Source organism: Ursus arctos, unplaced genomic scaffold (genome assembly GCF_023065955.2).
Source record: "Ursus arctos isolate Adak ecotype North America unplaced genomic scaffold, UrsArc2.0 scaffold_8, whole genome shotgun sequence".
In the NCBI taxonomy this organism is placed as follows: domain Eukaryota; kingdom Metazoa; phylum Chordata; class Mammalia; order Carnivora; family Ursidae; genus Ursus; species Ursus arctos.
The window spans coordinates 35,259,292-35,402,355 of record NW_026623100.1 but is presented as its reverse complement, the minus strand read 5'-3'; the positions used below and the strand labels follow the sequence as shown (position 1 = coordinate 35,402,355).

General features: G+C 40.6%; 5 protein-coding genes and 1 non-coding gene across 25 annotated transcripts; 5 read left to right on the top strand and 1 right to left on the bottom strand.

Annotated features, from left to right (window-relative positions):
- Positions 1 to 12,559: 12,559 nt before the first annotated feature.
- Positions 12,560 to 17,245, top strand: FAM136A (family with sequence similarity 136 member A). Its single transcript, XM_026483452.4, has 3 exons — positions 12,560 to 12,747; positions 13,616 to 13,756; positions 15,752 to 17,245. Exons 1-3 carry the CDS (start codon positions 12,661 to 12,663, stop codon positions 15,938 to 15,940), a joined length of 417 nt encoding a protein of 138 aa, XP_026339237.1. The 5' UTR covers positions 12,560 to 12,660; the 3' UTR covers positions 15,941 to 17,245.
- Positions 17,246 to 18,653: 1,408 nt separating this feature from the next.
- On the top strand, positions 18,654 to 27,558 carry SNRPG (small nuclear ribonucleoprotein polypeptide G). Its single transcript, XM_026483468.4, has 4 exons — positions 18,654 to 18,780; positions 22,400 to 22,422; positions 23,283 to 23,407; positions 27,364 to 27,558. Exons 1-4 carry the CDS (start codon positions 18,749 to 18,751, stop codon positions 27,412 to 27,414), a joined length of 231 nt encoding a protein of 76 aa, XP_026339253.1. The 5' UTR covers positions 18,654 to 18,748; the 3' UTR covers positions 27,415 to 27,558.
- A 530-nt stretch (positions 27,559 to 28,088) lies between these two features.
- On the bottom strand, positions 28,089 to 47,237 carry PCYOX1 (prenylcysteine oxidase 1). Its single transcript, XM_026483479.4, has 6 exons — positions 47,019 to 47,237; positions 45,745 to 45,951; positions 44,114 to 44,288; positions 32,407 to 32,618; positions 31,927 to 32,079; positions 28,089 to 31,512 (listed from the first exon to the last, which is right to left on the bottom strand). The coding sequence occupies exons 1-6, from the start codon at positions 47,128 to 47,130 to the stop codon at positions 30,854 to 30,856; spliced, it is 1,518 nt and encodes a 505-aa protein (XP_026339264.1). The 5' UTR covers positions 47,131 to 47,237; the 3' UTR covers positions 28,089 to 30,853.
- Positions 47,238 to 52,584: 5,347 nt separating this feature from the next.
- On the top strand, positions 52,585 to 52,655 carry TRNAG-CCC (transfer RNA glycine (anticodon CCC)). The gene has a single exon. It is a non-coding gene; the product is annotated as a tRNA-Gly (tRNA).
- Positions 52,656 to 52,860: 205 nt separating this feature from the next.
- TIA1 (TIA1 cytotoxic granule associated RNA binding protein) lies at positions 52,861 to 85,478 on the top strand. Of its 15 annotated transcripts, none has more exons than XM_026483493.4 (13): positions 52,861 to 53,226; positions 62,809 to 62,905; positions 65,268 to 65,366; positions 66,351 to 66,405; positions 66,578 to 66,610; positions 67,843 to 67,930; positions 71,088 to 71,163; positions 79,024 to 79,132; positions 79,522 to 79,617; positions 79,733 to 79,817; positions 80,189 to 80,312; positions 81,478 to 81,623; positions 82,747 to 85,478. In XM_026483493.4, the coding sequence occupies exons 1-13, from the start codon at positions 53,201 to 53,203 to the stop codon at positions 82,871 to 82,873; spliced, it is 1,161 nt and encodes a 386-aa protein (XP_026339278.1). In that variant the 5' UTR covers positions 52,861 to 53,200; the 3' UTR covers positions 82,874 to 85,478. The 15 variants fall into 15 exon arrangements, 14 of the variants coding, with proteins under 14 accessions (XP_026339278.1, XP_026339291.1, XP_026339284.1 ...); XM_026483499.4 differs by having other exon boundaries at positions 52,883 to 53,226; positions 81,481 to 81,623; XM_026483506.4 differs by lacking the exon at positions 66,578 to 66,610.
- Positions 85,479 to 95,849: 10,371 nt separating this feature from the next.
- CUNH2orf42 (chromosome unknown C2orf42 homolog) lies at positions 95,850 to 122,191 on the top strand. Of its 6 annotated transcripts, none has more exons than XM_057309265.1 (11): positions 95,850 to 96,454; positions 104,319 to 104,487; positions 105,336 to 105,617; positions 106,004 to 106,838; positions 107,797 to 107,907; positions 110,825 to 110,929; positions 113,527 to 113,631; positions 115,361 to 115,468; positions 117,151 to 117,251; positions 118,626 to 118,788; positions 121,503 to 122,191. In XM_057309265.1, the coding sequence occupies exons 4-11, from the start codon at positions 106,016 to 106,018 to the stop codon at positions 121,709 to 121,711; spliced, it is 1,725 nt and encodes a 574-aa protein (XP_057165248.1). In that variant the 5' UTR covers positions 95,850 to 96,454; positions 104,319 to 104,487; positions 105,336 to 105,617; positions 106,004 to 106,015; the 3' UTR covers positions 121,712 to 122,191. The 6 variants fall into 6 exon arrangements, with proteins under 6 accessions (XP_057165248.1, XP_026339391.1, XP_026339371.1 ...); XM_057309266.1 differs by lacking the exon at positions 95,850 to 96,454 and adding an exon at positions 96,511 to 96,615; XM_048222794.2 differs by lacking the exon at positions 95,850 to 96,454 and adding an exon at positions 96,661 to 97,004.
- Positions 122,192 to 143,064: the final 20,873 nt, after the last annotated feature.

Below are 143,064 nucleotides of genomic sequence, written 5' to 3'. Positions count from 1 at the left end.
ACTAGAGGCATGGTGCCAGCCACGCTTTATTGGGAATTGTGGGTTGCATGAGGGTGTTGGGGTGGCACTGTCCCACCCACAGCTTGGAGTTCTGCCTGGTGATCTGCGGCACTTTATACTTCACTGTCAAAGCAGATCATGTGCAAGGCCTTCTGCTAGGTCCTGGGGGAAATGCGCACAGACCTAAAGCCTTGCACGCAGCTCAGCAGCCCTCCTCCTTTGCTGGGTTCCTTTCCCCGAGGGTATCCACAAGGCCATATGTACCCACCCCAGCATCATGTGTTCTATGCAACAGAAAGAACGATCCGTTCAAAAGGGATGAGCTGCTCCACTTTTGCCAATACTCAAATTCCTTTTTCTCTCTTCCCAAAATCCTACCCAACACCCCGCCCCGTCCCCCAAAGAGAAATGGATCCAATGTCACATGACAACAGTGCCCTCTACAGGAGTGTTTTTCAAATTGCAATGCTGCCCTTTAGGTGGGTATGGCCCCGTCAGTACCTCCCATCACCCAGGCACTTCTTCCAATGCGACTATGTCACTCCACCACCCATTGAGAGGTGGAGTTCCCGTTCTCTGTCCAGCAGTTGGGGTGGGCTTGTGATGACGGAAGAAGTGGTGTTGTGTGACTAATCTATCTTCTTCCTGGTTCTCAGCTTTGGAACCCTGAGCCACCTGTAATGTAATCAGTTAACTGCCCTGAGGCTGCCATACTGTGAGGAAACCCCACGAGAGCCCATGGGGAGACTACATGAGAGACAGCGGCTTCGGCCCCACCCTGACCCGGTCTGGTCACTGACTGACTACCACCACTTAGAGACCTAAGTCGAAACAGCCCTGCTGAGCCCCTCCCAAGGTAACAAAATTGTTGGTGCTGTTTTAAGACACTTGGTTTTGGGGTGATTTGTTATGCAGCAATAGATACATTAGAAGAGTGGGTCATGAATTCAATCTAGCGTATCATGACCAGTATGTTTTTAAAAACAAAGTAGAAGAGGGGCACCTGGATGGCTCACCCTTCAGCTCAGGTCACGATCTCAGGGCTCCCTGCTCAGCGGGGAGTCTGCTTGTCCCTCCCCCTCTGCCTCTCACAATCCCCCTCCTCGTGTTCTCGCTCTCTCTCAAATAAATAAATAAAATCTTCAAAAAATAAATTAAAAATTTTTTAAAAATAAAAACTAAGTAGAAGAGAACAGAACAGAATGGAAAATATAATCATGAAGGCTTAAGTATTGAGAAAATTTTTTTCAGTAAATGTGTGTGTTTGTATCTGGATCAAGAAGTAAAATGTATTTGTTCCCATGACTCATAGAAGATGTTTAAAGTTTTGAGAAGCCAGACTATTATTGCAATCCCAGGAGTTACAAAAACCAAAGCCCGCTGAAGCCATTGTAGTCGCAGTGAGTCAAGAACCTGGGAATTCTAGTACCTTATAAGCACCTTACAGGTGTCCAGACCAGAACAAGGAGCAGAGATGCCTTCTGCTTGTGACAGCAAGAAAAAGGTGATTCCCAAGAAAGGTGTATTCTAGGTGGTTTGTGCATGTTTTTTCTAGAACACTTAGTACCTTGATTCAGTAAATATTGTTACATTAATGGGATTTTTTTTTTTAAACATTTTATTTATTTGACAGAGAGAGACACAGCGAGAGAGGGAACACAAGCAGGGGGAGTGCGAGGGGGAGTGCGAGAGGGAGAAGCAGGCTTCCCACTGATCCCGATGCGGGGCTCCATCCCAGGACCCTGGGATCATGACCTGAGCCGAAGCCAGAAGCTTAACGACTGAGCCAGCCAGGTGCCCCACATTAATGGGATTTCTGAAACGGTTTGATGACACATTTCTCCATGAAACTCCTGCATCAGAATCACTTGAGGGCTTGTAAAACTGCAGATCCCTCAGCCTCTCTTTCAACCTACTGTATCAGAGGAATGTGGCCCAAGACTGCATCTCAACCCAGCCCCCCAGAGCATCATCTGCATACTAAAGTTTGAGAATTACTAAATCACTGAGGATTGTCAGCAGCATGTTTGAAATTCAAATTCCCCAGAAAATGAATTCCCTTATCATTCAAGGGCCTTTAAGCCGGTCGGAATACTGAGAGGTGTCCCAGCACCATGGATGTAACTGGGAATAGCCTTGATTGTCAAGAAAACTCGCGTAGGATTCCTTGAAAGGGAGGGCCAAGCCTGGAACACCTTCATCTTTTAAAAAAGAGATTGGTAAAAAGAAAAAAGAAGAAGAAAGAAAGAAAGAAAGAAAGAAAGAAAGAAAGAAAGAAAGAAAGAAAGAAAAGAAAAGAAAGAAGGAAGGAAGAAAGAAAGAAAGAAGGAAAAAGGAAGGAACGAAGGGAAAAGCAAAGTAAAGAAAGATTATATCTCTGAGGACTAGTATATGTCTGTGTCTTTGTGTGATTCTCCGCGTGCATCTGGGCATGTCCTGTAATATATATTAAAATATGTTGCTATTATATATTATATATACAGATATATACATAGAACACACCCAGATGTATTATAATACATATTTTCAGTACATTATCATGTTTTGACATCTTTAAAAATCTTTCCTACTGAGGATGGACTGCCCTTCCCTGGGGCCCCGCCAGGAGCATACCATTGATATGCAAACTAAGCAATCAGAGCCTGGCCTCACCTCCTCCGTCTGGCGGGGAAGCAATATTCCTGTGCCTTACTCTTCCCAGAACCAGCCACACACACACACACACACACACACACACACAAGCCCTCCTGCCCGGAGTAAGACCAGATTTGGATTAATAAACTTTGCAAGGGTCGCTGGGCTTCACCTCGAGCAGACCGGTCTTGCAAGTTTTACCAGATGGCCCAATCTGCTCCAGCAACTAGGGACCACCCCCTAGAGCTTAGAGCCCACCGAAATTGTTCAAACTAGCCTATCCTAAACTGTTCACCCTGTTCCGCCTTGCCTTTCCCGAGGAAACCCCAATAAAGGCCATGGGCTAAATGCTTCCCTTGCTCCTGCCTCCTGACCGTGCTGCTGTCTCTCCCATGTGGCCCCGTATGGCATGCCATGCTTCCTGTCTCCAGGACCTACCTCTGAGTATATTAAGCCTTGTTTTCCCGAGCCTCCCCCGTCTCCTCTTGTGGCTGCACCTGACTGTATTCTCATAAAAGAATACAAAACTGTTTGCGTGTGTGTCGGTATATCTGAATGTGTTTGTGTGTGTGCACATCTGTCTCAGTGGGTCTGAGTGTGTCTATGTATGTGTGTCTGGGTGTATTTGAGTGTGTTTCTGGGTGTGTCGGGCGTATGTGTAGCCATGGAAGGACCCCTGGGTAGGCCCTTTACATGAGGTGTTTCCTGATAGGAGCAGTCCTTATCCGTCGAGGTTACCTTCAGCCTCCTTGTACCTGAGTGTCCGTCTCTCGTCCGCACTGTGCACGCAGAGCGTAGACACATACACATGCTTTGATAGATCCCTAAGTTCCTACTGGATGGGGCCTCCTACATTTTTCCTTCTTCCATTCCCAGAATTCCATCCCTATTAATATAGATTCACTGGCCTAAAAGAAATTTAAAGGTCCTACAACCCAGAGCTCTCTCAAGAGCTTTACCAACTTTAATCATCGCCCATGGACGGAATGTGAGCAAGGTCACTTGGCTTCAACGAAGCAGTCAAACGGTCTCACAGGGAAGTTAAATGCTACACAAAATGATTCAATGTGTATTTATATGTTATTTTATCTCATAATAGAGTGAAAATATTAAATCAGTTTTCTTGCACGAAGAACAAAAAGCACCACCTCTGACAAAATTCTGTAGTCATTACAAGAGGCCTGACAGGGCAGCGATCTTCCAGCAGACGGCAGACCTCCACCCCTGCCTTGGCAGCATACCCTCCTCCTGTTCCCAGGCCTGGGTCACCACCCCTCGGAGACAGCTTATTACAAAATAATAACCACAGTGTGCGTGTGTGTTTCTATCCTATTGCATGTTTTTAAATACATTTAAGAAAAAACACCTGCCTTGTGTTGAGAGTTTGGTTTTGGTTGATTTTAGGATTTGGGGGATCACCTCACAGAAGAGAAATTTATTACACCGATTTAACCTCATTTTTGGTTGGGAAAACTGAGTCCAAGAAGAGGAAATGATCTGCCCAAGGTGGTAAGTTATTCTTTGTTTCAGACTCTCAGGAGGAAATAAGATCTAGAGAAGATTCGCAGGCATGCTAAGGACCTCTCCTGGTCTCCATCCTGAGGGGGGCCCGGGCCCCCTGAGGGACTGGTGGGCTGCTGGCATTCATGGGGAGAATACAAGAACTGGAGCTATTACTGAAATTTTCAAGATGTTAAGTAGTTAAAACAGAGTTCTGGTCCCTGGGGCTTGTTTGGCTATTTTATTATTTTCTTAATCTGTATAACCATCTAGAGAGTTTCTAAATAACAGTCTAAAATAGATCGATCTGATTTGCCTGTGTGTCCTTAGTATGCCCAGCATACTCCCACTCTCTGCTGACAATGCTGGCAGAAGCCACGATGATGTCAGACCCATTCAGCTCCACTGTGTACAGTGGCATAGTTATACAGACCCCATGGGGTAAACAACTGGCTCCCAGCTGCCCTGATTTCCCCTGACTTCACACCAGGAAGCTGGTGAAAAGCTGCCACCTGGTTATAACTTTTCGTGTAGTGACCCCTGCTGTCGGGACCTGGAGATGCAACATGAAAACCATGGCGCCTACTTGGGGAGGGGCTCTGGACCTTCTGTTCTCCTCGTACCCAAAGGTCTTGCCCAAGCCGTCACTCACCCACACCAAAGCCCATGGATTGGAAGCAGGTGCTGATGCAGATTCCAGCTGTAGATTAGGAGGTGACACTGCAGAAAAACCTATGAAGCAAGGGATGGCTAGAAAGGCATCGAAGTGAGCACAGGCACTCGAAGGAGCGCCCCCTGGCAGAGGGAGTGGTTTCAGACGGAGCAATCTAGAACAGTTCTGCCGAAACTTGAATGTGGAGACTTCTTTGGAGGAGGAAACTTTCAGGACTTAAGATTCTTTTTGCAGACTTGTCTACGTGCCTCTCCAAGGCTGTAGTTAGAAAAAATACTTCAATTTATAACTTAAAAAAAAAAGACATTTTGGGGTGTGATTTAGTGCTGGTGTGGTGGTAAACAGAGATGCAAACATGGGTCCTGAAATCACATGGGAGAATCTATACAAAATTTGGTCATCCATGCAGTCTAAGAAATGACTGTACTTTTTTAAGATTATCAATAAAATAGAAATACAATATTAAAAATGTGTATAGAATGTACAAACTCAAGAATACTCTTAGGCTTCCAGTGGTTCATGGAGACACTTTGGGGGGACTGAGTTTGGACTTGGAGAGATGGTTGTGATCAGGAGAATCAAGGTGGGCATGCAAGGCTCAGAATTTGACTCTGGTTTAAAAAATTGTCTCCTCACCCCAAGTAAGAGCAGATTTGGATTGATCGACAATGCAGTGGTCTCTGGGCCTCCCCTCTGGATGACTAGGCCCTGATAGTTTTACCAGATTGCCCAACCTACTCCATCTGCCATAAGGGGGTCGGATAGAATCAAGAGGAAGGTATTGGAAAATAAGGAGGGGGTCAAGGGGCAGAAGAGCAGCTGCCCATCTTTGAGGGGACTCAGGAAGACTGTGGTCAAGGCTAAGTTTGCCCTAAATAAGGCAGGAATGGGATAGGTCCTGGGGTCAGGACACAAGATGAAGCAAGACCCCAAAAAGTTACCATCCAGGTCACAGCAGAGAGACAGAAGACTGGGGACCTAGTGATAATTAGACCAGCTACCCACTGACACAGTAACTGCTGATTGGCCGAGGACTAGTCAGTGCAATATAAACAGAGACATCCTCCTCAAAACTCATTTAAATGTAGGTTATAGGGGTGCCTGGGTGGCTCAGTTGGTTAAGCACCCGATTCTTGATTTTGGCTGGGGTCTGATTTCAGGGTTGTGAGATCAAGCCCCATGTTGGGCTCCGCACTCAGCATGAGTCTGCTTGTGTTTCTCTCTCCTTCTCCCTCTGCCCCTCCCCCCTGCACTCTCTCTCTCTAAAATAAATAAAATAAATCTTTAAAAAATTAATTAATAGGGGCGCCTGGGTGGCTCAGTCGTTAGGCGTCTGCCTTCGGCTCGGGGCGTGATCCTGGCGTTCTGGGATCGAGCCCCACATCAGGCTACTCCGCTGGGAGCCTGCCTCTTCCTCTCCCACTCCCCCTGCTTGTGTTCCCTCTCTCGCTGGCTGTTTCTCTCTCTCAAATAAATAAATAAAATCTTTTAAAAAAATTAATTAATAAAAATAAGAGTAAGTTATAGAAAATGGAAAGATTCCATAACCTTACATAATGTGGAATCCAAAGTCAAGAAAAGTACAAGGCAAAAAGCTATATAGACCATTCTCATTTCTTTGTTTTTCCATTTTTTTTTAATTTAGGTATAATCGACATAGAACATTATATTAGTTTCGGCTGTACAACATAATGATTCAATATTTGCATTTTTTGATGTTTGTATATTTTACAAAACAATCACCACAATAAGTCTAGTTAACAGCCATCACCGTACATCGTCACAGAATTGTTTTCTCCTAATGAAGACTTTTAAGATCTACGTAGCAACTTCCAAATATACAATACAGTATTATCAGCTATAGTCATCCGGCTGTACATTGTATCCCCACGAGGCCACTCTCATTTCTGAACAGTATTTTTTAATCCTAAATAAAACAACAGCAAGTTGAGCCCAGCAGTACTGAAAGGAATTACATATCATGACCAAGTATGAAGTAGCTGGAGAATGTAAGAACAGTTCTACATTATAAATATTATTAATACGATGTATTATATTGATGGGAAGAAAAGCCCTGTGATCATCTTAATAAATGTAGAAAAATAATTTTGTCAAATTCGGTACCCATTCTTGGGAATGGCTCTTGCTAATCTTGTCAAACTAGGCAAAAAGCAAAGAGAAATTGGCCCGGGGTATGGGTGTGGGGCGGAGAGCTAGCAGGTGGCAGGGCAGGGCCAGTGACCCGCACCATGTCAGGCAGTGACTTGCTTGAGAAATGGTCTGCGCACCGGGTGGAAGCTCAGACAGCCCCCCAGGACCTCAGCCCTCAGCCCAGGAGCTTTTCTGTTCTGGGTTGTGGGTTGTGTTTTTTTCTTATTACATTTATAAAGCAGTACGTGGTCCTTAAAGAAAACTTGGCAGCAGACTGAAAAGGCTTAAATTATAAGGTTCCCCAGGCACCTGTGGGCTGCGTGGCGGAGCAGGCAGGAACGTTATGCTGGTGCCTGGACAACAGGGTGCAGAGGAGAGAGAACTCCACTCGGAGCCTCATAAACCAGGTGCCGGAGGCCAAGGCAGGGCCTGCCCTGGGGCCCAAGCTGCAGCGTCTAGGAATATGGATGTCTTACTCCAGAGGTCCTCTAGTTGCCCAGCTCAGCACTCAAACCTTCTTAGGCACTAATGAAGGTCCACTACCTTGGGTGAGGCAAAGGATAATCTATTCTCGTTATTCACATAGTTCAATAAATTTGCCATGAGTGCTGAATTAGCAAATACTGAACTGCTACAAGGGGAAATATAGGGAATACAGGGAAATACCAGATTCCTGCAAGCCTATGATCACATTTTTGTCAACTGATTAACACATAACCTTTGGTGAATAAATGAACTATTTACTACTGAATATATGCCAGTCCCGATTACATGGTTATTTCATATGCACCTCAGAACAACCCCAAAAGGCACCATTTTTGGAGAAATGAAACAACATGTCTTTGAACATGCTCTTTGGGAACCAAAGTGGTTATTAGGGAACCTGGCACATACCAGGTGTTCAGTAAATGTCATTCTCTCTCCAGAAAGTCAATGGTCACTAAGGAACAAAAAAATACAATGCAGGACCTGCCCTCATTGAGAGGCTTAGGCTCTAGTCACAAATCTCTGCTTAAGGGGAAAAGCTACTTCCATGTCTGTCCTTAGCACTTTTGTTTCTACTTCATTGATATGCTCAAAAGAATTGAAGTGAAAAGTGAGCCCAGGGGCGCCTGGGTGGCTCAGTCAGTTAAGTGTCTGCCTTTGGCTCGTGTTCCCCGGGGTCCTGGGGTCAAGCCCCCCATTGGCCTCCCTGCTCAGCGGGAAACCTGCTTCTCCCTCTCCCACTTCCCCTGCTTGTGTTCCCTCTCTCTCAAATAAATAAAGGAAATCTTTAAAAAAATAAAAATTAAATTAATTTTTTAAAAAGTGAGCCCAAAGCATCCCTGATAATAAGATAACAATTATAGGGCACTTTGTAGTTCTTTTCATAGTTGTGTGTTTATGTGCGTGTGTGCACACGCATCTATGGAAAGGTTGACAGCAGCTCCTCATGATTATCTACTGTAAACACGTTACCAGGATACTTCTATCAGAAATATTCTGTGTACTCTGGCAATTCCATTAAACCTGCCACACACCAGGTCACCTGTCTTTCCAAAGTTACAAACAGAGGAAAGAGAATTCGGTTAAACCTTAGAGGGATTTACATGGGCAGGACAGCAGGAGAAGTGAGTAGGAGGGTGTTTTCTTCAAGTCGAAGGAGCTGAGAAGAAAAATAAAATAAAATAAAGCCCCGTGGTGGCAACCAGATTGTTGGTACCAAAGACACGGAGAGTCAGGGCGGGTCCTTAGCGAGCAGGTACTAAGCTAGGACGGGCCACACCCTCGGGAATCAGAAGAGCGTTCTGTGATCCAAGGAGGAAGGAATGCAGCCGCTCGGGAAGCCGGTGAGGCTGTCTGTCATTAAGGCAATCTGGGCACGGCTACGGTCACAGACAGGCCGACCTGTCGGGATGGAAACAGAAAAGCACAGCAGCAGCTGCCACGTGGTGAGTTTGCCCATGCTAACCTCGTGTCCACATAGCATATCTGGCCAGTTCCATGACCTTAAGTCTTTGTGGGGGAAGTACCTAAGAGCAAAAATAACAATTTTAAAGTGTTGCCGAGTGAGCCGCAGTATTACATGAGCTAATCAGTCCTCGCTCTCTTGCTTATTGATTATGATGACATGTTTTAACTTGAGAGAATTTACATATAACCACGAGAGACATATTAATTGCAGAGAACTTAGAAACTCCATGTAAACACTCAGAAGAAAATTATAATCGTTTACAATCCCATCGCCCATAAATAACAAACCTTAACATTTTATTGTGTAACTTTTCAAACTTTCATATATATAAAATCATGATATACACTCCTTTGTCACTTGATTTCTTCACCCAATCAAATACAACATACATCTCTTCTTCATGTCAATAAAAATACTCCTACGGCATTATGCTTTATGCCTGCAGGGCACTCCATTGCATGGTACTTTTACTAATTATTTAATCAGTTTTCCTATTGTTACACATTTACTTGTTTCCAAATATGACTATTGTAAACGCCATAGTAAACATACATATTCATGTCTTTCCAAACATTATTTTCCTAGGTTCCTCCTTTAAACGGAATTGTTGAGTCAGGGAGTTTTTTATATATTTATGGCTTACTTTTTTGCCATTAGCCCTGCCCTACAGCGAAGTCCCCACCACCATTCACATCATTACATCATCACCTTGTATGAATGTTCTTTTCTCTTCTCATTCTTTTTTTTTTTAACATTTATTTATTTGAGAGAAAGAGCATGTGTGCGCACATGTGAGCTTGTTGGGGGGGGGCAGGCAGAGGGAGAAAGGGTCTTAAGCAGACCCCCTGCTGAGCACGGACACCCCCCCACATACACGCACACAAACACGGGGCTCTGTCTCACAATCCTGAGATCACGACCTGAGCCAACACCAAGAGTTGGATGTCCACCAAATGTGCCACCCAGGCGCCCCTTCTCTCCTTCTTACCTACGATTGGTTTTATCCTGATATCTAACAAATTTAACAGTACTATAAAAAACACTGATTTGTGGGGATTTTTTGTTCGTTTCTTAAATTTTTAGTGATGCTGAGTATTATTTCACACGTGCATTCATTTCCTAGGGCCACTGTAACAAAGCACAACAAATTGGGTGGCTTAAAACAACAGAAATGTCTCAGGGCGCCTGGGTGGCACAGCGGTTGAGCGTCTTCCTTCGGCTCAGGGCGTGATCCCGGCGTTGTGGGATCGGGCCCTGCATCAGGCTCCTCTACTATGAGCCTGCTTCTTCCTCTCCCACTCCCCCTGCTTGTGTTCCCTCTCTCGCTGGCTGTCTCTATCTCTGTCGAATGAATAAATAAAAAATCTTAAAAAAAAAAAAAAACCAAAAACAGAAATGTCTCACTGTTCTGGAGGCCAGAAGTCCAAAGTCAAGGTGACAAGAATTGTCCAGGTCCAGCTCTGCCTTTCTCCCTTCAGGCTCTGTGCTTCTCCCCACTGCTGAGAGATCATTAGGTAGCTCCTACCTTGGGCCGTGGGAAAGAGATACTCTCAGGCTTCCCGAGGCCCTCTCTACCTGGACCTACCATGCAGTCCTCATCTCTCTGGATTCGGGTCACCATCCTAGGGTTCTACAAAGTTAGATGTGTCCCCTCATCTCTTGGATTGCTTCACCATCTGGGGGTTTACCAGCCCCCATCCCAGGACTTACTCAAGTGTTTTCATTTGTATTATAATTGCAGTCTTCTCCTTAACGTTGATTATTAGCCACATGCTATATTTCCCTTTATTTGTATATAATGACATGAAAGTGCTTATAATTTAAAAGCAAGATATCAAAGTATATATATTCTATTACTTCAGTGTTTAAAAAAAAATCCACATAGGAAAAAGGACTGGAAAGAAAGAAATCAAGACCATGCGGAGGAGGGTGTGGCCCTTGGAGACCGCAGAACAACCAGAACTAGACTTGATCCTGGTGCTGCCGCATGAGCTGACTTTCAGCTGATTTATGAGAAATAAATGTTTATCGTGTTCAATCCAAAAAATTTAAGAAAAATGTCAACAATGGCATTTAAAATAGTAGGCTAATATTTATGGATTTAAAATTTTTAATTTCTCTATTTATTATTGCTTTGGTCTGATTTCCAAATACTTTTGATTAATTACTTCTATAATGAAATAAATGTATTCATTCATTAGACAAACCTTTACTAATGGGTTACTATGCACCAGACATTAAGCAAAGAATTGAGGAAGAATGATGAAAAAGATAAATGTGGTCCTTGTCCTCGAAGAGGTTTTAATCTAGAAAAAAAAAAAAGAACATAGGACAAGTAATGAGCAGTGGTGATGAGCACTGTCACAGGTAAGTAAGTACAGGATGCTAAGAGAATGCTTGACAGAGGAGCATATGGGGTGGGGAAGTAGGCAGTCAGAAAAGTCTTCCTGAGGTCCTAAATCAAGTTTCAACTTCAAAAGACCGAGTATGTTTGCTAACCGTAATGCAGTCGCCTCTCTAATTGATAGGAGAAGTTATTTTAAAACTATCCAGATGCTTGGAAATTAAGAGATGCATTTCTAAATAATCCATGAATCAAAGAAGAATTCATAATGGAAATTAGAAAATGTTTGAACAAACATACTATATTCAAAACTTGTGAGAGTAGCTAAAGCAGTGTAAGAAAGACACAAACTTGGGGCGCCTGGGCGGCTCAGCCGTTAGGCGTCTGCCTTCGGCTCGGATCATGATCCCAGGGACCTGGGATCCAGCACCGCGTTGAGCTCCCTGAAGCCTGCTTCTCCCTCTCACACTCCCCTTGCTTGTGTTCCCTCTCTCGCTGTCTCTGTCAAATAAATAAATAAAATCTTAAAAAAAAAAAGAAGGACACAACCTTAAAAACACAAGTACAGTTAACCCCTGAACAACATGGGTTTGAACTGCACCAATCCACTTACATAGGGATTTTTTTTCAGTAAATACAGTATAGTACTATAAATGTATTTTCTCTTATGATTTTCTTAATAGTTTCTTTTCTCTAGCTTACTTTATTATAAGAATATAGTATATAATACATGAAACATGCAAAATATGTTAATTGACTTATCAGTAAGAATTCTGGTCAACAGCAAACTGTTAAGTTTGGGGGGATTCAAAAGTTATATGAGGATTTCCCACTGGGGTGGGGGTCCTGGCCCCTAATCCCACATTACCCCACATTGTCCAAGGGTCGACTGTACATACAAATATGAAATTCCGGAAAGGGAAAATTTGATCTGTAGTAACAGCAGATCAGTGGTTGCCTGGGGTCAGGGTGGGGGAGCAGGGGGAGAAAGGGTGGAGATTGACTGCTAAAGAGCAAGGTTTGGTAAAGCTCCTCGAGCTATTTACCTAAATCCTGCGCTTTCATCTGGATGTTAATCATATTAAATATTTTTTAAGACTGAAGGAAGACAGGGAAGGAGGGAGGAGAGAATGGAGACAGTGAATCCCACCGCCCCCTCCAGCCCTCCGGGGCTCAGACTTAGCAGGGTGTGCGGGGCGGGGCCGGGAGGGGAGGAGCCCGATGGGGAGGCGGGGCGCAGCGGAAGCGCGGGGGGCGGGGGGATGCAGTTCCTCCTCTCCGAAGCCAGGCGGCGGCGTGGGCGGGGAAGGGTGGCGGGGACTCTGGCGGCGGCAGCAAGGGGGCGGGCCGATCGCTGGACTCCATGTGGGCGCCGGCGCGGAGGGGGTGCAGCGCGGGGTCGCCATGGCGGAGATGCAGCAGCTGCGGGTACAGGAGGCGGTGGACTCCATGGTGAAGAGTCTGGAGAGAGAGAACATCAGGAAGATGCAGGTAGCGGGCGGGGGTAATGGCGCAGAGTCCCGGCAGTTCGCGATTCCCTTGTCGCAGCCGCCGCGCGTCGCTGCCCGCCTCCCCGCAGACTCGAGTCGGGGCGTCCCTGGGGTCGCCGCGGCGCCTTCGGAAGCACCTCTCACCCTCAGAATCCCTGGAGCTCCCGCTGAGCGGATGAAATCTGTGCTCCCGCCCCACGCGCAAAGCCGTCTTCCCCCCAAGCCAGCTCCGGGGAGAGGGTGTTAGAAGCAGCGTTAGAAAGCCCTTAGTGTCAGGCTTTCGGCCTCCCCCGCCTTCCTGTATTGCGCTGCCCCTTCCGCAGGTGAGCAGGCCGAGGCCCAGAAAGGGCACGGCCAAGGTGAAACACCGGAAAGGCAAAAGAGCTTGGCTTCCTCAGTGGCCCTGTCATGCCCGTATTAATGTCGCTCCACACAGCGCTGGTTTATATGCTGTTGTGCTTCGATCCCCTAGGTGGTATGTGGCTCTTGGTCCAGCTTCCCTAACCAAATCGTGGGGTTTCTGCGGTGCTTCTTGAGTCATTGATTAATGGATCGGTTGCCCCCTGGTGGAAAGTAGATTACTAGGTTGCTGACCTCTGAACCCTGGTTTTCAGAATTTGACTTCATCTGACCCACCACCAACTTCTCCGTCCACCCAGCCTTCCATGCCACAAGTGCCAATGAGCAAGCAGGAAGAAGGCCATGAAACCTTCTGCTAGGCTTCGAGGATAATTTTCCCATTTGTGGTTTTGGGTTCTTGATGTCTGTTAGGAGAGGTGCAAATACAGATGCTCCTCTGTGGCACTCCATGGTACTCTCTGCCCCAGAGGCCTTCCTACCTAACCTCTCTCTCTGCCTTCCCTCCCCAGGGCCTCATGTTCCGGTGCAGTGCCAGCTGTTGTGAGGACAGCCAGGCGTCCATGCAGCAGGTGCATCAGTGCATTGAACGCTGCCATGCACCTCTGGCTCAAGCCCAGGCCCTGGTGACCAGTGAACTGGAGAAGTTCCAGGTGAGAAATACCCCAAGCAGAGGACTGCAGGCCTTGATGTTGCTCTTTTGCAAGAGATTACAAGCATTTGTTCAGAACTCTTGGCTTTAATGTCTTGGTTCTTTTAACATTTGTGACAGTCCTGTGGCCCAGGTTGAGTGCTATAAGTATTTCCCATAGAAAAAATGATGTAAAAAGGAGTTCATGATCAAGAGCCTTTCCCCCCCATAGACACGAAATATAATATATATACTGTAGAGTGTAAAAGCTTTCTAAGACATGGATTAGTTCATCCTTAAACTAGTAGTACTTATCCCCAGGATAAGTGGAGTAGGCTCGTCATAAAGAGGTGCAGATTAGAGCAATATCCTGCTATCACGTTGTGGACGTGCCCACCCAGAACCGCCCCTGTTTGCTATACCTAGAGGGCAGCTCCTGTGTCACCAAAGAACAGTCATTAATGTGAAGTATTAGTAATACTGACTCACTGATGCCTTCCTCACAAGCCTCTCTGAGGTCACTAGGAGGAAAAGGTATCCACCATATCTCTTTCTGGAGAACAGGGTAGCCACAACTTCATTATATTCCCTTCCTATGACTGTACCTTCCTGGAGCTTGGAGAAAGCAGAGCCCACTTCTTCTTTTTTTTTTTTTTAAGATTTATTTATTTATTTATTCGACAGAGATAGAGACAGCCAGCGAGAGAGGGAACACAAGCAGGGGGAGTGGGAGAGGAAGAAGCAGGCTCACAGCCGAGGAGCCTGACGTGGGGCTCGATCCCAGAACGCCGGGATCACGCCCTGAGCCGAAGGCAGACGCTTAACCGCTGTGCCACCCAGGCGCCCCAGCAGAGCCCACTTCTGAACCAGTTTTTCATAGCCTGAAATCCTGTTCACCTGGGACAAATTGTATCTAATATACAATTTTTACATTCTGCTATATGGAATTCTTCAAAATTACTGACACTGTGAAGGACTAACTTATCCAAGATCCTAAACCCAGACAGGTTTCTTTGTGTTCACTTTGACAGCTAATTTTATCGATAAGGTCTTTAACATTTTGATTCTTGAATTGCTGTATGACTTTTTCCTTCTGTTCACTTTTTAGTCCTCCTTTCCAATTAGACTTACTCTTCGCTCTGCCAGAACTGCTCTGGCCACTCCCCTCCATGGAGCTAAATCCAGTGGTCATGTCTCATCCGTCATCTTACGCAACCTGTCTGCATCACTGTCTCAATGATCACTTGCCTCCTTGAAACAGTTTGTTCAGTTGGGCACCAAGACACCTCACTCTCTGGTTTTCCACCTCTCTCCCTGGCCATCCTTTCTTGGCCTCCTTTCCTGCTTTTCCCTTCCAACCTGTGAGGATTGGAGTGCCTAGCATGTCCTTGGTCCTTTTTTCTGATCTAATTCTCTGCTATAAATACCATGTGTAGGCTGATAACTCCTACATTCATTCATATCTCTAAACCAAATTCACTCCTGATCTCCAGATTCATATATCCAACTGCTTCTTCAACATCTCCCCTCATTTTGTTTTTCTCCCTTCACTGGCATGTAAGTTCTGTGAGGGTAAGAACATCATCTAGTTTACTCATTGCTGTATTCCCCAACATTAGAAGAGTACCTGACACATAGTAGCTACTCAATAAATATTTGTTGAGTGCTTTTCTGTAGCAAGCACAGATATTAAAGAATCAAAATGTTTGTAAGTCTTAACTGTAGCTGACCAACAGTAGCCTCTAGTTATTTCCCACTTTCTGGAGGGGGCTTCTGTATAATTTATTCTGTCATTCATCTGCTTTCTTGTCATGCTTTGCCTGGACCCTCCTGGTGCCACCCTCTAGTTCAAAATAGTCAGGATAATCTTGGTTAACTGCACTATAGTGTCCCTTTAATTGATCAAGATTATATATGTCAAGCCAAAATATGTAGCAAGGGGCCTAGCACATGGTAACCACTTGGTAAATGGAGGCCAATCTTTCAGACTTCTCTGCCCTCTTCCTTCTTGCCACAGGACCGCCTGGCCCGATGCACCATGCATTGCAATGACAAAGCCAAAGACTCAATAGATGCTGGAAGTAAAGAGCTTCAGGTGAAGCGGCAGCTGGAGAGTTGTGTGACCAAGTGTGTGGATGACCACATGCACCTCATCCCGAGCATGACCAAGAAGATGAAGGAGTCTCTCTTGTCCATTGGGAAATAGAAGTCTTTGCAATTGGACATCGGAGCTGACAGCAGGATTCTATTTAAAAAGAAATGGGAGTTTTGGTCTTTTAAGTGAAGTTTATGAAGAAATTAAGGATGGCAGCAAGTTTGAGGCATGTGTCACTTGCCTCTGGACACTGGTTCCTTTATGTTCAACCCTAGAAAGTGAAATGGAAAAAACTGGTGCTAAAATCTGGTTCAGAGATGGCACAGGACAGTTTCTGATAGCCTAAATTTCACATGCTTCTGCTGGCTCTAGGGATCTCCCTTGTACAAAGCCAGAGCCCTCCAAGATACCAGATTCTTCTCAGTACAGAGGTACCAACAGGCTGGCAGGTTCCTCTAACCTGCCTGTGATCTGGTGGTGTGAGCAGAGGTGTTTCTGTTTGTTGCCAACCTCCCGTTTACCAGAAGGCTCACCAAATCGTTTTCCATAAGCTGTAAAACAAAATCCACAAGGTCACTAATTTAGAAAGGAAAAAAGGTTTCTGGGTCTTTGTTTTGTTTGGTTTTGTTTTATATACAAGGGCATGAAGTTGATTTAAGATGTGGAGTTGGGAGAGGTAGTTCGGATAAGAACTGTGAGTAGTTCTTATGGATATCTGTTTCTGGCCATTGAGATGTGGATATGCATTTCTTGAAATATACATTACATCCTTCAGCTAGGAGATGTGTAAAAACACGACCGGTGATGTTACACTGGGTTTGGGAAGCGGACCTTCCCTCTCACTGGCTGCCTTGATAGGCCCTGAGGCTATCTGCAGGAGAGCGACAGGACAATCTTGCAGTGACACTCTCCCTTGAAGGGAAAGAGGGCTTTGATTGCACTATATACCAGTATCCGGGAGTGAACATTGAAGGAGGAACTGTTGTCTTAATTTCAAGAGTTATTAAGTATTGGTTTTGGAAAAACCTGGTTTTTATAGAACAGAATGGAATGAAAGCCTAAACTCAGTATTGCTTATTTTGCCCCCTGAAAAAACAGAGCCCTATTGAGACAATCCCTTGGCAACAGGAAGGTGAAAGGAGAAAAAGTAGGCAACTCGGGTAAGCTGTGATTCCTTTAAAGGAAAAGAGGGGCAACCCCCCCATTACCAAATACCACTTTTGCCTGGGGCCATTGCAGCAAGCAGTGTACCTGCCCCAGCTCTAGCACCTTTTCATTTTGATAAGGACCTTATTGTCTTTTTACCAACTTACTACTTGAAATGATAATATAGCCTGTGTTTGGTGTTTCAAGGCTATGATATATTTTCTTAGAGGCTCAGTTTTAAAAAATAAATAAGGTTTAGTTTTTCCTCCACTATTATGTTTCTTATGTCTGGGTAGTGAATATATACAACTTTCTCAGGACGCTTCTCTTTGTAGTGTGTGAAATAAGTTTCTTAAGAGGCCATGAAGAGTAAAAATTAGTTATGAATTATGATGCAGGTGCAGGACTGGTTCATTGTAAATGGGAAAAACTGAGGGCAAGCTATAGCACTATGACTTGAAGTCCACTAATAAAAAAAAAAAAAACTGTTTTAAGGCTAAAAAAAAATTCAATATCCATTTCAGGACTCTAGCTTCAGCTAAACAGTAACAGCAAGAGGTGGAGAGGGTAATTAATGATCCCTCTTGGGAAAATGCAACGTCTAGGATTTTGAGTGCCCAGAGAGTACAAAACTATGTGATGAGTTTAAGTTTTTACTATCATTCATATTTATTTTATTTTTTAAAGATTTTATTTAGGGGCACCTGGGTGGCTCAGTTGGTTAAGCCTCTGCCTTCGGCTCAGGTCATGATCCTGGGGTCCTGGGATCCTGCTCCGCAGGGAGTCTGTTCTCCCTCTACCTCTGCTGCTCCCTCTCTCAAATAAATAAATGCAGGGCTCCATCCCAGGTCCCTGGGATCATGACCTGAGCCAAAGGCAGACACCAAACCCCTTGAGCCACCCAGGTGCCCCTACTATCACTGGTATTTAAATAAAGCCATTCCTGAACTTTAGGAATGAATTGAATTTTGGAGAATCATCCCCTACTTAGATAATCACCAAGGTTTTACTATTTTTGCCTAAGTCTTCTGTAATCCCAATTGTGTTTTATTCATACATGTTTATTCGCCTCTTTTGGGTGACTTAACTGGGAACAAGTCGGAGATCACTTTTTACACGAGTTGATTTTCAAGTGAAGAGTATCTCATATTAGAGATCCTTCACGTTTTTTATATAGGAGCAAGGTATATCAAGTGGGGTTCTGGATGCAGTGTTATAAGAATTGCAAGACTGTCATTAGGGAATACACTTAGGCGTTTTTTTATATTCAAATTCTTAGAAACTGAGGCCACATCACCCTACTTCTCTGGTGTCCAGAGGTCACTAATTGTTGTTACTGGAACCCTTGGCGTGGCAATATGTAGGAATACATGCCAAAGAACTATCACAGGCCCACCCCTCCAGAGCCTATATTCATTTAGTATACATGAAGAAGACAACCCAGGCAATGCACGAAGAGAGTATACACCGGTTTCTCCTAGAAGCTAGAGACCGAACCGCCATATCAGTTTTACAAACGAGGAAACGGAACTGAGAAGACGACTGTCACCACCCCTAACCCCATCTAGGCCAATCGGTGGCGACGCAAGCGGAAACACGAGGCCAATAGACAAGTTCAGGCGCCCCCAAAGTATCGCGAGGTGAAATCGGCCAGCAATTGATTGGCTGACGGGATCGGTGACGTCAGACGCGAAACGCCGGGCCTACGTGAGGGAGCGTGAGGGCACCACGGATTCCGTTTGGAGGCATCTTTGAGCTCGCCGAGTAGACACCATGAGCAAAGCTCACCCTCCCGAGTTGAAAAAGTGAGTATGTGAGAGGGCCGCGTCCAAGTGGCAGCTTCTTTGCGTGCTTTGAGTTCTTTAGATCCTCTCCATTTCCTGCAGTGTGCCTAGAGTACGTGTTCCGGCCCAAGGCCGCCGAGAACCTGATAGGGTCTTGAGCCTCGGCGCCTGAAGCCCGCGCCGACGTCTCGTTTCGGCCTTCTTGGCATGGCATGGTTACCAGTGGCAGAAAAGGCGCCTCTCTTCCCGCTATCTCGCCTCCCTAGGTGCATTTTCCGGCCCCACGTCTCCCGACGCACTCCTCTCGCTCGTTCTTCTTGGCTTGGAGATCTGGAATGCCATCCTTTGTTGAACTTCTCGAATAGCCTTTTAAGTTATAGATTAGGTGGCTGGAGAGTAATTCTATACAGAACTAAGAAGATGGGCGGAATGAAAGTGTTTGATAGTAGATGAGGAGACAAAAACCACCTTAATCTTAGAATGTGTTCATAGCTGTTTCTTTCAACTTTAATTTAGAAATCCTATTCCTATTTTGCTTTTTTGTCCTGAAGTTAAACTTGAATGTCATATGCTGTCCTCTGTTAGCAGAGCTGTTGTGAGAACGTTCATTTTTTTAATCAGAAAATTAGGGATTTTTTTTTCCTGCCCAGTGAAATCAACTCAAAACAGCATAATCCTACTTTAGATAGGCCCGGTTTAAAGCTTTAACCTCCTCAAACACTCTTGACTGAACTTAACATGTTCGATGCCTCCTAAGTATTTTTCTATCTCGTCTATACCATGTAATGCCAGAATTCTGCACATAGTAGTTGGATAGCACAAAAGTATGAAAAATTGATTCAGGAATCGATTTGTGAAACAGCCATCTGGCCTGCGTATAGTTCACTTATTACCAGCCTCATAGAGAAGTCAGACTTAGAGAAAAGATCATATTTAATAATTTTACGTGTAGGGGCGCCAGTCAGTTAAGCGTCCAACTCTTGGTTTCAGCACAGGTCGTGATCTTAGGGTAGTGGGATCAGCCCCATGTCAGGCTCTCGGCTCAGCTTCAGAGTCTGCTTAGTGTTTGCCTCTCCCTCTACTCCTCCCTACTGCTGGCTTGCTCTCTCGCTCTCAAAAAAAATGAATCTTTAAAAAAAAATAATTTTACGTTTAAATGCACATCTGTATCAAAGCCATTTTTTCTGCAAAAACTCCGTGTATATTTTAGTTGGATCCCTTAAAGAATTATTAATCATAAGTTTAACATAAAGACAAATAGAAATTATTTTGAAAATGCTGATCTAAAACATATTCTTTGACGAGCTGGTAAAATCTTAGTAGTTTTCACTGGATTCTTCAAGAACTGGTGAAATGCTAATTATTTTTCAGCTCAGTCTTAAGCGTCTGCCTTCAGCGCAGGCCATGATCCGGAGGTCCTCTGATCTAGCCCGCATCGGGGGAGCCTGTTTCTTCCTCTGCATGCCCTTTCCCTGCTTGTGCTCTCTTTCTCTCACTGTCAAATAAATAAATAAAATCTTTTTTTAAAAAAAATATTGTCTACTTGTAATCCTAGATTTCCTTTTTTTGTTAACAGATATTTTTTTTACTTAACAGATATATGTGAATTTCAGAGGACAAACCTAGTTTTAATATTTTTCTTATCTCTAGATTTCATGTATAGTGAGATCCTTTGAGACCTGCCTCCAAAATGACTTTCAGACTTTTTTTTCCTTTACTTTCTCACGAATATCTTTAATCTTATACCCTCCTTCTGGTTTAGATTAACTCAGTTGGTATTAACTGGGAAGTAGGGAGTCAGGCTCTACTGGCAAGCATCTAGTAAGTAGAAGCTAGGGATGCTGCTAAATAGTGTACGATGCACTGGGCATCCCTCAACAAAGAATTATCTGGCTCCAGATGTTAATATGCCAAGGTTGAGATACCCAGGCCTAACCAGATTCTCCATCCCACCCTCTTAAAAATCACTGCCACAGTGGTCTTGGCAGTGACTGGACTCTGCCTTAATAATTTATCACTGTCTGAATGATAAAGTCCAGGCTTCTTGACACAACATTCAAGCTCTTCCATCTGAAATCTAAGTGCCAAATATTACACACGCTAACGGAGTGCCCCTGTTCTCCAGTTCTCCAGCCAAACTGAGCCATTTGCATTTGCTCAAACTTTCTCACCTCCTCTGTGACTTTGGACAATTTACTTAATCTTTCTGAGCCTCAGTTCCTCATCTATAAAATGGTGGTAAAAACAAGATGTAAGTTACAAAGTCATCATAAGGGTTAAATAAGTTCATGTGTGTTGTATTTGCTGTATTGTATATATAATATATTCTATTAATATCATACTATATTTTGGGGGTGTTTTTTTGTTTTTGTTTTTTTTTAGATTTTATTTTAGAGTGCACACATGGGGGGAGGGGCAGAGGGATAGGGCCAAGCATACTCCACACTGAGCACAGAGCCCTACTTGGGGCTCTGTCTCACAACCATGAGGTCGTGACCCGAGCCAAACCAAGTCAGGTGCTCAACCGGGGCACCACCCAGGTGCCGAAGGCCTGTGTCTTGCTTATCTTTGGATTCTCCCATGACATGTTATACATTAAAATTGCATGAAATTTCAGGGGCGAATGCGTGACTCAGTTGTTTAAGCATCCCACTCTTGGTTTCAGCTCAGGTCATGATCTCATGGGTGGTGAGATGGAGCCCCCTGTCAGTCTCCACGCTTAACAGAGAGTCAGCTTAATACTCTCTCCCTTTGCTCCTCCTCCACTTGTGCATTCGCGAGTGCTCCCTCTCAACTAAATTAAAAATCGCATGAAATTTCATATTTTCTAGCCTGTAACTGGAAGGGGTAAAAACTGGATTGATTACATGGCCTAAAATTCCCATAATGCCCTGCTGAGATGGGATTTCCCTGTTTAATTCAGATTTTTTTAAAGCTTCAAAATAGTATTTTGCTAAAAAATACTTATGTGTTGAGGAATATCTTAAACACTTAAGTGTGATGCTTAATATTAAATAAAACAACACTCCTTATTGTCTCAAATATAAAATAGCTATTGAATTGGATATGGTTTGATTACCTTCTAGTTTCCTTACAACTTAGTTTGGTTTTGGTAATAACCGCAATATAAACAAATCTTTGTTTTTCTGTTATGGCTCTAAAATCCAGTCAAGGGGTGCCTGGCTGACTAAGTCAGTGGAGCAGGAGACTCTTGATCTCAGAGTTTTGAGTTAGCCTCATGTTGGGTGTAGAGATTACTTAAAAATAATTTTTAAAATCTTTTTTAAGAAAATAATAAAACCTAGGCATCGAAAATTAGGTCAGTATTGAACAACAAGAATGTTTTTGTAATTTACATCATAAAAAGACTTAGTTTGATGTGCATTAATAATATTCTAAATCCATTTCATTTTTATTTATTTATTATTTCGCCCCTTCCCAAATTACGTTGAGTAAGTGCTAAATGAGGTAGCTCATTATTCCCTCCTCTACAACAGTACAAGTTTTTTACTATTTTAAATTTCATTATTTTTGTTGTGCAATTTTAGCAAATTGTATTAGCTGTACTTACTTTTGTGCTTGCTTATGCTTAAAATTTTTAAATCAGTTATATAATTTGTACCCCTTTTTGCTTTTTCAGATTTATGGACAAGAAATTATCATGTAAGTTTCTTGGGTTTTTTGTTTTATTTTTAATTAGTTGCTTTCTACATGTGTCTTGGCAGTATATGATGTTTGGCGCAACTTCGTAAAAAATCACACAGAACCTCTAATTCACATCCATTAAGGAGGTTTATGAAAATCCTACCCAATTTTATTTACCTAGTTTCTGATATTTAACAAATTGCACAGTACTTTCGACTTTTCATTATTTCCTTTAAGCCCTCCCTCAGACAAAATTAATAGGATTTTCCTATTTTGTGATATTTGAAAATGTATCAACGTTTTTTCCTTTTAAAAACAAAGGACTTGGACCAGGACCAAAAATCTGAGCTATACAGTGCTAGAAGGTATGGGGGTTAAGCCCTGGGCTTCAGAGGCAAGAAACCTTCCGTTTGAATCCCAGCTCTAGCCCACAGTACTTGTATAACCTCAAACCAGTCAGTTTCTTAAGAAGCGCTATACTTCAGTTACCTCGTGAAAAGTTAGGATAATTCTACTTGATAGGATTCTTTGTAAGTTTATTTTTGTTTTTACCTTTTTTTTTTAAATTCCAAAATAGTTAACATACAGAGTTGTATTAGTTTCAGGTATGCAGTATAGTGATTCAGCACATCCATACAATACCTGGTGCTCATCACAAATGCAGTCCTTAATCCCCACTATCTATTTCACCCATCCCCCACCTGGATTTTTGTAAATTTAAATGTGGAAGTAAATGTGAAATGTTCAGCTCACTACTTGACATATGTAAGGCTAGAGGATTATATTTCTCAAGTACCTGCGTTTTATTCCACCTAATTTTTAATGAGTAGTTATTTTTATCGGTCAGTTTTATTAAACTATTTTTTCCCTTTTTGTAGTGAAATTAAATGGTGGCAGACATGTCCAAGGAATATTGCGGGGGTTTGATCCGTTTATGAATCTTGTGATAGATGAATGTGTGGAGATGGCAACTAGTGGGCAACAGAACAATATTGGAATGGTGGTAAGTAAAGATAGAAGCTTTCTCCCAGAGATTTCATATTTTGAAATAAGGATTAACTTCCTTTCTATTAACTTCCTTTCTGTTAACTTCCTTGGATTAAATTGAAATTAGGCAAATTACAGGCAAGATTAGACTTCATCTCCCTTTTAGTTTAACATATGGTAGTCATTCAACTGTGTTAATATCTGAGTTACCTATAGGTTAGATCTGAATCTTACTCAGAACCCTCTGAGGTCCTTGGACTTGAAATAGCTGTAGGAAATCATTTTTGAGCTTTATAATAGAGGCCCATAGTCCTTCATTGTGCTCAGTTTTAACATGCTTATGAGTTCCCAGAAGATCTTACTAAAATGCAGATACTTACTAAAATGCAGATCCTATCTAACAAGTGCCCATGTGATGCAAATCTGCTAGTCCACCATCATACTTTTTTATTTTGTGTGTATAATTAACCCAGATTTTCTGGTTTACCGCACCCAAGTGTAAAAGTGGCCAAGGTAAAAGTTGCAAGGGGTGATCATAGTGACAGCCATTCACATGAAAGAAAATAGGAAAAAAACAGAAACACTGAGTTAATTATAGGAGCAAACATTTCTGCATTCATTAGGCCATAGTGGTACGACTACTGAAAAAGTTTTTGCTGTTTGTTAGCAAGACCCAGGTTTTGAATCCCATTCTTTGTCCAGCACAGGACAATATATCCAGTAAGTTAGTAAGTCCCAAATTTCTTGGGAAAAGTAAATCTAAAAGGACAACTTCACTTTAGCAAATCACTGAGCATAAAGACCTCTAAAAGGTGGTTAAGAGTTTCTAATGGTTAGCCTTGATTTTTTTTTTATTTTTATTTTTTGCCTCACAGTTTTTAATCACTCTTTACAAGGTGTATGTTTTTGCTTCTTTCAAATGCATTTTCATTTGAAAAGCAAATCAGTGATCTGGGCTGGAAAAACAGCTTAGGGAATGCCTTGACATGAGACTCCCACCCCATATCCCTCCCCCCCCCCCCCCGCCCTCCAAGTTTTATGCACATTGACCTTCCTTTCAGGTACAGTCTCCTTGAGCTTCTGTTGAAAATGAATAAAACTGGGCAAATCATTATCCGCCAGTTTTCTTTTAAAAATAGTTTTTAAATACCACCACACACACACCCCTAAGATTTCTCTCTAGCCTTTCCTTTTACAAATTCAGTAATCTTCATTCTTAGAGTAAATTAGGTTTTTAGTTTTTATCTCAAGAGATTTGCTAAAAAGATTGAAGAAGGACTTTGATATCTAAAAGTCAGTTCTGGGGTGCCTGAGTGGCTCGGTTGGTTAAGCATCTGCCTTCAGCTCAGGTCATGAACCCAGGGTCTTGGGATCAAGCCCCACATCTGGCTCCCTGCTGTGTCTGCTTCTCAATTAAATAAAGAATCTTTATAAAAGATTAAATAAATAAAAGTCGGTTCTAATTTGGGAAGGTAACTTTTCAGAGAATTGCGTGACACTTCTTGGAATTTTATCCGAGAAGGAATTGAACCTAGATCATGGATCTTTCTCGAAATTTTCCCCCTAAATTTTAATGGGCTTAGTCTTTACACAGAAATTGGTTATGAGCACCTGCTTACTGTGTTAGGCAGTTGGCCCTTCCACATCTGATGCTTGTATGTGAACAAAAAAAGGTTTATTAGTAGGCAATAATTCTTGCGGCTGAGTTAACGCTTTGAAAATGAAATAATGGGGGCGCCTGGGTAGCGCAGTCGTTTAAGCGTCTGCTTTCGGCTCAGGGCGTGATCCTGGCGTTCCGGGATCGAGTCCCGCGTCAGGCTCCTCCGCTGGGAGCCTGCTTCTTCCTCTCCCACTCCCCCTGCTGTGTTCCCTCTCTCGCTGGCTGTCTCTCTGTCACATAAATAAAATAAAATCTTTAAAAAAAAAAAAAAAGAAAAGAAAATGAAATAATGGGGGCACCTGGGTGGCTCAGTCAGTTAAACGTTTGGCTCAGGTCATGAGGTCAAGCCCTGCATCAGCCTCCCCACTCAGCAAGGAGTCTACATCTCTCCCTCTGCCCATCCACCTGCACAGTTGTGCTCTCTCTAGGTAATAAATAAATCTTCATATCAGTTGTCCTTAATAAAAAAATTTTTGAGAGAGAGCGAGGGGAAGGGGCAGAGGGAGAGGGAGAGAATCTTAAGCAGGCTCCACATCCAGTGTGGAGCTCACACAGAGCTTGATCTCAGGACCCTGAGATCATGACCTGAACTGAAATCGAGTCGGATGCTTAACCGACTGAGCCACCTAGGTGCCCACAATAAAAAGGCATTTTAAAGAAAATTCAAGAATGGTTTTTCTGAGGTTGGAAGAAAAACAGATAAGTTACGGTTTTGTTTTCACAAGTTGTTTGGCAAAGGAGACCATTACATTGGCTTTGCTATTCCCTTGTCCAAGTCAGTGACCCACTGAGGCCATTGAAATGACTTAATGCTGTTATACTTAGAGTAGTATTAAGAATGTGTGTGTTCTGGGGTGCCTGGGTCATGCCTTCAGTTAAACGTCTGGCTCTTGATTTTGACTCAGGTTGTGATCTCAGGGTCATGAGATTGAGCCCTGCATGGGGTTCCATGCTCAGCACAGTCTGCTAAGACTCCTCCCTCTCCCACCTGTGCTCTCTAAAATAAATAAATAGATCTTTAAAAAAAAAAAAAAAAAAAAAGAATGTGTGTGTTTGGCAGGGGAGATAGTTTGTATTAGGGATCTGTCAGCTGGATAATTACCTAATGATGTCTCAGCTCGCCTCTTCTGAAACATCCCCATAGTTGTCAGTGGCCTCACCTCTGTCTTTTAAGATTTCACTCCACCCCAGAGTTCCCCTAAGAACGTACTAAAAATTCTGTATTAAGATGCTGTATAGTTCAGGAGTTCTTTCTAGTTTTATGGTTCTGTAGTTCCATTTTCAGTTTGTATTTGTTATTAGATAGCTGTGCCCTTTCCAAAGACTAAAAGCCTGAGCAGCATTTTGTAAAAACTAGCACTGAGGCACAAAAAGAACACTATGGAATTCTGGACCTGATGGTTCCGGTTTGATTTGAAGAATTAGGCCTAAACACAATGAGAAAAAGAGGAAGATTAATATACAGCAGAGGTATCCACCCACTAGCCTTACTTCATGTATTAATGTGAGAAAGCAAAAACATGTGCAGTACCTACTATTCTAGAAAATGTTGATGAGAATGACACAGCTGTATTTTGTTTTTTAATAATGACCCCCAAAGTCTCAGATCTGAAAATCTTAGTTATCTGAACTTCTCTGCCACCCTGACCTTTATAGGGTCAGAAATGGACACATGTAAGGGAGAGACAGAAAAGAAATCTAGTTTTTCATGCTTTGATCAGTGAGATGTGTTGTTCACCATCTGTTGCAAGTAAGCCAGGAATTAAAACCCTGAGAACTAGGTAAGTATGTTGTTCAGCTTTCTTCATTTCCATCCCTAACTTAGAGAAAGAATAAAAGTCTGTAGGCTCCTTCAGTCCCCGTCATCATTTTCAGGGCATTGTTCTCTCTTCGTGCTGCTCTTCTTCGCCACCTTCTCATCATACTTATTGCTGTTTGTCTGTGCCAGGCTCCAAGACCCTGTCCCACCTGTCCTATTCCTTTCCCTTCTGTCAGCTGCAGACAGATCACTTGGCCCTTGGGGTAGAGATGGGTATGTTATTTGAGTACTGCAGTTTAAAAGGTGAAATGAATCATTGGACACTTAGCATTCTCAAAAGTGTACTTGTTAGTCTTGTTAAATCTAGAAAGTATACATCTTAGTTAAAAAGTGCTTCCTGGCTTCTTGCCATGATAAAGCCTTAGTATCCCTGTGGCCTGAAAAAAGCCTCACAAACTGATCTTTAATACTGAAAAACCATTAATGATTTTGTAAAAATTCTTTCATCCATGTCTGTCAAATAAATTGTGTTCTTTTCAAATTTTCTTTTTAGGTAATACGAGGCAATAGTATCATCATGTTAGAAGCCTTGGAACGAGTATAAACAATGGGTGTGTTCATGAGAAGAAATCAACTGCTTCCACGTGTTCCCTCTCCATAGTACCTGTTTTACGACAATATAAAAATCAGGTCCTGTGCATTTTCATATTGAACTTTTTTGTTAAATAAACTTTTATAATAGTCAAAATGCTTTCTCAGACATTCTGAACATAGAAAATAGAGTATTAGCTCTTATTCTAATTTTTCTAACATGAACTATTCCTGGTTTAAGACTGATTTTGGTTGTTTTTTTGATTTTTTTTTAAGACTTTATTTATTTGACAGAAAGAAAAAGCACAAGCAGGGAGAGCAGGAAGGAAAGGGAGAACCAGGCTCCCCGCTGAGCTGAGAGCCCGATGTGGGGCTCCATCCCAGAACCCTAGTATCATGACCCCAGCCAGAGGCAGATGCTTAACCAACTAGCCACCCAGGCACCCCGAGACTGATTTCTTTTAAATTTTTAATGCATTAATATATATCAATATGATTAAATATAAAGCGTGGCAGGGGTGCCTTTTTTCCATCTTCTGTTGGAAAGATAAAGAACCTGCAAACCTGAGCTAGTTTCTTCTGAAACATTAACTGTAATTTTCAAAACTCTTGTAGCTTTGATGTACTGATTTTTTCCAGGTACATCTACATTCCAAGTATAGTGCAATTGAAGTAAAACACAGGAAGTAATGATACAGTTGTTTATTTTGGACATAAATGGAGAAAATTTTTTAATACAAGAATAGAACTCTAGAAAAAAACATTCCAGTGTACTATAGTTCTTTGTGGAGTAGAGAGAGTAGTTATAATCCTCCCCATAATATATTCACCTAGGTCATAAATTTTATGGCACACAAACTCAGATGAAAGATACATTACAAATGGTGGTATCATAAACGTAACTTCAAGAAACCTACCAAGCAAATGCTTAGGCCTGCACTTTTGTAATCTGGTAAAAAGCCTACAAATCTTGAATCACTTTAAAACTGTAGAGAATGGGGTATATAGAGGTGAGTAGGTAAGGTACTTGAAAAACAGAACATAATGGATAGCTTTTATATATATCTCTAAAATATAATTTCCCGTTTATAGAATAGGTTTACAGCCAAAGAATAGCTAGAAGAATCAAACCAACTTAATCACAATAAGGAGAGTTGGTGTCAAGTTCGGTACATTTTTATTCCCCTCTCCAGCAGCTCTTTAAATCTTTACTGATGTTGACAAATTTTTTTTCAACCACATAGAGCTAAATTACAGAACAGGTTCTCCCAAGTGTGGTTCCTAAACCAAGAGCATCACCGAGGAACTTAATACAGATGCATATTTTCATCCACCACTCCAAACTCACTAAAATTCTGGGGTGAGGCCCAGCAGTATTTTAAGAAGCACTACAGGTGATTCTGATGCCTGTTCAAGTTGGAGAACCACTGGAGTAGAACTGGCTTTCAGTCAACTCCTGGTAATTTTACTAGTCTCTTCTGTACAAAGACAAATCAAGTAGTCTACTGAAGTAACAGGCTCTAATAGTATTTTTCTTCCCCCAAAAAAATCATTATTTAATGCTGTTTCCATTTAAACTTTATGCCTGATACATTAATAATCTGTTTTGCTCTTGGAGGAAGCAGTTTCAGATGCCCTGTTGGAAAACTTAATCAGAGTAGGTCTGATATAATGGCAACATTTTAAATTGGTGTTCTTGTAAGTAAATAATGTATCCCATTGCAAAACAAATCTGTGAGTGATAGAAGTTAACTATTTCATTACCAGTTTTTATTTATCAATCTTTAGCACACACATAACAGTATTACATTCTCTACAATATTTTCATTAAAACCACAAAAGGAAAATGTGACTGCCTCTTAACATAGTTGTTAAGAATAAAATTTTAAAAAGCTGACCCTTTGACAAACTATAAATTTAATCCCTGCCTTTACATCAAATATATTTTGGCAGTTTTATCAGCATATTAATATTCACAATTGTGGTAGAGACAAAAATCATTTTAACTAAGGATCAGTGTTTTCTTACACCATTTTGCTAAAGTAGCTACTGCCATAATCTGGACTATTTTTTTTTTCCCAACAATACATGTTAAACTTTGTTACAGTTACTTCTAGAATTCACAAGCTTTTATTCTTTCTGTCCTACTGTGACTGACTAGAAGGACAACCATTCATGATACCTTTATACAATAGATGTAGAACTGGTTCTTGATTTTGGCTGCATATTAGAATCATTTAAAAAGCTTTAAAATCTTACAGGTTAATTCCAATGTGCAGCCAAAGTTGAGAACTATTGCCTTAAAAACAAGGTTTCAGCAACCAGTTTTCTCACCCCGAATGCTACAGTAGTTTTAGAAGCATTTAACAGTTAGAACATATGCTGGATTTGATCAAGTGTGGTATCATTCTGAATATCCTGCTCTAACGTCAGTGGCTTTGGAGTAATCTAAGGTGCCTCTCTTGTCACACCGACAATGCTTACTATCAAGATTACTACAAGAGTTCTTGTTGAGAGAAAGCATTCTTCACAAAATGAATCTGCTTTAATAATGCATTAGGGGTTTTGGGGACTTTTAAGGCACTGAAAACCCTTTGGAGACATCTTAAACCCCCACATCAGTGATTCTCAAACGAGGTTGCACCTTAGGAATTTTTTTTTAGCTAAAATGCTGAGATCCTATCCTCAGTAACTAAATCAGAATCTGGTTGCATGGGGGTCTAGCAATATTTTTTAGAGCTCCACAGTTGAGGATTTGGTAACAGAATGCCAATCTCTTGAATCAGTAGCCTATATCTGCTTTCATTTTACTTGGGATTTTTGTGTGACAAAGTTAAACTACTAAGGCTTTTGAATTTCACCCCTAATAAAATCAGGACAGAAGCAATCAAAAGAAAATTCAGAAAGTCAAGGCTTCTGGCATGGGCACATCTACTTTGAAACAGGGTATAAATTAATTAAAGCCAGACATAGGGTACCAGTTCCCATAGTAGTTTTAACTGTCTTGACTAAAGGTCACTGCCAGATGAGAAGCACAGGTGAACTAGTCCCCCTACTAAAATTTGTCTTTAAACTCTTCCTCAAGTGCTCAGCTTAAAATGCTCTGAGGTTTTGTTCAAAATCCAGGGCACCTTATCCCCCAGACCTAGTGAATCAGAATCTCCAGAGGAGCTAGAGAACCCACATGTTTAACAAACTCGAGGTGATTCTATACTGTTGATAGATATTAAAAGAAAAATTAAGAAATTTTGGAGATGGCGTAAATGCAGTAGTTAAAACCTTCACACTTAATTAGAAACTTGTATTTTCCTATAACTCACTGGGATTACTTTTGTTAAACAATACTAATTTATGGCAAAATATCGGATTCAAAATCATCTCTGCTCAGATTGTGTTCTTTGCCAGTGATATTTCATTTGGAACCAGAAGGGGGAAAAAGCAATAGTGTTATTTCATAGTTCAGTTTTAAGTTTCTCATATAAGTCCTCTTGGTCAATCATGTCTGTGTGCCCATTCCAGCGATGATAAGCAAGAAGAGCAGCATTGTGGGCGGCAATGGCACTCATCTCCATGGCACTTGCTGCACACTCTATGCCATTGAGGTAGTAAAGTCTATCGTGGAGAATGATGGAAGGGCATTTCTCTGGAGGCTTATAATGAGGATATGCAAGCCATGGCTGCTTCACAGCATAATCATAGGACAAAAAAAGCTTTAATATTTGTTCTTTAGTGAGAATTTCTTGGGAAAAGATCTTCCAAACATATCCCCTATCTGTTAATGGTTGAAGATTATCATTTTCTGTTACAGAGGACACAATCCCAATGCTATTAATGAACAAATCTGAATTATCAGTGGTTAAGATTGTACTAAGATCAAATTTGTCTAAGGCTCTAGAGCTAAAAAGAGTTGAATTCAATTGCCCCTTAATTAAAGTTGTCACTATATGTTGGTAGTACTGATGGAATTCCTCAATTGGAGGATCAAAGTTGAGGAAAGTTATATTGGACATTTTTCGATTCAGTGGAGTGGCCACCAAGACAATGTCATAGAAGTCCGAACGGGTCTCAGATCCAATTTGGTAGATCACTTCATACATCTTTGTGGGCCTTCCTAGAAGAAAGAAGCATACATTTCAGTGTTCCTAGTATACTATACTTTACACCTTCCAAAAATAATTTTATTATTGTAATAGTTTATAAAGTTTATTATAAAATAGTTATAATTCTAAGGAATTAAAAGGAGTTTTACCGTTTAACTGTGCTAAATTGAGGCCAGTTTTCTACTGGAATAGAAATGATACCTTGTCAATAAGTACAAAATATGGAATTACACTTTTAAGAATGAGATGATTTTAAAATCCAAGGAGATGTGCCACTGTACTTGAGCACATTTGGGAATATTTCCATGTGGTACAACATACACAATTTATAATTCCATCATTTGGAACTAAGAGAAGAGTGGTTTTTCTCCCTGAGCGATTATTTTCTAGAGAGTAAATTAGGAACAGTAGAATTTCAGGCTCACCTGTATGCTTGGTCCTTGTTTTCTCCTCTATGTACATTACTGAGCCAGATATAAGGTTGCTTTTGGACGCCTGAAGGAGCCCTGAGCAAACAAGTTTATTACCACCTTCTACTGCCCAAAGGCCAGAATCAGCACCAGACAGTGATACCGCCCCTGTCAGTGGTAGGAAAAAATGTGTTTTAATTCTGACTCTGTAAAAGGCCGTCTACCCACTCTCTTCCCAATTTAGGTGAGTTCTGCTCCAAATATCTCCAGACATTGTCAGACAGTCCCTGGGGGCAAAAATCTCAGTGAAAGCTAAGGACTCTCTCCCCACTAAAAATGCACAGATCTACATATACACAATTTTGCCAACCGTGTCTGAAGTTTCAGAGAAAGGTAAGTCTTCTCCAACTCACGGCCTAAAGTTAGGAGCCACCATAGCATCAGGTAAGCCCCTCTGTGAATTAATGTCTGTAACTGTTCCAAGCTTTGGCTTACCCACAAAACCATTGATGTTCATGCTTTGGCCATAATTGACCCTCATGACAGGTGCAACAATTTCATTGAGGAATTTCTCAGAGAAGCCTGCTTTCTGCAAGGTTTCAAGAAGGGTTCGGTTAAGCATTCCAAGGAATTCGTCTCCTCCTAGAGAATGTAGTAACTTTTCTACACTGCTGAAGGCATAGTCGTGAGACTGGTAACGGTAGATCCTTTTGAAAAGAAGAGAAATGGCCATTAAACACCAAACGAGATAAGGGGAAGGGAATTAGCATATTTCCTTCTAATGAATTTCTACCTATCATGTAAGATGCACCTCAGTCACCATCTTCCCCAGGTATCCCAGAAGCTCTTATCCCCACCCCACCTCCTCAGGTAGTACACTGTCCTTCGTATAGTCTTCTGCATTAATATGGTCACTGGGAGCACCTTTAAAGAAGTGAGTATTGTCCTAGGTCTTGGTCTCATTCACCTTTTTATCTTCCAGCAGCAGTTAGACATGTATAAAATTAAATTTTATCTTTCCACCAGGCTTGATCCTCTCTATGCGCTCCCTATCCCAGCCAAAATGTGGATTGGGATGTTAGTTCACTCCTAACATCCTACATGTCACCCTCAGTTCATTTAATTTCAAACTTCAGTCTTTTCACTTCTTTCTACTGCTCCCACCCAAGAAGAAAACCTTACCAGTCTTCAAAACATCTCTCTTAACTCAGGATTTATATTCAAACTACTAAATGAATAACTGATCTACCTGCTTCCAGTTTCTTTTCTTTGAAACCTTTATGAATCTCCCAGAAACCCTAAAGTACATCTTTAGTCATTATGGACTTACTCAAAAAACAACTTGCTTACTGCTACTTACTAAATAAACTCCTGGCTTTAAAAAAAGGAATGAATTTTAGAGCCAAACTCATCAAGTCTAACTCTTGCTCTAACTACAGAGAAACAAGTAAAAGGACTTGTCTAAAAGTCACATGAAAAGGCTCAAGCACAAGCTGCCCCCTCTGCCCTCAACCACACACACCACTCATACCCTCCACTTGAACATACCTGACCCAGTCACTGATCTCTGAATGTGCTCTGCATATTGCTCCCCAGCACTACACTAACTCTTCTCCAACTAGAATACACTTTGAGCTAGGACCCCACCTCCTATGCAAAGTCTTGCCCAACTATTAATTTTTAGGAAATACCACCTAATATTTTCCTGAACTTCATGGACTTAAAAGAATATCCACGCAGTAATTCAATATGTAATTTTTCAAGTTGTAAGTGACACAAAAATGAGAAAGCTACGATTCCTTTCCCTCAGGTAGCTCACAGCTGGGGACAGGTAGTAAGGCACATACACTGATAAGTATATGAAACAAAGGAAGAACTAAGTACCAAAGAAATATCTCTATCTTACATCAACTTTCTTCTCTCAAAATTATAAATTTTTTGAGCAGGGGACAATGTCACATCCATTTCAATATTACCTACTATCTAATAGTGTAGTATACAAAACATTGAATACATATTTGTGGGAGAAATTGGTATCAGTGCCCCCCAAAAAACTAAAATAACTCCTTCCAACCATCAATTGGTTTCTACTCCCGAGGAAGTTGGAAAAAGTAGAGGACGAAAACACGGAGTTCTTTAGAAAATAGACTGAATATCTCATAAAATGAAGAATGAACTTTGGCTAATGGTCAGCAAGACAAAACAGCAGCCAATTAAATAACATATATAATATCATAAAGAAATTATTCCCTGCCACCACCTGCCTGGGACCCAACCCCATTCCATCAAGTCTCCAGTAAAGGCCTAGATGTGAGACAACAGAAACCATGTACTCATTGAACACTGTTAACTGTTTTACAATACTAGTTGCATTAGAATACATTTTTATTAAAAAGTTAGGTGTGTAATTTCTGCTAATCAGGCTCCTTTACGGCCTCTTTTTTTTTTCTTTTTAAACTACATTTGTATAACCCTTAACATTTATTCATTTGATAAATATTTATGAAGCATTAACTTTGAGCCAGGTATTCTAGGTGCTAAAGATGCAGAGGTGGTCAGCACGACAGAGGAAAAAAGTCCCTAATGGATCCTGTGTTCTAGTTGGTGAAACGGGTAGTAAAAAAAATTAATGTGAGTAAATTATATAAGTTTAGAGGATGATAAATGTTAAGGAGAAAGCAAATCAAAAAGGAAGACTGAGAAGGCTTAGAGTTGGTAGTTGCAACTCTAAATAAGGTGGTCCCCAAAAATAAGTAGAGTGGTCAAGGAAAGCCTCACTAAGAAGGTAACATCTGAGCAAAGACCTGAGGGAGGTGAGAACTGCAGCATCCAGAGGAGAACATATTTTCAATAGAAGTAAGAGTGGTGCAAAAGCCTCATTCACAGAAGCATGCCTGGTGTGTGCAAAGAACAATGAGGCCAGTGCAGTTTAAACAGACCCAGGAGAGCAGGAAGAGGCATAGTCAGAAAAAACTATTGGGGGGAGACAGTATGAGAGATGAAACTTCTCGAAGGGTGGAATAAGGACCTCAGAAAATCTACATAAAAGCAATGAGAACACTGGCAAAAATCAACATCAACTTTTTCAAAACTCTGGAAATAAACCAGACTTGCCAAAGTCCCAGGAGTATCTTTTCAAGAGAAATGGCTGAATCGCAGTAGGAACAGTGAACCCTGTGGCATGTTAGCTTGCCCTATTCCCATTCCCCTCAGACCAGCAAGGTAGCCTTCAAAACCAGCAGTCTTGAAACTACAATACCTGTGAAACCTACAACCTGGCAACCATGGGTAGGATAGGACAGGTTTGGAGCTTCTCCACATCCTATCCCCAGGGAAGTGCCACTATTTGACTCATCTGGCAGCTCACTGAAAAGCTCTATCCTCGAGGCTTGTCTCAACTTGACCTGATTCAGAGCCTGATCTTTACAAACAGCCCATCCTGAGGGCGTCTGTCAAAAAAAAAAAATTAAGGGGCAATTTAAAATCACAGCTACCTGAGGCTGTGATATCAAATGGGGCTAACAAGAGGCTGACCAAAAGACAAAAAAAAAAAAAAAAACCCTGGGGAATGAAAAACACATTCTTGGTGACCCAGAAGGCCATGATTATGTACAAGATTATCACATGCCTAGGAAAGACCTTAGAAGGCCCTAATCTGTCACCTCTGGTTATCCCTGAGGCTTTGAGCAAGCAGGAAATAAAAGCTAAAGTAGACAGAGTTGTAAACCACCTGCCAGAGCACTGAAAACTCACCCAACACACAATTAAGAGACCACGCATGACAATGAATACAGACTTCACAGAATTAATCCCAGAAAGTCACCAAACATCAACAACAACAGATCTGGGGTAGCTGGGAAATCTGATTTCCAGAGTCGTCATATAATGTTACTTTAAATGTCCTGTTTTCAACAAAAATCATAAAACAATCAGAGAAACAAAGTATGACCCAGGGGCGCCTGGCTGGCTCAGCGGGTAGAGCATGCGACTCTTGATTTTGAGGTTGTGAGTTCAAGCCGCACATTGGGTGTGGAGATTACTTTAAAATTAAAAAAAAAAAAAAAAATTGGGCTGCCTGGATGGCTCAGTCAGTTAATCAGCCAACTCCTGATTTCGGCTCAGGTCACAATCTCAGGGTCCTGAGATCAAGCCCTGAGTCGGGTTCCCTGCTCAGCAGGGAAGGGAGTCTGCTTGTCCCTCTCCCTGCCCTTCCCCATGCTCTTGCTCTAATTAACTATTTTTTTAAAAATCTTTTTAAAAAGAATGGGGGCACCTGGGTAGCACAGTCGTTAAGCATCTGCCTTCAGCTCAGGGCGTGATCCCAGCGTTCTGGGATCGAGCCCCACATCAGGCTCCTCTGCTGGGAGCCTGCTTCTTCCTCTCCCACTCCCCCTGCTTGTGCTCCCTCTCTCGCTGGCTGTCTCTATGTCAAATAAATAAATAAAAATCTTAAAAAAAAAAAAGAATGACCAAAACAAGGAAAGAAAAAAAGTGTCTTAGAAAGTTTCCCTGAGGAAACACAGTTATTGGATTTACTAGATAAAGACTTTATATCAGCTATTATAAATATGTTCAAAGAAATGGAGGAAACCACGTTTAAAATATTAAAGCAAGTATGTAAACAGTGTCTCACCAAATATCAATAAAGAGTCAAACTATTTTTTTTTAATTCTGGAGTTGCAAAGTACAGTATCTAAAGTTTAAAATTCCCTAGAGGGGCTCAATAACAGATCTGAAATAGAAAAATCAGTGAACTTAAAGGTCAATTGAAATTATACACTCTGAGGAACAGGCCGAAAAGAAAAATGAGCAGAGTATCAGTGAACTGTGGGACAACATAAAGCATAGCAACATACACATAATGGGAATTGTAGGAGAGGCAGAAAAAAAAGGGGGCAGGGCAAAAATACTTGAAGAAACAATGGCCAAACACTTCCCAGATTTGAAAGAAAACATTAATCTGCACACCCAGGAAGCTAAATCTAAGCAGGATAAATGTAAGTTCACACCCAAAAACATAATACTAGAAAAAGAATACTGAAAGCAGCAAGAAAAAGGTGACTGACTCAGAAAAAGGGATCTTCAATTCATCAGAAACCATGAAGGCCAGAGTGTAGTGGGATGACATATTCAAAATGCTGAAAGAAAAGTCTTATCAACCAAGAGTTCTATATCCAGCAAAACTATCCCTCAAAAATGAAAAGAAATTGAAATAATCCCAGCTAAACACAAACAGAATTCATATGAGCAGACCTTCCCTACAAGAAATTAGAGAAAGTCCTTCAGGCTGAAGTACACTAGACAGAAACTCAAATCCCCATCAAGAAATGAGCACTGGTAAAAGTAATTGCATAAAGTAAACATAAAGAACTGAAAACAGAATCAAAGAGATTTTTTGAACATCCATGTTTACTGCAGCATTATTCACAATAGCCAGGAGGTAGAAGAAACCTAAATGTTCATCAATGATGAATGAATAAAACAAAAGAAGCCAATAATGGAGGAACAGATAGACAAGCAACATAAGATGTATAAAAAGTAAATAGCAAAATAGCAGGCATAAACCCTACCTTCACAGTAATTATATTAAACATAAAATGGACTAAACACTGCCATCATAAGGCAGAGAGTGGTAGACTGGACCAAAAACATGATCCAACAATACGCTGTCTACAAGAAACACACTTTAGATTCACACAAATAGGTTGAAAGTAAAAAGATGGAAAAAGATATACCATAAAAACAGTAATCAAAGACAGCTGGAGTGCTTACACTAATATCAGAATATAGACTTTAAGACAAAAATTCCTGCCAGAGGCAAAGAAGGACATTTAAAAATGATAAAGGGGTTATCAGTCTGTGAGGAAGTCATAACAATTATAAACATACAAGCATCTAACAACAGAGTTCCCAAATACATGAAATGAAACTGACAGAACCAAAGGGAGAAACAGACAACTTAACAATACTAGTTGAAGACTCCACTATCCCACTTTCAATAGCGAGTAGAACAAATAGGCAGAAGATCAGCAATACATTCATTCATTAGGGCTACCATAACAAGGTATCACAGACTGAATACCTTAAACAACACAAATTCATTTCTCATAGTTCTGGAGGCTAAAAATCCAAGATCATGGCATTGACAGCTTTGGTTTCTTTTGAGGACTGTCACCTTGGCCTACAATGGTCACCTTTTCATTGTGTCCTCCCATGATCCGTCTTATATGCATGCACATCCCTGGTGTCTCTTCCGTGTTCTAATCTCTTATTCTTATAAGGACACCAGTCACATCCAATATGGCCTACCCTAATGGCCTCATTTTAATATAATTACCTCATCAGAAGCCCTGTCTCCAAATATAGTCATTCTGAGGTACAGGGGATTAGGGCTTCAACCTATAAGGAGGTAGGGCATAATTCTGCCCAAAATAAACAGGAAACTAAAAAATCAGGAGATAGGATTACCTATGTCGGGTCTTTCAAGCCATTGTACAGATTTTGGGTGTTACTCTGCACGAAATAGCCACTGAAAGTTTATATTTTTAATTTAAACTCAAGGTAGTTAACATATAGTGTAGCACTGGTTTCAGGAGTAGAATTTAGTGATTCATCACTTACATATAACACCCAGTGCTCATCCCAACAAGTCTTCCTTAATACCCATCCCCCATTTAGCCCATCCCTCAACCCACTTCCCCTCCAGCAACCCTCAGTTTGTTTTTGTTTTTTTTAAGATTTTACTTATTTGTCAGAAAGAGAAAGCACAAGCAGGGGAAGAGCAGGCAGAGGGAGAAGCAGGGAGCCCAATGTGGGACTTGATCCCAGGATCCCAGGATCATGACCTGAGCTGAAGGCAGACACTTAACCAACTGAACCACCCAGGCACCTCAGTTTGTTCTCTTAACTATAGAGTCTCTAATGGTTTGCCTCCCTCTCTGTTTTTATCGTATTTTATTTTTCCTTCCTTTCCCCTATGTTTATCTGTTTTGTTTCTTAAATTACACATCAGTGGAATCATGATATCTGTCTTTCTCTAACTTATTTCACTTAGCATAATACACTCTAGTTCTATGCACATTGTTGTAAATGGCAATATTTCATTCTTTCTGATCATGGAGTAATATTCTATTGTGTATATGTATCTCCACATCTCCTTTGTCCATTCATCTGTTGATGGACATTTAGGCTCTTCCCGTAATTTGGCTATTGTTGATAGTGCTGCTATAACTGGGTGCGTGGGCCCCTTTGAATCAGGACTTTAGTATCCTTTAGGTAAATACCTAGTAGTGCAATTGCTGGGTCATAGGGTAGCTCTATTTTGCCACTGAAAGTTTCTGAGCAGAGAAGTAATATGATGACCCTTAGATTTTAAAAAGACCTCTTTGGCTGCTATGCTGAAAAAACATAGTGGTTGCACAAGGGCAAAAACAGGAAGGTGAGGTAGGGGGTATATCAGCTTCTAGTTGCTATTATAACAAATTACCACAAACTAAGTGGCTCAAACAACACAAATTTATTATCTTATGGTTTTGCAGGTTAGAAATCCAAAAGTCAATCTCACTGGTCTAGAGTCAAGGTGTCTGCAAGGCTGGTTCCCTCTGGAAGCTCTGACGGAAGAATCCATTTTCTTGCTTTTTTCAGTTTCTGTAAATCACCTGCTTTCCTTGGCTTGTGGCACCTTTCTAGCATCATTCCAACCTCTTACTTCCATCATCACATTTCTTACTACTCACTCTGATCCTCCTGCCTCCCTCTTTTAAGGACTCTCGTGATTACACTGGGCCCACCTAAATAATTGGGAATAATCTTCCCATTTCAAGATCCCTAACTTAATCATATCTGCAAAGTCCCTTAACAGTGTAAGGTAACACATTCACAGGTTCTAGGGATTAGGGTATAGATACCTTGCATGGGGAGAAAGGCATTTGATTCAGCCTACCACAGGGAGCTACTCCAACAATACAGATGAGATAATAGCGGCTTGCATCGAAGTGGTAGAAGCATGGTGGTGAGAAGTGGTGGAATTCTGGATACATTTTAAAAACTGATAGGATTAAAGACAGACTGGACTTGGGAAAGGAGGAAGAGAAAAGGGTAAAAAATTACTCAAAATATTTGTTAGGAGTAACTGGAAGGAAGAAAAGTTATTTATAAAGCCTTTCACTGTGAATCCTATAGTCTCAGATTAAGAAATGTTCAGGATCTAATATGTTCTCAGAAACACACTAAGGGCTAGAGACAAGAATGAGCTTTAACCTAACCCAGAAACCAAGATATCTCAACAGAAAGACATTACTGAACCAGAGGATTCAATTCAACAAATGTCTGAATGAATAGCTGCTATATTCTAATTACTGTGCATACCACAGAACAACACAAGTGTGTGGGTGGTGTGCTCCATATAACACTTACAGGATGTTTGGAAAGAGAAATGAATGGCAACTAGAGATTAGTGGAAGGCTTTGCTGAAAGGGCTGAGAAAAGAGATTGGACTCTGGAGTAAGAAATAGCATCTAACCAGAAGAACTGCATAAATAAAATTTGCTCAGAACTAGAAATTAACCTGGAAAGTATGGACAGCAGGGGCTACAGGATTTCCACCCGAAGTAGCTCCACCAACAAGAAAAATGAATAAATACTTGCATGGGTGTGGGATGTTGCCTATCACCCTCTTTCAAGTGTCATGGTTTACTACTGTCACATGGGCCTTCGCTCACACTGTGCACTCTGAAATGGAAGCACAAAAATGACCATGTACTTCTCCAAAGCCAGTCAGCAAATCCCCCAAAAGTTTTCCAGAAGGGGACCCAACTGGATTTGTCATATACATTGAAAATAGGGAGAAAAACTCTGAGCAAGGGCTTTAGGTTTCTATTACCATTCAAAGAAAGAAAAAAACTCAAAAATATTATCCAATTGCACATTTTAACCTAATGGTTTGCAACTTTGTAGGTAAGATTCACTTGAGATACTTTTAAAAATACCAATGTCCATGGGCACCTCAGTCAGTTAAACGTCTGCCTTCAGCTCAGGTCATGATCTCAGGGTCCTGGGGTCAAGCCCTGCTTCAGGCTCCCTCTCCCTCTGCCATTCTCCCTGCTTGTGCTCACTTGTGCTGTCTCTCTCAAGTAAATAAATAAAATCTTAAAAAAAAAAAAAGATTCCCATGTGATTCCAGTGTGCAGCAGGTTGAGAACTACTGCTTCATTGAAATGCAGGGGAATCTGTTGTTCCAGATTACTCTTTGGCAACCTCTGTAGTTCCCAATTCTGACTTTTGCAATATTCCAGAGTATCTCCAACATGGGGTGATATGACAAATACACCTGACCCTTGAATAACAGAGGTCTGAACTGCGCAGATACATTTATACATGGGTTTTGTTTTGTTTTTTTGGTTTTTTCAGATATATACAGTGGAGTACCACAAATATATTTTCTCTTCCCTTATGATTTTCTTAATAACATTCTTTTCTCCAGCTTACTTTATTGTAAGAATGAGATATAACACACAAAATATGTATTCATTGACTGTTCATGTTCTTAGTAAGTCTTTCTGTCAACAACAGGCTATTAGCAGTTAGGTTTTGGGGAAGTCAAAAGTTACATACAGATTTTCAACTCTGCAAGGAATTGACACCCCAACCCCCCCCCATATTATTCAAGGGTCATTTATTTATTTAATAACTGGTACAGCATTTAACAGAAAGTAGACTGATGACAGCACTAGAACAAGATTCCCTGCTGGTGGCAGGGGAAGGGGTTGGGAGAGGAGGCAGAAAGGGAGAAGTGGGAACACACAGGGTAACAGTTATGTCACTAGTCCAGCAGTATTTAACTACTTTAACAACTGGCACATGCTGGCTCAATACCAGCCTCCTCTCCAACTTTCTCATAGGATATGATAAAATTATCAAAATAAAATTTTTATGTTCCTGACTCATTGAAAGAACAGAAATGTAGGGTGCATGCCCTTTGAACAACATAAGGATCAGTGCTTTTTAATCAAATATCAAAGACAGAGGGAGGCAGTAATTACATAAAGTAAGGGAACTATTTTCTAAAATCAAAAATAGGGGTGCCTGGCTGACTCAGTCAAAAAAGCATGCGACTCTTATCTCAGGGTTGTGAGTTCAAGCCCGACACCGGGTGTAGAGATTACTAAAAAAATAAACTTTAAAATCAAAAATAGTATAATCCTGGGGCACCTGACTGGCTCAGTCCATTAGAGTGTGCAACTCTTAATCTCTGGGGTTGTGAGTTCAGGCCCCACATTGGGTGTAGAGTTTACTTAAACAAAAAAATACTATATATATCCCATCACTGCATCTATTTCAAAGTTCTGTAATATCCAGAATTCACTTGAAAAGTGATTTGTTAATTTCTCCTAAGGCAGTTCTCTACATGTCAAGCAAGCCGCCAGTAAGAAAACTTATAGACATAGGCAGGGCTGTATCTGATGCCATCTGAACTTGATTTTCCTGCTGAGCATGCAGCAACATGCCACCTTCCTTCTTTACAAAGTGACTGGCTCTCTCTACACAAATCCTATATATTTTCTTAGTTATTGGTTTACTGCTTGTCTCTGTACTAGAATGTGTATTATTTGAAGACAGAGACATGTTCTAGATTCTACATCCTCAGGACCCAGAATAGTGCCTGGCACGTAATAGGCAGTAAACATTTGGTAAATGAATAAATGAACGACTGACTACTTTAAAACAGTCTGCACTGTAGCTGACCTTAATGTGCCCAATGGAAAAGTGTTTGAGGAATTGACCTAACAGTGGTGTTTAGAAAGAGAAATCCCAGGGGCGCCTGGGTGGCTTAGTCAGTTAAGTGTCTGCCTTGGGCTCAGGACCCCCAGAGTCCTAGGATCAAGCCCCACATCAGGCTTCTTGCTAAGTGGAAAGCCTGCTTCTACCTTTCCCTCTGCTGCTCCTCCTGCTTCTGCTCACTCGTGTGCTATCTCTCGTTCTGTCAAATAAATAAATAAAATCTTAAAAAAAAAAAGAGAAATCCCATAAGTTACAAAAACTAGAGTATATTTATCCTACTCAATCCTTATACCTGTCCTTGTCAATACTTGGTCACATATGACATGTAATTTTACCTTTTTAAGAATTATTTTACTACACTGAAACTCATAGTAATGAAATATCATTAGCACTTACAAGTTAAATTTCTCCAACATCATAACATAAAATTGTAAACCAGCATAAAAATTAGCATATGCTAATGGCCTTAAAAAATAGGCTGCATCTTTCAAAGTTAGACTGGTTATTTTATATCATTTTTCCTAATTACCAAAGCAATACATATAGAAATATTTGAAAATACAGAAAAACATAAAGAAGAAAAAGTGGCACCTGTATTCTCACTACCTGGAACAGTGCTGGAATTCAGTATCTCACTTTAAATTCTTGGGGCACAGAACTGATACTCTGCCTCAGGCTACTGGCTCATTGAAACATCATGTCACAATTCATTAAATTAAATGAAACATCATGTCTCATTTTAGTTCTGTGATCCTTTCTACAAGCTCTTATACACATTACCTCATTCACCTATACAACACCAGCACAGTACAGAGATTAAGAGTGAGAACTCTAGGGCACCTGGGTGGCTCAGTCAGTTAAGCATCCACCTTCGGCTCAGGTTATGATCCTGGGGTCCTGGAATTGAGCCCCTCATCAGGCTCCCTGCTCAGCAGGGAATCTGCTTCTCCCTCTCCCTCTGCTCATGCTCTTTCTCTTGCTATCTCAAATAAATAAAATCTTTTAAAAAAAGAGAGAACTCTGGAGCCAGAATGCTTGGGTGGGAACTCCAGCTCCACCACTTACTAGGTGGGTGTTCTTGCACACTTGAACCCTCTACGCCTCCACCTTCCACATCTGTAAGAAGCTAATAACAGTACCTGAGAGAGCTGTCATAAGAATTCGAGGCATTAACATTTCTAGAGCATTTAAGTGTGTGTGGCAAAACTAAATAAGCATTTCCAAAATACATATGCAAAAGCAAAAATTAAGTACTCTTTCAATATTCAAGTGGATAAACGGTCTGCATATTTTATACAAACCATTTACCTAACAATCTGACTAGCAGGCTTACAGTTAGGTAGAGAACTGTTTCAAGAAATAAAATTCCTAAAAATCATCTAACTAAAAGGTCTTAGGATAAATGGAAGGGGAAAAAAATTACCTCATAAACTTGTCCAGTATATCCTCTACCCACATGTGCATTCGGAGGGACTGGAATCCATACTGCCAAATTAGTTTAATCATGTTAACTATAAACCAGCTGCTCTCCTCAAACACCAGAGTCTCTCCGTTATACACCCCCATTAGGCCACCAGAGCTCTGAATAGTAGACAGACCTGCAAAAACAGAGAAAGGGTTAGCTAAACTCAGGGTTTCTATGTTGATCAAACTAAAGAAGGTCATCTGAAGCTAGGGGGACACTCTGAAGTGTGTGAACTCTGGGCTTCCCCCAGTTCTCAGGAAACATATTAAAGAAGCTCGCTCTCTATATATATTTTTTAAAGATTTTATTTATTTATTTGACAGAGAGAGAGACAGCCAGCGAGAGAGGGAACACAAGCAGGGGGAGTGGGAGAGGAAGAAGCAGGCTCATAGCGGAGGAGCCTGATATGGGGCTTGATCCCACAACTCTGGGATCACGCACTGAGCCGAAGGCAGACGCTTAACCGCTGTGCCACCCAGGCGCCCCAAGAAGCTCTATCTTTAGAACACTGTGCTATTCATTCACTATACTGTCCTAAAGCAGATCTCTAAAAGATCGGTCAGAGGGTCATGCAGATATATCAAAATCAGACTGGCTATTTTTAGTTGAAAAAGACTAAAAAATCAAAGGCAAATGTCAGAATACAAACTGAATTCAATTCAAATACAGAAATTTTGGCTGCCTGGGTGGCTCAGTCAGTTAAGCATCTGCATTCAGCTCAGGTCATGATCCTGGAGTCCAGGAATCAAGCCCTACATCGGGCTCCCCGCTTAGCGGGCGTTAGCTTCTCCCTCTGCCCTTCCTCCTGCTCATGCGCTCTCTCTCTCAAATAAATAAATAAAGTCTTTTTTAAAAATTAAAAAAACAAAAAACCAGAAACGTCAGACATGAATATTTGCAGCGTTAACTGCTCCAGGCATACATTGGCGCTCATGGAGGAAAGAGGCCCAGGGAGCATCATCCACAGGAGATGTGGAAGGCCTGAAGGGAAAGAAGGCATCCCTAATTCCTGTGCGAATCCTATTTTGCATAATTGGATATTTCAGATAACTGGAAGGCGGCAAAAATTACACAATATTCCCTGAGCAAAGGGCCTGCAGAGGCCTGCCAGAATTTCCCCAACCTGTCCAGCTCCTCTGCTGGCAGGGAAGCAGTCAGATATCCCAGGTTCTAGGCACGTCTGCACCCATACCTGTGTGAGTGACTTTAAGCCAGACACTGAAAGCCTCTGGGCCTCATTTTCCCAGCTGTAAAATGAGTACACAAGATTTCTGCTAACTCAAACCATTCTTGGATTCTTCAACATGAACCCAGAGGTTTAAGAACTAAGAAGAGCAACCATCCCCACCCCCATCCCATGGCTGTAATTCCAGATAACTGAAGATACAGATAACTAGTGTCCCATTACGGCAAAGTGGCTCCTAACTAAGCTTGTACTAATTGCTAGCAGCAACGTGAGGAAAACTGTTTTACCAACTTCTCTGTAAAAGACAATTAACAAGGCAGAAAAGTTTCAGTTCCCTATCTGATAAACGTACCCGTGGATGGTCACACAGAAATCTGCTTAGCTCTACAACCAAATTACATACCCAGGTCCTTGACAAAACGCTTCATGTGCAGATTTAAAGGATGGATGACAGAACCTCCTGCCTCATATTCTTGCCCTCGGACAGTCATTGTGGCCAGACGGCCTCCCACCTCTCCTCTTTCAAACAGGTCAATCTTCACATCTTTCCCAAATTTCTGCCGCAGATAATAGGCTGCTGAAGTGCCACCAATTCCAGCTCCAATAATTGCTGTGGGTGGAGAAAAAAAGGAACGGTTTCTTTCCTTCTCACCCAGCTGTATAAGTTTTGTTTTTGAATAACAGATGTTAGCCAAAGCTATAAATCACCAATTTAGGGAAGCTGAGGGCTGGAGGCAAGTGACAGTTGCTGAAGATGAGACTCTCTAAATCTGGACAGACACTGCTCTTGGACAAAAGTGGCAGTACATTAATGTACAAATCGACATTGGACTGGGGGGGGCAGATCCCCAAAGGTTCTCATAGTTCTTTGTCGAGGCACCACTGGTTCTGCACACCCTTCTTTGTGCCCAACGCAAGGGAACAGAGGAGGTGGGCCATTCCAGGACGCATTTTAAATAAAGTGGCCGATATTTTTGCCAAGATTTGTTCTGTCTCATTAATATAGATGGGCAAATGTCCCCACAAAACAAAGCTTTAGGGGAAATAAAAAAGCAAACCAAACGCAGCAAAAACCAAGACTGAAACTTGAGAGTGGCTTATTTCCGCTGTGCAGTAGTCCTAGGTAGAGAAATTGTGCAAGCTAGGGCCTCTGGGAGCAGGCCGACCTCAGTAAAGAAGAGGGGAATGGGGTTCCAGTCCAGCCTATCAGGGGAAGCAGACGGGGTCAGCTTGTTCGCACTGCTCAGTGTGCTGTGACCGCGTGCGCCTGTCATCCGCAGAGCGAGGCGGCAGGTCGCTCCAGAAGGAGCCAGAAGACTGGCTTCCCAAAGGTGCAGCAGGGGAAGGAGGCAAGAGGGTCCTCAGCCTCCCCAGACACCCAGGCTTCCGAGACAGGGGCACAAGGGACGCTTGGCGGCCGCCCGCCCACCCCGATACCCTGTCCACCAACCATTCCCCTAGTGGGCACATCGACAAGCCCAAGAAGACACGGCCCCTGGGACACCGACAGCGACCCTGCGTCGCGAACTAAGAAGACCGCGTCCTGCGCGGAGGACTCGGCGCGCGCGGCCTCGCGGCCGTCGCGGCCGCGGGGCCTGGTGCACTGCGTAGCGGCCGCCCGGCGCGGGGCGCGCTCCCACACCCCTTCCGCGCCGCTCCCCCCACCCCGTCACCTACCGATCTTATCCGGCGGGGCCCGCAGCTCGGCGCTCCCGGGGCACCCCCAGCTGCACAGCAGCAGCCACAACCCCAGAAGCGACGAGACGAGCTCCCCAGCCACGAGTCCCATGGCTCCCGGAGCGCAGCAGTCCACCAAGAGCGCCCGACAGTCCGCCGGCTTCTACGAGTCTGCGCGCCGCACGCCCCGCCCCGATCCTCCGAGCCCCGCCCAGGTCCGCCCCTAGCCGGCCTCGCCCCTCGGAGCCCCGCCCAAGTCCGCCCCCAGCGAAGGCGGGCCCCCGCACCCCACTTCGGCGCGTCCCTACCGGAGCTTCCTAGCCTGGTCGGTTCGGTCCCCAAGCCCGTCCCGCCCCTTCGAAACGCGCCCTACTTCAGGGACACATCAGAGGCACCAGAGGCGGAGGCTCACCCCAGCTCTCCACCTTACTCCCCATCTATTCAAGTGAAGCATCACTTCTTCACTAGTGCCCTCTTCTGTCCTTTCAACCTCTCCCTGTCAGAGAATGCATACAGCAAGTCGCTGCCAGACTCGTGAAGCAACCCATGCTTACTGAGTGACCACTATGTTCCAGAGACTGTTGGACTTAAGATGAATGGGTAAACAGTGATCGGTGAAAAGGAAAATGGGGGCGAGCAGGGATGGGGTGGTCCAAGGGAAAGTAATGGCGGATATGAATAAAAGTAATGTGTCCGTATCACACCGTAAAATATTATGCAAGCATTAAAAAAAAGAAAAAGTAGGACCTATCCTGGTATTGTTATGTGAGAAAAACTAGTGGCTGAGTGATGGGTATTATAAGACCCCATTTTGTAAGTAAAATACGCCACTTCCACCCCCCCCCAAAAGAAACAAAACAAAACAAAAACAGTATGTGAATATGAAGAACAGTGTGGATAGAAGGAAAATAAGTTGGATAAAAAGAAAGATTGAGCTTGGCGTATAAAACACAGTGCAGAAAGCATTCATTCATTGGACAAATATTTACTGAGTTCCTTCTAAGTGGCAAGCAATGTTCTAGGTGCTTGAGAAAAATCAATAAACAAAACAGATTTTTTAAAAGATTTATTTTAATGAAACTGATAGTCTAGTGGAAGGAGATATGGTAATTAGAACAAAGAAGTAAATGATATGTTATACAGAGTGGGATAAGAGGAATGAGGAATGGGTTACAGTTTTAATAGGGTGGTTGGGGTAGGCCTCATTGAACAGGATAGCATCTAAGCAAAAGCTTGCAGGAAGTGAGGGTGTGAGTCAAGCAAATATCTGGGGAAAGAGCTTTCTAAGTAAGGAAAATACCTGGCATGTTTGAGGAACAGCAAGGAGGCCCGTTAAGCAGAGAAAGAAAGGGGGAGTGAAGGTGGTGTTAATGGAACAAGATGCAAATCATACAAGAAATAAACACTCCTAGTTAGGAACATAAAAAGATGAAGAGTAAGCCGCATTTTTCACTATATCTAGAAATTACAAAGAAAGAACTAAACTCTGTCTTTTACTTTCCTTTTTCCAGACTACATTATCTTCACAACACAATTATTAGTGCATTAAGCCAACTAGGCCCTCAATAAATGTTTGTTGGTTGATTAGAATGGACCATGTTAGTGACCTTGACACATGTGTCGTCTTTGGAAGCTTTCACTGCTGCTGCTGCTGCTGCTGAAACCTTGGGAAAGAGTTTCCTGAAAGAACACTCAGTGAAAAGACAGTGTAAAGGACTTGCAAAGTGGAAGGTGGGTCAGAGGCTTTCTCATTCTGCACTCTTGCCCTTTCAAAAGAACAGTGCCACTGAAGGTTTTTAAAAAGGTCGTAGAGGGAAAGTGTTACCATATATATGAAGAGTAATAATAAGGTAATATAACAAACATTCATACAAAGGAGTGCTGTTCAAAAAAGCAGACTCCCCCCTAGGAGACTAAATACTCACTAAGGTTCTCTCTTTGACCAAACTCCAGCCAGGCTCCTCTGAGCAATCTTCTCCACTAGGCAGGCCTTACCCTTGGCCTATTAACACTTGAACAAAACACTAACATTTTCTAACAGCACAGAGCTGTGTCCTTGGGATGATCCTAGCTACCTTTAAAGTGCCTGTCTAAGAAAATTCAAGGCTGCCAGGACTTCACTGTTCATTCCAGCCAACACATGAAGATAGAGCCCCTGTCTCATAGCCTCTGTGGGAGGGTAGGAGTCTGATAAGCACCAGTTACCACCCTTTCTCTCAAGTTTTGTAATTTTCACTTCCTGGACTCTACCGGGCCCCTGCTCACCCCCCTCCCTATATTACTACATTCTCCCTTCAAAATGCCAGGTCACATCTATACAATTGAAGTTAAATTCAGATTACACTGGACTCTTCCCTATTGCAATAGTGTATTACCAATTAAAAGTAAAACTTTAGTGCTGCCTTTATCTTTGACAACACTTAAATCTATAATTCTGCCACTGCTCCGTGTTTCTTTTCTTTTTTGAAACTACCTTGAAAAAAATTCATTTCCATACCTTCTTACTTCCTTACATCTCACTTTTTTCTTATTAAAAATAAACTAAATAACATTTATTCCCTGTTAGGCAAGACAGGAAATTCAGAAGCAATACAAGAAAAGATAAGCATATTTGACTACATAAAACTTAAACATTTTCAGATGGCAAAAGGTAGAATTTTAAAGATTTTTTTTTATTTATTTATTAGGCAGAGATAGAGACAGCCAGCGAGAGAGGGAACACAAGCAGGGGGAGTGGGAGAGGAAGAAGCAGGCTCATAGCGGAGGAGCCCGATGTGGAGCCCGATGTGGGGCTCGATCCCATAACGCCGGGATCACGCCCTGAGCCGAAGGCAGACGCCTAACCGCTGTGCCACCCAGGCGCCCCAAAAGGTAGAATTTTAAAAGTTAAAAAAAATACATGAGAAAAATATCTGCCACTAATATGGCAGGCAAGATTGCGGTATGTATTCAAACATACAAAGAGCTCTACAAATTGTTAAGACATAAACAACTCAATATAAATACAGACTATATTAAATAGGCAATTCATAAAAGAGACAGCAAGTGCCAGTGCTAAAACAAAACAAAACAAAACAAAACAAAACAAAACAAAACAAAACATACCTGAATGCAAATGTGGGGGCATTGGGTAAATGGGAAATCTCTACCTTCCTCTCAATTTTGTTGTAAACCTAAAACTGTTTTGAAAAAAAAAAAAAGTCTTTAAAAAATGAAATACATATGAAGAGATGCTCAGTTCTAGTAGTAGTTTAAGCAAATGCAAATTAAAAGAGATACCATTTTTCATCTTTCAGATTAGCAAAAATTAATAAGACTAACAACTTGATGCAGGAGAAAATGGGGTGGAATGGATGGAGATATCTGGAACTGACTTTCAAACGTTGTGGGGTGTAAATGACTAAAAACTTTTTAAAAACAATTATTTATTAAGATATATAGATATACCATCTAATTCAAAAATCCCACATTTGGGAATCTATTCTAAAGAAATAAAAGAATCAGTTATAATGATATATGTACCAGGATGCTTATTGCAACATTGTTTGTAGTGGAAAAACAAAACAAAACAAAAATAGAAGTAACTTAATGTCCATCAATACCATTTATGGTCAATTATTCAATTTAACATTGAATAAACTGTGGCACATTCATTCTATGGACTATTTTGTAGCCACCAAAAAAACAATAAATTAGATCTGTATTGAACTGGAAAATATCTATGATGTAAGTTTAAGTGAGCAAAGAAAGTTGCAAAGTAATATCCATGGACTAACCACATTTTTAAAATAAAAATCCCAAATACTTAAATACATTTGCATTTGTATGATTATAAAACACAATGTGGAAGCCTACCTGTTAACATTAATTACCTCGAGAGGGGAAGAATGAGGGAATTATTAATCTTTTCCTTATTTATTTATATTGTTTCACTTTTTTTTTTTAATTTAAGGATTTTATTTATTTATTTGTCAGAGAGAGAGAGAGCACAAGCAGGTCCCGGGAGCAGCAGGCAGAGGGAGAAGCAGGCTGAATCCTAGGACCCTGGGACCAGAACGGGAACCAAAGGCAGAGGCTTAATTGACTGAGCCACCCAGGTGTCCCTATATTGTTTCACTAGTGATAGTGAGCCTGTATTAGTTTTGTAACTTTAAAACTTCCATATATAACATATATGTTAATGTATATCATAAATATTACAATTATATATTTGTATGTATTTTATATATTTATATTTAATATATGTTAATGTAAATAATATATTTACATGTTTTACAAATATAATATATACATATAATGTAACATATATAACAAAGTAAAACTTATATAACAAAATAATGAAGTTTTCATAAAGGTTTGTGCTATATCCATACAATGGAGTTTTATTTGGCAAAAAAAAAAAGAATGAAATATTGATACATGCTACAACTTGTATGAACCATAAAAGCATAATGCTAAATGAAAAAAGCCAGTCATGAAGAACCACATATTGCATGATTCCGTTTCCCCATAATAGGCAAATCTACAGACACAGATTAGGGTGTAGGAAGTCAGGTGGATGGGCAATAGAGAGTGACTGCTAATTGATAAAAATTTCTTTTTTGGGGGTGATGGAAGTGTTCTAAAATTGATTGTAGTGATGGTGCAAATCTCTGAATAAACTAAAAATCACTAAACTGTACACTTCAAAAAGCTATTTAAAAAAATTTTACCCACTATTAACACTTGCCTTATTCATCCTCAAAAGACTAATATTTGATATATTTGGTTAAAATCGAAGAACGTGCCCCAGATTCTAAAGACTATTACAAAAATAGAAAATTTAAGGTGTAGTCTGAAGAAACTAAAGAGGACATCACGTTTTGGATGTTTACATTCTCCTATGTTTAAAAATATTTCACATAATTTATAAAATGCAACACGATTACACAGAACCACAGTTCATAGTCCTAATTTTTCCACCCCCTTCGAAGACGACTGTACTTTTTATATATTTTGACTCATTTAGTTTTAGGATTCTTTGACCAATTTGCATAACTATTTAAATAACTATTTCTTAAATATTTTCCAAAATGCATTGAGTATACCAAGGAAATGAAAATATCTGAAAAGATTTTCCTGGCTCTCAAAAATTTGGTTACTAAAGACAAATTCTTCTTAATGAACAATAACTTAAAGGAATAGGAATAGCCATTCAACTGTATTGGGATGAGAGAAGATAACATCCTTTCTTTTTTTTTTTTTTTTTTTAAGATTTTATTTATTTATTCGACAGAGATAGAGACAGCCAGCGAGAGAGGGAACACAAGCAGGGGGAGTGGGAGAGGAAGAAGCAGGCTCATAGTGGAGGAGCCTGATGTGGTGCTCGATCCCATAACGCCGGGATCACGCCCTGAGCCGAAGGCAGACGCTTAACCGCTGATAACATCCTTTCTTATATCAATAAAAAATAGCAGATTATAGACCCTTAATAAACTTCATTTTTGAATGCATGAACATCCTTACGTAGAACAAATGTTTGCTTCCATTTAGTTCTAAAGGATTTTAGCAAAGGTTATAGCCGTGCGCGCCGCTGGTGTAGTGGTATCATGCAAGATTCCCATTCTTGCGACCCGGGTTCGATTCCCGGGCGGCGCAGTTTTTTTGGTCACTTCCGCCACCTATAAAACAGGGTGATTTGAACAGTATTAATAAATCTTTCTTCCTCAGGAAACACTGAGCATTTTTAATTTCCGTGAAGATTTCTATTTCATTATAATTCACTATTGAAACATTCGAATCTGAAACTGGAAGACAAAAAACTTTACGCAACTCCTGAAAGAGTTAATTCTTACGCCTGCGCAGTCTGAGATATCCTTGGTGTCGGCTAGAAGAGCGGCTGCGCAACAAGTGAACCTATGGATTGAAGGAGGTTGAAAGTGCAAGATTATTCTGCGCCTGCGCGGCTCGGGTCACTTCTCTGGCTGCTCCTAAGCTCCCGGCTCGCCGCCATCTTGTATTGGGGCTTCATTGTTCGCGCTGCGCCCGGCCGTTTAGTGTAATTGCCGCGGAAGGAGGAGGCGGAGTAACCTCCGGTCAGCCGAGAAACCCCGCTATTCCGCAGCCATAGCCGCCCAAAAGATTTGGGAGGTAGTAAAGGGTAGGGAGCTGGACCCCGAGGCGCCGGCGCGACAGCATCAGCCATGGAGGACGAGATGCCCAAGACTCTGTGAGTCTGGGGCAGCGATGAGGGGGGCGGGATGGTGGTCGTCCAGGAGGGAGGCCTCAGCTCGGCGCGCTCCCCAGCCTATTGTTCTCTGTGGACGCCGCGGTAGCTTGTTTCTTCTCTTTAGCTCACACCTGGATGCTTAGGGACGGAGCGCCGGGCTGAGAGAACAAGGTGGTGGGAGAGGGGGCTCAGCCCTCTGAATTAATCCTGTCACCTTAACTACACCATAGCGTGGCCTTTGGCCTCGCCACGGGCCCTTTGTGGTCGTAGGCCTGGAGAAAAGACTTTTTCATTCAAACCTCTTTTCAGAACTCGGTGAACCTTCCTTTTTGTCCCATGCTTTCCTTCTCTGTTTTTCCCGTTCCCCCTTCTTAATTAACCTCTTTTGATCTTTAGAATTGTCTCTTTCATTTTACTTTGATTTGCTCTAGAAACTCTTCCTCTGCCTTTCATTTTCTTTTCGTTGATAGTTTTTCTCTTCAGGCCGCTGGTACTCAGTTTTCAGGAGATAAACTTTATTCTCGCAGTTGCCAACTGGAAAAAAGCCAGATAGTTTTCTTTAACCTCTCTTTGGCTTTCCTTCTGTAGCCCCCTTCCCCCCCGATCAAATAGCCGAAAACCCGACACCGTAAGGATTTTGAAACTGCTTTTTTTTTTTTTTTTTAAATGGAAATCTCACCCGGAGGTATATATAAATCTCTCAGCCGAGGGGAAGTGGATATAATACATTTTTATCATCGCTTGCTACTTTTGTGATTGACATGTTGCTGAACGAGCGGGCAGTTTTTATGAAGCAACAGTTGATAAATACCTTAACTGATTTAGTCACCTCTGAGAGTTGTTAGTGTTAAATGATCTCAGCTGGGGATATTTTCTTTGTTGTGTAGCTTCCCCCACAGCATTCTCTTTTGTTTTTCAAAGTATTCTCAGAAGAGGTGATCTTGCCGTTGTTGCTTTTCTCGAAAAGAAGAAAAGGCCTAATGAGTTTTTGACCTGACTTTTTGTTTTTATTCTTAGCATACTGGCAATTTGAGAACTCCATGCATTAAAAATACAATTTTAGGTTTCTTTCTGCAACCTTTTAGGTGTTACAGTTGTTAGGAAGAAAATGTAATAGATTATTTTTTCACCCTGAAAGTGTTTCCGTTTTTAATCTGTGTGAGAAACATAGTCACACTTTTTTCTTAAGAGATTAGTAAACTTTTTGCTAGTTTATCTTATAACCTGTTACTTTTAGTGTCTTTTTAATAGGATGCAAGAATTAGTGGGCGTCCCTTGCTTTTTGAAAGTTTATATCTATAGATTAATATTCCCTAAGAAACAATTAGCCTCATAGGCTTTATGGAACTCATTTTTCCCCCTTGCCTCTTTGCTAGAAGTGTGACAGCCAGCAGCATATTGGATTAAGCACTGATCATTTTTTATAATGTCTTTAAATTTAAGATTCTTACATGATTGTGAAATTTTTAATTTCAGAAACTGCCAGAAATATCTGGGAACTTAACCTTTTTATTATGTTGATTTGGGAATATCAAATAATGAAGACAACCTCACCTTTCTCAGGCCAGTCTACAAAAGCAGGTAGTTAAATTGTACTAGCTTGGGGACAGGGGACCAACCGTTGCAGGAGAAATAAGGAGATTTTATTCACTTATTGAGTGCTTATGATTGCCAGGTTCTGTGTTAAATGCTTTACATGCTTGTTTAATCTTCATCAGAACTCTCCAGTAAGGGTCTATTCTGCAGCTGAGGAAAAGCTAAGTTTAAATAACTCACCCAGGGTCATCCGCCTTTTTGTTCATCATCCTGCAATTCTGCTATCCTCAACTCTTTAACTCTTATGGCTAAATGTGCTTTGTAGTCTTCACTAGAACACCCCATCCAAGAATCTTTTCCCCGAAGTAGTCCATGTTCTAACTGCCTATTATCTCCCTTCTACTTCTCTCAACCAGAACTCCCCATTCTTCCAGTGAAACCAGTCTTGATTAAACATGAGTAGGTGTAAATCACTAAGTTTTACCAGCAATATTTTGTTTTACCATCAGTGTTTTTACTTTTAATATAAAATATTTGTTTTAATGACCCTTCAAGTCAGGGTCTTTCAGTATGTTCCTAGCAGTGTCTAGTCTACGGTAAGTGATCAATAAATTTGTTTTAAAAGCTGGTACAGTTCCAAGCAATGAATCAAGATTTTATTCATTCTTGAGGAAAAGGTAGTCTGAATCTCAGTATCACCTGTGTACGTAAATGGCTCAGGAGATAACTTCATTTGCCACAGATGAGCGTTCAGCATTAAGTTAGAGATTGCTGGTGTTCAATTCCTTTTCAGCAGGACTTTGGAGACATTTGAGAAATGGTTTGCTTTGGGGTATATTTTGAAAATAGAGCAACAGGAATTAACTATAGACTGGGTGTGGGGTGTGAGAATGAAGTCAATAATAAGTAGGTTTCCTTACAAATGCGTAATATCAGCCATCTAAAATGTTAGTTTGTTGGAGTTTCCTGGCTGGCTAGGTCAGTAGAACATGTGGACTCTTGATCTCCAGGTTAAGTTCGAGCCCCGCTTTGGCTGTAAAGATTACTTAAAAAAAATAAAATATTTAAAAATAAAAAGTTGTTGCGAAATAGAAGTAAAAATGAGAACAGTCTTGAGGGAATGGTTGTCTTAGGATGTCCTGGGGCATAACATTACATACATTTGTTCAGGCTGGTTTATGTATATGGTCTGATCTCCAAGTGAAGGAGGTGCCAGCTAATGAAATACGGCGGTTTCAGCTATCAGAAAAGTGACAGTTGTTAATCATAGTAGGGTTATGATGCTGGTGTACCATTTGCTGTTGTACATAATTTCATAATTAGGAAAAGACACCTTTCCCCCTGAATTAGAGTAACTCAGGCAAAGTGGGATAATTTCTAAGCAGTTTGAAAATGTTCAAAAGTAATTCTGAGAGAATACAGTTATCTCTTTGACAGTTATCTATAGAGTACTTAAAGTGTTCGAGGCAGGGCTCTCAGCACTAGATATATAGTATGAGTAAAAATGAAAATCTCCTTTTTTTTTTTTTTTAAGAGAGTTTAAGTAATCTCTACACCCCACGTGGGGCTCGAACTCACAACCCCAAGATCAAGAGTTGCATGCTCCTCTGACTAAGCCAACCAGGCACCCCACTAAAAATCTCTACTCTTTAGGAATTTATCATTAGTTAGAATCCTCTTCATGCTTTTCACTCATTTTCACAGAAGCTTCATATCAGATTCTGCATTTTTATACAAGGATTGCAGCTCAAAACCTAGTACAGCATTCTGCTTTGTAAATTTTTACTCTCAAATTTTCTAGAGCTATTCTAATAAAAATGAATATTTTAAATGTTTTGGATTCCATTTTTATAACTATTAGAACTTAGTTATCAGCTTCAAAAATATGTATTAAATTGATGTGAAATCTATTCCTGGCAGAACTGTCAAGGGTTAACTGGTAATTGATGGTTTCCCATTGGTTAATTCCAAACTGGTTAATTGATGACTTTTCCATTGACTCTTCCCAGGTAGCTTTTTATTTTGAAAAATTAAAAACCAGAAAAGTAACAAAAATACTACATTGAGGACTTAGGTACCTTTTGTGTGCTAATACCAGTTGTGTGCTAATAACCAGTTGCTAGTAGTCAAATTTGCCTTATTTAGGTATATTCTTGTTTTGATGAACCATTTGAAAAGACATAACACTTCAGGCCTAAATACTTTACCATATATTTCCTAAGAACAAAGGCATTCTTTTATATAACCATGAAAATATTGTCATATTAAGGAGACTACATTGATACAATATTGTTAGCTAATGTACTGTCTGTATTCATATTTATCCAGTTACCCAAGGAAGACATTTTTTAGTCCATGGAGTCTGTTTGCTTCAACAGTTAATTTTCTTGTACTCCTCTCCTTACTTTCCAGTTCTGCACAAGATTGGTACATAATCTCAGCAGTGATATAATAAATATCAACATGGGGTACTTTAATCCATGCCGTTAACAAGAAGTCCATGGAACAGCTAAAAAGAGATTTTTTTTTTTTTAAAGATTTTTTATTTATTTGACAGAGAGAGAGTGAACACAAGCAGGAGGAGTGGGAGAGGAAGAAGCAGGCTCCCAGTGGAGGAGCCTGATGTGGGGCTCGATCCCATAATGCCGGGATCACGCCCTGAGCCGAAGGCAGACGTCTAACGACTGAGCCACCCAGGCGCCCCTAAAAAGGGATATTTTAATGTGGTGTTTTGTTTTGTTTTGATTTTTAGGATTTTATTATTTATTTGACAGAGAGAGAGCACAAGCAGGGGGAGTGGCAGGCAGAGGGAGAAGCAGACTCCACACTGAGCAGGGAGCCTGATGGGGGGCTTGATCCTAGGACCCTGGGATCATGACCTGAGCCGAAGGCAGACCTTCACCAACTGAGCCACCCAAGCGCCCCAATATTGTTTTTTTTTTTAAACAATTAAAAAAATAAAAACTTGCATAAATATAAGAAAATTACATTTTTGTTTAGTGGTCCAATATACAAGACAGGGAAACTTGGCTTGCCACTGCTCCAGTATTAGGGTTTTTTTAATCAGTTGGGATTTTTTTTAATGCAAGGAGCAAAAAAAATTTAAGCAGAAAAGGTATTTATAAAAACAAGATATTGGACACTCCCACATTTGCAGGAAGGTTATGGAACCTGGCTTAGAAATTTTTCAGGAAAATGAGACAGCTGTCAGGCCCACAGTCCTTATCAAGCCACAGACCATCCCAGAAAGGGTGTTAGTGCCACATCCACTGAGGACCAGATACCACAGCTTCCACTTTCACTGGACATGGGACTCCACTGCTGTTTGCCACCAAAATGGATTTTTTTCGGTCTCTGCTTCTTTAAGCCTTCTCTTTGTCTTCTGTGTTCAGGTCTGGTTTTTCTAATCATCCTAACCTAGATCACATGCAAGGGAAACTACAAAACCCTATCAGGCCTTTTCAGCTTCTGTAGAGAAATGAGCCTCATAGAGTGAGGATTTCTTTAAAAATAGGAAGGAAGATGTTTGGCAGCACCCCCCAAAAAATAATCCACTACACCTGTAAAAAATCTGTTAACAGGAAATCCTTTGGCTTCAAAAACAGAATAGAATGTAACTGTGGAACAGCTAAAGAAACATATATACATAAAGATGAGAATGAATTTTGTAAAGTATAGTGCATTCTACAAACTATAAGAAACTTGTTTATTTTTCCATTGAAAGTATGGTGACTATAAAAAGAAACTTCAGTTTTCAAATTTGGGCTGTCTCAGATTAATATTTAGCAAATAGGGGCGCCTGGGTGGCACAGCGGTTAAGCGTCTGCCTTCGGCTCAGGGCGTGATCCCGGCGTTATGGGATCGAGCCCCACATCAGGCTCCTCCGCTGGGAGCCTGCTTCTTCCTCCCCCACTCCCCCTGCTTGTGTTCCCTCTCTCGCTGGCTGTCTCTATCTCTGTCGAATAAATAAATTAAAAAAAAAAAAATCTTTAATATTTAGCAAATAGATTGGGAAAGTAATAACATTAAGTTGCTTCTAAAAACTTGAACTAGGTAGTTATTAATGATTAACTTATTGGTAAAAAACAAAACTCTAATGGATTATTTTATTTGCACAAGGAAGGAAAAGAGATTTTGTCATTTGAATTCTTTGATACGAAAATGTTATATATGTTACTTGTAGTTTATTGTAATGGTGTTGAAGGTTGAGAGCAAGTTGTTTGTGAAACTTCCCCTGAAGAGCTTTTCTCTAAACGGGTGTATGTAGAGTGAATTGATAGAGGCTTCTGGAGCTTACAATATACAACAGGTCACAACAGATAAACAATTGTAAAGTAGTACAAATTCTAGGGCTTTTTAAAGTAGCTTTTTAAAAAATTATCTTTAAGTAGGTAATATCACTCAGAATATTTCTCAGAAAATTAGACAGTTTTGCAAAGAGTAAAAATTTCTGTTCCTAAATACTGCCCCCTTGACACTAGATTATCTAGCTTTAGCAAAGTAGATGTTAGAATTAAATTTTCAGAAGAGCCGTTTTTTTCATTTAGGCATATGCAGTTCTGAGATTTTCTTATAGGCGTAAGAGTCAGGTGAAAATAGATATGAAACAGTTGTAGAGATAGTACAGAGTTCTCATATAACCTTCACCCAGATTCCCTTAATGTTGACATCTTACATAGCCATGGTATAGTTATCAAAAGTAAGAAATTGACATTGTACAGTACTATTAACTACAAGGTTTATTCCAGTTTCTCCAGTTTTTCTACTAATGTTCTTTTTCTTTCCTGGGATCCAGTCCAAGATACTACATTGCATTTAGTTGTCTTATCTTCTTACTACTCTCCTTTAATATGTGAGGGGATGCCTTTCATGATGGTGGCACTCTTGAGAGGGTAGTGTTTCAGTGTTTCTTCATTGTACAGTGACTCCTTTTTTTTTCTTTTTTCAACACTGTTAATTAGAATTGAGTCACTAAGGCTAACCTATACTCAAGAAGAGGGAAATTAAGCTTCACTTAATAGAGGGAGATTTGGACATGTGTTAAAGCAACCAATTCATTGTTAAGACGAGCCGTTAAGTGTTTTAGAGGAGATACTCTGAGACTCTACACATATCCTGTTTCTTCTTAAAATTTTCGTCAGCTGAAAGATCCACGGGTGGATCTCACCAGGAGCATTTATTATTGTGCTGGCTTAATGGTAATTTCCTTCACTCCTTCTACATTTATTAATTATAGAGTTCTCCAAGAAAAAGTTAACTCCTCTCCCCAAATTTAGGTTATAGTCAAGAATTAGTCATTGCATTTGGTTGTCAATGTCTTTCAGGTTTCTTTTCAAGAACAGTCCTCTCTTTTTAAAAAAATTTTTAGGACAATTTTTTTAAGAGATCAAGTTGTCTTACATAATATTCCACATCTGAATTTGTATAATTGTTTTATATGCCCAATATTCTATAAACTTTTTTAAGATTTTATTTATTAGAGAATGTCTGCACACATGTGCACACAAGCAGGGGGAGGGGCAGAGGGAGAGGGAGAAGCAGGCTCTGCACTGAGCAAGGAGCCCGATGCGGAACTGGATCCCAGGACCCTGGGATCATGACCTGAGCCATAGGCAGGTGCTTAACCAACTGAGCCACCCAGGCATCCCCAATATTCTATAAACTTAGAATTAGATTCAAGTTAGACCTTTTTTATTTGAATACTTCATAGGCGATATTTTTATTTGAATACTTCATAGGCGATATTGTATAATATATATTGTACATGCAAATGTCCATCCATAAAATGATTTAAAGTTTGATTACTGGATCACGGGTGAAACAGCCAAAGCTTTCTCTTTTAAGGTAGTTTTCCCTTTGCATTGTTCAGTCATCTGTGTAATAACTTAGGCACCCTGCAAATACCCATTTTCACACCATCCTTTCACCTAATGGTTTTGCATCCATTAATGATTCTTGCATGAATTAATCATTTCAGTAGGGCTTACGTATTGTTTACTACTTTAATTCTCTCTACACTTATGGACTAGCATTATTCTGTAAAGGAGAATTTTTCCCTCATCAACTAGAGCTATTAGATTGTACTACACAGGGGACACCTGGGTGGCTCAGTCGGTTAAGTGTCTGCCTTTGGCTCAGGTCATGATCCCAGGGTCCTGGGATTGAGCCCCGCATCTGGCTCCCTGCTCAATAGGGAGTCTGCTTCTCCCTCTGCCCCTTACCCTGCTGATGCTCTCTCGCTCTCTCTCCCTCTTTCTGACAAATAAGTAAAATCTTTAAAAAACAAAAAAACTATGCTATCCCTTAAAAAAAAAAAAAAAGATGGTGCTACACTGGAGTTTCCACTCAAAGCAAGATAAATGCTTAATTCTTTCCCTTTAATTACAGATACTCCGAATAAGGACATGATATAATAATAGCCTCCAATACTGGAAAAACTGTTGGGTATATAGATGTTGCAATTGATTTTTTTTTTTTTTTTTTTTTTAAGATTTTGTTTGGTTGTTAGCACAAGAGGGGTGAGGGTCAGAGGGAGAAGCAGACTCCCTGCCGAGTAGGGAGCTGGATGAGGGACTCAATGCAGGACTCCATCCTGGGACTCTAGGATCATGACGTGAGCCGAACACAGTCGCCCAGCCAGCAGAGCCACCCAGGCGCCCTGCAGTTGATTTTTGAGTATCATTTTCTACCTGATCTTTAAACATTGTTCATTGTTCCTTAAGACTTATCCCTTCTCCCTTTGCCATTTTAACCTATTCCAGTGCCTTCATAGAAAGCACTCAGTATATGTCTTTTGCATGGGTAAGTGGAAGGAAGGAATTGGATCCATATTTTCAGGCATGTGTGAATGTTTATTTTTCTGGGGAGAAAGTCCATACCTTTTATCACATTCTCTGCAGGATTCTTGGCAGAAAAATGGGAAACTGTGGTTGTTGGGAGACTACATTCTGATTTCAGAAGCGATAAACCTCAGGGGTGCCTGGGTGGCTCAGTTGGTAGAGATCAGACTTGATCTGAGGGTGGTGAGCTCAGGCCCTACATTGGGCGTGGGGCCTACTTAAAAAAAAAGGTGATAAACCTCCAACTCTTAACAGGTCTAGAAGTAATCTCATTTCAAAATCCCATTTTGAAAATTTATAAGCTCTTTAAAACAGATTATCCTGATCATGTGGTTTTGTAATACACTATTTATACTAATGGAATATGTTAGTCACCAAGGCATATTATCTGTTAAAAGTCTCTCCTGGAATCCTTCTACTCCCTCTACACTTCCACTGATTAGTGATATTCATGGAAAGGTTTTCCATCCCTTTGTGACCATATGCAATACCTGATAAGTGATTTACCCTCGATTTTTCAAAAATATATTTATTGTGTAAACCAAAGTATACCCAATTGGACAGTGTAAGGGGAATTGTGTGGATTAAAAATTGAGGAAATTTTAATGTTCTCAGTAATACTGTAGAAGTAGAAATAATTGCAGAGCTTCCCAGGATTGATTGTATAAATGATTCGAGAATTAAAAAAAAAAAATACTTATTTTTGTGTGTGAGAGAGAGAGAGTGCACCTGCACAAGTGAGGGGGAGGACAGAGGGAGAAGCAGACTCCCCACTGAGCAGGGAGGGATCCTGATGCGGGACTCCATCCCAGGACCCTGGCATCATGACGTGAGCCAAAGGCAGACACTTAACCAGCTGAGCTACCCAGGCACCCTGATTTGAGATTTTTTAAAAACATATCTTCCTAAGGTAAGCCTACAGAAATAGTAGGTTTAATTTGCAAAACCTTGACTAAACACACACACACACACACACACACATAATTCCCCTTTACTAGTGGTGTCAGTGTAATTACAAGTAGTGTATCATACATCTGCTTTGAAAGAAATTTTGAAGTTTTGGCAAACTTTTAGAACCTGTTCCCAGTGGTATAGTTTAAGGAAGAGATCTGCCTATTCCCAAAATTTCTTTTTCAGTAAGCTACATTAGAAACTGATGCAAAAGAAGGAAATTTAAAATGGTAAGTTGTTTTTCTTTGTGTTTCAGGTATGTCGGCAACCTTTCCAGAGATGTGACAGAAGCTCTAATTCTCCAGCTCTTTAGCCAGATTGGACCTTGTAAAAACTGCAAAATGATTATGGATGTAAGGGTATTTTACTTAGTTAACTTTCTTCTTTTTTAATAGATTAGTTAAATCATTACTTCCAGGAACTCTCTCTCTCTCTCTCTCTCTTTTTTTTTTTTTTTTAAGTATGCTCTACCCTCAGTATGGGGCTCGAACTCACGACCCCGAAGTCAAAAGTTGCATGCTGTACCAACTGAGCCAGCCAGGTGCCCCTCTTCCAGGAACTCTTAAATTAGTTTATACAGGGATAAACTAGGAAGAGCATGGGACCCTTGATCTTCGGGTCATAAGTTTGAGCCCCATGTTGGGTGAAGAAATTACTAAAAAAAAAAAAAAAAAAAACTGCAGGGTCATTCATTTAAAAAAGTAGTCTTATGCAGTCTAAATTCCTAGTAATTTTAGTGCATTTAAGTCAGTCTTAGCCACTGAGTTTAACTTATTTTACTAATAAATAAAGGAGGAAGAGAATAGAACTAATCATTTTTAGAGCAAATAAGAACTATATGTAGGCTCTTGTTTTAAGGTGCATTGAGGCATCAGAATTGTTTTATATGTGTTGTCAGTTGATTGGCTAATCTGGAAATTCAGTTATTACAATTACATTGGGAAACTGGGTAAAAAGTAATATACTGTGAAAGTGTTTGGTTGTGTGTGTTTGTGTGTGTGTGTAAGTGTTTTAACTTTTAAATGTCATGATTCAGGCTTTTCTTGCATTGTGGCAGTTCCCATCCATCAGACCTTAATGTACAGAAAAACATTGCCTCATTGATCTGTAATTGCTGTTAACCCTGAATCATAGTATGTATAAAAAGACAAGTCTAAATTCCAGTCTATTTATACTGTTGGACTGATGTTCCTAATTACGAATTTTATACTCTCTGGAGTATAAAGGCTGATAGTGTGAATGCTTAGATCTTTTTATCTAAGAAGTGCAGTTTTTTCTGGGTACAAATTAAGTAAGATTCTTTTTTCATTTGATTATGCTGACGTGTAAGCTACTTTGTGTAACCACATTCTGATGCCTGATGACACTGACCTCTGTAATAGAATTACCATTAAGTGTAGCATTAGTTTGAATTATGCAATTTTTAAAACATTTTTATATTTTTTAATTTTTTTTTAAGATTTTTAAAAATTTATTTCATTTAGAGAGAGAGTGAGGGGGAGACTACAGAGCCCATCTCAGGGCTTGATCCCCAGGACCCTGAGATCATGACCTGAGTAGGATGCTTAACTGACTAAGCCACCCAAGTGCCCCTCTTAATGTTTTTAAAATGAAATGATTGTCTTGGCGCCTGGGTGGCTCAGTCAGTTAAGCGTCTGCCTTTGGCTCAGGTCATGATCTCAGGGTCCTGGGATCAAGCCCCACATCGGGCTCCTTCTGCTTGCCACTCCCCCTACCTGTGCTCTCTCTCTCTGTCAAATAAATAATCTTTTAAAAAAATAATAATAAAATGATTGTCTCAGTGTTATAAATTTTGTGGTCGCCTCCTTACTCTAACATTCTTAAAAATCATTGCCAGTGACTTTTTTAAACAATTAATCGTCCTTGAACCAAAATAGTAATTTCTTTATTCTAATCTCATCTTAGAGTTTTGAAGTAGTTTCCTATTTTAACAATTCTGTTTAGGAGTTTATGGAAAGAATTAAAAAATGGACTCAAAGTCGTTTTGTATTTTGCAGATAGGTGTAAAATATGGGGTGTTTTTTCTGCTTCTTTAATTTACAGTAAAGCATCCAAGTTGCACTTACCAGATCTCAACTACTTGGAACACCAGAAAAGAGAATTTTTAAAAGACTATGGGCAAAAAATTGATGTCAGAAAGTCCACATTCTAAAACCTATTCTAAAAACTGTTTACCGGAAAACCTCTTCAGTTTGCAGAGCCTGAAATAGGTTTAAGAAGGTTGGCTGATACTTTCTGCTACTTAGCAAGTTAGAAGCAGCAAAGATATGTGTATGTTTACAGCATTAAAGGTAGCATTTAACAGGGAAGGGAGAGGAAAGAACATTAGAAGCCAGTACTGAGACTTGAAAGCATAAGAGTCTAGTCAAACTTAACTAACATCATTTCATAAAGAAATGATTCTATGATGAGGAATGTGTGTGTAGCTTCTGTATGCATCCATCCATAGTTAGGATACTTAATCATTAATACAAGATTAAATTATATGTAGTAGATAGTATAACTTGTTGAAGAAGATGTGTTCTTTATAAACAGTTCATTTTTTTTAATGTTTACTTCCTTATCTAAAAATTTACTTGTGGAATGGACCCCTTCATTTTCCTTGGTTTGATATTTGAAATATATAAGACTTCACATAATTTTAAGATAATGGGAGTATACGACTTAAACTTGGCTTTCGTGTCTCTTCAACAGACAGCTGGAAATGATCCATATTGTTTTGTGGAGTTCTATGAGCATCGTCATGCAGCTGCAGCACTAGCTGCTATGAATGGGCGGAAGATAATGGGTAAGGTAAGCTGTCATATTTAAAGAAGGTGATTTGAAAAATTTTAAGTTATATACAATTTTGTTTACTATTTATTTATCTATTGAGATTGTTCACAAGCAGGGATGGCAGGGAGGGCAGAGGGAAAGAGAGAATCCCAAGCAGGCTCCATGTTCAGTGCAGAGCCCAACATGATCTCAGGACCCTGAGATTGTGACCCGAGTCAAAATCAAGAGTCGGACACTTAAGGGATAAAGAAAGGGGGGGTAATCAGAAGGGGGAATGAAACATGAGAGACTATGGACTATGAGAAACAAACTGAGGGCTACAGAGGGAAGGGGGGGTGGGGGAATGGGATAGGCTGGTGATGGGTAGTAAGGAGGGCACATATTGCATGGTGCACTGGGTGTTATACACAACTAATGAATCATCGAGCCTTACATCGAAAACCGGGGATGTACTGTATGGTGACTAACATAATATAATAAAAAATCATTATTAAAAAAAAAAAAAAAAGTCGGACACTTAACCAACTGAGTCACCCTACACCCCCAATTTGATTACCTTTTAGAAGCATTATATCACTTTATAGCAAAAGGTCATTTAATATTGAAAGGATGGAATGTTTAAGAGGGCATGTTTATGTTGGTATTCTTCAAGATGCTTCACACATGGTAAATACTAAAATACTTGTTGAATTACTCAAGCTTGGATGAAACCTCTAGAACTTTGGATACTAATGGGGAAGAATAAAAAGAAAGAAATGGTTGTTACTTTAGATAAGAAAGGTTAGTTGAATGTTAACAGAGAAGTATGTAAGATTAGGATTTGCCAGCATTTGAGTAAGTGTAGGTTAAAAGGTAAGTATTGAAACTTCGACCAGAGCTGTTATCCTCTTGAATGTTTCATTTCCACCATGTACCTTCCTACGTGTTTATAGATGCAAGTCTTGTAATATCTGATTTTGAGCTTTATTTTTATGGCGTATAAATGTAGAAACATTTTTTTAGGAAGTCAAAGTGAATTGGGCAACAACCCCCAGCAGTCAAAAGAAAGATACAAGCAGTAAGTATATTTTATACTCTTTGAACATTTGTTTTTATTGTACACAGTAGTTTTATTGTAAAGCATATAAACATCGTACATGTTTGCAGTAATGTTTTGATCGTTATCCTAAGATATGATTGAATGTGTTTGTGTTAATAAATTTAAGAACAAATCTAATCTTTGTCATCAGGTAGTACCGTTGTCAGCACACAGCGTTCACAAGGTAATTGTATCTTCTTAAACATAAAATGAAATCTCTTGAAAGGGTATTCACTAACCACTTGAAATTTTTTTGTTTGATATTGAGGGGAGGGGGGAGGGAGGGGGTCGTATTTCTATTTGTCTCTCTGGCAATATTTTTCCCCCTTCTTCCCAGTGTTGACCAAATGTGGCTTGTCCACTACTTTGGTGCTATTTCAAGCTCTCTGACCCCCTTGGTAGCAGCTGATGCCTTAGAAATACTTCCGCCAACTAAAGGGCAAGATACCCTGCTTCCTTGAGGTCACGATCTGTGCTTCATACCAGATCTTCTGATTGCTTGAGTTGCTCCTGAAACTGTGTTTCCCAAATGGCAACCCAATATGTTGCTTAAGGCCTGCCAAATGGGGGTAACTTTTCTTTCCAAATATACTTTGTCAAAGTTGATGTATGTGTTCCTTTTAAAGTGTTGATCCAAATATTTTTATTTTTAAAGTGTTTCTTTTTTTGACCGTTGTCTTTAAAAAAAAAAACCACAAACTTCACATATGGGATCGTTATTTCTCTCCAATGCTTTTTTAATGGCTCTGATATAAAGTGAAGGGATTACTGTTTTCATTCTGTTGCCTTCAGTCTTAGTTCACTTGCACATGGATTCACATAAACTGAATGGTGTAATGTCTGGGCAACCAAAACTGTTGGCTTTTGAGAAAACTGTCAAATACTTTAACATCAAACTGTTGCAATGCAAGGTATTTCTTTGATTGTTCTTCACAAAATATGGTTAAACCAAGTATATCATGTAGCTAGCTTCAGTAAATTGTCTTAACTGAGGCAAATCTAGTCTACATAACTCACAATACCACTATTTTATTTTAATTTTAAAACCTTAATGTAGTGGTAAACTGGATAAATGTAAATAATCACTATTATAATGGTAATTAAGTCATTAATAATTTTTTTGCAAAACTTGTTATGTATTATTAGTTTATTTTCTTAGACCAGTATAATAATTGGCTATAAATAGAAATGTAACTGTCAGTTTCCAGTTAGATATATCAGTCTTTAAGAGAATCTTTTCTATATTATCACCTTCATTCGTTTTGTGTATAATTGATAGGATCTGTATAGATATAGGATAGTATTTTGCTTATACTTAATCCATAAATTAAGATTATTTTACTGAATAGATTTTAGTGTATTTTAAATTCTAAAATTTTATTTTTCTTTTCACTTCCCCTTCCTTCCCCTTATAAGATCATTTCCATGTCTTTGTTGGTGATCTCAGTCCAGAAATTACAACTGAAGATATAAAAGCTGCTTTTGCACCATTTGGAAGAATATCGTAAGTAACAGAAGATAAATTTAAACTGATCTTAATTAGAAACAGGCTTATGTAGAAGTAATTTGAAAATCTGTTATGAATTTTAACCCTTCAATATAATTCGTTTTATTGTTTAGAGACTGTTTAAGCCATAATAGCCAAAGATTGTTTTCCTATTGATAAATCTTTGGTCTTCAGTTACTTTAAAATCCTTTTTCAGTTAGCATTAGCTCTTAAGAGACAAATTTGCTATTGTACATACTGTTTCTTATGTAAGTGGCTTGCTTAGCTTGGTGATAATCTTTAGTAACCTTGTGCTGTGACTAAGGAATTTAGACCCTTGGGGCACTTCTATGATACCATGCATTTTTTGTTAATATATTTTAACAAAAAGAAACCTAACAATTCAACCTAAAAAGCAGTTGTTAAATGTTAATCCCTGGGTATCTACCCTTTTGTTGTTGTTGTTACTGTTAATAATAATAATACCTTTTAGTATTTTGTGTAGCAGTCTTGCTTGCATTTGTTATTAATCATATAGTTTAGGCCCTTCGTAAGTAGCTCGCCCAAGGTAGTATTCATCATAAAAGAACTTTAATATTTTGAAAAGCATGCCATAATAGAGTAAGAATAAGTTGATTATAGTATTTTCTTAGAAGTACTTGTTGAATTTAGAAAACAGAATTTTTGGGTTTCTGGTTGCTTTTTTATTGTTGTTCCAGCTAGAAGAGTAGTAAAAAGGAAACTTTAGCTTTGGTTTGGTTTGAGGAACATAACAACAGCAGAGATGAGGTGAGGAGACTGGAAAGTAAATGCTAATAGTATTGGTGGTAAATTTGGGGAGCTTTCATTTGAAGAGTTGTAGTTCATTGGTAGGAGGACGAAAATGAACAGTGACCAAGGAATGGCCATAGTAGAGGCCAACTTTAAAGGCAGTCAAAAGATTAGGGTTTATAAATGGACTCTCCTGTTAGGCAACATTTTTCTTTGTCTGTGAGAACCAATTAGGAAAATAAAGTTCTAGTTTCTTGATTGTTCCTTTTAATGTTTTAGGGTTTTGATGATGGTTAGCTTGCTTTCAAATTCCTAGACTGGAAAGTGTTAACCTTTGGCCTCTCAAAAGCTCTATAAATCTCTGTATACAAAATTTGTGTTTGTTTTCATTTTGGTGTGGAGTATCTTTGTAAGTTTTATCCTATTTTCAGAGTAGTCACAGGACCATACAAGGATTAAGGAAGGATTAAAGAACCCTGATCTAGATCTTTGCTGCTTCCTCCTTAGAGAATCCTTTCAGAAATAAGTAAGACTTAAATATATTTCAAGGCTAACATATCCTGAAACTTAACTTTAAAAAGAAAAAATTTTTCTAACATTTTAACAGATTCAATAGCTATTTTATTAAATGCTTTGACTTTGATTGAAGTAGCTTTTCTGAAAACATGGGGATTTTAGTTTGGGATTAGATAAAGATTGTTTAGCAGTCAGTGAGTTTAAGTTAAATGACATTCCAATTTTAATAATGACTTTTTAATCATGGATCAGTAATTTCTTTTTGTTAAATATGTTGGTATCATAATTATAGTCTAGATTTTCTTATGATCAACCATGATTATTGATGTATATAATTTTTTTGGTAAGGCCTTTATAATTTATGAATTATAATTTTCGGTGGAGGTAATGTATAATGTCTAAGTTTTAGGCTGTCCAAGGAATTAGTGTTTCTAAATTTAAAAGAACCATTTTCAGTTGGTAGCATCATTTCCTGATTTTTTTTTTTGTTAAAGGAGATAAATTGATAAATGTATATTGAAAGGTTCTCTTGATAGCCAGATAGTCTCTGTAGAGATCCTCCAACAGTACTTAATTTATAGATGGTGTACAGTAAGCAGTGGCCAATTAAAATATTTAGTATAAAATATATAGTGCTTTCTTACCGTAATTTGTACAGTTTGTACTCTATTCCTTGAGTTTAGGGTAGTCTAACAAATTTGGGTGTAGAAGTGAATCAGCTACCAAATTAAATGCATGTGTACCATACCGATAATTTAATAAGTATTTTTTCGTATTGAGAAATGACTTGCATTAGTTTCCCCTTTTCACCACCACCTCTTTGTCATTTTGACCCTAAACACTTGATAAATCACTCCTAAAATGATCGAAATATGCTTATGTATACTTTAATATAAAATTATATTGCATGGCTTTCTGACTTGGGTTTTTGTTGTGAAAGTGCCTGTTTTGTTCATGTGTCCTGAGAGAACAAGCATTGTGACATACCTGGCTAACTTAAAAGCAGATTGCCTGTGAAGCACAATTTGAGTCCAATTTTTTGAGGTATGGAGTTTTAGCTATCATGGCTGGGTTTTTTTACTCAATCTCAAATAATAGGGCTCTGGTTATTTTGCAGAGTATCTCTGAAGAATGGACAGAATTGCCCTGGCTAACTACAAGCTACGGTTCACAGTGGATAAATGTTGGCGTGCTTTTTTACTTTCTGACTTTTTAAAATTTTGCTTTTATATCTTGTAGTTTCCAATCAATCTTATATGACTGCTATTTTAAAATTCAGTATAAAATCTTTTCTTATATAGTTTAAAACTAAAGTGTGTGTCTCGTGTTTTTCTTCAATGATTTAGCATTTCTGAAAACAACAAGTTCTCAAAATTTACCCATAGTCCAAAAGGGGGGTGTCAATTGATCTGAGAAAACAAAATAATTTAATTAATTTAGGAAATATACAGCTTTTTATTCTTAGTTTCCAGTTTTCTATTTTAATTTTTTTAATGATTAGGTAGTATATGGTGTCAAATAGAAAATTATAAATTGCATGGTTAAAGAAAGCCATTCACTAATGTGCCTGTGAACCCTATAAATGGTTAAGTAATTTCATATGAATAGCTGCTTTTACCATGCTTAATATTTAAAAGTTTAAAAACTTTTTGAAGTGAGAGGCAGTTTTTATACAATGTATACGTATATATTTAAGAAGTTATTGATTTGCATGTTTATTAAGCCTCATTTGCTAATACATGATAAATTTTATAGAATAAAAGGTGAATTTGCATTAAAGGTTCATTTTAATGAAGATGAAACATAAAAATGAGTTGTGTATGACATTCTCACTTGATATCCAGAGGAGAGTTTACAAACCTAAACTTCTGATTATTTCTGATTTCAGAGATGCCAGAGTGGTAAAAGACATGGCAACAGGAAAGTCTAAAGGATATGGCTTTGTCTCCTTTTTCAACAAATGGGTGAGCTCAATTAAAAAGTGCATGTGTAGTGCTTTAAGAATAAGGACCAAAGATACTCATTTTGGGTTTTTGTTTTTGTTTTTTAAGATTTTATGTATTTAGGGGCGCCTGGGTGGCACAGCGGTTAAGCGTCTGCCTTCGGCTCAGGGCGTGATCCCGGCGTTCTGGGATCGAGCCCCACATCAGGCTCCTCCGCTATGAGCCTGCTTCTTCCTCTCCCACTCCCCCTGCTTGTGTTCCCTCTCTCGCTGGCTGTCTCTATCTCTGTCAAATAAATAAATAAAATCTTTAAAAAAAAATGATTTTATATATTTATTTGAGAGAGAGAGAGCACAAGCAGGTGGAAGGACAGAGGGAGAGGGAGAAGCAGACTCCTGGCTGAGCAGGGAGCCTGATGTGGGGCTCAATCCCAGGACGCTGAGATCATGACCTGAGCCGAAGGCAGATGCTTAACTGATTGAACCATCCAGGAGCCCCTAAAGATACTCATTTTGTTTTAATAATTATCTTACATCTGCCATTTGTTCATTTCACTGAAAATTAACACCTTCACAAGAGGATATCTTTTTTCTCCTGTTTGATCATTTCTTCTGCATTCATTTAGCACCTGATGCATGCAAAGTACTGATAAAATGTTTTCAGAATATAGGAAGTAGAGATGTTTAAATTATCAAAGGTAGATATTGAAAATCTCATGTATTCATTATCTCCATGTTTATATTCTATGATAATTTAAAAGTAATAGCGTTTTCTATTTGCTTCATATATATGAATATATATAGCTGTTGATAATGAGTTAACATACTATTTTACTAAATTCTCTTATGGTAATTTTCAGTTGGTTCTTGTGAATTTTTAAAATATAAAATCATATTACCTGCAAATATATATAATTTACCTGGAAAAGAGTAACTGATAGGGCGTCTGGCTGGCTCAGTCGGTAGAGCGTGAGACTCTTGACCTCAGAGTTGTGAGTTCAAGCCCCATGTTGGGTACAAAGATTACTTGAAAAATAAATAAATAAACTGTTCAAAAAACAAACAGTAAAATGCTCCAATGGGTGGGGACTTCTTAGAAATTATATGAAAATGTCTTCTCATTTCTTTCATTTAACAATCATTTACTGAACACCAATTTGCATGGACTTGAAATTTCTGGGTTTTGCGGAGAAAAGAAAGGATAGCCTAGTTTGTCAAATGATAGGTGAGAGTAAGGTATATACAGAAGGAAAAGCCTCATCTTCAGTATGTCAGCTGGATGAAATCTTTGGCATGTCCTCCATACAACATAATCATGTGCTTTTGTTTTAAAATATAAAAAATATATATGCCATAGAAATCTTTCCATAGCCAGTACTTACTGAAGGGGGAATCTCTATAAATACTGATTATAGAACTATTTCTGTGGTAAATTAAGTGAAAAAGGCTCATTTGTGTAAAAATTTGTGTATTTTTGGGGGGTATGTGTGTTCCTCTCACAGGGATAAGCAAAAAATTTGCCGTAGAGTTTCCTGTTTGGGGGTTGGAAATGAGGGGCAAATGGTGGGCAGCTGCTCACAGTATTGTGCTGCTTGAAGTTTGAACCTTGTAAATGTATTATAAGTTTAAGTAAATGATTTACCTCCTTTAGTGTGATAACTCAAGGTTCAAAATAGTTAAATGCCAGAGATATAACACTTCAAAAATACAGGCGTGAATGGTGGGAGAATATATATGCACTGGAGTATATACTAAGGTTCCGTTAACCTTCGATTTTAGTGTATTGCTTCTATGTTAGGACTGTCATTTGCCAAAGATGAGTTACTGAAACACTAGGGTACTTTTTGTGTAAGAATACCTTAGGGGGGAAAAAAAAGAATGCCTTAAAAAATAAGCCATTAGGAGAGCCTGACTGGCTCAGGAGTTGTGAGTTCAAGCCCCATGTTAGGCATAGAGAAATTTTTAAGAAAAAAAAAAATTAAAATGAGCTATTAAAAGTTTTTGATAGTGTGATATGTATTTTAGAAAGGTTTTTCTTTGGGGCGCCTGGGTGGCTCAGTCATTAAGCGTCTGCTTTTGGCTCGGCATGATCCCGGCGTTCTGGGATCAAGCCCGGCATCAGGCTTCTCCACTGGGAGTCTGCTTCTGCCTCTCCCATTCCCCCTGCTTGTGTTCCCTCTCTTGCTGGCCGTCTCTCTCTCTCTCTGTCAAATAAATAAATAAAATCTTAAAAAAAAAAAAAAAAGGTTTTTCTTTAATAAACAAAATATTTGAAATAGATATTGTATCATTTCTTAATGGCTTCATGTGAAGTTTATGACCATTGGTTATTGTGCCAGTTCCTTCTGGCTTTTTAAAAAATACATGTGTTTGTAGTTAACACCAGATATTGTCAGACTTTTTTTTTTCTGGGTTCCTGTGTCTGCTTACATTGGAACTGTCTCGTTATTCTTCACTATGAACTCTTACTATGGAGATATTTGCTATAACAGTTTGCAACCATTTTACCCAAAATTTATTTTCCAAATCAGAAGTCTGCCTTAAAAATGTTTACTTGGCTTGCAAGTTTGGGTAAGAGAATGTAGAATGCACTGCAATTATCTCAGCTGTTCACATAGTAACATTGTATCTTGTTGTTATTGATTGATTGGAGAGAACATGAATGGAGGGGAGGGGCAGAGGGAGAGGGAGAAGCAGACTCCCCATAGAGCAAGGAGCCTGACTTGGGGCTCAATCCCAGGACCCTCAGATCATGACCTGAGCTGAAGTCAGACACTTAACTAAGCCAGCTAGGTGCCCTGGGATCTAGTTATTTAAATGTGTTGTACAGAGCCATCTAGGTGCTCAGATGGTTAAGTGTCTGCATTCGGCTCAGGTCTTGATCTCCAGGTTCTGGGATCAAGCCCTGCATCTGGCTTCCTGATCGACGGGGAGTCTGCCTCTTCCTCCCACTGCTCTTGCTTTCTCTCCCTCCCTCTCTCAAGTAAATAAATAAAATCTTAAAAAAAAAAAAATGTGTTGTGCAGTATAGCTTTCATCTTCCTTTCATGAAGTGAAAATGTCTTCTAAGAAAGGAAATCTTGTGAAGAAAGTGAGTAAGCCTAAGAGGTCCGGAAAAACCCATATATTAGAAAAACTTGGAAATGGTAAAGCATATTGAGAGGTGAAAAGATAAAATCTCTGCCATGTACATATCCCATCTACTATTTATAAGGGTTTTTTTTTCCTGTGAGATGAGAATATAAAAATTATTGATTTCAAGAGCTTTACTGTTAATCATAGCATAATATTTAGGAAAGGTAGAAAAATACTTCATACAATGGGTTGATAGCCACAGTTAGTGTGAGTTCCTTGGAAGATCGATATATAGGATATTAATGTTTTGTGCTATGTTGGGGAAATAGGCTTTTGTGGACTAGGAACTAATTTTTCCATTTGAGATTATGGTGTATAGGTCCCTGCTATATAAAAATCACTAATGCATAGAGTCAGCAAAGAATATCTGTATGGCCCCTGGTGTCAACCAGAGATGGATTTGAATCCTAACAGCCATCCTATGGTAGGTTAACTTTGAGGAAGTAATTTATTTTCCTCAGTTTACATTTCAGCGTCTATAAAATTTGTTTTATGTGATTGGCAGCACTCTGGTGTGGCGAAGTACCCCAGCCCTAATTGTGGTTATCCTTCACTCTCTTGCCTCTCTTCCCATGTCGGGCATGCTACAGGCAAACTCCAGTACTGATGGAACATAGCTTTTCTGCCTACTCTGAAGTAATGAAATACTGCTAAAGAAGAACTGACTCAACTGGTTTCGCTTCTAAATTAATGGTTACAAATGTTAAATGAGTGCATGGTACTATCTTTGCAAACCTGTTTCTTTAGTAAGTTTGAGTTCCCATTCTTTGTTAAAATTGTTTCATGCCCCCTCCTGTCTCCTCAAATATTCCTCGCGCCTTTCTCCATCGTCACCCTAAAGATGACAACCTTCATGCTTTGAGAAAACAGAAGCTATACAAGAATGCCCTCAGCTTTCAACCACCTTCCTCTTCCTGTTACAGTAGAAGAAATGTCCTTTCTGTGCAAGGTCAAACCACTGAAAACTGGGATCCTACCTATCTTGCCTTTTCAGGGACCTTGTTCCTGTGCTTAATCATTTTTTTCCCTTTATTGAGATATAATTCACATACCACAAAATCTCCTTGTTTCGTGTATACAGTTAAGTTGTTTTTAGGATATTCACAGCTGTCACAATTTTAGAATATTTTCATCCCCCCAAAAAGAAACTACATACGCATTGGCAGTCACCGTCCTTTTCCTTCTACACCTTCTCTTCCTCAGCCCTGAGCAACCTTTTTTTCTTTTTTCTTTTTTTTTTGAGGGGAGGTTAAGGAGGGAGAGAATCTTAAGCAGGTTCCACGCCCAGTGCAGAGCCCCACACAGGGCTCGATCTCATGACCCTGAGATCATGACCTGAGCCGAAATCAAGAGTTGGACACTTAACTGGCTGACCCACCCAGGCGCCCCAGCCCTGAGCAACTATCAATCTACTACTATATCTACTCTTATTAATCTACTACTATAGATTTCTGTGTTTTGAACATTTTCTTTCTATAAATAGAATTGACTAATATGTTCTTTGCTGTTCTCTTGTCCTGTGTCATCAGTCTTTCCCTCTCCACTGGATCATTCCCATCAACCAAAAAACATGTTCTATGTATTAATCAAAAGCATGTTGGGGTACCTGGCTGACTCAGTTGGTAGAGCATGCAACTCTTGGTCTCAGGGTCGTGAGATCAAGCCCCATGTTGGGCATGGAGCCTACCTTAAACACACAGACTTGACCCCATATCCCTTTCCTACGTATCCCCCCATTTCTCTTCCATAATTCAGAATCAAACTTCTCAAAAGATTTGTTTCCATGTGCTTCCACTTCATGTCCCGTTCACAATAATACACACACACACCATAAAAAGTTTTTTCCCTCTTTTGTGAGTAGTTGTATTTGTTTTGTAGGGCTGCTGTATCATAGTACCATAAGCTGAATGACTTAAAACAACAGAAATTTGTTCTCTTCAAGTTCTGGTGGTAGAAGTCCAGAATCGAGGTTGTCATCATGGCCATGCTTCCTCTCAGGGCTCTGTGGAAGAACTCTCCCTTGTAGTTTCTGACCGTTGTCAGCAATCGTTGGTATTGTTGGTATCCTTGGCTTGTAGCTACATCATTCTAGTCTCTGCCTTATTTTTCACATGGCCTTTTCCCCCCAGATGTGTCCACATTGTCTTCTCATTCTTCTTATAAGGTCATCGGGTCATACTGGGTTTAGGGCCCACCCCAATCCAGGATGATCTCATCTTTTTTTTTTTTTTTTTTTAAGATTTTATGTATGTATGTATGTATGTATGTATGTATTTGAGAGAAGAGAGCATGAGCAGGGTGGGGAGGGGCAGAGGGAGAAGCAGACTCCCCTCTGAGCAGGGAGCCTGATGTGGGGCTCGATCCCAGAACCCTGGGACCATGACCTGAGCCAAAGGTAGACACTTAACCGACTGAGCCACCCAGGTGCCACAGATTTTATTTTAGAGAGAGCATGCATGAGTGAGGGTGGGGGCAGAGGCAATCCTGAAGCAGACTCTCTGCTGAGCATGGAGCCTGGCCTTTCAGGGCTTGATCCCACAACCCATGTGATCACAACCTGAGCCGAAACCAGGAGTTGAACACTCAACCTTCTGTGCCACCCAGGAGCCCCTAGGATGATCTCATCTTAATTAACACATCTATAAGGACCCTATTTCCAGTTTGGGTCACATTCACAGTTGGGAGCAGGTGGTAGTTGGGACTTTATGTTAATTTAAGGGACACAATTCAACCCACAACAATAAATATGTCCTGGAATTCTAACTGATAGGTATGGTAAACAATGTTTCTTTCTTTTTAAGAATATGCATTTCCTTTTTATGTGTGTCAAGAATGGCCTTTAGCCTTGAATTTGCCTGTTCTTTCATTCTAGATTAAGCCCACATATACACAAGCAGAATTGAACCCCATTTACTTTTTAGTCCACTGTAAGCTGGCTTTTGTTGTCACTCTGTATCAACACTACTTTTTTCAGGTTTACCATAGATTTCTACTACTTTGGCTCTGTAACAGTACACTCTTGTGGGTTTCTCCTTCATCACTGGGAACAACTTAGGCACCTTCGCTAGTAATTTTTTACCTAGTTTTCAGGTTTTGCTCTCTTTCAGGATGTCTTCTTTTCTCTCTAGTCTGTCTTTGTGACTCTGAAGTCCATATCTCCAATTCAGTTTACTTCTTTGTGCTCCATACTTACTAACAAGTGGTTTTCATTTAGATGTCTTACAGACATCTCAAACTTGCTGGGTTTTAAATGGAGTTCTTAGTTTCTTCTTCAAACCTGTTTTCCTCCTTTTGCATTTCAGTAAATGCTAACTAACACTGTCCTCCCTAATACCCAAGAAGGAATGTAGGAGTTATCTTTGATTTCCTCCCCTTTTACTTTGTATTACCAAAGCTCTGTTGAATCTTTCCATAGGTTATATCCACTGCTATGGGTATTGCTTTAGTCTCAGAATGTCTTTTTCCTCTTACTAACCCATCTCCCTAAACCATTCTCTTCCCCTAGTGCTAAGAATGGACTTGTTAAGACATAAATCAGATCATGACAGTCTCTTACTTTAAATCTTTTATTGGCTTTTTATTATAGGCACCCTTTTTTAGCTCACTAGATTCCACTAAAACTAGTTGTCTTTGACATGCCTTTTTGTTGTTGTTACTGTTGTTTAAGATTTTATATATTTATTTGAGAGAGCACACACAAGCAGGGTGAGGGGCAGAGGGAGAAGCAGACTCCCTACTAAGCAGGGAGCCAGATGTAGGACTCAATCCCAGGACTCTGGGATCTGTACCTGAGCTGAAGGCAGACCCTTAACCTTCTGAGCCACCCTGGCATCCCCAACATGCTTTTTTCAGATACATAACAAACTCTTTCCTGCCGGAACACACTTTACAATGCTTTTCTCTTCACCAGGGTCTTTCTTCCCTGGGGTTTTGACTTGCTAGCTCCTATTCCTCTCAGTTTCAGTATAAATGATGTATTTTAGAGAGACCTTCCCTAATCATGCTGTCTGAAGTAGATCCCAAAGCCCATATTCTCTATGTCATCCTTTTGTGTTTTTTTAAAGATTTTTAAAAGTTTTTTTAAATGTATTTGAGAGAGAGCACACAAGCAGAGGGATTGGCAGGCAGAGAGAGAAGCAGGCTCCCCACCAAGCAGAGGCTCCTTCCCAGGACCCCGGGATCATAACCTGAGCCAAAGGCAAACATGTAACCAACTGCGCCACCCAGGTGCCACCATCCTTTTGCTTCTGTCATGGCATTTCCCACAATTTGTGATGAGTTTGTGGCCCCAAAAGAATGTCAGCTCTGTGTCAGCAGAGACCATGTCTGTCTCATGAACCGGTGAATCCCTAGCACTTAATGGGCTGCCTAGAACATTATAGTTATTCAGTGTTTACTTGTTGGGTGAATGAGAAACCAAATACTGTCACAAGTTTGTTGGATTGTGTAAAATGAGATTTTCATCCATAATAGTCTGAGTTATTACATGAACTTTATAATAGCTATCTTAAGGGCTTTGGGGCTCTGAACTTTTTTCAGGTAATTAGCATTCCCAAAGTCTGATATCCAAATAAAGATAATTTAAAAGCATCATTGCATTTTAGGAAACATATCGTATGTTGGGTATTTTATAAAGCATTTTCATTCAGTAGACATTTTTGAAAAGCAACTGAATTTTCTCTGCTGCTAATAGTCTTTCAACATCAACTAATGGTGGCTTCTTTGTCATTTCTAATGTGCGGAACAGGATGCCGAAAACGCCATTCAGCAGATGGGTGGCCAGTGGCTTGGTGGAAGACAAATCAGAACTAACTGGGCAACCCGAAAGCCTCCAGCTCCAAAGAGTACATATGAGTGTAGGTGTATTGGAGAAGAAAAGGAAATGTGGAATTTTGGAGAAAAATACACTAGATTTTAAATGTTAGAGCTGTTCCCGGAGACTTATTGCAGAAATAGATGAGAAGCAAATCAAGACTACTGTTGAAAATGTACTTAGTTTTCATTTTTGTAATTTTAAATAATAAAAGATATTGTCTCTAATGTTAAGTCTCCTATTAAATAGAGAATATTGAGTAATTTTTTAGACATTCTTGGGGGAGATTTAATCCTCAATCAGATGTATTATGTATTATGTAAGCATTTTGGTCAAGGTAAAAATTACCATTACAGCAGTAGTTGATGCTGCTTTTCTCTTTCTGAATATTTTATTTAATGAATTTAAAATATTAAACTCTTCCCTCCCCAGCAAACACCAAACAGCTATCATATGATGAGGTTGTAAATCAGTCTAGTCCAAGCAACTGTACTGTATACTGTGGAGGTGTCACTTCTGGGCTGACAGGTATGGGAACCTTACCTGTGTGGCATTTTGAGGCTATAATTTTTTAACTGAAAAGCTTAATGTCTGTAGGATTTTATATAACTTGGTGTGGTTTCTTTTGATTTTTGTCTAACAGAACAACTGATGCGTCAGACTTTTTCACCATTTGGACAAATAATGGAAATTCGAGTCTTTCCAGATAAAGGATATTCATTTGTTCGGTATGGGTGGTTTTTTAAAAAAGCTTTTTCCCCAAAAAATCATTTTGAATATTTAACTTAGTATTTTTTTTAAAATTTACCTTGGTTGTAAAAAAAATAGAAATTTCACTAGCATTTAGCAATATTTGCCACTATGTTTTAATGGCTCCCTCCTTAAAACCCCAAGATCAATAAAACCATTCTCAGTTAAAAGAAGTTTCTCCAGAACTACAAGATTTTTGAAAAAAAATATACCAAAGAAAATACACCATCTTATTCTTTTGTGTGAAGTTCCTGTTTTACCTCAGTCTCAGCTTGATTTTTAGAAATGGGTTTATTCATAAGTACTTTAAACAGTTTATATTGGTGATTCTTAATATTCTTTTCAATAGGTTCAATTCCCATGAAAGTGCAGCACATGCAATCGTTTCTGTTAATGGAACTACCATTGAAGGTCATGTCGTGAAATGCTATTGGGGCAAAGAAACTCTTGATATGATAAATCCTGTGCAGCAGGTGAGAGGTTCTTGACTTTGCACAGTAATTGCTGGGCTAAAAATAGGTTATTTTAAAATGAAATTATTGATAATCCTTGTTAATAGTTTCTAGCTAAAATGATAATATATAAGGGCTCTTCCTACATGTATTATACTTCTAGAGTGGTAGTTTACCTAACAGGGTATTCAGGCTTTTTTCTTAACACTTGGTAGATTTATTCACATACTATTTGGAGAACTCACAAGCATGTTTGACTCAGTTAAAACAAAAGCTATAAATATATTTATTTAGAGTCTTGGCATTTTTTCTAGATTTTGCTGCTTTTGTTTTTCCAGGCAGCTTTACTGGTTCAAATGTGATCCCATAAAGCTCCTCTATGAGGAGCTGCCTGGGGTGGCTCAATCAGTGAAGCGTCTTACTCTGTTTTTGTTTGTTTGTTTGTTTTAAGATTTTATTTATTTATTTGACAGGGAGACAGAAAGACAGGGAACACAAGCAGGGGGAGCGGGAGCGGAGAAGGAGAAGCAGGCTCCTGGAGCCTGATGCGGGCCTCAATCCCAGGACCCTGGGATCATGATCCGAGCCAAAGGTAGACGGCTAACCAACTGAGCCATGCAGGCGTGCCTTGTGTCTGACTCTTGATTTCGGTTCAGGTCATGGTCTCAGGGTCCTGAAATCAAGCCCCGGGTCAGCTCTGTGCTGGGCGTGGAGCCTGTTTAATATCCCCTGCCTTGCACATTCTTGCACTCTCGCTTTAAAAAAAAAAAAAAAAAAAAAAAAAAAAAAACTTTCTGTGAAGAAACTATAAGCGGAGCACCAAGATAGGAATAAGAAAATCCTAAACTATGTAAACTGAATATAGGGATAAGTAATCTTTTCTATCTTCCCTATCTAGTTTAATTTATAAAACACTTTAACATTGTACTGAGTTTGATATTTATTACTGGGACATTATCTACTGCCTTACAAAGAGTGTGCCATTTAGAGCATCATGTAGTTAGAGCAGTATAACCTTACTTTTTTTTTTTAATGCATTCATCTTATAAATTCTTGTTTATCTTTTTATTTTAATTGCAATGATGGCCCTATGTGTTACGGCTACATATTTGTGGTACATTAGGACTGTGTGTATACATATAACTTCAAATAATACTAAATTACTTGTTATAATTTTACTTAATAGCAGAATCAAATTGGATATCCACAAGCTTATGGCCAGTGGGGCCAGTGGTATGGAAATGCACAACAAATTGGCCAGTATATGCCTAATGGTTGGCAAGTACCTGCATATGGAATGTATGGCCAGGCATGGAATCAGCAGGGATTTAAGTAAGCATATTTGCTTTTTTCCTTTATTATTAGCCTTTGAAAAGTTAAGAATTTAGGAAGAGATTTTAAGTAATTAGTAGGTAATGTGGTCCTCTGTCTAAAGCAATTTTTAGCCATTCAAGGACTTAGTTTAGAGCTGTTTTTAATTTATAATTTTAAGTGTATTTCTTTAAAAATTTGGAAATATGCTGCTCTGAGACATAACCAGTGTTAAAAGAATTTTTGGTAATGCTTGGTAATGAATCAACTAATATTTAAGTAAGAAAATGAGAGCTTAATAATTGCTAAGCTTTTTACGTGACTCATGATCATTTGGCCATTCTTGGATATGGTTGTTTTGATGCTAGTTGTTTTTATTCGTTAATGCGTCCTCCCCCCACCCCCCCCCGTGCTGTAGGGTTTATTCACACATTGTTATATGGATGCTTCTTTATACACCTTGAGTTATGAAATTTTACTAAATTTTTGAAAAAGAAACTAAAAATACTTTGCAGTTTTTATTTTAAAAGAATCTGGTTTTTGTGGGGTATCTGGCTAGCTCAGCCGTTAGACCATAAGACTCTCGATTTTGGGATTGTAAGTTTGCGCCCCATGTTGGATGTAGAGTTTACTTAAAAATAAAATCTTTAAAAAAATAAAAGAACCTTATATTTGTAATGTTGAAAAATATTATGAGCTTACATATGCTAATAATTGTTTTAATTTTTTCTTTGAGTAATAGAAGTGGTAGTAGTCTCTATTGTGCCAAATGATCGTGTTTCTTTCAGATAGTGGTTTGTTCAATGTACGTCTAACCCAGATGCACAGTTTTCCTTTCTGAGATTAGAAATGACTTTTTTCTGAATTCAAAGGGGATAAATGTTCACAGGTACAGGGTTTTTGTTTTTGTTTTTAAGCTATATTAAACTAACAAAATTAAACTGCACAAATTAAACCTATGAGGATGCTTGTTTTTAAGAGAAAAAGCTTTTGTCTTCACTTTCCCTGGCGTAACCATTACTCTTATATTTGGGTTTAAGTAAAAGTGTTTTTTCCACGTATATGTTATTTTTTCTTGGTATTGCATTTTATTTTAACCAATGGATTTTCCCCTCCTCTCTGCTTCTTTCACATTTTCTACCAGTCAGACACAGTCTTCTGCACCTTGGATGGGACCAAATTACGGAGTGCAGCCACCTCCAGGACAGAATGGCAGCATGTTGCCTAATCAGCCTGCAGGGTATCGAGTGGCAGGGTATGAAACCCAGTGAAAAAGGACTCCATAATCTAAAGCCAGTGGCTTGAGGCTACAGGGAGTGTAGTAAAGCCGTTGTTTACTTAAAGATTTATCAAATCAGTCAGTGCAAATGTCAGATACAATGTATTTATTTAAAAGATTCATTTTTAATCATGAAATTACTTATCATCCACATTGTTTTAAAAAGAAACAAGATGCTGGATGTCTGCCAATTTTTGCCTTCATTACCTTTTTTGATAAAGTTTCTCAGATCCTTGTTTCAAATACAAATGCAGGGATTGCTGCCACTTTTTTAAAATTAAGAGGCAGAAAATTGCACAATGTTGAACTTTTTTCCACTAAAGTAGTGTGCAGTTCTAGTTTGCATTCCTGATATGATTTAAAACATGTAATATAAAGATGTTAAAAACAAATGAAGAACCAAAACTGTGCAGAGTCTAGAAGTTCTTTGTAATCTTCAGCTTGTGCACAATTCTGTTTTAGGGTTTTTTTGGGTTTTTGTTTTGTTTTGGTTTTTTTTAAGGCATTGTTTGAACTGTCCCCCATATCCACTGTTTTCCCTTTGGGGTTTTAAAATATAAATTATTAGTTTACATCATTTTTGTAACTACATTTGTCACAAATTTGTCTTGCCTTATTGAATTTCTGTAAAATATACTTAAATGGGGAAAAATGATGTTCACTTAGATTGAAAACTTTTCTCAGATGGATTGATAATTGCATTCATTTTGTGTTTTATATGAGAAGGTGCCTCAAGAATTCCCTCTTGGATTTGTTTAAAGGATTTTTATCTTCTGTGATAAACTTTGCTGTGTACCAGGAAATATAAAAACAAAAACTTGCTACTAAAGAAAATCTCTGAAATGTGAGAAGTTCTTATGAGCCCGTGTTAATTTCATGTGTCAACGTCTACATTTACATGTATTTTTTCATTCTGTAAAATGTTTAAGCAATTTAATATTTTGCACAGTTAGCAAGCTTTGTATGTCATTTCCTTCTTAAAGGCGTCATGCAGAGTTGACAGGAGATTTCTAAGGTTTTAAGTTGTTTGCATGTGAATATCAAATACACACTTTGGTAGTCTTTGAATACAAAATCATCTGCTCTTGTTTTTCAAGAATTTTGAGACACAAAGTTGTATGTAAAGGAATATATTAATTTGCCATTTTCTAGTTACATTTACTCAAAAAGAGTAAATCAACTTAATTTTAAAATGTACAAATGATAGCTGTGAAACTGTAGAATATCCTATATCAGGCTTGGAGTTTGTTGTGAACTTCATAATTAGCCTGAAGGACCAGCCGGGCAAAGCATTTTTTAAATGTTCAGAGGCCAAAAGATTTAAAAAAAAACAACAAAAAAAAAACAAAAAAAAAAACCTTAAAATCCTACCTCCTTAAACAGCCTTCAAAGAGGAGAATCCTCAGTGCAATCATTATTTTGATTCTTTTGGTACCTGTTTTCCTGGAGTTCCCAATTTTATTATTTTGGGGTGGCTCCGAGCATTTAAGAGGTTTAATCTTTGATGGCATTGTTCTAGTTTTGAAATTTCTAGTACATTTCAGAGTCTCTTAGAAGAGTTGTGGGAGATTTTTGTTTTTGTTTTCAGTGAAAGTCACAAACTTTCTTCTTCCTTTACTCACAAAGGGGAAGAGTCCCCAGTATACATATTTGGATGGTTCGTTGTTTTTAAGACCTTCAGAGAGCTCCTAGCATTTAGCAACAGAAAAGGCCTGTGAAATCTTAAGTTTCCTGGCCTTGTCTCTTCCAGGTAGGAGCAAATTAAGCTGGTCTCTAAAGCCAATATTCATGTAAACCAGAGCCCAGGAAAGACAGCTCATAAGTGTATAATTCTCTGGAGCTCAATTCTATGCAGTTGTACTGATGTTTCATTACGTCACTGTGTATTTTTAAGTGTTGATACATTAAAAGTTGCTTTATGGAAGATGAGTTAATTTTTTAAATCCTTTGGAATTTTATTTACTTGTTAACTTCTACAGATCAGGGCATGCAACCAGAAGCAGCTTAAATGAAATACTCAAAAAATAAAATATCAGGAAGCTATTTTTAGATTCTTCTGGTTTATGTTTCTATTTTAGGACCCTCATTATTTTTCTTACTCAAAAATATTTTATTTCCTGTACATCTGTGGACTGCAGGGTAAATTATTTGGGCATAAGTAATTTAAGTGAAAGTATAGTTTTTCCTTCATTTTGACTATCTCAAGTAACACTTTTTATTAGCCAGTATATTTTCTTATTGCACAAATCTTAAAGTGTACATTAACTACTTTTTGAGAAGAAAGTGGTGTTTCTCAAAAAGTTACTACTGAACAAATTGACATTTCAGGAGCATTGCTAACTTTGGTTTAAATCTTACTCCTACTGTTAAAATCATTTAAAGATTTTTTAGTCTAAAAATAATACTGGTATTATTATCAGGTAAGGAAATTAAAGTTTTAAAAATGGTTTCGTTCTCTGAAATATGCATTCAGATTTTACTATAAAATACATCTGGTACTGTAAAGAACCTGAAGTGATTCACACTTAATGGGTCGTTAATCCAGTATTCTTTGCCCTGACTGTTTGGATATTAAAGTTCCTTTATGTTTTCTATAACCTGTGGGATCTTCTTGCAGTGATTATTGTGTGTGAAAGATTTTTCTTTTTGGTCTAACCATATTGTTATATTCACTCAGGTATTTGTTAGATTTTTCTTTTTTTAACCTTATTCCAGAAACCACTGTTTGCATTGGATTACTGTTTAATACCACAAAGAATTGGCATTCTGTAGATTTAATTCATTATGGAACCAGGATCTCATTTTCCTTGTTGATACTATCTCCCTGTTGAAAATGAGTTCCGCATTCTAGTTTTAGTCTCTTGTTTCGTCCCTGTGCTTGCTTGTCTTCCTTCTGTATGTGTTAAGAGTTCAGTTGATATTTGAGAAGGCAGTTGGTAGGGACTAGATTATATATACAAAGAGAGGTTTACTAAGTGCTGTGGGGTGCTTCTGAGGTTACGGTTAAATTGGAAAAGTAAGGTGTGTTTGTAGGAATTAAAAAACAAACCCTTTAGAGGCACCTAGCTGGCTCAGTTGGTAGAAAACATCTAACACTTGATCTTGGGGTTGTGAGTTCAAAACCCCACTTTGGGTGTAGAGATTACTTAAAAAAACAAACAAAAACCTCTTCAGTGAAAGATGATTTGTAAAGACAAAATCTTTTTTGTAGAGGGTTTCATTTTTTCCTGTCACTGCATTTTGACTGTTGTGTTTAGAACCTACCTTCTGTTTACCTTCAAAACAACACATTTTAATTTAGGAGCCTTAATAAAACGTATATGAATGTGTCTCAGTTGAATAGGATGTTATATTATGGCCTCTGAAGTTGGAAGTGGCTGAAGTTCTGATAGCAATTCAACTAAAAAAGGAAAAAGACATCCGACAAGGATTACTAGGCTAGGAATAGGGATTAAGTACAGTTTTACTAATATAAGGTAAATGAGATTCCTAGCTCCTTATCCTTGTTCAGCTCTAGGATTTGGAGGATCCTTATATGGAAAAAATAAGAGTAACTTATCTTATGAACATCATCTTTTTTTTGAAAGAAAAGACAGATGCTGACATTTGAGGGTCCCCACCAAGAAGCCAGCTGGCCACAGCCCCCTACAGTGGAGAATGCCAATCCGCAGGCCCTGCCCATGTACACAAGTCTTCCAAACAGGTGTTCAGTGCTTCACTTTTAAAAAAAGACAGCTAAAGATCACCAGAAATTGGGCACCTGGATGGCTCAGTCAGTTAAGTGCATGCCTTTGGCTCAGGTCGTGATCCCAGGGTCCTGGGATTGAGCCCCTCATTGGGCTCCTGGCTCAGGAGAAAGCCTGCTTCTCCCTCTGCCCCTCCCCCTGCTCATGCTTTCTCTCTCTCTCCCCCACCCTCTCTCAAATAAATAAAATCTTTTTTTAAAAAATCACCAGAAATTGAGGAAAACTTTGTGAAAGATCTAAACAAAAAGCAATTCTCAAGAGTCAAAAAAAACTTCTAAGAACTGTAATAGCCTCAGATAATAAGAAGATACTCTGAGAAATTAGAACAGGATACTAATAAAATGTTAGAAGAAATTAAAATATGAATACATTTAGTGAGAATATTAAAAGACAAGGAAATGTTCTAGAACAGAAATTAAAAGTGGAGGGGGAAAATAAATAGGAATCAATTCAGGAGGTTTAAATACAACCAATAGGAGTTCCAGGAAGAGAACTGAGAAAATAAAGCAGTGGTTGAAATTTATTAGAAAATAAAATTTCCTTGATAAAATTATGAGTCTCAAGATTGAAAAAAAGCTATTATTAAATTAGCACAATAAATATGAAAGACCCATAGGAAGGCACATTACCATGAAATTTTAGGACACCATAGAATAAAATTTACCAGAAAGCAAAAGAATTGAGAATAATACTCAACAGCAACACTAGAAACTAGGGAATCTGTGGGGTAGTGTCTTCAAAAGTTTGAATTATATATCCAATGGTATTTTATACACACATATGCACTCTCATGGGTGACCATAGAATAAAGACATTTTTGGACGTGCAACTTAAAAGATTCTCTTCACTGGTTCTCAGTTACTGGATAAACTCCACAAAAATGAGAGCAAATAAAAAAATGTGTCTAGGGGCGCCTGGGTGGCACAGTCGTTAAGCGTCTGCCTTCGGCCCAGGGCGTGATCCCGGAGTCCCGGGATCGAGCCCCACATCAGGCTCCTCCGCTATGAGCCTGCTTCTTCCTCTCCCACTCCCCCTGCTTGTGTTCCCTCTCTCTCTCTGGCTGTCTCTGTCAAATAAATAAAATCTTTAAAAAAAAAAATGTGTCTAGAAATGGGACCCAGCATGGGAGTCCTGGATAACAGCTGTGAAGCAACTGGGCAGCCAGTCTAGATTGATGGTCAGAGGGCCCAACTTGATCATCTGACAGATTGGGCTATGTAGATAATTACAGAATGAGCCATTTTACGGGAGGGCGGAGGATATAAGAAGACTCCAATGTCAGAAGAAAATCGGGCAAGTGAGAAAAGGCAATTGTCGGGAAAAACATCCTACCAAAAGGGAAACATTCCCTTCCTGGGCCAAGTACGTGTACTAAGATACTTAAAAAGTTTTCCTGAATTACATTAATAAATATTTGTAGTATTCCACAGCTTAGAATATTGTTGGATTTCCTCTGCTTATCATCTGTTTCAATCATTTGTTCTTAGTTCTTTTTATCTTTTTGTTTGCTTTTCTCATTTCTAATCTCTGTTCTTAACATGCTTCCTGTGGTTTCCAGACTCACTGTGCTCCTTTTAATTTAGTCATTTTTTAAATAATTTTTTTATGTTAGTCATCTTACAGTATATCCTTAGTTTTTGATATAATGTTCCATGATTCATTATTTGTGTATAACACCCAGTGCACCATGCAATATGTGCCCTCCTTAATACCCATCACCGACCTATCCCAGTCCCCTACCTGCTCCCCTCTGAAGCCCTCTGTCTGTTTCCCAGAGTCCATAGTCTCATGGTTCATTCTCCCTTCTGTTTACCCCCCCTTCATTCTTCCCTTCCTTCTACCGATCTTCCTGCTATTTCTTATGTTCCATAAATGAGTGAAACCATATGATAATTGTCTTTCTCTGCTGGAGGAGATTATGCTAAGTGAAATTAGTCTTTTTTTTTTTTTTTTAAAGATTTATTCATTTTAGACAGAGATCCAGAGAGAATGAATGAGGGGAGGGGCAGAAGGAGACAGAATCCACAAGCTGACTCCCTGCTGAGCATGGAGCCTGACGTGTGGCTCCCTCAGACCCTGAGATGACCTGAGCAGAAACCAGGAGTTGGCCGCTCAACTGACTGAGACACCCAGGTGCCCCCTAGTCTTAATTTCTGAAGTGGTTTTGTCATTTTCTGTTTCCTAAATTAAAACCAATTTCTGTTTTACTTCAGGGACCTATCTTCCCTGAGTTCTTGTTTGGTTTTTGTTTTTTGTTTTTTGTTTTTTTTAATTCCAGTAGAGTTAGCATACAGCGTTTTATTACTTTCAGATGTGCAATATAGTGATTCTGCAGTTCTATGCATTACTCAGTGTTCATAAGATAAGTTACTCTTAATCCCTCTCACCTATTTCACCTATCACCCCACCCACCTCCCCTCTGTCAACCATCAGTTTTCTCTCTGTAGTTAAGAGTTTGTTTTTTTGGTTTCTCTTTTTTTCTTTGTTTTTCTTAAATTCCACATGTAAGTGAAATCACATATGGTGACATACAGTCAAATCATCTGTCTCTGATTTATTTCACTTAGTATTATATTGCAGATCCACCCATATTGCTCCAAGGGGCAATATTTTATTCTTTTTCATGACTGAGTAATGGTGTGTGTGCGTGTTTGTAAACCCCTCATCGTTATCCATTCATCTACCGATGGGCACTTGAGCCAAATACCATAATTTGGCTATTGTAGGTAATGCTGCAGTAAACCTAGGAGGGCTTATCTATTTTTCGAACTAACGTTTCTGTATTCTTTGGGAAAATACTTAGTAGTAGGATTACTGGATCATGTGGTAATTCTATTTTTAATTTTTTTTTTTAAGATTTTATTTATTTGACAGAGCCAGCGAGAGAGAGAACACAAGCAAGGGGACTGTGAGAGGGAGAAGCAAGCTTCCCCCCGAGCAGGGAGCCCGATGCAGGGCTTGATCCCAGGACCCTGGGATCATGACCTGAACCGAAGGCAGACGCTCAATGGCTGAGCCACCCAGGCGCCTCTATTTTTAATTTTTTGAGGAAACTCCATATTGTTTTCCCACAGTGGCTGCACCAGTTTGCATTCCCATCAGCAGCTCATGGGGATTCCTTTTTCTCCACCTTCTCACCAACAGTTGCTTCCTGTGTTTTTTATTTTCGCCATCCTGACCTGTGTGAGGAATTCTTGTATTTCATAGCTGCATTTGCTTCATTAGTTTTGTTTAATTCACATTAAAATGTTGGTGTATTATCCTTAGCTGCTTTGTGGGAACATTTTTCTTGTGTGTTTTCTCCAGGAAACTCTAGGTAAGTTTTTCTATTTCATATTTTTAATTAGAATGTCTGCACAAGTGTGTGTTTATTCCTTTCTATTTACTTGTATTTGAAACCGTTAGGAGAATGAAGGAGAGGAAACCCGTCCAGTTTTCTCACCTCCCTCCTCTGGCCACAGTGAATTCTCTCTTTTGGGATGTGACTCCCCCCCCCCCAAGATTTTGTTTATTTGAGAGAAAGAGCAGGAGCAGGGGGAGCAGCAGAGGGAGAGAGAGAAGCAGGCTCCCTGCTGAGCAGGGGACCCAATGCAGGGCTCGATCCCAGGACCCTGGCATCATGACCTGAGCCAAAGGCAGTTGCTTAACTGACTGAGCCACCCAGGTGTCCCCAGGATGTGACCTTGCCCAGAAGTTCTGTGAAGGCTTTCAGCTCCCTGGGTTCCTTCATCTGCTACATTAAGAGACCTAATTCCTGCCTTTCAAGGAGATCCCCTAACTTGCTTTCTGAAAGACCTGTAGACCCCCGGGCACTTCACACATCTTACTTCCCTACTGCTCCCAGCACTCACACACTTGTTCAGTCCTCACGCAGGTTCCACGCAGTGTGGCTCTTCTCAGAGTGAATATTAGCAGAGAGAGATCTGCCACCACCAGCCCACTCATCCCATTCTTCCTGCACTGCATTCTATTGGCCTCCCATCCAGTACTGCTCAATGTGGAATTGGTAAGTTTTCTCTGCCTCCTTAGTGTCACCTAATACAGTGTTTGTGGGGTCAGTGGTCATATGTTTTCCTTTGCTATGGTTTCTAGGAGGGGTGAAAAGATCCAGAACCAGGCTGCTAACATGTTTCTACAGAAACAGAAGCCCAAAAGAATCTTTAAAAGAAGTAATCCGATTGTGACACACACACCCCCTCCACCCCTGCTTGAAAGTCTTTGCTTCAAATTGCATTTAAGATGTAATCTAAAATCTTTAATAAGGGGGGTGCCTGGCTGGCTCAGTGGGTAGAGCATGAGACTCTTGATCTTGGAGTTGTGAGTTCAAGCCCCAAGTTGGGTGTGGAGATTACTTAAAAGTAAAATCTTTAAATAATGTGGTCTGTATTGCCTTCTGTGCAATCTTCCAACTTCATAGCAAGCCATTCTCCACTCTCCCATAAGCCCTTCTGCTCCACACTCATCTCTAAGTTTCTTGAATAAGTAAACACTTTTGGTCAGGAGACAGAGACCAACACTAAAAATTTGAAAAGGAATTTTTTTTTAACATTTTTATTTATTTATTTGACAGAGCACAAGCAGGGAGAGCAGCAGAGGGAGAGGGAGAAACAGGCTCCCCGCTGGGCAGGGAGCTCGGACACTGGGCTGGATCCCCGGATCCTGGGATCATGACCTGAGCTGAAGGCAGAAGCTTAACTGACTGAGCCACCCAGGTGCCCCAAAAAGGAAATTTTAATATAAATAGTTGCTAAATAGTAAGAGGTGGTTAACTACTAAAAGGGGTAAAACAAGGACTGTTAGTTAAAGGGATCCGGAAGTCGCAGGTGAAAATAAAAGCAGCTACTACTTACAAAACAGTGGACAATGAAGGAACTAGGGGTTTAGGAGAGCCCTGAGATTCTGACCTCTTCCGAGGGGACTTGGTTACCACAGAACGTGCAGCCTGGTGAAGAAACATGCCAGAGAGCATGGGCCATAGCTGTCCATAGACATCATCTACTGTTGCCAGAGAACATGAACAGGCTCTGTAGCAGTGGTCCACCAGGTGGGAAAACAGCTGGTATCGCCAGATGTAGCAAATAAAAGCAGTCCGAAATAGTGCATGGAGCATACTTACACTAAAAATTATTTTTTGTTTAACTTGGTATTCTGTATATCTGTCACTTCTAGAAACATCTGTAAGCTGCTCCAGCTAAAGCTGCCAGGGAAGCAGCTGCAGGCTGGGGAGAGTGTAGTCTGAGGATGCAGCTAGCTGGGACAGGTCCCAAAGACCCCTGAGGGGAGCGTCAATGCATCTTCCATATACTCACTGGGCCACTGGCTCCCACACTGAATAAAAAGAGAATTAGCACCCATAAAGGAAGTACTTTCCCATCACTATCCCCTTCCATTGTTCCCGCAGTGCCCTCTATTGACAAACCCTAACATTGAGCCAACTGGCAAAAGAGATGTTTGACGAAACAAGGCAAAGAGGGGTGGGGTGGGGACTGAGACTCCTATCATGTGGCCTTGCCACCTGAATGCCTTTTGCCTGCTTTGTCTTCAGGTCTCTTAAATGTCACTTCCTCTAAAAGGCATTCCTTTACCCACAATCTAAATCATAAGTCAGTAGCTTCTCAAACCATCTTATAAAGCTTTTCCTTTATTCCATTTGTCATAATTTTTAATACAGTTGACCCTTGAACAATATAGAGGAGCACCAACCCCCTGCACAGTTGAAAATCTATGTATAACCTTTGACTTCCCCAGAACTTAACTATGAATAGCCTACTGTTGATTGGAAAACTTACCAGTAATATAAACAGTTGATCAACACATGATTTGTATAAATATTACATACCTTTTTTTTTTTTTTTAAATAGGCTTCACACCCAGTGTGGAGCCGAATGTGGGGCTTGAACTCACAACCCTGAGATCAAGACCTGAGCTGAAATCAAGAGTCAGACACTTAACCGACTGGCCACCCAGGCGCCCCTATACTCTGTCCTTACAATAAAGAAAGCTAGAGAAAAAAAATTTTAAGAAAAACATAACGGGGCTCCTGGGTAGTTCAGTCAATTAAGAGTCTGCCTTCGGCTCAGGTCATGATCCTGGAGTCCCAGGATCAAGCCCCATGTCAGGCTCCCTGCTTCTCTGTCTGTCTCTCCCCCACTCCGCTCATGCTCATGGGTGCTCCCTCTCTCAAATAAGTTAAAGAAAAAGGAGTTGTAAAATATATTTATAGTACTATACCATATTGAAAAAAATCTGCGTATAAGTGGACCCACACAGTTTAAACCCATGTTCAAGGGCCAACTGGTAATTATTTGTATGATTATATTTTTAAAACTTGTGTTCTTCAAAATAAACAAAAAAACTTGTGTTCTTCACTAAACCAAAAGCTGGCAACCATCTTCAACACTGTATATGTCCAGTACCTGCTAAATAATAGGTGCTCAATATATATTTGTTGAATTTAATCAATTAAACTGTTATCTTGTACAATTTGATTTTGACCAAATGGCTTTTCTACCATGTGCTGATGGTACGACCAACTAGAGTACTAGGTGTGAGGTGATAAGAGCTAAAACTAAAAGACCGAATCAGGGCCAATTCTTTATACGATGCCAAGTAATTTGAACTTTTTTTATCCTAAAAGTCCAAGGGATCCATTGATCTAATTTGTGTTTAATCAAGTTATCTCCCAGGCTCCTGGCTTGAGCAAGCAGATGGATGGTGGGGCTAGTTACTGGGGTGGGAAAAGGCAAAGGCGTAGTTTGTGAGGGTGAGGCTAGAGGCTAGTTAGAGGGCAGGAGAGGAGTTCCAGCCTTCATCATGCAGCTTGGACATGAGTGACAATCAGAAATAACCAGTAGGTAATGATAAGGAATTTAGAAGGGAGATCCAGGCTGAATATAGAGATGACAGTCATCAGCATTTAGGGGATAATTCGAAATCCATGGAATGGAAATCACCCAGAGGGATGCTAAAGTGAGAAAAACTCAGGTCCATCAGTGTTTAAGGAAGCAGAGGCAGAGGCAGAGAAACTTGCAACGGAAACTGAGAAGGAGCTGCCTGATGAGTGGGAAAAATACAGGGGGTCCTTGATGTTGCAGAAATCAAGGAGGAAAAGCTTCAAGGAAAGAGTAGTAGTCAAGTCAAATACTGCAGGAAGGAAAAATATAAGAAGTGTGAAAAGAAAAACTCCACTGGGTTTAGCAATAAGGAAGTACCTTTAAAATGAGCATTTTCAGTGAGGTAGTGGGTGCAGAGTGTGGACTACAGTGGGTTAAGGAGTGGGAGGTGAGAACAGTTTAGTTCTAGTTCGTGCAGATGGGCTTCCTGTTCATTTGGCTATAGAGAGAAGGAAAGAGAGAGAGGAGATGGGTTTAAGAAAGCAATAAATCTCAATACAATAAACTATGAATAAATTACAAAAGTAAATGACCACCCAAAAACAACCCCACCATTCAACCATCTGTAAGTATACAACAAAAAATACTCATCTCCTTTTTATATAAAAAGTAGGAACTACCATTAAAGAATGTGTTTTTGTGCGGGTATATACTGTTTCTCTAGGATACACAGAAATTGAAGGATGGGGGACACCTGGGTGGCTCAGTCAGTTAAGCGTCTGTCTGCCTTCAGCTCAGGTCATGATCCTATGGGATTGAGTCCCACATCAGGCTCCTTGCTCAGCGGGGAGCCTGCTTCTCCCTCTGCCTGCCACTCTCACCGCTTGTACTCTCACACTCTCTCTCTGGCAAATAAAATCTTTACAAAGAAAAAAAAATTAAAGGATGGGTGAAAGAAACATGAATTGTAAAAATAGTATTAAGTAGCCCTCCTAAAAGACTACCATTTTACACTCTAACCAATGATGTCAGAAAGTACTTAATTCCTCCCACCTTTACCAACTGCTGATTGTTGAGTTTTAATTTTTGCAGCAACCTCATGCATGTAAAATGATCTCTTTAATTGTATTACACCAGTCCAAGTAAAGTTAATCAGTTTTTCCATGATAATTGGCTATTTGTATTTCTTTTCTGTGACATAATTGTTCATATTCTGTCCATTTCTTGATTCGATTTTTATTTTTATCAGTTAGCAGGAATCCTCCCCACTTGCTAACACAGGGTCTCTCAACTTTGGCACTACTGACATTTTAGGTCAGATAATTCTTTGTTGTGAGGACTGTCCTGTGTATTGTAGGATCTTTTTTCCTTTTTTTTTTTTTTTTTTTTTTTTTTTTAAGATTTTAAGTAATCTCTACACCCAACCTGGGGCTCCAACCAACAACCCCTGAGATCAAGAGTCGCAGGCTCTACTGACTGAGTCAGCCAGGTGCCCTTTGGGATCTTCAATAACATCCATGGCGTCTATTCACCAGATGCCTGTAGCAGCACTCCAAGTTGAAGAACAATTGCTTTAGAGAATTAGTTGGTACTGGCACAATCATAAACACATTCAGGCATTGAAGCCCTACAGTATTAATAGGTGATCATACAGATGACCCAGGATATAATGATCATTTTAGAAACATAATCGAGGGGCACCTGGGTGGCCCAGTTGGTTAAATGGCTTCATTCAGCTCTGGTAGTGATCCCAGGGTCCTGGGATCCAGCCCCTTATTGGGCTCTTTGCTCAGCAGGGAGCCTGCTTCTCCCTCTTCTTCTGCAGCTCCCCCGTTTTGTGCTCTCTCTGTCAAATAAATAAATAAAATCTTTTTTAAAAAAGATTTTATTTATTTGGCAGAGAGAGAGATAGCCAGTGAGAGAGGGAACACAAGCAGGGGAAGTGGGAGAGGAAGAAGCAGGCTCCCAGAGGAGGAGCCCGATGTGGGGCTCGATCCCAGAACGCCAGGATCATGCCCTGAGCCGAAGGCAGACGCTTAACGACTGAGCCACCCAGGCGCCCCAGTAAATAAAATCTTTAAAAAACAGAACAAAAACACCTTACAATCAAAGTGGAAACACAAAATTGGAAAAAATCTCGTGGAAAAGTGTGCTGCTCTCCCCTTACCTCCAGTTTGAGAAACAACATAGCAAACCAGAGTCCTGGAAAGGACCCTTTCTCTTATTAATAGATGAGAAGACACGTTTTTAGGCAACCCGCCCACAGTGTCACCCCTACTAAGTAATAAAATCATGGCCAAAGCTGCAGGAAATCTCATTCCAGAATTTTCCAACACACACTGGCCTCATCCTTAACACATTGCACTCAGAAGTTACCTTCAACCATGAACGTAGAGTATTGAGATTTATTCTGTGTGATTCTAAGGACCAAAATTAAAACACACGGTAAGCCGATTTCAAGTCATTATAAAGGTAAACGTTCAAGTAGTACGTCAGAATGTAAAGGCAGAAAAAGATAACTTGATATAAACACACAAGTTTTACAAACAGCGAATACTTCGGTGGACAAGACTTCCCTTGACAAAACGCTAAATCACAGCCAACATCTGCTAACAATGCAGATAATTTATGACGATTTTTGCTCGGATAACCAATGAATTCTACGCAGAAACAGTGCTCTCTCAGGGCTGAAACAGTCACGATCAGCGCCAGAACCCTATCGATGCCTTTTGTCCCAGCACGGTCTTCCGGAAACGCTCCGGCCGCACGGAAGAACCTGTGCATTACAGCCGCCGGGTTAGAGCAGACGCCACAGCTGCGTTCCGCCGCAATTCTTAGCCGCCTACAGGAGGAAACTACAACTCCCATCAGACAAGGCGAGCCAAGTGGGCGGGTATTCGCCGCGCGTGGGCGGCCCTGACCAATAACGACCGTCGTTACAGCGAACAGTTTGGCCGCGTTTGTAAAAGGCCGCGGCAGGCGAAGAGAGAGGAGGTGAGGGCGGTCATCAGCTTGGGGGCCTGGGGCCGCGGGGGGGTGGAGCGCAGGGCAGGTAAGGGGGCCGTGTTGCCCGAAGGCGGGGGCAGCAGTGCGACGAGGGCGTAGAGCCGGGAATCCCAGCGGAGAGCCTGGCCTGGGAGCAGGGTGCCGGCCAGGTGATGCTTTTCTTGGGCCTACTTAGAACCGGAAGTGCGCCGTCGCGCGGGGAGGATGCCGGGAAGCAGGTCCCAGAATGGTGCTTCTGGGGGTGGGCCGGGTCCCGGAAGCCAGGTCGGATTCCCAGACTCGCGTCCGCAGGGCCACGGCGGTCCTTTTCCGCTATTCCGAGACAGCTCAGGGCTAATGGAAACCTAGGAATCGGGAGGCCTGGCTTCTAGGCATGTCCCTTACTTTTACTTGTGGTTTGCCAAGGAATCCTGTAAACTACAAACTCATGTTAGATTATCTGGTTGCTGGCTGTGAGACATTCATCAAATCACTACCGTCTTTGAGCCAATTTCTTCAACTCTAAGGTGGTAAATAGTACCCACTTTACTGGATCATGGTGAGCAGTACCTGAGTAAATGCATGGGAAGGGCTTACTTGTACTCAGTAAAAGTTAGCAAGTTTTATGTTTTATTCATGGTAATTATTCGTTCCCTTCAGTTACTGTTGCTTCGCAAGCATTAAACAGCATCCACCAAACTGTACAGCTCTACAGCTGAACGGTACCTGGATTAAAACGCACCACTTCCAGGAAGCATTCCTGGGTTAGCTCTCCTAGCATCAGCCCGTTTACACCATCTTGCTGAGGAGGCTGTATTGTAAACTTGGATTTTTTAGGCAGGATTCAAATACAGGTTCTTTTCTTACCTTTTTTTTTTTTTTTTAAGTTGAGGTAAAATTGACGTGTAACATACTAGTTTCAGGTGTACCACCTAATTCAGTATTTGTATACACTGTGAAGTGATCACCACAATAAGTGTACTTGTCAGTCACCATACAAAGTTAAAAAAAAAAAAGTTTTTTCCTTGTGATGAGAACTTTTAGGATTTACTCTCTTGGCAGCTTTCAAATATGCAATATGATATTATCTACTTTAGTCATTGTGCAGGACGTTACATTCCCATGACTTATTTTATATCTGGAAGTTTGTACCTTTTGACCCCCTTCACCCATTTCTCCTACCCTCCCACCCTCCCCTCCCCTCTGGCAATCATCAGTCTGTTTTCTGTATGTATAAGTCTTGCTTTGTTTTGTTTTTTTAGATTCCACATACAAGTGAAATCATATGGTATTTGTCTTTCTCTGTCTTATTTCACTTAGCATAATATCTTGGAGGTCCATCCACATCCTTGCAAATGGCAAGATTTCCTTCTCTTTTATGTCTGAGTAGTATTCCATGGTGTATTCCAATATAGTATTCCATTTAAATGTGCACACACCCCCCAAATGTTTATCCGTTCATCCATCAGTAGACACTTAGGTTGTTGCCATATCTTGTCTATTGTAAATAATACTGCAGTGGACACAGGAGTGCATATATGTTTTCAAATTAGTGTTTTCATTTTCTTTGGCAAATACAGGTTCTTTACAAGTTGTGTTAATTGTTTGTAAATGCTTGCAATATAGAATCGATACTAAGTGACACGAGTCCATGTTTAAAATGCCGTAGTATAAAACAGTGAAATGTAAGTCTCCCTCCTACTATTTCCCAAGTCCTAAAGTCACTTCTGAGACCATAGACGTGTGTGTGTATCCCTTCTTTTTTCTTTTTAAAACCAAGAGTATCCTACACGAAGTGACTTTTTTCATCCCACAGTATATCTTGATATGTCTTCCTTATCAGTACATATAGATCTATCTGATTCTATTTGGTGGCTTTACAGTAGCATATTGTATGCCTGTACCATAAGTTTTTTAGTCAGCTCTTAGACTGTTTGCATTCTTGGGCAGTTCTGGACAACTTTGCATGGGGTACCCTTGTACATGGGTACACGTGAGAGGAGAACTCATGAAGTCTTAGAAGTGGAATTGCTAAGTTAAAGTATCTGTTGTGCATTTATTTTATTTACATCCCTTTAAAGACGATGTTGCAGTTTACATCCCCACCACCCATGTGCAGTGCCTGTTTCTCCACATCTTCGTGAACACAGTAATAACATTTATCCTTTTTTGTCATTTTGCCATAGTATTATCTTGTTTTAATTTGCCTCTTGCTTATTGTAAGATAGAATTTTGGATGTTTAAAATCATTTTTGTTTCTTATTTTTCACAAGCCGTCTTTTCATGCTCTTTGCTCATTTTTCTAGTGGGTTTGTTTTTTTCTTATTGATTTGTGAAAAGCTCTTGTTTTTAAAAAAATTAGTTCTTTAGCATTTGCATTCCAAATATTTTCCCTCTATTTTAATGACACCTTTTTTAAAAAATTTGATTTTTTAAAGTAATCTCTATACCCAGTGTGGGGCTCAAACTCACAACCCCAAGATCAAGAGTCACAAGCTCCACCAACCAGACCAGCCAGGTGCCCCTTTTAATGACTGCTTTATTAGGATTGCCTGGGTGGCTCAGTCAGTTAAGTGTCCAACTCCTGGTTTCGGCTCAGGTATTTGATCTCTGAGTTGTGGGATGGGGCCTAGTGTTGGACTCTGCGCTCAGCATGGAGTCTGCTTGTCCCCTCCCTCCCTCTCTAACCCTCCTCTCTCTCATAAATAAATAAATAAATAGGTAAATAGGTAAATAAATAAATAATAAAATCTTTTTTTTTTTTTTTTAAGATTTTATTTATTTATTCAACAGAGACAGAGACAGCCAGCGAGAGAGGGAACACAAGCAGGGGGAGCGGGAGAGGAAGAAGCAGGCTCATGGCGGAAGAGCCTGATGTGGGGCTCGATCCGACAACGCCGGGATCACGCCCTGAGCCAAAGGCAGACGCTTAACCGCTATGCCACCCAGGCGCCCCCATCTTTTTAAAAAGCTTTATTGAAATATAATTCACATAACATCAAATTCTTAATTTTAAAATGGGTGAAATATTTGAATCGTATTTCCCTGAAGAGACAGATATGTCTAAATAAGCATGTAATATGTTGCTCAACATCATTATTCGTTAGAGAAATGCAAGTTAAAAGCACAGTGAGGTACCACTTTACACCTATAATCCAATGGCTATAATAAAGAAGACAATATAACACATGTTGGCCAGGAAGTAGAGAAACATGAGCCCTCCTACATTGCTGGTATGACTATAAAACTTTTTGGAAAACAATTTGATGGTTTCTTAAAAAGTTAAAGGTAGGGGCGCCTGGGTGGCACAGCGGTTAAGCGTCTGCCTTCGGCTCAGGGCGTGATCCTGGTGTTATGGGATCGAGCCCCACATCAGGCTCCTCCGCTATGAGCCTGCTTCTTTCTCTCCCACTCCCCCTGCTTGTGTTCCCTCTCTCGCTGGCTGTCTCTATCTCTGTCAAATAAATAAATAAATAACATTTAAAAAAAAAAAATTAAAGGTAAACCATATGACCCTGCAATTCCACTTCTAGGTATCTAGATACCTAAGAGAAATGAAGAGAAATGCATGTTAATGTTCTCAGCCGCATGTCCATAATAGCCAAAAATTGGAAACAGAACAGTTATCTGTCTGCTGGTGAGTGGATAAACAAAATGATATATCCATTGGATGGAATGGTTTTCAGCAATTTAGATAATGAAATACTGATACATGTTACAATATGGTTGAACCTTGAAAACAGCACGTTGTGTGAAAGAAGCCAGACATAAAATACCACAGACTGTATGATTCCATCTATACGCAATGTTCAAAAAAGCTAAATCTATACAGACAAGAAAACAGATTAGTGATTGCCTGGGGATGGGAATGGTAATTGACTGTGAACGGCCAGAGGGATCTTTTGAGGGTGCTAGAAGTGTTCTCAAACTAGATTAGAGTGGTGGATGCCCAACTCCACAAATGTAATGACTATCATTGAATCCTATACGTAAAATGGGTGAATTTTGTGGTCTGTAAAATATACCTCAATAAAGAGGTTTCTCTCTCTCTCTCTCTTTTTTTTTTAAGATTTTATTTATTTATTTGAGAGAGCGAGTACAAGCAGGGGGGACGGTGAGAAGCAGGCTCCCCACTAAGCAGAGAGCCTGATGGGAGACTCGATCCCAGGACTCTGGGATCATGACCTGAGCTGAAGGCAGACGCTTAACTGACTGAGCCACCCAGGCATCCAAAGAGGCTTCTTAAAAACAAAAACACAGTTGACAGCATATTATACTTGGCTGTTCTGTACCTTGCTTTTCCATTTAACATTTCTTAAAGATCTGAAAGATCAATACATAAAGAACTTACTCAGTCTTTTTTTAAATAGCTGTACAAGTATTTTATTTTATTTTATTTTATTTTATTTTATTTTTGGAAATTATTCCATTATATGGATACACCATAATTAATTCAACCAGTTCCTTCTTGATGGACATTAGGTTGTTTCTAATGTTTTGCTGTTACAAAAATGCTTCAGTGAATAGCCTTATGAATCCCACATTCCACATGTGGAAGAATATCTGTAAGGTAAATTCTTACTAGTGGAATTACTGTGTGAAAAGAAATGCAGAGGGGCACCTGGATAGCTTAGTCAGTTGAGCATCTGACTCTTGGTTTCAGCTCAGGTCATGATCTCATGGGTCTTGGAATCTGCTGGCATTTGGGCTCCATGCTCATCGGGGAGTCCACTTGAGGATTCTCTCCCTCTGCCCCTTTCCCCCACTCGTGCACTCTCTCTCTAAAATAAATAGATAAATCTAAAAAAAAATATTTAGAGAAAACGTCAGATAAGCCCAAATTGAGGGACACTGTATAAAATACCTCTGACTCTTCAGAATTATCAAGATTATGAAAAACAAGATAAGGCAAACTTATAGATCCAAGAAGACTAAGAAGACATGACAATTAAATGCAATATGGTATCTTGGATTGCAACAGAAAAAAGGACAAAGTCTAGTTTAGTTAATTATAATGCACCAATATTGGTTTCTTCGTTTTGAAGAATGTCCCATGGTAGTATATGATGTTAACATTAGGGGAAACTGAGTGAAAGGTATCTGGAAACTCTCTATCTTTTTTTCTTTTTTTTTTTTTAAGATTGTATTTATTCTTTTGAGAGAGAGAAAGAGAGAGAATGAACGAGCAGGGGGTGGGGAAGAGGGACAAGCATATTTCCCCCCTGAGCAGGGGAGTCCACTGTGGGGCTCGATCCCAGGACCCTGAGATCATGACCTGAGCCAAAGGCAGACGCTTAACCAACTGAGCCACCCAGGAGCCCCCTCTGTATTCTATCTTTGCAACTTTTCTGAGAATGTGAAATTATTCTAAAACAAAAAACAAAAAGTTTATTCTTGGGGTGCCTGACTGGCTCAGTCAGTAGAGCATGTGACTCTTGATCTCGGGGTTGTGAGTTTGAGCCCCACATTAGGTGTAGAGATTGCCTAAAAATAAAATATTTTTGATTGATTGATTGATTGATTTTAGAGAGCACACACATGCATGCACAAGGGGAGGGAAGGGGCAGAGGGAGAGAATCTCAAGCAGACTCCCTGCTGAGCAGGAGCCTGATGCTGGGCTCGATCTCACAACCCCAGGATCATGACCTGAGCCAAAACGAAGAGTCAGACACTTAACTGACTGAGCCACCCAGGCACCCCATTAAAAATCTTTAAAAAAAGTTTATTCTTGGGCACATGGGTGGCTCAGTAGCTGTCACTCTTGTCATGATCCAGGGGTCCTGGGATCACCTGCATGGGCTCCCTGCTCAGCAGGAGTCTGCCTCTCTCTCTGCCACCCCCTACACTTGTGCTCTCTCTTATGCACTCTCACTCTCTCAAATAAATAAAGTCTTTTTTAAAAGAAAGTTTTTTTTTAAGTGCCATTAGTGGGGAAACTGGTGAAATCCAAATAAAGTCTGTATACAGTAGAGTTAGTAGCATTGTACCAGTGTTAAAACCTTAGTTTTGACAAATGTCTCATGGTTAGGTAAAATGTTAACATTTTGGGGGCGCCTGGGTGGCTTAGTCGTTAAGCATCTGCCTTTGGCTCAGGGCATGATCCCAGGGTCCTGGGATCAAGCCCCGCATCTGGCTCCCTGCTCTGCTAGGAGCCTGCTTCTTCCTCTCCCACTCCCCCTGCTTGTGTTCCCTCTGTCACTGGCTGTCTCTGTCTCTGTCAAATAAACAAATAAAATCTTTAAAAAAAAAAATTGGGAAAGGGTGAGGGTATACGGGAATGTCTGTATGACTTTTTATCTTTTCTATAAATCTAAAATTATCCCAAAATTAAAATTAAATGTGCATTTGTAATTTTGAAAGATACTAACAAATTGCCCTCTACAGAGAATAATCAAAAAAGTAAAATAAAAAATAAAAGGAAAAAGTGGAATTCCTATGATGATGCTGAAACTATGGCACCTTAAGGCTTCACCGTGATAATTGGCAAACCAGTTCCTCCCTTAATGAGCAAAGTTGTTTTTTTCTACTTTAATGATATGTTAAGGAATCATCATCAATGAATTTTTAAAATTACTTTTTGTTAAGCTCTTTCACATATATGTATTTCACATACATATGTATATATTTTTTTCTGTTTTGCAAATGAAAAACACCCTGAAGCTCAGAAGTGAAACTTGGTCACAGAGATAATTGGTGGTAAAGGGCAAACTAAATCTTTCATGTTTTGACTTTGGAACAATATTCTCTTCTAAGAACCCATGTGTGGCTGAATGAAATTACCTACTAAAGCAGTTTATTGACCTGGAAAGGAACTGCTGTGTTAACAGGCTACTGTCTCTAGGTCAGGGGGTTTTAATGGGTGATTTAGCCCCCCGAGAGGACATCCAGCAATATCTGGAGACATCTTTATTTTTTTAACAACTTGGGGAGGAAGAGTTGACTACTACTGGCATCTAGTGGGTAGAGACCAGGGAGGCTACCAAACATTCTACAGTGTATAGGACAGTTCCCCACAACAAAGAATTATCCAACCCTAAATGGTATTAGTGCCAAGATGAAAAAATCCTGCAATAGATCATATTTCACAAAACTTTATTCACGTAGTGGATACTCAACAAATAGTACAGTTGGGAGATTAATTCATAGCACCAGTGAAAAGGTGAGCATTCTTAGATGTTTTACAATTTGTTGATTTACAAATAGATTGTAGAATATGTGGAGGGAAAATATTTTATCAAGATCATCCTTTGGGGTCAGGGGGCAAGAGCAATACTAACAGCCTATTTCAACATCACAAGCAGATTATCTTAAAAAATATATCAAACTTTGGGGTTCCTGGTTGGCTCAGTCTGTAGAGCATGTGACTCTTGATCTTGGGGTTGTGAGTTCAAGCCCCATGTTGGGTGTAGAGATTACTTAAAAATAAAAAAATAAAATCTTAAAAAAATTAAATCTTTTTTAAATAGTTGAATTTTAGTTAATAATATGAGTGCTGAATTGGTGCCTGCAAATTTCTTTGAAATGATGGGGCGTCTGGGTGGCTTAGTCAGTTAAGTGGTTCAGGTCATGATCTCAGGGTCCTGGGATTGAGCCCCGAGTCAGGCTTCCTGCTCAGCAGGGAGTCTGCTTCTCCCCTCTGCCCCTCTCCCCCACTCGTGTGTGCACTCTCTCTCTCTCTCAAATAAATAAAATGTTTTAAAAAATTACTTTGAAACGCAATAAAAGAGGGATTGATGGATGGAAAAAAGAATAAATAGATATGTAATAAAGCAAGTAAAGTAAAATGTTAGTTGTAGAATCTAGTGGGTGGGCATGTGGAAGTTCACTGTAGAATTGTTTTTTTATATGTTTGAAATTTTTCTTTTTTTTAAAGATTTTTATTCATTTGAGAAAGAGAGAGACAGAGTGCATGAGCAGCAGGGAGAGACAGAGGGAGAAGCAGACTCCTCGCTGAGCAAGGAGCCTGACATGGGGCTCGATTCCAGGACCTGGAGATCATGACCTGGGCCGAATGCAGACGCTTAACCATCTGAGCTACCCAGGTACCCTATGTTTGAAAATTTCATAATATTGGAGGGGAAATCAAAAGCAGAGATTCACACTCTTTTTAGCAGACACTGGAAACCACATTGCTGATTTTGCTGGGTGACCTCAGGCAAGTTACTTTTTTTTAATGTCAATTTTTTTTTTAGAGATTTATTTATTTATTTTAGAGAGAGAGCATGAGCAGGAGGAGGGAGAGGGGGAGAGAGAATCTCAAGCAGACTCCTGACTGAGCACAGAGCCCAACTTGGGGGTTGATCTCAGACCCTGAGATCATGACCTGAGCCAAAACCAAGAGTCGGACGCTTAACCAACTGAGCCACCCAGGCGCCCCTCAAATTTTTTTTAGAATTTTATTGTTGTTGTTTTTTTTTTAAGTATTCTTTATGCCAAGTGTGGGGCTCACACCCACGATCCCAAAATTAAAAGTCACATGCTCTACTTACTGAGCCAGCCAGGCACCCCAGGTTACTTAACTTTTTAATTTTTGTGTGAAAGGTGGTGGTTGTTTGGCTCAAATGAGATGCTAGTATTGTGAGGTTCAAATGAAATAATGTAAAAGCAGTTTGAAAAGCTTAAAGCACTCTAAAATATACTGCATTACTATTAGGAGGGATGAGTACCTGGCCAGTTATATGTCATGGCTCTCGGTGTTCTTGACAACTCGGCATGTGATGACATTAGCACTGTTTCACCTGCTTTAAGTTGGAGGCGCAAAACAACCGTTTCCATCACACTTTCTGTCAAATATTTTTCAAATATCTGCGGAAGACTTAGATTCCGATTCTTAGAGGAGAGAATCATACTATCTTTATAACCTTAATATTTTTTGTTGTTTTATTTATAGATTTCCAAGATCTCCACTTAGGGCAGTGGGAATCTTCTTTGACTCTGGAACACCAGGCAGGATCTTTGCCATTGGCTGGCCAAGAAGGAGGGGGCAGAATGTCTGCATTGTTACACCATAGAGTTCAAACTTCAAAAGACTTTGGGTTAAACAGTATCATTTACTCTGCAAATGATTATGTCTTTGCCTGTCCTCTATGATCATCACAAACGAATGAAACACCTTCCACGTCTTCCGAGTTCAGGTTACACTGTTTTCCAGAAGCTCTGGCAGCTGGTTCAGGTAGGATTGGGCTGGGTTTTGTGGGGACTGTTGGAAAGGAAAGAACTCATCTTTCCCGTTCTCCAGTTCTTGTTCAAATTAAACATCTGTGCATGTAAAAATTAGGTTACCTAATCTAGGTTGTTGTGTAAGACCATATTGAGCCTAGAGAAATGCTTTAGTTATTACATTAGGATTTTAAAAATATATAATGATATGAAAGGCCAGGGTTCCTTCACTTCTGTTTGATGGCTTAAGTGAATGTTCTGTTTGAGGGTACAATTTGAAAATGGTAGCTAACCTCTTTACGTTTTACTTTCTGTACGAAATATCATAATTGATTTTAACTTTGTGTGTGTATGTGTATGAATGTATATTCATGCCGATGGGCTTATTGCTTTTTCTAGGGCCTTTGAGAAATGGAACCCAACTCTCTGAGGACTAAAGTCCCAGCTTTCTTGTCTGATTTGGGGAAGGCCACATTGAGGGGAATCAGAAAGTGTCCCCGATGCGGCACATACAATGGAACCCGGGGGCTGAGCTGCAAGAACAAGACGTGTGGAACCATATTCCGCTATGGTGCACGGAAGCAGCCTAGCGTCGAAGCCGTCAAAATCATCACAGGCTCTGATCTACAGGTTTACTCGGTGCGGCAAAGAGACCGGGGCCCTGATCACCGATGCTTTGTGGAGCTAGGCGTGTCAGAGACGACAATCCAGACGGTGGACGGGACAATCATCACTCAGCTGAGCTCTGGACGGTGTTACGTGCCCTCGTGCCTGAAAGCTGCCACCCAGGGTGTGGTGGAAAATCAGTGTCAGCACATCAAGCTGGCGGTGAACTGCCAGGCAGAAGCCACCCCTCTGACTCTGAAAAGCTCGGTCCTGAATGCAATGCAGGCCCCCCCAGAAACCAAGCAGACCATCTGGCAGCTGGCCACGGAACCCACAGGTCCCCTCGTACAGAGGATTACTAAAAACATTTTGGTGGTGAAGTGCAAGGCAAGCCAGAAGCACAGTTTGGGGTATTTGCATACATCCTTTGTGCAGAAAATCAGTGCCAAAAGCTTGCCCGAGCGCCGGTTCTTCTGCTCCTGCCAGGCTCTGAAATCACACAAGTCCAACGCCTCCAAGGAGGAGGTGGCCCAGAGATGTATTCATTTCTTTGCTTGCATCTGTGCCTTTGCCAGTGACGAGACATTGGCTCAGGAATTCTCAGACTTCCTAAATTTTGATTCCAGCGGTAGGTGGTGTGTTGACACAGTTACTCTGTTTTTCTAAAATGGCAATGAAAGAGTCCCACTGATGGCATTTGGAGATTGTCCTAGCAACCTTCAGAAGCAGTTGCTAGATAATTCAAATGAAAAGCCTTCCTTCTTTTAATCCCAGTCAGCACACTTGCATAAAGGTTGGTTGGTTGGTTGGTTGATTGGTTGGTTGGTTGGTTGGTTGGTTGGTTGAAATTAATGATCAAGAGACTTGGGCATTTTCACAGAGACAATGAATCTAGCAAAAGTTAGCTTTGCTTTTTTTTTTTTTCCACTTTTTCACAGATGCCCTATGTTAATAAAAACAAAGAATAAACAAACAAACAAAAAAAACCCTTTTATTTTGGGTTGCTTGGTTGTTTCTTATCTTTGAAAATGAGGGAAGCTAGTACCTGCTCAAAAGATCTTTAAAGACTGTACAGCAAGTCTTTTGTTGTGGTTTTTAACAGAGTTTATCTTGTAGGTGCTTTTTATTTTCATTTCTTTTTTTTTTTTTTTTGTAAGATTTCATTCATTTGTTTGTGAGAGAGGAAGAACAAGCAGGGGGAGCTGCAGGCAGAGGGAGAAGCAGGCTGTCCGCTGAGCGAGGAGCCCGATGTGGGACTCGATCCCAGGACCCTGGGATTATGACCTGAGCTCATGGCAGCTGCTTAACTGACTAAGCCACCCAGGCATCCAGATTTATTTTCATTTCTTAATGATCTTTAGTTGGCAGTAGCTTCCAACTTTTTAGTTTTATTTCTCTGTAAAGTCTTTTATCATGCTAATGTTCCATGAACATAAACCTATGTCTTGGGGAGTTCTTTAAAGGAAATTATTTTAAAGCAGGCGATCACTCCATAATTTATTTTTTATAAATTCATTTTTCTCTAGGCAGGGGCCCGTACTTACTCTTGGATGGTATTAATAATTAAGAAATCTGTTGTATTTTAGGTCTTAAAGAGGTTATTGTGCCCCAGTTAGGTTGCCATTCAGAATCGACAGTAACAGCCTGTGAGTCCACTGCCTCTAAGCCAAAGAAGAGGAAGAAGGAGGAAGTACCTGGTGAGAAGCTGTTTGGGTTATTTGGTGGTGTTGTCTTTAGAGATTGTTTTACTGTATTTTACATGTTTCACTGAATCTTAGCAAATACAAAAATAATGTTTGTTATTTTTTTTCCCCGAAAAAAGTTTTATCCTCCATTGATGATTCTTTGTACAGTTGGTTCTTTTGGCATAAGTATAAGATCCAACCAGACTCTACTTTTATTATTGTATATGTTGTTTAGCCCTTAAACATTTGGACTAGTCTTACACCTTAATCTGCCTTAGGACAGTGTTATGAAGTTTTCATCCATAGAGTGTTTTTAAAAATTTGTGACAATGGTTAATTATATTTTCCAAACTAATTTAAGAGTATAGTTTCTTAACTTCATTTTCAATATGTGGCACCATATATATTTTTTTTCTCTTTTAATGTAAGAGTACCAGTGTCGGTTAAGTAGCAAAATAATCAATATGAAAATACTGTTCTAATAAATAAGTATTAAAAGACCTAGACTCTAAACAAAAGAAAAATATTCCAGTCCACACCTGTGGGTAAACATTTTTGTGGGTAGAGTATTTTTAGAGGTGGGTCAGATTGTCATGTACAGGAGTTTTGGTGGTGGGATGTTGGAGAAAGGTGGAGGAACAAAGTGACATGGGCATTTCTGTTTTTAAGAAGTAATTCTGACAGCAATATAGAGCAGAGATTGTTGTTACATGTTTACTTATTAGTCTTTCCTAAGAAAACCTGAAATTCAAAAAAAAAGTTCTTTTTTTTTTTTAAAGATTTTATTTATTTGAGAGAGGGAGAGAGAGCGAGCACAAGCAAGTGGGAGGGGCAGAGGGAGAGGAAGACGCAAACTCTCTACTAAGGAGGAAGCCTGACCTTCGGCTTTGTCCTAGGACCCTGGGATCATGACCTGAGCCGAAGGCAGACGCTTAACCGACTGAGCCACCCAGGCACCCCCAAAAAGAAAGTTCTGATCCTTTGACTCAATAGACCTGATTCTAAATAATTTGGTTTTTTTAAGATTAATTAATTTATTGTTTAGCTTTATTTCTTTCATTTTTATTTTTATTTTTTTAAAGATTTCATTTATTTACTTGAGAGAGAGAGAGCACAGAGGGAAAGAGAGAGGGAGAAGGAGACCCCCACTGAGCAGGGAGCCCAACTCGGGGCTTGATCCCAGGACCCCAAGATCATGACCTGAGCTGAAGGCAGACGCTCAATCGACTGCACAGGCACCCCTTTTTATTTTAGAGAGAGAGAGAGTGAGTGTGTATACATGTGTAAGCAGGGGGATTATAAATAATCTTTTATAAGAAAATAATCCTTGATACAGGAAAAACATTTTGTCCACAGATATTCATTTTACAGATATTTATAATATTGAAAAATTAGAAACAAGGGCCAACCTCTAGGGATAGTTAAATAAGCCATGATAAAGCTACTTGATAGAATATCAGGTAGCCATTAAAAATTATTATTAAAAGGGCGCCTGGGTGACTCAGTCGGTGAAGCGCCTGTCTTGGGCTCAGGTCATGATCCCAGAGTCCTGGAATGGAGCCCCACATCAGGCTCCCTGCTCAGTGGGGAGTCTGCTTCTCCCTCTACCTACCTCTCCCCCTGTTTGTGCTCTCTCTCTCACTTGCTCACTCTCAAATAAATAAAATCTTTTTAAAAACTATTATAAAGAATTATAAAAATTATTATAAAGAATTATTATAGGGGTGCCTGGATGGCTCAGTCAACTGAGTGTCTAGGTCTTGGTTTTGGCTCAGGTGGTGATCTCAGGGTCCTGGGATCAAGCCCCGCAGGAACCCCACTTCATGCTCAGCGCAGAGTCTGCTGGAAATTCTCTCTCCCTCTCTGTCCACCCTTCCCCCTCCTCATGCACGCACACACACTCTTTTTCTCTAAAATAAATAAATCTTTAAAAAAAAAGAAGAATTATTATAGGTGCCCCTGGGTGGCCAGTTGTTAAGCATCTGCCTTTGGCTCAGGGCGTCATCCCAGGGTCCTGGGATTGAGCCCTGCATCGGGCTCCCTGCTCCGCTGGGAGCCTGCTTCTTCTTCTCCCACTCCCCTTGCTTGTGTTCCCTCTCTCACTGGCTCTCTCTGTCAAATAAATAAATAAAATCTTTTTTTTTTTAAAGATTTTTTATTTTTTATTATTATTATTTTTTTATTTGACAGAGATAGAGACAGCCAGTGAGAGAGAGAACACAAGCAGGGGGAGTGGGAGAGGAAGAAGCAGGCTCATAGGGGAAGAGCCTGATGTGGGGCTCGATCCCATAACGCCAGGATCATGCCCTGAGCCGAAGGCAGACGCTTAACCGCTGTGCCACCCAGGTGCCCCAAATAAATAAAATCTTAAAAAAAAAAAGAATTATTATAAAGAAATGTTTAGATAACTCAGGTAAGAAACAATGCTCAGTTAAATTTGAGTTTCATACAAACAATAAGTAATTTTAGTATAAGTATGTCCCATGCAATATTTGGAACATTCTTATATTTAAAAAAGTATTTATTTGAAATTCAGAATTTTTTTGCTAAATTTGGCAATCCTGATATAATCACAGTTACTTAAAATCACAAAATCAGTAAAATCAACTATTCATACACACACACACAAACACACACACACACACAGACAATAGCTCACCAGAAAATTGATAGTGATTTTCTGAGAGGTGGGAACAGTGGGTGAATTTTTTTCTTCTTTTCACTTGTAGGTCCCACACCCCGATTTTCTGTAAAGAGCATATAAAACTTAAAATGTTATGTATAAAGTGTAATGCTAATTCTTTCTAGAAGCTGAAGCTAACTTAGAAATTAACAAAGATGTTTTAGGTTTTAGACTCTTCAGAAATTAATACTGGATCAATTTCTGCTCTGCAGATGTGTTATTAAACACTAATGATTTGTGGTTTAGGTGCGCAGACGAACAGTTCACTACTGCCTCAGGATGCAGTGAGCAGTCATCTAAGGAAAAGTGGCCTGAAAAAACCTGTGGTTGCTTCTTCATTAAAAAGGCAGGGTAAGTTTCCCTTCCCCAGGGGACGCTAAGGAGGTGGGAGATCTTCCTAAAGAAGCCCAAAGGAATATATATGGAAAGAAATGTTGCATGTTATCCCCCAAAGAGGGCTAAGATAAACACGACCAGGCACTGAGGCTGAGGTCTGTTCTGTTCCACTGGTTTCCAATCCAACTCAAAGCCAAATCGTGTTCTTTTAAATAACAAATGCAGCAAAGATTACTTCGTGTTTTGGCAGCACGTGTTCTGTAGGATATTTTCCTTTTGTTGCTTTTTACCCACATGCAGTTGGCATGGAGCCTCAGAGTTGAAGAAGAAACATATTTTACAGTTATGCAGTAATAAATATTTGTTGAGAAAGACAAATATAATCTCTTCTCCAAAGTTCTACGTTTGGGGGCACCTGGCTGGCTCAGTCAGTAGAGCGTGCAACTCGATCTCAGGGTCGTGAGTTTGAGCCCCACGTTGGGCGTAGAGATTACTTTAAAAAATAATAAGTAAATAGGGGCACCTGGGTGGCTAAGTGTCTGCCTTCCGCTCAGGTTATGATCCCAGGGTCCTGGGATTGATTCCCACATGGGGCTCTCTGCTCAGCAGAGCGTGCTTCTCTCTCTGCCTGCAGCTCCCCCTGCTTGTGCACGCTCTCTCTCTCTCTGACAAACAAATAAAATCTTTAAAAAAAAAAAAAAAATAAGTAAATAAAATAAAAGTCAACATGTGTTAAAAAAAATTAATTTTGAAAACATACCTAAAAACAGTAGCATGGGTATCATTTTGAACGTATGAGACAAAACGACTTAATTTGAACATAACTTATATATTTACTTTTCTCATCAGAATAATTAAATTTGTACATTTGGAAATCAACATTTTCTTTTTTTTTTTTTTTTAAAGATTTTACTTATTTATTCGACAGAGATAGAAACAGCCAGCGAGAGAGGGAACACAAGCAGGGGGAGTGGGAGAGGAAGAAGCAGGCTCATAGCGGAGGAGCCTGATGTGGGGCTCTATTCCAGAACGCCAGGATCACGCCCTGAGCCGAAGGCAGACGCTCAACCGCTGTGCCACCAGGCGCCCCTGGAAATCAACATTTTCTTAACTCTCATATATTATGGCTGGGTGATTAAAAACCAGATATCATCCCTGCTCTCATACTCTGGTTTTGAAGATAAGACCAGTACATAAATAGGAACTAATACAAGACCTAATCATAATTAACCAATTAATTAAGAAGTTACACATTCCAGGAATAACTGTTTTTGGAAGGTCAGGGAGTGTGATCAAAAGTATCAGGTAGGGAGTGCTAGGTGGCTCAGTCAGTTAAGCAGCTGCCTTCAGCTCGGGTCATGATTCCAGGGTCCTGGGATCGAGCCCCAGTTGGGCTCCCTGCTCAGCAGGGAGTCTGCTTCTCCCTCTCCTCAGCACTTGTGCTCTCTATCTCTGTCACTATTTCTGTCTCTCTCTCAAATAAATAAAATCTTAAAATATATATATATATATATGTGTGTATATATATATATATATATATATATATATATATATGACTTGAACTTTAAAAAATATCAGGTAGAAGGTTTTTGTTTTTTTTAAGATTTTATTCACTTAAGAGAGAGGGAGAGAGCATGAGTGGGGGAAGTGGCGGAGGGAGAGGGACAAGCAGACTCCCCTCTCAGTAAGGAGCCTGATACAGGGCTCTGTCCCAGGACCCTGAGACCATGACCTGAGCTGAAGTCAGATGCTTAACCAACTGAGCCACCAGGCACCCCAGTTAGAAGATTTTTAACAAATTTTCATCACTTCCTTTGGTGCAAAGAAAAAATAAAATAGAATAAAATAGCTTTTCATCCAAATTATCACTATATACATTTACCTAATGAGAATTTAGTTTCAAATGAATAGTAGCTATGACATCATCATCTCCTGATTTATAGATCTCTAAAGCAGCCATTATACAAGGCCATTCTTCAATTCGCAGTTGACTTTTTTTCAAAGTTTTTTTTTGTTTTTCAAAGATTTTATTTTTTTAAAGATTTATTTATTTATGAGAGAGAGCGAAAGAGCAGGGAGGAGGGGGAGAGGGAGAAAGAGTCTCAGGCAGACTCCAAGCTGAGCGCAGAGCCCGAAGTGGGGTTTGATCTCATGACCCTGAGATCAGGACCTGAGCCAAAACCAAGAGCCAAAACCGACTGCACCACCCAGGCGCCCCCCCAAAGATTTTATTTTTAAGTAATCTCTGTACCCAACATGGGGCTTGAATTCACAGCCCCAAGATCAAGAGTCACATGCTCTTCCAACTGAGGCAGCCAGGCGCCCCTTCAATTTCCAGTTTAATGTTGAAAGGCTGCAAACTTACTGTGGTTAATAATCTTAAACCCATGTATCCCCACAGTTTTTCACTTCTTTTTTTCTAGAAGGATTCTTAAAAACAAACAAACAAACACCTAGAATCTTCCATTTCACTTAATGTATCTAAATTTCTTTGAATTTCATCTTATTGCCCTTTTCTGTACAAAATCCGCAGCTTTTTCAAACTTCAGCTAACTGCTGTTTCTATAAAAAAAGATAAAAGTTACTGAAAAGTTTTTGTTTGTTTTTCCTAGCCTGTGGTCAGCTGTTAGATGAGGCCCAAGTGACCTTATCCTTCCAAGACTGGCTGGCCAGTGTCACAGAACGCATCCATCAAACCATGCACTATCAATTTGATGGTAAGTACTGGTCACCTAATGTGGCTATTGAGGAAAGGAGGAGAAATTAAAGTAGTTGTGTTGTAGTTCTATTCTGGGTTTTTTTAATTAAGTTTTTATTTTAGTTCTAGTATAGTTAGCATACAGTGTTGTATTAGTTTCAGGTGTACAGTATAGCAATTCAGCGATTCCATACCTCACCCAGTACTCATCACAAGTGTACTTCTTATATCCCCATCACCTAGCTCCCCCATCCCCCAACCCACCTCCCGTCTGGTGACCATCTCTTTGTTCTCTGTTGTTAAGAGACTGGTTCTTGGTTTCTCTCTTCTTTTTTTCCCTTTGTTCATTTGTTTTGTCTCTTAATTCCACATATGAATAAAGTCATATGGTATTTGTCTTCTCTGACCGACTTACTTATCATTATACTTACTCTCTGGCTCCATCCGTGTCATTGCAAATGGTAGTTCTATTCTGTTTTTGTTCTTGTTTTACGATTTATTTATTTAATGTAGGGAGAGAGTGAGAGAGCGAGCAGGGGGGAGGGGCAGAGGGAGAAGGAGGGAGGCTTAAGCAGACACTGCGCTGTGCATGGAGCCCAACAGGGGGCTCCATCGCAGGACCCTGAGATCATGACCTGAGCCCAAATCACAAGGCGGAGGCTCAACTGACTGAGCCACCCAGACATCCCTAAGAGCCACTCTAAGTTATATCCAGGCAGGTAGTGGTTCTGGATGTTTCCCCTCTGTTGGGGCTAGCCTCTTGGGCAGTTTTTTGTGTTTTGTTTTTTAAAGGTTCATCCATTTATTATAGAGAGGGGGTTGCAGAGGGGCAGAAGGAAAGAGAATCCCAAGCAGACATCCTGCCAAGCGTGGAGCCTGATGTGGGGCTCGATCCCATGGCCCCACGATCATGACCTGAGCCAAAGCCAAGAGCCAGACGCCCAACCGACTGAACCACATAAGCGCCCTGGCTTTTTTTGTTGTTTTTTGTTTTTTATGTAAGCTCTACACCCAATGTGGAACTTGAACTTATGACCCTGAGATCCGGAGTTTCATGCTCTACCCACTGAGCCAGCCAGACACCCCCCACTCTTGGACAGTTTTTAAGGAAAAATCTGAACTCTTCTGACCCCTCCCCTGAACACTCTTTCTGCTGACTTTTTGTTGACCCTTGTGTCTTGCAAGTTGCTTTAAGAGGTTTGTTAAATATTTTCAAACATTTTGCCTGCTTTGGGATCATATTCAAAGAGAAAGGCCAATGCTTATTGGATCAACAGTGTCCTGACTTTGGGGTCTGTGGCACTCATGGCCCAGACCATCTCAGTGGGTGCTTGCCCTTACTTCGCTTGGACATGAATGCACATAGCAAATGCCTGGGGACAGTGAGCGGGATTGAATCAAGTTTACCTTCTCAGTTCACCCTCATTGTTCTCATCTCATTTCAGATACTCTTTAAGGGAAAAGTCTGGGCTGTGGTGGTGTTTACAAAACATGGGATTTGAAGAGTCCTCTTTGGTGGATGACAAGGGTCTGCTGTATTTGTTACAATTGGGAGGGATCAAGAGTAGGGCTGGTGACAGTGCTTGACTCATAAAGGTCAATCAAAGGCTTCTTTTTGCCTCTGTATAAAGCAGCCTCCGTGGCAGTTTTCGTTATTACTGCCACCCAGTTTCATTCCTTGCGCTTCTCCCTACACGTCAGAAAGCCCACTGAGTTTCTCCAAACGAGTTTCTTCTTATTTGCTGTAGGCAAACCAGAGCCACTGGTCTTCCACATTCCTCAGTCCTTTTTCGACGCCCTGCAACAAAGGATATCTACAGGAAGCGCAAAGAAACGGCTTCCCAACTCCACCACAGGTACGGGATTTTTTCCCTCAGGAATAGCAGTAGATGTCTTGACTTTAAAGAATCTTGTTTAGAAAAACCGTGTGAGATTTTCAGGATTGGGACGTTGAGTCACATACTCAGGGCATGAAGCCAGTCAGCTGTGGAGTAACGATCACCCTCCTGAAGGCCCCACACTTATTCCAGTAAAAGGTAATGGAAAGACTCAGAAAGCACAAACTTGGTAAAAGAATAATGAGGTGCAATAACGGTGCCCACCAAGAAGTTTGATGTTTTTTATTTATTTTATTTATTTTAAAGATTTTATTTATTTGGGAGAGAGAGAGCATGAGCAGGGCGGGGAGGGACAGAGGGAGAGGGACAAGCAGCCTCCCCACTGACCAGGGAGTCCAATGTGGGGCTCGATCCCAGGACCCCGAGATCATGACCTGAACCGAAGGCAGATGCTTGGCTGATTGAGCCACCCAGGCGCCCTGAAGTTTGATATTTTTTAGATATAAACCCATTCCAAAAAGCATTGCAAGCTCCAATCATTACTTGGGCTGGCTTCTTGGAAGCATATTGAAGTATGTGTCAAAAACAAAAATTTGATTTTCATGATTCCCAATTTTTTTTTTTTTTAAAGATTTTATTTATCTATTCAACAGAGATAGAGACAGCCAGCGAGAGAGGGAACACAAGCAGGGGGAGTGGGAGAGGAAGAAGCAGGCTCATAGCGGAGGAACCCGATGTGGGGCTCGATCCCATAACACTGGGATCACGCCCTGAGCCGAAGGCAGGCGCTTAACCGCTGTGCCACCCAGGCGCCCCCATGATTCCCAATTTTTGATGAAGGAAGATTTTATTTGTAGAGTAATTCTTGGGCTTGGAACCCTTTATTAGGGGTGCATATGTCTTGGTTTTCTATTATATCTTCTACTAGAAATATCAAGATACTTACTCGGTACTGTAAGGAAATAAGGGGGAGAAAAGGAGGAGGAAAGGATGGCTCGGTGGCAAATAGCCCAAGAGTAACAACAGCTGGAAATTGACGCTATTTCTTTAGTTAGTAGTTATTTGAGGATATGACAGGGACTATTTGAGGTTTAATTCTTTGAATAGTACGAGCTGTGAATCACTGTTTAGGGCCATAAAAATCTTTGTCTTCACAGCTTATCTATCTGAGGCAGCGTTGATTCTTTCTTTCACGTTAAACTTAGGTCTTCTAATACATTAATTTTAATACATCCTTTCGCTATTTTTGCAGGCGCTTTGGTGAAACCCTTTGTAATCCTGCAGACAAGGCAATAGAGTGGCAACCACGTTAACTGGCTTAGACTCCGTACAATCCTTTTAAGAACTATAATTTGACTTCTGATATATCTAAAGTTGTAAGAGATTGTAAGAGGCTGTCTTATAATGGAATCCAGTGTGTGTGGCTGTACCAGACAAAGAAATAAGTCTCTAAGGTAGCAAAAACAAATAGCGTCTCAAAGAAGCGTCAGAGACTTTATTGAGCAGAAATCCATATCATTTATTGTCACATTTCTCCAAACCTATTACAGATTTGCCTCTAGAATTTCGTTTTCAAAGTGCTGAGATTCTATAAGGAGAGGATAGCACTGCACTGAACTTTCTAGAAACTGGATAACAAATACAATGAAAGAGAATGTTATTTTTTGGTAGTCTAATCTTGTTCCCTTTTTACATTGAAGCTTTTGTTCGGAAAGATGCCTTGCCACTGGGGACCTTTTCCAAGTATACCTGGCATATCACTAATATCCTGCAAGTTAAACAAATCTTAGATACCCCGGAGGTAAGAGGATATTTCTACAATAGTAGGAGGGCAAAGAGGGGAAGAGAGAGAAGCAAGTGCAAGAAGTATGTTTGCACCAGTTCCTTGAGTTACAGGCACCAAAGAGAATTTCTTTTTCTCATACTAAGAGATTATTCAGAAATATTCATGGCTGTATGGTGCTGACTGTGATTTTAATGGTTATTTCCTATGGCTTGAAAAAGTATCTTAAGTTGGAATATTCCTTTTCCTTGCCTTTGGGATCAGAAAACAGAGATCATTTTTCTTATAAATTAAATAATGAACCCCTACTAGCTATGGGGAGCCCTAGATCAACTGGCAGGGAGCTAGAAAGTATATAAATAATTTGAGATGATATACTATTTGTAAAGTCAATGAACACAGCACAGTTAAATGCTTCTCTGCAAACTGCAATCTAGTCTTCATTAGAGAAATGACCCTTAATTAATTTGTGTTCTTTTTTGCAAGGGAAATAGTAGACATTTTTAAACATTTTCTTTTTCAAGCAGATCCTGAAAATTTGAGGTTTTCCCCTTCCTACAGTAATGGAATATTGTAGAAAATTCAGCATAGTGTGATTTGATACATTAAGATTAGCTTGATTGGAAGGCATTGTTACATTCAGAAAAAGAATAAGTTGTTGGGTAGCTATAGAACTTACTTGTGAACCCTCGAAAAGGCTTGTGTTAGCACTAAAAACACTTGAGAAACTTCTTTAAATGTCAGATGTCACAGAGACAGCTTCTGGCCTGGAGCAGGGGTTCAGGGAGGCAGCGTTAGGTGAGGGAAGAGAGCTAAGAATCATGGAGTGTCTGTCGGCTGGGCATTACTTACCTGCATCACCTCATTCAAACTCACAACCATGCGTTGGTATTAACTGTATTTTGCAGATGAGAAACAGGCCATGAGAAGCTCACCCTGCTGTTTAGTGGCAAAGACCAGTTCAAGTTCTGTCTGGCTCCGTCCTAAGGACGGTGTGAAGCATGCAAGGTGTGAGGTCTGCTGTAGGTGCTGTCAGTGGAGCATTTAGAAGAATGATGCTAGCAGAGCAGCAGGGGAAGGAATAAAACTGATTTGAGAGCAAGTCCATGCCCGTAGCCATTGGATAGCCGTGAAGATGTTAGGGGTTCAGTTCATATGCACTTTGGCTGGGGTTCACCTTAAAGTTACAGAAGAAAAAGGAAAGCCATGAATGATGTAAAGGAGAAAAGGCAGATTTGTCGACAGTATTTACTTGAAAATACAAGAGGACGTTGTAATTAATTGGAGTGTACTGAACAAAAAAGAATTAGTGAAAGATGTGTTGTCATCCAGATGTTTGTCTACTTTAAGTTTCTCCTTTCTCACCTTTCTTGGTATTGTCTCTGTGTCCAGATGCCCTTGGAAATCACTCGGAGTTTTATCCAGAACCGCGACGGGACTTACGAGCTGTTTAAATGCCCTAAAGTGGAAGTAGAGAGCATAGCAGAAACCTATGGTCGTATAGAAAAGCAACCCGTGCTGCGACCCTTGGAACTAAAAACTTTTCTCAAAGTTGGTAAGTGAAATTGTGTTTCCAATAGTGCATCTTCCTCGGAGGGTCAGCCTTGTGCTTTGCACTGCCCTAGACTTTGCATCTTGACCTTAAACAAAGAAGACACAGTCATTCATCTTGTAAAGGCCATTATGGAGCAAAGTGTTTTATGTCTTTTGAAACAGTGCTTTTAAAATAAAATTACAGGGGCGCCTGGGTGGCTCAGTCGGTTAAGCGTCTGACTCTTGATTTCGGCTCAGGTCATGATCTCAGGATCGTGAGATGGGGCCCGGTGTCAGGCTCTGTGCTAGACTTGGAACCTGCTTGAGATTCTCTCTCTCTCTCTCTCTCTCTCTCTCTCTGTCTACCCCTCCTTACCCCCTGCTTCTGCACAGGCTCTTTCTCTCTCTCTCCAAAAAAGTAATTAATTAATTAAATGACAGGGGGCATCTAGCTGGCTCAGTTGGTGGAGCACATGTCCCATGTTGGGTGTAGAGATGACTTAAAAATAAAGTCTTTAAAAATAAATAGAATAAAATAAAAGTGGGATGCCTGGGTGGCTCAGTGGGTTAAGCGCCTGCCTTCAACTCAGGTCATGATCTCAGCATCCTGGGATCAAGTCCAGCATTGGGCTCCTTGCTGAGCGGGGAGCCTGCTTCTCCCTCTGCCTGCTGCTCCCCCTGCTTGTGCTCGGTCTCTCTCTCTCTGACAAATAAATACATAAAACCTTAAAAAAAAAAAAAAAGAATAGAATAAAAGTAACACATGTTCATTATAGAGAAATCATAGATTTCATTATAAAGCATCAAAGAGAAAAATAAACCATCTATAATCCCATGTACCATAGAAGACATCACCAGTAGATTTTGGTATCTACTCTCTTCTGTGCATGAAAAGAATTTATAAAACATGGGATCATACCTCAGCTGCTTTTTTAACATAAAAATATACCATGAACAGTTTTCCCTATCTTCAACATTATTTTTTAACTTTTTTTTTAAGATTTTATTTATTTATTTGATAAAGAGAGACACAGCGAGAGAGGGAACACAAGCAGGGGGAGTGGGAGAGGAAGAAGCAGGCTCCCAGCGGAGGAGCCTGATGCGGGGCTCGATCCCAGAATTACAGGATCATGCCCTGAGCCGAAGGCAGACGCTTAACGACTGAGCCACCCAGGTGCCCCTATTTTTTAACTTTTTTGTTATAAAACATACATAATATAAAACTTTTCTAAGTGTATGTATGGTTCTCAGGCATTCAGTACAATTAAGTACATTTACATTGTGCAGCCGTCACCACCATCCACCTCCAGAATTTTTTTGTCTTCCTCCATGGAAACGGTACCCATTAAACAGTAACTCCCCTGGTCCCTGGCAACCACCATTCTACTTGCTGTTTATTAATTTGACTACTTTAGTTACCTCATCTAAGTAAAATCATACAGTATTTGTCTTTTCTCTGACTGGCTTATTTCGGTCAGCATAACGTCCTTAGGTTCATCCATGTTGGAGCATGTGTCAAAATTTCTTTCCTTTTTTTTTTTTAAAGTGAGCACTATGCCCAACATCAGGCTTGAACTCACGACCCCAAGGTCAAAATGTGCACACGTACTGACTGAGCCAGCCAGGTGCCCCATAGTTTTGAAAGCTATACTATATTATTTTTATTTATTTATTTTTAAAGATTTTATTTATTTAGGGGTGCCTGGGTATGGGTGGCTCAGTCGTTAAGTGTCTGCCTTCGGCTCAGGTCATGATCCCAGGGTCCTGGAATCGAGCTCCACATCAGGCTCCCTGCTTGGCTCTCGCTACCTCTCTCTCTGTCAAATAAATAAATAAAATCTTAAAAAAAAAAGAAAAGAAAAGAAAATGGGGGGAAAAAAGATTTTATCTATTTATTTGTCAGAGAGAGAGGTAGCGAGAGAGGGAACACAAGCAGGGGGAGTGGGAGAGGGAGAAGCAGGCTTCCCGCCAAGCAGGGAGCCCGATGTGGGGCTCGATTCCAGGACCCTAGGATCATGACCTGAGCCGAAGGCAGATGCCCAACTGTCTGAGCCACCCAGGCGTCCCTATACTGTATTATTATTATTATTATTTTTAAAGATTTTATTTATTTATTTGACAGAGAGAGAGGCAGTGAAAGAGGGAACACAAGCAGGGGGAGTGGGAGAGGAAGAAGCAGGCTTCCCGTTGAGCAGGGAGCCCGATGTGGGGCTCGATGCCAGAACACTGGGATCATGACCTGAGCCGAAGGCAGACGCTCAACGACTGAGCCACCCAGGCGACCCCCTATACTGTATTATTTTTAATTCTGCTAGTGTTTTATATTTTTTTCAAGAGCATTCTTTAACCTGAGTTTTTCTTTTTTTCCTAAAGATTTTATTTATTTGTTTGTTTGTTTGAGAGAGAGCAGGAGCAAGAGGGAAAGGCAGAGGGAGAAGCAGACTCCCCACTGAGCAGGGAGCCTGACATGGGGCTCAATCCCAGGACACTGGGATCACGACCTGAGCCGAAGGCAGACACTTAGCCGACTGAACCACTCAGGCGCCCTCCCTGAAATTTTCTTTTGGATAGATATACCAGTAATCACTTTTCAAACTTCCCTTGATTCTTCTTGTCTTAGTTTTTTTTTTTTTTCTTCTTTTTTTTATTCCTGAACAGAGTAACATCTGTCCAGCCTCAAATTTTGGAATGATACTAATCAGTGTTTCTTTCTTTCTTTTTTTTTCTTGTCTTCAGGCAACACTTCCCCAGATCAAAAGGAGCCAACACCTTTCATTATTGAGTGGATCCCAGATATCCTTCCCCAGTCCAAGATTGGCGAGCTGCGGATCAAGTTTGAGTATGGTCACCACCGAAATGGGCATGTTGCGGAGTACCAAGACCAGCGGCCACCACTGGACCAGCCCTTGGAACTGGCCCCTCTGACCACCATCACTTTCCCTTGAGGCAAAAAAAAACAGTCTTTTGCTGCTAAATTTGCACATCCCCACCCCTTGACAATTTTAAATACTAGTTAGGCATTTAGATGGCCCCATTCCTTAGTGAACTGCTCTTAGCTAAGATGCAATTTCTCAGCGCATTCGAGTGGATTCTGTTGAAGAAAAACTCTTCTTGTAAATGGCCTTTTGGTGCTGCTGTGTACAGTCTTCATTATAAATCGGGTGATATGTCTGGCTAGAATTTTAAAGGAACAAAAAGGAAACCAGCTAGCTCACTTTCCTTCTTAAAGGACTCCTATTTTGAGTTTGTTTCAACCTTTTTCTAATTCTCTAAGAAGTTAGCAGCACTCTGCCTTACACCAACAGTGTTGGAAAGTTAATAATACCCTGGTTAGGGCAGAATGTTAAGGACCATCCTGACAGAGTTCCAGTCATGCCCTTTTATCCTGTTCTCAAATAAAGCACAGTGTCACTAGTTTTTCCAAAGTATATCTCATGTTGGCCTGATTATAAAATTATAAACCATTGGGGAGATTTAAGTAATAGTGAAATAGGAAAAAGAGGTCCGTGTGTCAAGGGAATATTGACATCTCAAACTAATGCTTCAATTGCTTATTTCATTCATATTTATTTCCTTCTTTATTCTCGAAAAAGTTTAATAGCCAGTAAGATTCAATTCCTATTGCTGAATTTATTGATCGCGGAATGGAGATACTGAAAGACACAGAAGTGGAAGCCTGCCTTCAAGGAGAAAAGAAGGGAATGAACATTTCCTATATGCCTACTATGTGCCAGGCACTCTCATTTACATTCCCAATCATTTTTCTCATTTAGTCCTCATTATTCTTTGAATTTAGGCATTACCCTTTTTTTAAGTTAAAGAGACAGCCTCTCTGAGGTTATCTTGGTGGAAACAGCATTAAAAATAATGTTTCCTTTTACTGCAAAGGACATGTTCTTTCTACTTTGTCATGTTGCTTTGATATAAATTCCTTGTAATCCGTTGTCCTTGAGAACACAAGAAAAATCCATACAAAGGAGGCTCTTGGTTTTCTTTTGACTGCAAGTAACAAAAACCCAACTCTAACCAGCTCAGGCAAAAACTGTAATGAATGACTGGTTCATGGACTCTAAAATAGGGCTGGACAGCCATTCTGGGGTGGCACTGGGGTGTGACTAGGCCTCCAGAACCCTGGAGCCCTCATGCATGTGACACATCCCTGTCTCTCCTGGGGTTTTGGGCCAGAATTCTGGCTCACGAGATGCCTGAAAGTATGACTTCCACCTCCACACTAGCACAGGACTGGCCGCTCTGCTCTGTCTCTCCTCCAAAGGGCAAAGACCCAGACGAAAGACTCTGATTGGCATTTTTGGTAAAAGGGGGAGCTGGCCCCCTACAAAGGGGAGACGGGTAGGCAAATTAAGTGTCAGTCCTGTGTGGTTGAGGGGATGGCTTGTGTGGAGAGCTCACAAATGCTTTAGACGGTGGTGGAATTCCTTGAAGAGACTCCGGAGAAGTCCACAGAGAACTTAGAACTTGCACTGGGCTTTAAGGGAGAAAGGGTTTGTATAGATATAAAGAGAAATTAAAATTAGGTGAAGCAGAGCCTTCCTGACAAGGAAGAATACCTAAGGAAACATACTGGTTGGCCCGTTCAAGAAACCCTTCAACCTGAGTACTTTGAGGACAGTAGTCACAGCTTTTTGACCAAAACAGATCTGTGAGTGACAGACAATGCCTGGGTCTAGCAGTACTTGACTGTATAGCCACAGGGACGAGAAGAACCATAGAGGCCATAAAACAGGTGGCTGGGACAAATGATCCACCCAAAGAAGTGCACACTCAGGTGCTAAGGTCTTCACCCAGGACCACCCCAGCCCACCATCACAGCCCATCAAAATCTGGAATGGGGTTCAGAGTTACGGTGACCCTGTTTTATGACTTGACACCCTCTCTAACAGGTCAACTACGGGCCCACGAGTACCAATCAGTTGGACTGCTGCACCCACTCTCAACATTCAGACCCCTCTGGGACGCCACCAGCATTGACCTCACTTCAGACTGACCCCACACTACCACTACAGAGTGATCCTAGAGACTCCCACCAGAAGAGGATCTGCAAACCCTGCACCCACCTGCCTCCTGACCCAACCACGCTCGCACCTGCTATCCATTGTATACCTCCTCCATTAGTCGTAGGAATCTCCATCTCTGGGAGATGGCTTGTTCAGCTGCTGCCTTTCAACACTGCAGCCACCATTTGTATTCTGGAGTCAACAGCTCAAAATCCTCCATGTTCACGTAGCCGCCTGTCTACTGCACAGACTGATGATCCTCAGACTGAGTGTATTAACAGGTCTAAGATACCGCCTTAACTTCTCCAGGCAAGCTGGCTGCGTCCCTAATGTTGTGGGCATCATGAGAACAACCCGCTGCTCCTCCATCTAGAACACTTTGGTTCTAACCTATCGTGTCCCTGCTTCTACCAGAATGCTGTCATCTCAGCAGATTGTAGCTTAGAAGAGTAATAGGTCACTCAGAGACCTCCTGAAAATCTGACTCCAAGAACTACCCACCTAAGTGAAGGTCTGTAGGCCTGCCACCTGGCTCTCTCAAGGTACCAGATGTCATCAGCCCTGTGGCCTTCTGGGCCCAGCAATTCCCAGTCACAGAAGTCGGTCCTGTCTTTCACTGATTCCTGTTCTGTCCAGTCTGCCAATAACCTGCAGCTTCCCTCCAGCCTACATGTGCACACACATGCACACACACCCCAGCCTCCTGCGTGAGTAGGTGCCTCCCAGCTCTGGCTACCTACAGAATGCAACCTAGGTGTGTCATCTAAGATGCACTGTTCTGTCAGCGTCTGGTTCTCCCCTGTCAGAGCCTAGAACTTGCCCTCTGCTAAGATAATCCAGGGAAATCCCACAGTATCTGCTGAAGGTGAGAGAATGGGCAGACTGCCCTCCTCCGGCGCTTTGAATGACCTGGACCCTCTCAAGTATGAGTCGCATATAACACAGGAAAACCAACCACAGAGAAAAACCTTACCCCTTAACCTATTTCTCTTTTTCTTTTTTTATCTCCCAGATTCTGATTTCCTAAGTTTTCTTCCTTTGCATTTTGTGATGTTTTCTGATACTCCTTATTGGAGGCTTTTTAAAAAAGGTTGGGTTTTTTGTTTTTTTGTTTTTAAGTAATCTCTACACCCAGCTTGAGGCTCGAACTTAAAACCCCAAGATCAAGAGTTGCAGGCTCCACCGACTGAGCCAACCAGGCACCCCTTGGATCTTATTTTAACCCTCCTTACCGACCTTCCTGCCTGTCTGCCTGCCCTCCCACCACTCAGCTCTGCAAGCTCCCTTCACATCTTTCTACCACCCCACCTGCCTCACCAAGGGAGCAGGATGCCTTGTTTTACAATAGTGCTTTAACATGCATAGGGATCACCCAGGGATCTAGTTAGAATGCATATTCCAATTCAGTTCTAGGGTGCGGTCCAAGATTCTGCATTTGTGTCATCAACCTGGATGCCGACAGTACAGGACTGCAGAGATGCAGCTGGACTCCAGGCTGCACTTTGAGTAGCAAGACCTAATGCCTGACTTGGTACTGGGACTCCCACCGCTCACTGCCACTAATGGAAGAGGGCAGTCCTGGAGGTCGGTGACACTAGCAATCAGTGGCGGCTGCTAGAGCACTAGCTAACATGCACCTAAGTGCTTCAAGGCAATGTGTTGTGTGAGCTGCTATATGGCACGCTCCCACGAGGTTGCTCCAACGGATAGGCACTAGTCTGCCTCCGAACGGGTTCCAGCTCGACAGTTACAGAAATATAAAGTCTGTAACCACACACACTCCCTGCGCGCTTTTTCTCCATTCTCCCCAGTACCACTTTTTCATTGATCTCTCCACACCATCTTAAGTTTCAGATTTTAAGCCCTGGGTTCAAACCCTGACTCCGCCACCAGCTATTAACTGGGCGACCTTGGGCGAGTTACTCAGCCCTACGATCCGGTGTCCTCATCCGGATGGTGTGCATACTAAATAAGATAGTGTGTGGGAAATCCTCATTAAATACTAGCCTATTGTTTGCACTTCTCTCTTCCTCTTCTACCGTTTTTTTCTAACAGCTTTGAGACTCGAACGTTGCTTTTTTGTTTGATGTAACAGAAAGGCTGGAAGTAAGTATGAAGGGGTGTGTGTGATGCTGGTATTCATTTTGTTCCTATCTTTCCCCCTTTTTTTTCAAATTTTCTATGACGAACAATATTACTTTGATAAGTTCGAAAAAGGCAAGGTTATACCCTTAAAAGAGTGGGCTTAAAGATGACTGCACACTCCACAGAAAGGTTCAAGAGAAAGAAAAAGACGCCCCGGAGCCGCAGGCGGGGGCTAGTCACGCGGCGGCCACCCCCTGCCCCCTCCCCCGCGAGATGACGTCAGGCACGTTCTCCTCCCGCCCGCCAGCCGCTTCCGGCCGGTTTGGCAGCTCTTTCTTCCACCAGGCGGCGCCACAGCACGTTCTGTTGCCGACGGCTTCTGCGCAGCCTCGCTGGCGCCCGGGACACGTCACCACCTTCGCGTCTTTTCTGGAGAGCGCGGGAAGGCGAGTGTGCAGGAGGGTGGTGACGACACTGGGGTTCCCCGCGTGGCCCTCGGGGGCGGGGCCGGGGACGTGGCGCGGGTGGGGAGGGAGAAGGGGGGAGGTGGCGCCGCGCGCCGGCTGACTGAGCCACGCCCGCCTCGTGACCCACTGTGAGGCCGGGCGGCTGGAAAGGTGCTGACGAGGCGGGCTGGACGGGGAGCGGCGCAGGGCCCGCCGCGGGGCCCTTCCGAGGTCGTTCTTCGGCCCTGGCCGCCCTCAGACGTGCCCCGGGTGTCCCGGGCGCCTTTAGACCCAACTTTGGGCTGGGCACCGACTTTCTGGCACCCTCCTACGGGCGGGTCCGAGCCCGCGCTGCGACCGGCGCGTCCTCGGGGCAGCGGAGTGGACTCGGGCACGTGGGGCCGGGCCGCACCCCAGCTACGGACCGCGCGGCTCTTTGGGGAAGGCGTAGCCGCTCCCTCCCCGCCGCGGCTCACGCTGTCCTCCTCCCCCGCCTCCTCGTATTGGCCAGCCCTAGTTCGGGCTGGTCCTGCCAGCGGGGCAGAGAGACGTGGGTTTGAATCCGGCCCCGCCGCTTACTGTTTTCGTTGAGCGAGTCATTCAGCTACCTCCGAATGTCGGTTTTGTCCTTTCTAAAATACAGATCCTACCATTCACTTAACGGATCTATTAGGCTGCCCCTGGCAAGGGTAGATGATGATCAGTCAAAATTTAAAAATTAGTTTCCACTTTTTGCCACCGGGTCTAGCATTAATCCCTGGGTGCTCTTGTAAGACTTTGTGTAGTTCCGTGTACCGGTTTTTAAGAGGCAGAGCTTCCCTTTTCTTAGTATGAGCTTCACAGCCTGCCCAGTGTGAACGTGGGGCCTAATCAGAATTTAGGGAGGGGTGGTTACTGGAATTTTGCCTGGGCCCTAGCCCCTCTGAAACTACTTAATGAGGAACCACAGGATTTCCTGCTGGAAGCCGTGTCTAGGGCCCACACTGCCTTGGGGCCCCCTTCAGTTGTCTTTCTCTTGTTGCCGTGCCTTCTCAGAATCTTTCATCTCATGTTACATTGCTGTGGCCAAGTCCTTTTTCCTGGGATGGCCTGATCCCTGGGGACATGCGAGCCTCCAGTAGCTTATACGAGGCTGGTCTGAGTAAACAGAAGGCAACACTATCTCTTGGAAGGAGGAAAACGAATGCTTCCCGAAGTGCTTATTTAGCATGTGTCACAGACTGTATTGGGTTTTTCACACAAGTTACCATCTCGTTTGATTTCCACAACCTGTCCTGTGAGCTAGGTGGAATTATCATCCCTTTATATAGAAGAGGAAAGTGTGGTTCAGCAGGTTAAATAACATGCCTCACAACTAACAGCAAGGATATGGTAGAGCCAGTGTGCTTGGAGACCATACTAAGGTTTGGTTGCATGGCCTGGCAAGAAAGAGGCAGTGCCTGGTCAGCCTTTCTCTAGGGTGTCTGATGCTCAGGACCATCCTAAAGGGTATGAGTGAAGACATATTACACTGTGGGCTTCACCTCCATGTCCCCACTCCCTGGCCACCCCTGCCATTTGTATGAAAGCGAAACCAGTTCAAGTGACAGATAAAGGGCAACATTTGTGGCTCCAAAAGGCAGAAAAGGGGCAGCTTCCCCCCCACTTTGCCTTAGTCATGGATGTGTTAATGGAAGGACTCCTGTATATCAGACTTGGGCCTTTTTTTAGCACTGTCTGGCAGGAGCCACCTCTCCTTGCACCTGCTACTTGTACAAACCATTGCTCATTTGCCAGTCAGCAACGCAAAAGGCAGAAATGTGGTGCCTGAAAATTTGGATCCAGTGTACCTCAGGGATGGCTGTGTTCTCTGTATTATGTTGTGAGAATGGAATCCCGTACCACTGCTGAGGCTATATGTGGAACTGCAAGAGACAAGAGAAAGGCAACAAAGGCAGAAGTCCCCTTTCCAGTTTCATTTTTTTTAAGTCTTGAACTTGGCTAGTGCAAAAGATTAAAAAATTCCCAGAATAAGGCAAGGTAATAGGACTCAGGTATTTTGGAGTAGGTCCTTAAAAAAAAAACCTTGGTTTTGAGCAAGGCAGGTAGTTTCTGCTCAAGAGAGCAGACAAGGCTACTTGACCCAGGGCCGCTTTGACTAGGCGGTATTTTTTTCTTCCTCTTTGCTGCCAAAGCAGTCCTTTCTGTCCTGACTCATAGACATTTTCTTGAAACCTATTAAGACAGGTGCTTATAGTCTAGTTGGAGAAATGTCTTCTGTTTTGCCTAATACAGCCTGCACACCTAAGTGACAGGAAATAAGTTTGCCTTTAGCCCAGTAAAATCAGATGGAATGGATAACTAGCTAACCAGGAAAGTAAACCTTGAAGTTGTAAATTTATTGCCTGAAAGTTTGAGGATACCCTGAACACTGATCAGATGACTCAGAGCAATCTCAGGAAGGGCGGGCTGAAAAGTGGTTGTAATTTAGGTTAAGTCTAATCAATTGTGTTATAAAGTATTTTGGATACCTGAACGCAAGGGGTTTAGCCATCCTTGGAAGCATAGCAGTAAGCCCCAGCACTAGAAGGGCAGGGCGGGTCTTGACTAAGGGAACTTGAGCTCCATGATTTCTTTGGTCAGACTGCTCTTGTAGCAGGGAAGAGAGGCCTTGCCCTAAAGGAGAGATGTGACTTCACGTTAGTTACTTTTGTTCTAAGTCCCACATTTTTAAAAAAGATTTTATTTATTTATTTGAGAAAGAGAGCAGAGCAGGGGAAGGGGCAGAAGGAGAAGCAGATTGCCTGATGATCAGGGAGCCCGATTTTGGGTCTCGATCTCAGGACCCTGGGATCATGACCCGAACTGAAGGCAGACACTTAACCGACTGAGCCATCCAGGTGCCCCCTAAGATCCACATTTACCAAGCAATTTTTAGACCATGGGGAAAGGTCAGCCAGTCGCCTCAATTAAAGCATTCCAGTCCCTTAGAATGTCTGCTATTCTTCTTGTGAATCCATCCACTGATGGGCATTTGGTTTATATGTCCCTTGGCTCTGTGTGAGCTTAGTTAATAGGTGTTTGAGAGATGGGTCCCCTTGCAATGGGCCACCCTGAAAGTATAAGACCCAGATCTGGGTTCTTGTTTTAGTTCTGCGAGTTAAGTACTCCCTTGTGGGGACCTGTGGGAAGAGGGTAGGAGGTGGGGGAGCAAGGGTCGGAAGCCAGCTTTGCCAAGGAAATACTACCCTTGTCTTAATTGTTGACCTTCCTGTTGCAGTCACCTCCAGGAAAATTATCAGCACAAGGTAGGAAGTGCTAAATTGTAGTTGAGTGTTAGAGGCATTGAGTGCCATGGATTTGGAGGAAGGTGAGATTACTGTGGGAGATTAAATGATGGTGTCCCAGGAAGGTCGATAAGACTTGCTAAGTGGATGTGACTTCAGCAGATGGAAGTATCAGAGGTGGAGAAGAAGTACCCACCGCCACTTTAGTGAAGTTCCCCTCCAGGCCTGATGTAAAATACGCAGTCATCTGATCCCTTAGCAGTTAAGCCGAAGGAAAAATGTCGTGGCAGGAGAGGGAGTGGTGGGCCTCAGAGAAAACAAATGAAAAATCAAGTGTTTGTTAACAATTTGTTTATTCAACATTTATTGATTACCATGTACCAGGCACCGAGCTGGGTCCTATGGATACGGAAATAAACAAACCAAACAGAAGCCCTACCTTCGAAAAGTTAATAGTCCAGTGAGGAGAGAGAGAGAGAAAGGCTATGAAAGGAAGGAAGGAAAGGAGAGGGAAGGAGGAAGGAAGGATGGTATAGTATGTTGGATGTGGTTTGTGAAAATTAAAACAAGGGATGGGGAGGTAGGAGGATATGCTGAGATGTTTTCCTACCAATTTTAAATGAATCATGTGCAAGTTAATATAGAGGTACAAGGGACACAGTCTTTGTTTTGTTTGTTTTTATTTTTTTAAAGATTTTATTTTCATTTGTCAGAGAGCACAAGCAGGGGGAGCATCAGGCGGAGGGAAAAGCAGGCTCCCTGCTGAGCAAGGGGTCTGATGCAGACAGGATCCCAGGACCCTGGGATCATGACCTGAGTCACCCAGGCATCCCTGGACACACAGTCTTTGATCATTTTCTGTGAGTTGGAAGCTGATCAGGTTGTGACCAAGGAGATAAAGTTTGTGAATATGACTCACTGCCTGGGAAGAAATAAGTCAAGATCTCTGAGTGGAGCATTTTCTTCTGAAAGCCAGAAAAGCCAGGTGTGATGACAGAGGAAAATGGAATTGTTTCCTAGACCCCTAAATTTAAAAACTATGGTTCTAAGGAAAGTGTTGGTAATAGAGCTAAGCAGGGAAGAGGAAAGAGCTAAAGAAGCACCTTCTCAGCTACTTTTCCTGCCCAGGGGGTGGAGACTGGAGAATGGGGAGGAGAGGAAGGCAGGCCTTGAGATGGGTGGCCACGTGGCTGTGGAATATGCTGAGACCACATGTGTTTCCTCAGAAGGTTCCCTGTTCACAGGTGCGGGTGTGAGTGAGAGTGAAACCTGCCCACCTTGTGCTCCACGGCACTATTTTTCTGAACCAAGAATTTCAGAACTATGAAGTTCATTGTACTGCTTGGTGCCAGGAATGAAATTGGAACTCAAAAATACTGGTGTTCTGAAGACAGACTAGAAGGAAGTAGAAGTTGTGGTTGACTCAAAGAAAGACAGTATGAGTACTAGTGTTAACAGGTAGTACCCACTGGAACAAGGCGATGTACAGCAGGTCCTCCAAAGTCTACGCCAACCTGCAAGACTTCAGAGTGTGTCGTCACCTACAGTCTCTTTGAAGCTGGGGAAATGGGGTGGAGGTGAGGCTGGTAGCTGAACTTGGCTCAGTAATTTACAATCCTGGTTTCACCTACCACTTTATGTGGTAAGGCTTGTACCCCAAGTCTGTCAAATCTTATAAATTTGATCCAAGGCTGTTTAGGACAGGGCCCTGTCTGCTCAGAATCTGTGCATGAGGCTTTCCTTGCATCAGTTCATGTCCCCATATTCTCCATGCTCTTCTTCCCTGGAAAACAAAACAAAAACCCCAAAAAGCTACCTCTCAGTAATTGGAATGGGTGATTTTCATACCTGTGTTTGAGTTCTCCTTGCAAGCTGACAGATTTCTGAGAGCCTCAAGGACACAATCTGGCAGTTTCGCATCTGTTGGTTATCTTATATTTTTCAGTGACGAAAACTGTTCCAAGCCAGGATGTCCTGACAGGAAACCTGAGTAATATAATACGCCTTCTTCTTGCTGATGTGTTCTGTGTGAATATATGGAAGCCACAATGGTGCAGTAGCTTCTTGCTGCTTTTTATAATCTGTGGTGCTCATTATCCTCAACCTGGTTGGGATTTTCCTCTGAGAATAAACTAATGCAGAGTGAATCTCGTGGTATCACTCTTGCTGATGCTGTACATGTGTAATAAGGAGCGGGCATGAAGTGCATGGGGCCTTCTGCTCCGCGTTCCTAGCAAATTTAACAATGCTCGATGGCAGTGTTCTGGCCCAGCATCCTCCAGGGGTATGTGGTATGGTTCTAGATTCCTGAATCCCTGCCAAGCTCAGCGAAAGAATGACTTGCTTTTAGATTCCCATTTGACTTCAGAACCTTTCATTGAATACATCTGGCATACATACATCTCAAATTTCCTGCACATTAGCAAAAGAATTCTAGCCAATGAAAGCTGGAAACTCAAAGCTATGACACTGTGATGACTAAATTAACACCCTGAAAGGTTAGTGAATCTTACGTGGATGACATTACCTAAAGTTTGACCTCTGGTTGTGATCTTTGCAATATAAAAGCTATTTCCCCAAAACGTTAAAAAAGGGAGAGGCAGGAGAAAGCCATTCCTATAAATCTTATTTCTGATACACACAGCTAACCATGAAAACGTCCACAACTCAATGATATAATTGATACCTTGCAAATGGATTTAAAGAACAAAACTAGGGACGCCTGGGTAGCGCAGTTGTTAAGTGTCTGCCTTCAGCTCAGGGCGTGATCCCGGTGCTCTGGGATCGAGCCCCACATCAGGCTCCTCCGCTAGGAGCCTGCTTCTTCCTCTCCCACTCCCCCTGCTTGTGTTCCCTCTCTCTCTGGCTGTCTCTCTGTGTCAAATAAATAAATAAAATCTTTTAAGAAAGAAAGGAAGGAACGAACGAACGAACAAAACTAATGAGTCCAGACACATTTACGAGCTGACGGTGTCCTAACAGGGTTGTTAGAGATGTGGCAGGAGCTGGGTCTCATGTTCGTTTCTGTCCCCAGCACAGGGCCTCAGATAGCCATGGATACATATTAGGTGTCGATTAACGGTCATGGAATTACTAAATGGAAATTTACTGGGGCTCTCTGCACTGTTAGACTCCACACACAAATAGACCTGCCCTGTGGGATCCTTAGCAAGAGCAGATACTTTATGAGGGCTGTCACTCGAGTTGATTGGCTAGACAAAGTGAAACCAAGGGATTGTGTTTTTAAACCAAATATATTTACTCTGCTAAATTTTACAACTGGAATGTTCTACTTTGGGTGGGGAGTTGTACAAAATGACCTCTAATTTGAGGTCTGTAGGTTTAGGAAAATACAGATTTTTTTAAGGCACTGAGATGAACCCAGCAGGGCGAGCTGGCAGGAAGTCAGACTGCAGTCCTTGCCTGTGAGGATGACACAGGCCAAAGGAGAGAAGGAAAACAAGGCCGCCAGAGCTACTAAAGCATTTTGCAAAGTTTTGCAGAGCTTTCCAGGTTTTTCTGGAAAAAGGAAGAAAAGAGAGTAAAGGGCAAGAAGAGGATTGGTTAACAGCTGGCTTCAGAAATGCTGACAAGTGGATTTGCCTACTGGTTTTATTTTTCTAAGTCAGGGATAAGGAAAGAGAGTGTGGTTGGCCTGGCGCTGCTTGCTGGCAGGGCAGTCTCCCCTGGGCTGTGTGCTGATGCTGTTGTTAGAGCCACTGGAGGAGTCCAGAGGCTGCCCTGCATGTCTCATTGAGAAGGAGATGTGGACTGCCCTCCAAGGCAGTCTGAGGGGTGCGGGAGGGTAGAAATGGCAGGAGCTTTGTTTTATGTGATTTTGCTTTTAAAATGTTTATATGTGTTTACTTTTTGAATAGGTAATTCATCTACATCACTCAAAACTAAAAAAATATAAAAAGATAGAATGAAAAGTCTCTGTCCTGTTCCCGTGCCCCACCTGCTCATTTCCCCCACCTCAAATAGATAAACCTGTAGTTAGGTTTTTGCTGATCCCTCTAATGTTGTTTTTATGTATATACAAGCTAGAACAAAGATATACTCCTGTTTATTCCATTTTAACTTTAATGGTACCGTGTTATACACATTTTCTGCACCTTGTTGGGGTCCCACCCCACTAACACTGTATTTTCGAAACATTTCTTTATCAGTAACATAGAGAGCATTGTCTTTTTTATTTTTATGGCTATACAGTTTTACAGGATATGGTTATGCTATAATTTAACTGGTTCCCACTGAGGGATATTTAGGTTATTTCAAATTACAAATTAGGGCATGGACTTTAAAGACAGATGTGCTTTCAAATCCCAGTCCTGATGTTAACTAGATGATTGACTTTGGGCCTCATTGCCTTATTTGTAAAATGGGAATTATTTTATATTTTTATTACCTGTCCCATACATTGCTGCAAAAGATTAAATAACATAATACATAATGAACTTGAGAGATAGTAGGTGTGCAGTAAAAACAATACATCTTGCATCTGGACATACTAGAACATATTCTTGAAAAAGAAGATATTTTGATTGTTCCTACTGAAATAGAGCAATCATATTCATTTAAATACATTTTTTTTAAAGAAGGAGTGCATGTTTGTTGTTTTTAAAAGTCCAGATAAGTAAAAATATAAATTGCTTATAATCTTATCACTCAGAAAATTACTGCTAACTTTTGATCTGTGTCTTTCTAGTCATTTCTCTAACCAAAGGTGCATCTAACGAATTCTCAATGGAATGGTACTATACGTGCTATTTTGTACCTGTCTTCTTTAGTTAACAGTGCATTGCAATCATCTCTTCATGTCCTAAAATATTTTTCCCATTGTTTTAAATGACTATATAATATTTTATCTTACCATGATATACAGATATACAGTAATTTATTAACAATTCTCTCTGGGTAGACATTTTTATACATAAATATTTAATTTTTCTGGAATTAATTTTGATACATTATATAAAGTAAGTAATCTAAATTTCCTTTTCACAAATGGTTAGCCCAACCTTCTTTATTGAGTAAGCCGTCTTTACCCTAGCAATTCAAATTACTATTTTATTTTTATTTATTTATTTTTAAAGATTTTATTCACTTATTTGAGAGAGCACAAGCAGGAGGAGGGACAGAGGGAGAGGGAGAAGCAGACTCCCCGCTGAGCAGGGTGCCTGACGTGGGGCTCGATCCCGGGACTCTGGGATCATGACCCGAGCCGAAGGCAGATGCTCAACTGATTGAGCCACCTATGCGCCCCTCGAATTACTATTTTAATCATATTCTAAATCTTTATAAATGTATAAGTAGATTTGATTTTAGACTTTATTCTGTGAACTGGCTTCTTTATACTTATATAGTATCACAATTTCATTAAAATACATTTAAATATGTAGTGGTACAAGTCCTTTTCATTACAGTTCTGTTTTTCAAGAATGTTTTGGCCTTTTTTTTTTTGTCTTAGCCATTCTTATGGTTTTTTTCTTTCATAATTTTAGAATAACTTTGTCAAATTCTAAAAAATGGAAGTGAAATGGAAAATTGAGTTGTATCTAATTTATACATCCATTTGGTGATGTATTAGTTTACTGTGTCTGCTGTAACAAATGACAGCTTAAATTTGATGGCTTAAAACAACAGAAATTTATTCTCTTACAGCTCCAGAGGCCAGAAATCTGAAATCGGTGTCACTTGGCTGAAATCCAAGTGTTGGTAGGGCCATGCTCAATCCGGAGGCTCTACAGGACATTCCATTAATTACCTCTTCTGGTGGCTGCCTAGCATCCTTGACTACTGGCTGCATCACTCCAGCTTCTATGGTCACATTATCCCCTCTTCTGTGTCTAATCTCCTCTGCCTCTCTGTTATAAAGGCACCTTTGATGGCATTTACAACTCACTCGGATATTCCAGGAAAGTCTCCTCATTTAAAAATCCTTAATTTAATTACTTCTACAAGGACCTTTTTTCCAAGTAAGGTAACATTTATACATCCCAGAGATTTAGACATGGATATCGTTTGGAGGGACCATTCTTCAGTTCACCACATGGAATAATTGACATCTTTATAATTGTGATTTATAATAAGAGATATATATATTTGGTCTTTATCCATTTCTAAAACCCTTGAAATTTCGTGTTAAGAGTGAAAAACAAACCCCTTTCAATGGCATTGGAGTTTGTGTTAATGAGGTGACTTTTGGAAAGCACCTAAGGATGAGAATTGGTTGCCAGGGACACCAACCATTTCGTTAGAGGTTTGGAGAGGGATTAGAGGTTGAATCAGTTGCCATGGCCAATGATATAATCAGTCATATCTATGTAATGAAGTCTCCATAAAAAAGGATAGGATTTGGAGAGCTTCCAGGTTAATTAACCAGAATGCCTCACTTATCAAGAGGGTGACATACCCTAAGCTCCAGACCCTTTTGGACCTTACCCTAAGTATCTCTTTATCTGGCTATTCATTCTTATCCTTTAATATCGTTTGTGATAAAGTGGTTATCTAGTAGGCAAACCGGTTTCCTGAGTTCTCTGACCCGTTCTAGCAAATTAATCGAACTGGAGGGAGGGTGTCCTGGGAACTTCCAATATCTAGCCTGTGGTTCAGAAGCACAGGTGACAACCTGGATTTGTGATTGGCATCTGAAGTGGGAGCAAGTCTTGTGGGACTGAACCCTTAAGCTGTGAGATCTGATGCTGTCTCCATGTGGATGATGTCAGAATTGAATTGAATTGTAGGAGGCCCAACCAATGGACATTGAGAATTAGAGAAGTGCTTGGTGGCGTTGGAAGCACACACATACACACACACACACACGAATAATACTTAGTTTTTCCATGCAAATCATAATGTTTGTCTAGTTATCCTTTTAGGCCTTTAGGTAAAGACCACATAGGATCTGCATGTTTCTCATATAAGGGCTTTTTTTACCGTTATATTTTCTTTTTCTTTTTTTATGAGATAATTGTTTTATTTTCTTATTTTTATTTATTTATTTATTTATTTATTTATTTATTTATTTATTTATTTATTTATTTTTAAAGATTTTATTTATTTATTTGACAGAGATAGAGACAGCCAGCGAGAGAGGGAACACAAGCAGGGGGAGTGGGAGAGGAAGAAGCAGGCTCACAGCGGAGGAGCCTGACGTGGGGCTGGATTCCATAACGCCGGGACCACGCCCTGAGCCGAAGGCAGACGCCCAACTGCTGTGCCACCCAGGTGTTCCGTTATTTTTATTTTTTTAAGATTTTATTTATTTATTAGAGAGAGCACGAGCAGGGGTGGGGGGCAGAGGGAGAGGGACAGGCAGACTCCCTACTGAGTGGAGGCCTGACGCAGGGCTCCAAGATCATGACCTGCACCAAAGTCAGATGCTTAACCAGCTAAGCCACTCAGGCAGCCCTACCATTATATTTTCTAACTGTATTATTAGCATGTGGAAAACCTATCATTTTGTGTATATTTATTGTGTAGCTATGTTGTAATTGTGATATATATATTATGAATGTGCCTATTAATTCTTGTATTTTTTTTTCAGAATATTTTCTTGTGTTTTTAGGTAAAGTAGCATACCATCTGTGGATATTGAAACTTTTGTCTTCTCTCAAATATCTAGAGCTCTCATTTCTTTTTCTTGTTTTTAGTAGTTAAAATTTCTAGAATGATTTATTTATTTATTTATTTATTTATTTATTTATTTATTTATTTTTAAGTAGGATGCCCAGCATGGAGCCCAACAATGTTTTAAAATAGTGAGCATTCGGGGCACCTGGGTGGCTCAGTTGGTAGAGCATGCGACTCTTGATCTCAGGCCAGAGGGGCCGGGGTGGCGGGGCAGGGTGTAAATTCAAGCCCCATGTTGGATGTAGAGATTACCTAAAAATAAAGTCTTGGGGCACCTGGGAGGGTCAGTCACGTTAAGTGTCTTTCTTCCACTCAGGTAATGATCTCAGGTTCCTGGGCTCCATGCTCAGCAGGGAGTCTGCTTCTCCCTCTTTCCCTCTGGCCCTCCTCCCCATTTGTGCGCGCAGTCTCTCTCTCTCTCTCTCAAGTAAATAAAATCTTTTTTAAAAAATAGAAAAAAAAAGGTCTTAAAAAATAAATGAGGGATGCCTGGGTGGCTTACTCCGTTAAGCATCTGCCTTTGGCTCAGGTCATGATCCAGGGTCCTGGGATTGAATCCCAAATTAGGCTCCTTGCTCAGCAGGGAGTCTGCTACTCCCTCTGCCTGCCGCTCCCCCTGCTGTGCTTTCTCTCTTAACCAATAAATAAAATATTTAAAATAAATTAATAAAGAGATAAATGAAATAGCATTCTTTCTTTGTTCTGGACTGGACTTCAACGGAGTAACTCTAGAATCACTCCATTAAGTATAATCAGACTATTGGTTTCCAAACTTTTATAACAAGAAATTATATGACTTTCTAACCATCAAAAAAGAGGTTTTCAGGGATGCCTGGGTGGCTCAGTTGGTTGAGCAATTGTCTTCCACTCAGGTCATGATCCCAGGGTCCTGGGATTGAGTCCCATGTCGGGCTCCTTGCTCAGCGGGGAGTCTGCTTCTCCCCCTCCCTCTGCTGCTCCCCCTGCTTGTGTTCTCTCTCTCTGACAAATAAATAAAAGTCTTAAAAAAAAAAAAAAGAAGAGGTTTTCAGACCCCCTGGGTGGCTCTGTCAGTTAAGCATCCGACTCTTGATTTCAGCTCAGGTCATGATCTCAGGGTCTAAGATCGAGCCTCACCTCAGGCTCTGTGCTCAGTGCAAAGTCAGCTTGAGATTCTCTCTCCGTCTCCCTCAGCCCCTCCTCCCCCTAAAAAAAAAAGAGGTTTTTCTATCAATTGGTTTGGATTCTACATTTGATACTAGATCAGAGCTTAAAAAAAATAAAAAAGCAATTAATTCATTCTTTCCTGCTTTATTTTGCCCTGTCTACTGCCCTGATACTTTTAGGGCTTAGAACCAAGCAAGAGAGGTCCCTACTCTGGAACCTATACTTTACGGGGCTCCACATGTCACAAACACATAAAATAATAATTCTCAGCAGGTGTCACTTAGTTTTCTCTTGCTGTTGTAACCATAAATTTAGTGGCCTAAAAGAACACCAATGTATTATCTTACAGTTCTGGAGGTCATAAGTCCTAAAATCAAGGTGTCAGCAGGTCTGCATTCCTCCTGGAAGCCCTAGGGCAGAATCTGCTTCCTTGTCTTTTCTAGCTTCTAGAGGCCACTTGTAATCCTTAGCTTACGGCCCATCCTCCACCTTCAAATCCAGTGATGTAGCACCGTCCAATCACTTTCTTTTCTGCCCTCCAACCTTCTTGCCTTCCCTCTTAGGATCCTTGTGGTTACATTGGGTCCACACAGATATTCTCCCCAGTTAAAGATCCTTAATCCCACCTGCAAAGTCACTTTTGCAGGTAACATATTCACGGGTCCTGGGGATTAGAATATGGCCATCTGTGGGGGGCTATTTTCAGCATAGGATACCAGAGTTAAATTCTTGCAAAATAAAGTATGGCTTCCCATTAGTGTAGAACATTAAATTTCTTTGTGTTTTACTTTGTGATTTCAGAGGTACTCGTGAATTAGTGAATATTCACAGCATTTCACATAACAGCTGAGGAAATGGCCTTTTTCAATATTAAAAGACTCATTTTTTTTAAGGATTTTATTTATTCATTTATTTGTCAGAGAGAGAGAGCACAAGCAGGGGGAGCAGCAGGCAGAGGAGGAAGCAGGCTCCCCATTGAGCAAGGAGTCTGATGCAGGACTTGATCCCAGGACCCTGGGATCATGACCTGAGCCAAAGGCAGAGGCTTAACGGACTGAGCCACCCAGGCGCCCTAAGACTCGTATTATTCTTAAATTTACATATCTGCAACATGCATGATTTTTTGTAAATTAGAAATATATTGAACCCTAGAATTATAAACTGTTCTGATTTTATAGAAATATGTCATTATGTTTAAGCTTTTAAAAAACTAAATTTTGGATTTATTTAAATGTTTTATAATTCGGCCATCAAAAAAATGAAATATTGCCATTCGCAACGACATGGATGGAACTGGAGGGTATTACGCTAAGCGAAATAAGTCAGCCAGAGAAAGACAATTATCATATGATCTCACTCATACGTGGAATTTAAGAAACAAAACAGAGGATCATAGGGGAAGAGAGGAAAAAATAAAACAAGACGAAATCAGAGAGAGAGACAAACCATAAGAGACTTAATCATAGGGAGCACACTGAGGGTTGCTGGAGGGGTGGTGGGTGGGGGATGGGGTAACTGGGTGATGGACATTAAGGACGGCATGTGATGTAATGAGCACTGGGTGTTATAGAAGACTGATGAATCACTGACCTCTACCTCTGAAACTAATAATATATGTTAATTAATTGAATTTAAACTTTAAAAAATTCAAAAAAAAAGAAAAGGAAGAAATTAATGTTTTATATTCATTAATATTTATATTTTGCCTTTTAATTTTAGTAGATATTTTTTAATTTTTATTTATTTATTTTAATAATAATCTTTTATTATGTTATGTCACCATACAGTATATCCTTAGTTTTTGATATAATGTTCCATGATTCATTATTCGTGTATAACACTCAGTGCACCATGCAATACGTGCCCTCCTTAATACCCATCACCGGCCTCTCCCAATCCCCCAGCCCCTTCCCCTCTGAAGCCCTCAGTTTGTTTCCCAGAGTAATTTTTATTTTTTTAAAGTAATCTTTATGCCCAACGTGGGGCTCAAACTCACAACCCTGAGATGGAGTCACATGCTCTTTAGTAGATACTTTTAAATGTCTTAGAAGAAATATGATTTGTGAAAACATGAAAATAACTTTAATTTTTTGATGGTTTACATTTACTCTACATTCTTATGAGTTATTCAAATTTTATATACTTCAAGCACAATCACATTTTAATTTTTAATCCTTAGGTCAGTGCTATGCAATAGAAATTGATGCAAGCTACATATATAATTTTAAATGTTCTGTAGTAGCTCTATCTTATAAGGAATATGGAATAGGTAAAATTAATTTTAGTAATATTTTTTAAGTCAATGTATCCAAAATATTATTTCATTTTGTAATCAATACAAAAATTATTAATGATTATTTTTGTAGTGAGTCTTCAAAACCCATGTATATTTTACCACATCATTAGAGATTTTGCCAAATGAATACAAGAAAAATAATTTAGTGGCAGTATGATAATTTAAGAATTATGTGTGTCTTTATTACTCATTATATATTATGTGTCTATCAGCAGTGCATGCTGACATAATGTAAAAGTGATTAAATTCAGTCAACTTTGGTATTTTTTCCAAACTTTCAGCCATATAAAAACCATAGTTTCACTCACATTTTGCAATTTTGTTGTTACGAAAGTATGTGGCATATGATATATGGGCCTCCATTTGGACTCTTTTCTCAAGCCCTGAAAATGCTGAGGGTGGGCCTGATTACTTTCTCTCCATCGTAGACCAGGTACAATTGGAGGGGGAATCTTTAGACAACATAGAAGCAGCCCTCCTTGATAGCATTCATCACTGTGCTTTCTTACTCTTGAATATCTTCCCACACTCCCTCTATGACTCCCCTCAACCTTTTCCGTTTCAATGAATTAAGTATTATTCACTAAATAATGTGGGTTATTTTTGCTATCTATAAGGAGTTTCACACATATATGTGATGTACAGTAAACCCTGTGAGGTAGGAAATAGATAAGGAAGCAGGCTGAGAAAGCTTATGTGAGGCAACCAAAGTTTGACCGTACCCAGGGCTTCTCATTCTAACTTCTTGCTCTTTCAGCTTCATTTTGTTGTTACTGTATATAAGGCTCTGTGCTAGGCTCTGGGAGATTTCAGCCATGGGACGGAAATCAAGTCTCCTTGCCTTCAAGTTTACAATTCACTAGGAGAGGTAAGACAAAACAAAGTAAGTGAGAGAGGTACACATCAAGGGCTGTGGTTCTTTAGAGAAGAATTATTTGGGAGAAGAGAAGGCTTTGTGGAATAGGAAAGATTTGGGTTGGGCTTTGATGTGGGCTGGGAGAAATAGGAGTTAGAGAAGCATGCTAGGTGGAACAAATAGCATGAGCAAAGGAGGAGAATATAGTGGTGCCCTGTGGCTAAAACTCAGGGTCTGTGTTCAGGAAAAAGAGAAAATGTGGGAAAGGACAGGGCTGTTTTGATGAGGTCTTCCATGTCAGGTTAGGGATTCTGCATTTTATTCTGGTGACAGTGATGAACCCCTGAAGACTTTCAGGCAAGAAAATGGCACGTTGGGAGCTCTGCATTAAAAAGAGGAAAAGTTAGACCAAAGAAACCAGGTAGGAGGCTGTTCAGCAGTCTAGGAGACACTCAGCCAGGGAGGTGGTGGGAATGGAAATGAAGACACATCTGTGGGACGCAGCACGACCGTAGAATCTATAGAAGTTGACTATTGATTGTCAATGCAGGGGCAGGGGCATGGGCGAGGAGTCAAACACACCAAACTTTTTATCCTGGATACGTGGGAAAAGAGTGTTTCTGTTGACGTAAGCATTGAAGTCAGGAGGATAAGGTGGTCAGGAGGAGGAGTGAGGCAGGATGGGGTGAGGGTGATGGGAAGTTGATGAATTGGTTTTTTGGACCTTTCTGAGTTACTAGTGGGCCATCACTGTAGAGATAACTGGTCAGCTGTTGGAAAATCAGTTCTAGAGGTTAGGAGCAAGTTTTAAACTGGAGTAGGACTTAAGGGAGTTTTGCAGTGTGTTGGTATTAGAGTTATGGGAGGGGAGGACATGCAGGAGAAAGGAAAAGGACCAAAGGAAAAAGCCTCCTTGGGAAATGTCATCTGTGAGAACTGAGAGGAAGAAAAGGGGGAAGTGAGGGAGATCCTTCGTGAGTGACAAACCTGAAGGCAGAGACTAGCTGTCCCACAGGGTCCCCTGCATCCATTACTATGCCTGGCATACAGCAGACACTTAATGAATGTTTGCTGATTGAGTGAACAAATGAATGAATCAGAAGAGAGATAGTATATTAAAAGGGGGGGGGGACAAAGAGGATTTTCAGATTTTCAGAAGAATATGGTTAATAATATAAATGCTGCTGACAGGAAAATGGCCTCCACTTTCTCACTCTTCTTTTTCACAAGCTCAAGTGGTCATAGGATCATGGTCCTGGTTTGGGCAGAGGGTGACCACAACCACCAAACAGAAGGGAACTCTCCCAGGGAAGAGATAGGCTCTAAAGACACTGAGGTGGCTGCTGTTGGAAAGGACACCAAATTAGCTGGCCTGGTGCTCTCCCGCCCTGCTCCAGCCCTCTTCTGTCGGCTCATGTAGTTACCAGTGTTTGGGTGCTGGGCCCTTCCCTCTGACTTAGTAAAGAACTATTTCTCATCCTTTGCCTGACTAAGGTGAAAGACCTGTGTTGGTTGGTTCCTTTTCATTCTTGTTTTTTTTTTTTTTTTTTTTT

Excerpts from the sequence above, each read along its gene's own strand:
- SNRPG (XM_026483468.4), top strand. The coding sequence starts at position 18,749 with ATGAGCAAAGCTCACCCTCCCGAGTTGAAAAA. Across the intron at positions 18,781-22,399 it reads CACCCTCCCGAGTTGAAAAA|ATTTATGGACAAGAAATTAT; the intron begins GTGAGTATGTGA and ends TTGCTTTTTCAG. Across the intron at positions 22,423-23,282 it reads TATGGACAAGAAATTATCAT|TGAAATTAAATGGTGGCAGA; the intron begins GTAAGTTTCTTG and ends CCCTTTTTGTAG.
- CUNH2orf42 (XM_057309265.1), top strand. The coding sequence starts at position 106,016 with ATGGAACCCAACTCTCTGAGGACTAAAGTCCCAGCTTTCTTGTCTGAT. Across the intron at positions 107,908-110,824 it reads GAAGAAGGAGGAAGTACCTG|GTGCGCAGACGAACAGTTCA; the intron begins GTGAGAAGCTGT and ends TTTGTGGTTTAG. Across the intron at positions 117,252-118,625 it reads AAATCTTAGATACCCCGGAG|ATGCCCTTGGAAATCACTCG; the intron begins GTAAGAGGATAT and ends CTCTGTGTCCAG.
- FAM136A (XM_026483452.4), top strand. The coding sequence starts at position 12,661 with ATGGCGGAGATGCAGCAGCTGCGGGTACAGGAGGCGGTGGACTCCATG. Across the intron at positions 12,748-13,615 it reads AGAACATCAGGAAGATGCAG|GGCCTCATGTTCCGGTGCAG; the intron begins GTAGCGGGCGGG and ends TTCCCTCCCCAG. Across the intron at positions 13,757-15,751 it reads GTGAACTGGAGAAGTTCCAG|GACCGCCTGGCCCGATGCAC; the intron begins GTGAGAAATACC and ends TTCTTGCCACAG.
- TIA1 (XM_026483493.4), top strand. The coding sequence starts at position 53,201 with ATGGAGGACGAGATGCCCAAGACTCT. Across the intron at positions 79,618-79,732 it reads TGTCACTTCTGGGCTGACAG|AACAACTGATGCGTCAGACT; the intron begins GTATGGGAACCT and ends TTTGTCTAACAG. Across the intron at positions 81,624-82,746 it reads TGGAATCAGCAGGGATTTAA|TCAGACACAGTCTTCTGCAC; the intron begins GTAAGCATATTT and ends ATTTTCTACCAG.
- PCYOX1 (XM_026483479.4), bottom strand. The coding sequence starts at position 47,130 with ATGGGACTCGTGGCTGGGGAGCTCGTCTCGTCGCTTCTGGGGTTGTGG. Across the intron at positions 44,289-45,744 it reads GCGTTTTGTCAAGGACCTGG|GTCTGTCTACTATTCAGAGC; the intron begins GTATGTAATTTG and ends CTGTTTTTGCAG. Across the intron at positions 32,080-32,406 it reads GAACATCAATGGTTTTGTGG|GGGCGGTATCACTGTCTGGT; the intron begins GTAAGCCAAAGC and ends TACCACTGACAG.